The following is a 121,896-nucleotide window of genomic DNA, read 5'->3' as shown; positions in this document are numbered from 1 at the left end:
CTAATTTCTGGACGCTAGCCGCTGAAAGCTTTGACCATCGCTCCATTACAAGTATAATCCCTATAAATAAGATCAACGCTTTAAGCTTCGGCAACTTTTTTGAGGGCCTTTAACTATGTATAACTTTCTTTTTTGAATTTCGCATTTAATGGCGCTTTCCGTTCGGGTTTTCGCTGCTTTCTCTGCCCAACATGAAGTGCAATTTATGCAAGGCAACAAAATGCAAATAATTTCAGTGGAAATTTTTATTTCGCTCATAAAGAGCGTTAACCCATTGAGAGGCGGGTTAAACGGCTGTAAGCAGCAAGTGTCAGTTGGGCAATTCCCCCGATTACTGCCTGGCTATATATGTCTGGATGCGGCATTTTCCGGTGGATTTTTTGGGGGGCGTGTTCGGGGGCTGGCGAGAAGATGTTGCTCAATTTATGCATCAGCAGTAGCAGCAGCAGCAACAAAAAAGTGCATGCAAACACATATTTATATGGTGTGCCAGCCAGCCCTCCAGCTGAGCGAGCCTCTGCCTGTCCCTTTCCCCTGCCAGCTAGCCCTCTCTCTCTCTCTGTCTGGACCAGTGTTGCCATCTCTGTCTGCATGCATGGCATGCATAAATTCGTAACTTGACCGCTTTTAAGTTGCATAAATTCTCGAATCCAAAGTGTCAACAGCACAAAATGCTGTTGTTGATTGTTGTTCCTGCTGTTCCTGCTGCTGTTGCTCCTGTTCTCTCTCCTTTTCTGCTCTCCAGTTGGCCATTGCGTTGATGATAAGCTTTACGCGTTTCCCGCTCCATTGTTGCATGGGTGTTTGTGTGGCTCTGCCTCTGTGTGTGTGTGTGCAGCAGAAGAAAGATGGCCGCTTTGATCCGTGTTGATATCAGCGGCCATACCACTGCAGCACCACTGGAAATCGCCACAACCCCCCACCCCACTCACACACACTCGGAAAAAAGGGGCGAAAGGGCATTGTGTGGATTATGCGACAACTGCAGCGGGCAGCGTTCAAGTGTCAACAGTCCGCCACCCTAAAAGTGGGCGGAAGTGGGTGGGTATGGGAAAGGACTGGCTGAACGGACATTGGCCATCGTTTTTTTTAGCCCGACTGCGTTTAGTTGTTGACTCGTTGACGGCTGGTGCTTCACCTTTTTTGCACCATCACTCGTTTTGCCGGACAGTCTGTCACACAATTTTCACCCATTCCCCGGATTTTCCCCATTTTCTCCAGATCGTTAGCCTTGAATGATGCCACATGTGGCGACACCCAGAAACCTGAGCCCACACTGTACAATTGGTTTTGGCTCCGTTTGGCTGGAAAAGCACTTGCAGGTAATGCAAAATTTGTTGGCTACTACAGCCTCACTCTTTGCTAACAAATAAAATTCATACCAAGCGAATGGGCAGTAAAATCAAGATAATATAGGGCGAAACATTTCAGCAGCCTAATTTTTGTTGTGAATAATGAGATTTTCGAATATTTTTGCTATATCTTGTATCTTGTTATTTAAGTTGGTCTCAAACAATGGAGCAGCTTAACTACGAAAAGTTCGGGCTGCTTGCTCGAGCGCAACAGTCGCCAATATACACTCAAACAAGGAGTAGGCCCAGACATGAGCCGCTGCCTCGACTTTTATTTCGTTATCCTGCTCATCTGCCGGAGCGCATTTTAATTTGATACCTTCATTTGGATCCTGGCTCCTCGGCGCCGAGGAGCAACTCAAACAAAAGGAGCTGCCAGGTAGTCGCAGCTGGTGCAGGTAACTCCGAATTGCGAGCATCGGGCCGAAAAAGCTGGGAAAACTTTGCACTTAAGTTGCTTTAAAAGTTGTCACAGTGCTTAAGCTGTCCCCAAAACTGCACCCGCCCATTTAACCCATTCTGGGCATCCAAGCCCCCAAATAAAACACCACCAGCCAGCTGCAGTTGAGTGCAAATGAGTCCGGACAGTGAGCATCACAATGTTCTGTCGCTGACTTGCAGCTGCTTTTTATTGCAGTTTTTGCCCGTCAGTTCCTTTGTCTTTGCTCCTTGCGCTCGCTTTGCCAGCATTTATTTATTTTATTTCTGCCTCGCTCTGTTGCAGCAGCAACTTTTAGTTTACTTTCTGTTATTGCGTAATTGTTGATAACTTGCAAAAGTTTCAAATGCCCTGTCCTCGAAGTCCTGAAGCCCAGTCAAAAGAATTCTGAAATCAAAAGGACCGGGAGTTGAATCGATCAGCAGCTAGGGTATTTTATAGGCGACCCGCACGGTGTATCCGCCACTCAACAGTGGCTTTAGTTTCTTGCTTTAAACTTTTGTAATATTATCAATGTACACTTTTCCAACTGGCAGTCAAAGATTAACAAATGCCATTATTGGTCAACTGCTCAGAATGGGAAAATAACAACAATAGGAAACGAACGCGCTTGGATCCATCTTCTTGAAGTTTGTAGAATCAAATAGGACAGTTTAATAGTTATACTAATATACTAAAAAAATATGTACTTATGAACTGTTCCTTAAAATTAAGAATTTATACAACTTTGAATACTGTATGACATGGTTCATGCATGGTTCAAAATGCAAGTCTCTTATGAAAAAATGAATATAGCTTACAATACACATATCCTTTCTATAGGTAAACAAAATGTCTAAGAAGTACTGCAACTAAGGACATGCATTGATTTATTTGGCAAATACCCTTATATCTAGTTGATGTAGTACCAACTGGCATTGCTTGTTAAGGAAGTTTAAACTTTCTCCTGGACTGCCTCGACTTTCGAATCGGCCAACCTCTTGAGCTGAACGCACTCACTGAAAGTGCTCCTCTGGCGCAATTTCATCACAATTTGGGTCAATTACACGCACTTGTCCAATTGAATATGCATTGGTGTGTGTGTGTTGTGTGTGTGAGCCCCCGAGAGAGAGTGTTTTCGCTCAGCTTTCCTTTCGGCCTGGCACTTTCACCATGAGCTTGTTTGCTGGCTTGCCCTTCGACCTCGCTGGCATCGCTGCTCTCTCTTTTTTTTTTTGCAGCTGTTGTTTGTTTTTCGGTATTTTGTATTTTTGTTTTCACTGCTCGACGAGCGTCAGCTTGAAATTAGCATATAAGTACGGGCCACATTGGAGCGTTCAATCAACTTAATGAGCCGCTCCATTGAGCATTTGCCTGGCATTCGTGTGTGTGGATTATGACAGAGTGGCCTCGCTAAGAGTGCCATAAATCCTGTCAGCTACTGCCTGAGAGAGCACTCAATAAATCACACACACATACACATCCGCATGAGTTGGGCCGCAAAATTATGTGTGTTTGAATTTTTAACCCGCATTTTCGGCTAGTTTATTCAACAAATTGCAAAATAAACCCGTCGAATTTAACATTAAATGCAGTTGCAGGCGGCAGACAAAAGGAGCGTCGAAAAAATCAAGACAAAAACTGGCAAAAAGTATGAAACAAAGCAAAAATTGCGGCGAGGCGAGTGCGAATAATTACTATGGCCATATAACTGCATTGGCAGGCTAGTCCGCAAAAAACCCGGCACCGCAGACGTATGGCTGCCAAAAAAGTCGAAATGAAAAACAATAACGAATGTCCTTCCATGGGGCGGCTGCGGTAAATGCTGACAGTGTCCTGCGTCCTGCGAGTCCTACAGTTGCAGTGGTCGCCGTTTCTGGCTGCTGTGAAGCCCCAATGATCGATGTCGTATTGTCAGTTTCATAAAAATTCAAACAGCTCGGCCAGTTCGGCTCAACTGCATCAGCAGCAGCAGAAGCACCAGCAGCAGGAGCAGGAGCAGGACATCGAGGACATTCGGGACAGTCTGCCCCCCAACTGGGCGGAAAATGCTTTTGTCAAAAGGCTTAAACTGCCAGTCGCGAGGCGGGCAGCCCTTTGACCTCGCCCTGGGTCCCATCATCTCCATTTCCTTGCTTTATTGTTTGCCATTGATGCCCAGCTGCCGAACAGGACAACAACGTGCGGAAAAAGCAAAAGGAGCCAGTGCTGTAAAATGCAATAAATTAAACAATATCTGCGCCAAATTGCTGCCGCATTCGATAGGTGCGAGTGGCGGGGTTTGGAGGATTTCCACTGATGCGTTTGGCATTTAACAATTTTTATGCGGCCCGAGACTGCTTGCTTCTTTTTATTTTTTAATCCCCCCTATTTTTGTGGACTGGTTTCCTTTTTTGCGGTTTTAAGCCCGGCCACGCCCACACTTTGCGAACATCCCATGTTACCAGCGCCGCTATCTGGGCCAATAAGTTGTGGCCAGCCATTCCTCATACGCAGTGGGGTGCCAGTGGCGAGGAATGCAGCAGCAGTAGCAGCAGGACACGCGGACAGGACATGGCTAACAGGGATCAGAGCCGCAGGTCCTGGGGCAACCGCAAGGCGAAGCCATTTAATTGAATCAAAGACAAAGCTGCGACAATGCGGAAGTGCCAATCGAATTCTGCAAATATTCAGTACATTTTAAAGAACAATTTTACTATTAACCAAGTAATGTTCTGGTAATTAAATCTACTCATATTTTTAACCAGCTTGGTAACTACTTCCTTGTATTAAAAAACTACTTCAATGCAATTCCAATACGTGGAAAGATATGCACTAGTAGATATATTAAAAGTTTCGCTTTGTACTGATGTAACCTTAACCATTTTCAAATAGAATTTTTCAATGGTACTATTGGCTAAAAGCAATTTCACTCGCACCCCAGAATGCAAGCATTTAAAAAGGCATTAGTGCATATCACCTGGTCGTCAGCCTCTGGCTAAAATAAAAATCCAACAGCTCTCATAATTGTTTGAGTGGAACGCTGTGGCTTTATGCTAACCTAATTGCAATATTGCCGCGCAGCAACATGTGACAGGACAATCTGTAAAGGACGATTGGTTGGGGTGATGGGGGTAAACCCATGATTCAGGGGTCCTGGTTTATATACATGCGTATATAACCTTCCCTGGGCCTTTGGGCATTTACTGGAGCTGTCAGTTTGCATCGAGAGCAAAGGTTTCATAATGCTGTCAATGCAATTAATTGCTGAATATTGCTGCGCTTTACACGCGCACCTTCGCTGACCTCGATTCACGGAAATAAAGCTTAAATTATTTGGCTTTAATTGATGCAAATACCATTTGAGGGTTCACTGCGGGTTATTAAACTGTTATAAAAATAGTTCTTTGAATTTTCTGCATTTCATCATAGCTGAACGTTTTTCTTTGTTTTTTTTTTAAACTTCATTATCCGTTTTATGGTTGTTAAAATGCGTTTTTCATTACGCAACAATTTCAGTTGTTAAAAAATGTCACATTGCAGAATAAAATTATTTATTTGTATGCATAATGTTAAAAGCTTAAGCATCTGATGTGAGACATTTAATTAAAAATAAAAATGTGATTCATTATTAAACGACTTATTTTAACGTGATTTTAATTTAGTTTTTTTTTTCGCTTTTAATTCGAATTATGGCATATCTTATTTTAATTTCATTCCCGAAAAACAAATTTTATTAAATATTATTGGATTACCGCATTGGGGAGAGAGAAGCCAATTGGGAACATATGTCTGCATGTGCACTGGCTAATTTCCTCTGGGATTTTCCCGGGCGCTTTCCCTCTGCTTACCCCCTCAGTTGAGATGTTATAATCCTTTGGCTTAATCCTTTCGCCACGCTTTGACACGCTTACAATTCACTCGAAAGTCACAAGCTAATCCCAAGCCATCACAATGGAGATTCCCGCACAGCCTTTGACCTTTTTCATTTTCCTTCCATTTCTGCTCTATCTCTATGTGTCTCCGCGATTTTCCGCGCCCTTTTCGCCACTCTTTCTGACCCGCATGCTCTGCCAGCTCAAGTTTTCATTTCGTTCGCCCTTTCCCCTTTCGCCTTTCCCATTTCATTTTTTGCCATTTTAATACCCGCAAACAATTTAATTAAGCGGTTCGCTTTTTATATTCACGTTGGCTTTGTTTGACACGTTCGGTTGGTTCCCCTCGACCTATGTACACATAAAATATATATGTATATATGTACATGCAAAGTTCAACTCGTTGCTCACTGTTGCTTCGAATTTTCACTTCGTCAAAGACGTTGACAGTTCGTTTATGTCCTGCTGAATGCGTATCCTTTGGGGGCCACGTTCGTCGCTGATTTGATTCCATTTCACTTCGTTTTAAGTTTTATGCCCGCGCGTTCGTTGTCTTTTCCATAAAGACATTTAAAGTTCATTTATTTTGTTCAACTTTTTGACTGCCATAAAAGCGGGCGCACCATAAGCAACTACACTATACACACAACGCTCTTCGTGCTCGGCATGTATTTTTGGCTTACTTTGTGATTTGTATAAATACAGGAAGCGGAAATGACAGTCACGACACGGAAATGGCACGCCATTTAATTTCCATGCACTGCGGCCGTGACTCTCCATCTTCCTTTTCCCCCCCCGCCCATAACTTTTTCCCTGCCTGTGTGCTCTGCGTATCTTTTCATGTCGCAGACAAACAAAATTTTTGTTTTCGTGGCAGAAAACACGTTACCCACGCACACACACCAATACACTCGTGTTGGGCATTTTCATTTTCGTTATTTGTTCGACATTTTGGGGACAATCTTGCGTGATGTGCTACATGGCGTATGGGTAATTAGCTCATAAGCGATATGATTTTGGGTTCTGCCTGATAATAAAGATGCTATCAATGGCAGGGCAACTTTGATTTCGTTGCTTAATAATTCATTCATCTTATGGGATTAATGCACATAGATGGTTACAATCTAGTTTGGTATTTGCTTAAATAGAAATTTATAATTGCTTTTGCCCTGCTGCCGTTGTTTATTAAACGCATTTAAATATTAATCTATTCAAATTATTTATCAGTCTTTGTTGCCCGTTTTTGCGGCTGACCGCTTAACTTATTAGCACTCTAGGCAATATTAATTTCTCTTATTAGTTCTTAATTGGATGCATTATTATATATTTCATATATTGTACTTTGCAGAAATTGATGGGATTCCATTTCAAGGGGGCGCTGTGTGTTTGGTTTTTGTTGCATTTTTATTCGTTAATCAATTAATAAATGCATTTATTTGCCAAGCTTAATTGCTTGACTACTCTACATAACGCAAAACAAAGGATCATTTAATGTTTTTGTTATTATAATTACAATGCACGAAATATTTATTAAGCCAATGTTTACCCTGACGCATTGTTATGATAACAAGCTTTAATTGTATCTCCCATTTTGTCTGCTCTTTAAGCACAGCGAAAAATTAGTGCACTATTTAAGGACAAAGACAGTCGTGTTCGGGGTGAGGAGGTGTCATTTGAATTTTCTCGAGTGTAAGTCTTAGCTGATATCATGATATGCAAATTGCTAAGCAAAAGTCAAAGAAGGGAGACTGAACCAACATCAAAGACAAAAGCTTCAAATCGACAATGACCGAGCCCGGGACACTATAACCGCCTTCCTCTTCCATTTTTGGTGGCGTTTTTGCATTTTTCTTCCTTTTTTTTGGTGGCCTCATTTAATTTAGACAGCTTTTGTTACAACAGTCAACATTTTATTTGCACGTTTCGTTTTACGGTTTTTGTCACTTGCCGTCATTTGATATTTCTCCGTCTAAAAGTCCAACTCCAGGTCCAACCAATTCCATACCCCCGTTTTTCACCGCCTTGGCTTTTGTTTGCTTTAATTAAAAGTTAAGTAGGTGCGAGCAACAATGCCGGAACGATCTTAGGGATGCGGGATGGGGTTTTGGGGGGGCGTGGCAAGGCGACCCAAACGCTGTAAATGAAGTTGTCAACTTTTCCACCTCCAGCAAACAACATCCCACTTACCCCCATTCGCATTCTTCACCCTTTTCCCGCTGTCTCAATTTCAACTATTTTATACAACTCGGGGGAATTTTTGCAATTAATAAAGTTTTTTAGCCTCAATTTTGTATATAATTGTTGCTGGTTTGTTGTGTATTCTTCTGTTTGTGTAGTTGCAATTAGTTTTCCGTAGTTTTCAGCGCTGCTTTGATGCCTTTTAGGCACTCAAAATTCCGAAATGAATGGACAAAGCAATGATGCTGGCTGGCTTCAGTGGGCGACTTGGGTGGTTTTTTGGGTGGTTTTAAGGTGGTGAACAGGTGGACAGGTGCGCCGGGGTGATTGTTGTTGGCTGACTTAAGTGCCAACTTGAAGCAACATTTTTGTGTTATTTTTCTCAGCAGCCAAGTCGGCTGCCTTGACTCTGTGTAATTAACGTGAAAATTGAATTGAGAGTGCTCAAAAGAAGGGAAATTCAAAGCAGAAAACTTCTCCCTTGGGTAACAAAAGCCAACCAAAGAGTCTGGGCATGATTTCTAGATAATTATTTTATTGGATGTTTTAAAATACTCTTGAATTTATTCGGAAACTGTTAGAAAGGCGTCGACCTTTAAGCAAATAGATGCGTTCTATTAAGCCAAATAAAATTTAAACTGATAATCTGTCCAGCTGAACTTTGTTTTTACGAGTAATCTTTCCCATTTACGAGACGGAATTGCCCAAACCGATATAAACAACAGATGTTACACCTCCATGGCCACATTTTCCATGCGAGATTAACCGTCGACGATGTCAGCCGCAAACTGACTGCCGTTAAAAACTGCAAAAAGCACCATGCAAACCCGGCAAGAGCAGACCGCCAACAGAAGCAGTGGCACCTCCAAACCGCCAACAAAAACAGCAACAAATGCATGCCGCTCAGTGGCGCAGAGGTGGCGCAAAAGGGGGGGTGCCGAAATGGGGGTTCTACAGCATGTCCGCAGCCTGTCTGAGGTCTGAATTTCCAACGGTGTTTGGTGGCCAATTTTCTGCGGCCTTGCGGAATTGATGAGGGGCTGGGGTCGTGAGGAAGTGGCAGAGTTATTTAAACAAATGCCAGCATGTCTATAATTTTCAACACTTTACCCTATTTTTCTGGTTGTTTCTTTGCCACTCTTTGCGTGCCACGAATGGCTTTTGGCTGTTGTGTGTGCAAATAAAATGAAATCGTTGCAACTGCACCCCCAGTTGCCAAAAAAATAACACACACACACACAACTTACCAATGACCACAAATTGAGTGTTAATAAAGTCATGTTAATAACTTAACCGAAGAAGAGGGCGCTCGAAAAAAGAATTTTTCCCATTTTTCGCTTGCTGTTTTTCGCTCTTACTTGGAAAATTAGCAAGGAAAGTCCCGAAAATTCATTACGTCTGCCGTTCTGCGATGCATATGGCAGGCATTTCGGAAAAACAGATGCGGGCGGTGCGGAAAACAGGGGGAGTGGCCGTTGAAGTCGTCTGCAGCTCGATTTCTAACACCAAACTTCCGTTTTGGCTTGGCGCCAGGCCGCAACAAAAGTTCCCCATCTGACTGACGACTGCCTGGCAGGCTGGTAGGCAGCCAAAATAACAGGCAGTGCACTCTAAAAAATAAAGATGTAATATGCAACAATAAATAGAAATTTATAAAAAAATATATATATATACCTTACCACAAAATACAAGCTAGTGAGTGAGCTTAGTTTGAGAATGTTACTTACTGCTTCAGTGTGAATATTCCCTTTTTTTTAAGTGTACCTCCTCTTTTTACCCCCTTCAGCCCTTTTTCTTTTTTGACCCCCATCTCTGTGCAAATTCAATTCGTTGCAATGGCGGCTCGGAGTGAGCCTCAAAATTTCATTGCAATTCATTCGAGTCGGGTCGCAGCTCCTCTTCCGCTTTTTGCCTGTGACAAAATATAACAAAAATAGAAGAAGCCAGGGAAAAAAACAAAGGGAAGTTTTGCGATGGGGGGAAATGGGGGTTTGGGTGTTGGGTGTTGAAAAAGAGGCATAGAAAAGAGCCACAAAAAAATTGCAGCTTTCTTTTTCGTCCTTCGGCACTCAAACAATGCCAGGCCGGCAACAAAACAGCAAACAATTTGAGGCATTCAAATGTGCAACCAGCCAAAAGGGCAGAAGACGAAAATGTGTGAAAGTTGCTGCAGTTGCTGCTGGTGCTGCTGCGTTGCTGCCACTGCTGCTGCTGTGTTGCTGCTGCTGCAATTTGAGTGCGAAAAAGTTTGCATACCGAAACAGTAAAAGGCATTTATTCCAGCGTGAATCCGTTTGCCCAACCAGGCAGCTCCTGCATCCTTCTTCTCCGCTTTTCCTTGGCTTTCTGGGAATGCGAATGCCACTGGGCTACTGTAAGTGCAGTCAATTGCCTATGTGGGTCAGCATTGCATTTGCGCTTAATGAGCATAAATTATGCACAGCACAGAAAGCGGCTGCAGCGGCAGTGGCAACGCAGCAGTGGCAACTTTGCTGCAACTTTCGCTTGTCGCATCAACTCATAAAATTTATGGCGTCTGCATGTATTTTAAATTCTAATAAAATGTAGCCAAGTTGGGAATTGGGTGGGGGTTAAGTGGGCGGAGGTGGTGGTGCGGTCTGGCTGCCGAAAAATAAAAGCAAGCCAGCCGAAAGCCAGGAAAGGCAACTTTTTGCTTGCCTTTTAAAAGTTACTTTTACCGCACAGGCTCACACACACACATACACACGCACACCTTTTGGCAGTTGCAAGAACTGCCGAGTAAATGTGTTTGCAATATGAAGAAGTTATTCCACATCCACTTCCATTTCCCCCCGTACCCCGCCCTATCACTCTTGCTCCTCTATCTCTCAGTGTCGCTTTCTCTGGAAAAGTTTGCAGCAGCATTCCACCCACTCCCCACCCACCGGCAACAACATTTAGTCGTAAATTATAATCAAAAAGGTGCCAGAAGTGTGCGAGTGTGTGTGTGTGTATGTATGTGGGTGTGAAAAGCATGTAAAATAAATAAACAAACCGCTGCTTGCATTTTAAAGGCTAGAAAAGTGATTTAGCCAGGCCCAGAGTTTTCAGCTGCACTTGATTGGCCAAAAACTATTGCACACCTAAGGGAGCTGCCTGCAAATTCATTCAGGCCATATGTGTGTGTGTGTGTGTGTGCAAGGATGTTTGTGATTTTAGACAGTATCTGCTTGCCACTAAAAGCGATTGCTTGGCAATTTAATTTAATGCATTTTAAAGAATCAAGGATGCAGGATGAAATAATAAAGATTTTCCATATTGAATATTCAATATCATTGCTGCTCGATTGTTTAATAAACTCATATTAATTGCTGTAAAAAACGAAAGCGTTTTCAAATAACTAAAATAACCAAGCAAAATGAAAAATGTATACAGCTAATAGGATTCTTGGATCAAATAACATAGTAGTAGCTTTAAGTTTGTACTTAAAAAGTATCAGATAAATAAACTTGAAGACAACGGCTGATAATCTCAAGATTGAAGCTGGTTTAGGCCAACACTCCTATAGCTTTTGCCTTAATTTGGCAACATTTCCTTCCATTAAGGAGCGTGCCTTCATAGCGAAGCCCATTCCTCACAATTTCTTGAAATTTCATTTCAGTTCGTGTCGTCGCACCGCGTCTCGTCTGGATTCAATTCAATTTATTTGTTGTCTTTGAGCTGAAGCTTTTAGAGGTGCCACTTTTTACCTGTGGATGCAGACTTTTCGGGTAAGCGACAATTTGTGTTCCTGCAAATTTAATGTGGAATCGTGTGTGTGTGTGTGTGTGCAAGGGGGGTGGGGACAGGGCAAGAACCGCAGCGTGTCTGCCTTCCTGCTCCTTTCCTCGCAAGGATGCTGGTTTCACACACACTTATCCAGGCAGCTGGCTAAAAACTCAGGTAAAAGGACCAAAGTGCATGGGCAGGTGCGATGGGCGAGAATTGGTTGGGGGGATGTTAACTTTTGCCCACGACAAAGTGACATATTAGCGTAGTCAAGTTTACAAAGCACACTTACGCTGGAAAGATGCGAGTGGAGTTAACACTCCACTGGCTCCACTGGCTCCACTTTCGGGTTAATTTTGTTATTTGCCTAGAAAACTTTGCCACAAATTGTAGGCATGTGGAAGGAAGACTGCCGAAGCAATTTAGTTGTCGGCGCTGCAAATGTCGCAAACATTTTTCGCAAAGACGAAATCAAAAACCAATTAGAGGTCGCCACGCCCAGCTGTGAAAGTTTTTGGCTCTGTAATTTGGCCAAAAGCACGAATTTCCCTTTCTAACCAAGAAGGGCGATGGAATATCTGGAAGGTTTTTCTTCTCTCATAATTGCGAAAATATTTTCACATCGCTTAATTATAGACAATAAAAACACGCTGTAATTTCGAGACTTCAGCAACGAAAGTTTTGCATAAATTAAGCATTGCTTTTTGCCTGGCGAATTTCACACTGGTTGGCTGCCTTTAAAAGACCAACGCAACATAATTAAATATATATTAAAACTAAAATTTAAATGCAATTATATGAATGTCAATGCAATCATTTTGAATTACCAACTCAACCGCTGCGGTCTGCCAACTGGTCAGCAATATAAAATGTCTTTTCTATCTGGCCATGCATGATCCAGCCGGTTGCAATTTGCAAATGATGCGCAATTTATTAATTATCTATGAAGCCCTTTTTAATAAACCGAATTTCAAGCGTGCACAAACGGCAAATTCGATAAAATTCATAAATGTTATGTTTATTAGTTTGCACACTGGGCAAGAAAAAAAAGGAAGCAATTTGCATTTCATTTAGGATCGACTATCAACGATTGGCTGCCGTTCAAAACATTCAATCACCATGATGAAAATGCACAAAAAAAGCATTTTCCACTCTGCCAATTAGCCACTTGATTCGCTGTCCATCGGCCCACACGTAAAAAGCCACCTCTTTGTGGTCAAAACTTTGTCATTTTATCACTCGGGCCATCGGAAAATGAAGGGTTTTGGGATTGGGCATTCAATATTTTAATTAGTTGACAAAGTATTTCAAAAACTTAAATAAACAATAATGAATACTAATTGCCAATCTATTCGACAGATCTAATTATGTCATGGAATGCGCCGTTTGACTGCAAATTTAAAATGCTATTAATATATTTCGGTAATATTTTTGTATTTACTAAGCCAGCCCCATTTACAAGTCAACAACTCAGCCCAATTCTCCACCAAAGAGTTATCCTTTCAAACTTAAGCATTTCATTTCGCTTAGCTTTTCCGGCACGTGCCGCCTGACAAATCGCAGGCAAACTGCTTCCATAATCATTGCAGACACTTTGGGCTGTAAAAAATTCAACATAAATTAAGTGCCTGCTGCCCACATTAGTTGGTAGTTTGGCGGGGACCCAGAAAATCCCAAGCTCACGCACCTTTTCACCCATTTTACGACCAAAATTTGCAAGGCCAAAAAAAATGAGAGAGGAGAAAAACAGACTGGGTGCGCGCCTAATGCGCATTGAATAAAGTACTAAAAAAATAATTTGCAACCTCTGGGGGACTCATCGCGTAAAGAATGAGAGGTGAACGTCCAAAAGGGAAATCAGAGCTACGGGATAGGAATGAAACTTCCCCCTATTTCAAAAATTTTATGTTTATTGCGTATACGCACCGTGTTCGAGAAGGGCACGCGTGTGTGTGAGAGTGTTTGTGTGTGTGGGCGTGGGTTATTTTATATACACACTTCCGGTGGCTGGTTCACGGTTACCCGGGTTCGTGTTTAATGTTGTTTTGACGCCGCCATATTAACCGGAGGCGGGAATCCGGCTGGCTGGATCCGGTGTAAGGCAGGAAATGTGCGACGCCAGGTACTTTCTATGTAAATGGATACACGCATTTGTTACTGCCGCATCGGGCTGCCATAAACCCTTCTTTGTTTGCCCACTTCCGTAGCCCAAATATTTATGGTCCTGGGGCATATGTTTGGATCCAGCAATTTATTTAACCTTCAAATGCGTTGTGCTTCTTCCTTTGCCCCACATTTTGCCCATGGCTTTTGTGCCAAAGGTGTCGCTACTCGTTGGCCCAAAATTTGCCTACATTTGTTATGCATTATAGGCCAAGGATTAGTGGCTGCTTTTCAGCGTGCTTGGAAATTTGTTTGGCCAACAAATCAATGCGTATGTCGTATTGAGTTTCCGCCATCAATCGTAGTAACTCGCTTGCTTCAACAAAAGGTGTCCACTTGAAACTTTACCTTTCATGCAGTTTATTTGCATCGGCTTCAATTTTCCTTATTTTCTTCGTCACTTTTATTTACGATATAAATTGCACGAAATGGTCACGCGACTGACCGAACAATAAAAGCGCCGGCATTAATCTTCTCTGGCCCTCGCGTATGGTAAATGGTAAATGGGGCCGGGTAGGCATGTGGGCCAGGGGGGAAGGACCAAGAGGGGGTCAGGACAATGCACCCCTTCATTTTTGTTGCCAATTTCCGGATGCAATGCTGCGAATTTCCGTCTGGAAACTTCACAACGATGGCGACGAAATTGCTTAAATGTAAATAAATCAGTGGTAAGAAAATGTTTCTGTGGTCAGCAAGCGTCCACTGCTCGTTCTCGTCCTCATCCTCGCCCTCGTCCTGGTGCCCATCCGGATGCGGATCCTTGTCGGCTGCGTTGTAAGTGTTGGCTTATAAATCAGGCCACTGCAGTGACAGACAGACAACACAGTGCAACTCTGCATTAATGGCGGCTTAAGTTTGTCGCGGGGGAAAAAAGGGAACTCGCTTAATTGCGGGGCATTTTCGTTTAATTTCGCACAACTCGCTGTAAAGTTTTATTAGCTCGGTGGGGCATAAATCAAGCGAGTTGCAGACGAAAAGTCGTTTGTCATTTCGAACAATCAATTAAAAGCAAATGTCGCATAAATACATGAATTCTTTTGTGACGAAACGATTCATCATCCATCATCGCGGAGTCGCAAAATGGCTATAAAAAAAACTCTTTGTGTCAAAACTTTTAATTTAGGTAATAAAAATCAAAGGGAAATGGAAAAACAACCGAAACTATCGTAGTTCGACTAAAAATGAACATTTTACCCGGAAAGAAGTGAATAACTGATGGATTTAGCCAAAATATTCGCAAAATATCAATAAAATGAGTTTTATACGTATCGATAATAGTTTCTTGCTATTGAATTCGGTTGTGTTCCCGTTTTCGCTTACGAAAAAGTTCAACGACAGTGGTGTGAGTGTTTTGTTGTCTGCCTCTAAATTTATTTATTTATTTTATGACTGCGGCCGTATTTCATCTTTTTGTGCTGCAGAGGTAGCAAAATCGCATTCAAATTGATTTTTAATATTTATTTATGATTTAGGAAACAATTGAGCGCCATTTTTCTGCCAACGGAAGTATGATTTCCAGCCATTCGATTTGCCGGTTTTATTGCCATAGCCTGATTGATGGCCTTCAACGGATGAGAGCTTCTACTGGTCGAAATGGCCCACCTCAGCTCCGAAAATGAGCATAAGCAGGCGTTTAATTTATAATTTATGTGCCGCATTTTGATTAATTGTTTTCAATCTGGCGGCTTAACGGACGCGTTGGTACCGTTTGACCCCTTCCGTGGCTTTGCGGCCTGACATGTGGTCCACTTCAATTTCGGGCCAGCTCCGGCGTCTTGAGGTTCAAATATTTGATCTGTACATATGCGTTGCGTTGTTTTGCGTGTTTGTGTGCTTTTGCCCAGCTTATGGCATATATGGCATATCTTGCAATCTAAACAGGTATCCCGGAACAACCGCAAAATTTACAAGTCATCGACGGCGGCGGCGATGCGGTCGAAATTTGCATAATTTGCTTTTCATGTAGGCAGGCCTGCTTACCGGCTCATAAATGCCGGTGACTGTCATCTAACTCAGTTTCCTGGGCCGCCACTATTTCCTGGGTGTTTGCGTTGCTTAAGCGAAAACGGTGTTAAGTGCTTTCGCATACAAAATTTACATGGCCCGACAATTTTTGAGAGCTGTATCGGCCATGTTGCTGCTTCAACTAGTTGATGTTGCTGCTGCTACTTCTGTTGCTGTTGCTGTTGCTGTTGCCTTTGCGGCTGCTGCTGTACTCAATGCAGATTGTCAGGCGCTTTTGTTATTGTTCCACTGCGGTTGTGTCGCTCGGCTTGACTTCCGCTTGTCCCTTTGTTTGCTCACGCGGCCTGTCAATATTTACCGTTGGCTACAAGGCAGTGCCGAGCACACAGGACACGCCGCCCCTCGCTGCCACGCCCTCGTGTTTGAAAACATCAACTTGCTGCAGCATCCTGTTTGCTCCAGTTAGTGCCCAAAAAGGTGATATCGAGAGGGAACGGGGTCAGCGATCCCTACATGTATTCTGACCTGAATTTACGACCTTCTATTGCCATTGAAGTTTATTGAATTACCTAGGATTGGAGGATGTATCCTCATCACTTCCCATTGCCATCATCAGTACTCTTGCGATTTCTGTTTTCATACATTTTATTAAATTTAATTTATTAACTTTAGCCTAATACTCAATTAAATATTTTACATGCAGTTGCTTAGCCTTTTAATTTTATTATTTAATGCATTTCTTCTTAGACTAGAATTTTACTTTCCCAGGGATTTGGTTGCTTCGTCGCAAGCCTGTTCGGGATTTTCATTCTCGTAGTTTGTTACGTATAAAATGCAAACTGGATTTGCTAATTTAAGTCGTTTATTAATCGTTCATTATTTGGTTACCTTAGGGTTAGTGTTTCTTTAAATTCTTTATGATCTTTTTATTACAATTTGAACTATGCTAAGTCGGAGCTTAAAGCTAGATGAATTTGATTTAGATGTTGTTGTAAATGCCTTAGTTACGCCTAAGTTACAAGCTAAATGGTAATGGGAGCTAGGTTACTCAAACTAAGGTCAACAACAATTATGAATTCGTTTACTTAGCTAAAAGTTTATGTTTCTCTTTTGGCGCTTAAAGCTGTTGTTTAAAAATATATTAACAATTCAGTGTTTTTTTTTTATCCAGATGTAATGTTAGTTTCAATTAGAGCTATAAGTGTTAATTGTATTCCGTAATGTACACGTCATCTTAGGCCTAATGGATTTTTCTTGCTGAGCTTCACGTTTGCCTCGAACAATTTACATGCACAGTTTATTGTTATCTTTTTACAGGGTATGCCATCATCCATTTGGTATCCACGCATAATGTTCTTTGCTTTCGTAAAAGAGTGCTAGCTAAGGCAGCTCCCTCTGCTTTAAAATCAACTCAATTGTGGCTTTTTTGCTGGCTCATCACATACAACTTATAGTCAATTTGTTTACCAATTATTCCCCGATTTTTCTGTAGTTTCTCATAGTTCTCTCTTTTGATTTGCATTCCCTGTTTGGCTCTGACTTTAGATTAGTTGCTCCTCCCGACCTAGAGCTTAGCGTCAGAAGCGAGTTCCCGATCCGAGATTGCGATCCTGGGCGATCAGGATATCCTCCCCGTTCAGCTGGTGGTGCACCTCCTCCGGCACGGTCTTTAGCAGCTGTGGCTTGCCCTGAAATGGTATAGAGAAGAATGGGGTCGCGATGAGACACTTTGACAAAACAACAATGACAAAAAGCGTATTTAGCCAAGGAAATACCAGGAGACAGCTCGGGGCAAGAAGTCCTAAAGAGCGCTGCTTTAAAATTAATGAGCCGCACATTATTTGAGTACTCACAGCTATTACAAATTCAAGTTTCCCGCCACCCTGGCCAGCAAATTGTACCAGCAAAAACGCTGCGTATGCGTAATATTTGGTTTTGCCAAAAACCAAGACAAACACAAAAAGGCGAAACCAACAAGTCTCGCTGCCATTTTCTGTGTTTTGGCCAACTCCCCTGGGCCAACACGGCCCAAAGTGTTTTGGTTTGGGCCGCCTTTGGGAGCCGAATGCGGGAAAAACAAGGGCCACATCAGTGACAAACGAAAGGAGCAGCTCAAGAAAAGGCAACACAAAAAATGGCCGAGAAGGCAGCAGAGGAATAAAACATTGTGAATTCGGTCGCTGCTGCTGCTTTTGATGATGATGTTGTTCTGGTCCCGTTTTTTTGCCCATGTCCCGGTGCTCTTCTTCTTATTTGGGTCATAATAATTGCAATCATTAGAGTCAAAAGTTGCCACACCGCAGTGTCCTTTTGGCATGATATTGTTGTAAAAACGTAATTCTTTTTGTGGAACGAACATCAGCAGGGACAATGCAATGGCCAAAGCCTGTTGGCCTGGTCCACTAGCAGCGAAATCGAGGAGAAGGGCCAGGACGAACGCACTGCTGCGCTGCTGCGTTGGGAGTATACATAATGGGGTATTTATAAAGCAACGGACAGAGACAATGAATGGCGGACACTGGCGGCGGGAGCGGGACAGCGAGCGGCTAGCTTTTTTTTATTATCCTGCAGCACATTCAGGGGTCATTTACCGCCTTGAACCCATTGAAAATGCCGGCAAAATTCTATCTATCTCACTCTGTCTCCCTCAAGCTGAGTTTAAAGTTGTCTGTTGAGGGATCAAAGGTTATGGATTGCCAGAAAATTGCACTGTCACTGAGATGGGGAGACTGTGAGTCATCTGTTGATCGATGACGCACTGGGTGGGCTAATCGATTGAAAGGCGCGTAATGTAGGGGAAATTGTGATGGGAACCGAACAAAAACGGGGAGCTCTTAGGTCCCAAAATGAAGTTATTCAATCGTGTTCTACTTAGGCGTTAAATATCTGAACTCGAACAGTTTCCAGTCTTAATTTTCTACATTTGAATACCCTTTCGGCGGTTGCAATCACTTCAGCAGTTATCGGTCCGACCGCAAAAACCCATTTTCCGCCCCAGCGGCTACCATTTATAAAGGAAAAACGAAAACAAAATTGGGCACAAAAGATGGCCCCGAGGTGCGGGTGGTTCGGGGGCGAAGATAAATGTTTCCTGCTGCCGTTTCCCCCAACCGCTCCGTGCCAGAAGCACTGCCAAAAATCCTTGCCCGAAAATCCACTTTGCATATTGATGCTTTCAACGTTTTGGACATTAGGCGAGAGAGTTGCCTTGACGACCGGTTCGCTATCAACAAGGAGCAGCAGGAGCGTCCAGGAATTGGGGAAGTACATCAAACTGACACTTACCACATCGCTGCCATAAAGGCTCATGCCCATGCCGACGATGCTTCCGTTTCCGCCATTGGCCGCTGTCAGCTGCTGCTGTTGCTGTTGCTGCGGGGGCAGTGGAACAGGTCCAGGAACCGATGCCCCTGCCGAAGATGTTGCCACCAGGCCCATGCACGTCACCGGCTGCAGGAGCCCATCGCCAGTGGTCACCATGCTGTGGGTGAAGATGGGCGGCGGCGGCGTCGGCGAGAAGGTGGCCAATTGTGATGGATGCGACATGGTGACTCCGGTGATGGTGCTGTTCGTGCCAAACATCGGGCTCGTTGAGTACATGGGCATGGGATGATGTGCCAGATCGATCTGCGGCGGTTAGGTAGAGGAGTAGGTAATGAGGTTTTAGTCATGTGATGATTTATATGCTGCGAGTTAGTCACGAGTTTGGGGGTTGAAACAAAAGTAATTGATCGATGGGGAGAGTAAATGATAATGTTGCACCTAAACATAACTAATTTAGAGACCGCGCTACTTTAGGTCCACGTATTTGGGTCCAACTAATTAGCAGTAGCTATTCGTTGGTCCCAAATTAAAGAGTTCTCATACGCTGTTCTATCCTTATTTCCCAAACCTTTTCAAACGTCTAAGCATGAAATGCAAAGTAAAAAGTTACTGATATCAAACTTTAGTATGTTATAAATTTAAACAAATTGATTGCATAGTACTGAAAGATAATATTAATTATTTTCCGCAATTTAATGGCATGGTTTGGTATAGTAAATCTGAAAACTGTGCCAGTGGCCTGTATGTTAATATGTATACGCGGTTTCCCACGCATATTGCAGGCATCGCGGACTCTGCGGTTCCACCGCCCCCCACCTACCCCTCGCCATGTTACTGATAGTTAACATCGCGGCAGGCGTTTATTTAGCCAACATGGTTGCCGCGGCATACAAGAGGCTGGCTATGTGGTGAGCTACTACAATAATTGGCCCATCGGTGGGTCGTGTTTCTGCGAGCTGGCTTTGTGGGCGCGAGTATGCGACGCATGTTTATATGCTTATTTCCGTAATTAACGTGTACGCCTGGGCGGGGCATGCTGACGTTGTTCTCTTAATGGGCACAACGGGATTTTAATGAATTAATTTTTAGCTCCATTCAAATTGGAGTGTATGGGCTGGCATAGTCTTCAAAATATGCAATTAAGTGCGGCAACAAAAGAATATGTTATATTTAATAATGCGGCTTAAAGGTTTTCTGTTTTTTGCTTATGCGACAGAATGAAATCCAACTACAAATATATTGAAAAAACAAAAACACAACCATTAGCTGGATATCAAAGGACCTTCTCTTGGATTGCATAGGAAAGGCACTCGAGAGCCAAGAGCATGTCGTGTAAAACTTTTCGATAAATGACAATAAGCCCAAACATTGTCATTATGTGAAATGGATGCCAGAACTGTGCTCATGTGGTTGCATTAATCGTTGTTTTGGTTTGTATTCCCAACGAACGAGTTCTCTTACAACACAATGGCTGTTCTAGTGCATTTGCTATCTGTCCAGCCTGAATCTATATCTATTCACCTACACTTGGTCATAACTCAAGTCTTTTCAATAATTGAGTGGAATGAAAGCTGGCCGGATAAACAAAGAGAAGTAGTCTCGACTGAGCAAAAGTCCCGATGGGAGTGTTCCACATAATCGGAACACAACTTGTCTGCCAATGCCAGACAAATTCGAAAAATGTTCTTCCCCACTGTCAAATCTGTCAAGTTTATGTATTTACGTTTCACAAGCAAGTTCTTTGCAAATCTGTGCCCAGAATACCAGGTACTCAATTTTCTGGGTAAATTCCATCAAATATTTTATGCGTTTTCATCGAGGGTATGTCTTCGTCATTACTCTACATCTGTCCGCTTGGCACAAACTGAGATCTCGGAATTCCCTGTTTTTGGTCTTCACTCGTGTGTTTGTACTACGGTGCGTATGTGTAATATCAAAAATTGCTTCTCGATGGAAGATAAATATTTTCCATGCCAGCTCGGAGTATTTTTTTTGACGTCGATTCATTGATTTGGTCAGCTTTTTATCGGGGCTGGATGATAATTTATTTTTGTGGCTCCCCACAAATATAGAATGTAATTAAACTAGAACTCTGCACAAATCATACAGTTAATGAGTGGAATAAATTAAATTTATTTTGAACAACCAAAAAACTATCTATTTAAATAACGAAATTATAATAAACTCAATGCTAAACACGCGTCGCATAGCCTTGAACGTAGAGATTGGGCGCTCCGCCCACATTGTCGACCACGGCTCCAGCCACATAGCTTCTGCCGGATGCTGTGGCCGCCTGCAAGTCGGCCAGAATCTCGTCGTCCATCATCACATTTACCTGCGAGTAGATGTTCGGCTCCGCCCGCTTAAGTTCCGCCTGCCTGCCCGGACGTCCCAAGGTCGCGCTGCAGTAGGGGGCCATCCGCTGAACGCCCACCGGACCGCTGACGAGAGGAGCGCTTAGTTCGCTATAGCTGAGCTCAGTCTGAGGGAGAGAAAGTTAAAGGAAACAAATATATAAAATAATTATATCTTTCGATATCAAAGAATTATTAGTGGTAACAAGTTTTGACCTTTGTAAGCTAGAACATTCCCAAAGAATTCCAAATTGCCTAAAACTATTTACTCCAATGAAATTAATTGTGGCACTCAGTCAAATTATATTTGATACACCACCTTTATCATTGTCACAACCACAACCGCCGTTCTATACAAAACAAACCACAAAGCTGCTGGAAACTTTCAATAATTAAACAAACATACAAGGAGAAGTGATATAAAAATATGTGGCATTGTCAAATCCTTTCCCAGAGAATATAAAGCAGTGGATATTAAGTGACACGAACATATGGTGTTATTAATAACCTGAGCAGGTTAAAGCTAATACACATCAAACCGAATTCACGGTTCGCTTCTGACTGCTTTATGACTGCTGTTGGTCTGTTTGTTTAGGCCAGACACCGCCCACTTCCGGCGCCTGTTTGTAATGTGTCTGCCGTTGCTGGCCCTGCCCTTAGCAGTCATTTCCCAACCAGAACCAGAACCAGCAGCAGCAGCGAGGCACACACTTGGCCGTTTATTGCATTTCGAGGTTGCTGGCGAAGGAGCGGCGGGGTTGGAAACAGGATGCGCACATCCTTTGGCTCCTTAGCGGTTGCTGCTCCGCAGTCTCGAATGGCGCTGGGTCCGCCTGCAACTTATTTTTATTAAATTCGCAAATGGAAAATTTATATTGCTCCTACTCCTTCGGAAAGGGGCGTGGCTAGCACAGAGAAATTTCTACTTAAATGATTTTCAAATTATGTTGGTTTCTTCGCTTCTCGAACAACTGCAGATGATGCTGTTCTATTCCCATCAGAGCCATTGTTGTTTCGCTTATTTTTCACTGGCGACCTTCAGGAGTTTTTGAGAGGAAACTTTTCGTTTTTTGTAAGTTTGCTATATTTTTGTAGCTACTCAATGACAGAGTATGGTAGTTGGGAGCTAGTTTTAAATAGTTTTCTTTTCAGCCCCATTAAGTTTTTGTTCAAGTTATGTGTATCTTAATGTCTAATATTGATCCATTTGCCCCTAATATTATTGTGGATTAATTAGATGCTGTTAAATTGATTCTAGCCAAATTCCTGTCCATTCCTTAATAGTTAGATACTTTTTAATAGCCGTAATTCTGAATAAGAGCTTCCTTTAAGATACTTCCCTGTGATTATCAAGAGGCAAAGGCAACAAACTAAACTGCTGGCTATAAAAACCACTTAACCAGAAATATGTGGATGGCTGTTAGCAAGTGAAACAACCACCACCTGGTCAGCCGCCCATGGGTCATAAATTAATGCTCCGATGGCGGTATCTCCGGCATATTGTTAAAGGTTTTGTGCCCGCCAGTGGAAGTGGATTAGGGTGTCCACAACTTACCTTCTGTTGCGGCTGCTGCTGGAGCTGCTGCTGTTGATTGGCATAAGCGCCCATTTTGCTAACGGGAATGAGTGTATTATACTGGATGTACTGGCCATGGCCGGGAGGCGGTGCTGTCTTCTTGTCGACCACGGCGTACGTGGGCATCAGGTGATCATAGGTGCCGGAGGTTATCACGGCATTCTGCTCGGCCATCGCCGCCGTGGCGTAAGTGCGTCCATGTCCCTTTGTCGTCCACTCATCGTCCAGGTCGTGTCCGTCTGCAAAATAAAAGGGATTCAGCCCCGTGGGCATTGAGGATTAGCTCGGCGACCGTTATAATCGAAGCCACCTGTGGAAACTCACCCAACCCACCTTGCGGTATGATGTCCGGATTCTTGTCGATGCTGTCCAGACTGCTCGTCACATGGCACGTCTCCCGGCCGATGCGGTGCATATCCTGCACTGATTGCCCGCCATTGTGGCCCAGGGTGCCGATGACGAGGCTGCCATTGTTGTTGCTCGCCAGCAGCCCCAGACTGCCATTCCCGTTGGCCGTGGTGCCGCCCACTCCGCCGCCACCGCCGCCCATCCCACTGCCGTTGCCGGTGGTGCCGCCCACGCCGCCGACGCCGCTTCCCGGATGCGAGTAATTATTGCGATCGCGCCCCGAAGAGCCGCGCACACGCACCACAATCACAATGATGAGGGCCACCAGGAAAATGCTGCCCACGATGCCGGCCAGAATGCCGAGGAATGGCCGGATGTCCTCGATGACGGGGGCATAGGCCAACGAGAGGTCTGCGAGAGAATGAGGGAAAGTAAAAAAGGGGAAACCGGAAAAAGACCAGAGATTGGTGGATAAGCAAGTGCTTCTCCATTTACATATTGCCTTAAGTACACAGACAAAAAACGGAGGCCAGTCGGATCTCCTTGAAACAAGTTGTGCCTAATGTGATGTATATTATTTCATGAAAACACTAATGAAGTGCCTCGAAGCTAGACTGAATGTCTTTTACTGCATCATACACATTTGAAATTGATTTTAAGTGCCATGTATTTTTCTCTGTGCACCACCTTTTCTCCTTCTTTCTTCCAGCGACACTGCATTGTTTTATGAGCTGCTAACTACGTTCCGTTCTTGGTCCAGTCTTCGTCCTTTGGCTGCTATTGTTGTTGCTGTTGTCGGTGGCAGTTTGTGTCGCACGTGCCTTGAATTTAGTGCCGCCCTAATGAGCTGCATGTGTGTGGGTGCATGTGTACGTGTATTTGTGCATATCTGCGAGTTGTAATCCGACCCGCTTGCCACCGCCACCGCCAACCCCCTGGCTTGCTAATTTTGGTCTCAGTCCGTGTCGGCATGTCGAGAATTTTTAGTGACCCAACATAAAAAAGGGAACAGGAAAATAAAACCATTTGGCATCCGGATTTATTTGTGCAGCTTTTTTTTGCGGACTTGGTGGGGTGAAGTTGTTAAAGTGAATTAATGGTGCTATAAAACAAAAAATGTTTAAGTGGAAATTAATTACAGCAAATATAAAACTAACATATTATTTCAAACGGCTAAGGGGAAACAAACACAAATAAATATTTAATATTAAACACATGAATAGCAACTAAAGCTACATACTCGTACAACAACAAATCATAAATCAAATTAAAATTCTTATTTAAATAATAACATTGAATTAATATTAAAGCAAATAATAATAAGCAAACAAGGCAGTAGTACAAATTAAACAATAAAAAGCATAGTTAATAGAAAATTATAGAAAAGGATAGTCCACCGCTACCTTCTTGCTGGTCAGCGTCTGTGCCCTCGTCGTGGCTAATTCCCTTGCCCAGATTTAGGAACTCATCCTCATCGCAAACGCAGTCGCTGGTCGTGGTCGCTGTCGCTTTTGATTTGGGATAGGCAGGCCTAAGTCCTTGGAAGGACTTAGTGAATGTTATTTTAACTAAAATAAAGCGTGCAGTTTGAAATAAGGCATAAGGAAGAGAAACCATGTTAGCAAAACTGAAGGCAGAACTAAAAGACAAATGAAACAGCTGTAAGTGCACAGGCCCTTGCCAATTAATTTATAGGCAGTGGGCAAGGACTCGGACCAGGACATGCATGAAATTGCAAACGCACAGGAAGGAGAAGAGAATGGCAGGACAGCCCGCATCACTCGAGCCTCATATGTGTAGGTGGGATTTGGTTCTCGAAACTGGAAGATTCGCAGGGTGAGTCCCGTGTGATTAAACTCACCCGTCTGCTTCTCCGGATCCTTCAGCGTGTAGACCTGCAAAATGGTGGCGTTGCTACGGCCCTTGCTGTTGTTGGCGATGAGGAAGACATTGTAGCCCATGCCGGGCACCAGTCCGCTTACCTCAAAGTACGGTCGCCTGCAACGAAGTTGAATCGATATTTGAATGTCCAAATCAAGAACGAGGAAACCGCAAAAAAGGCCAGTGCCAGTGGCAGAGCAAAGAGCAGGACAAATGGGTTTCGCCGAAGGAGCAGCTGCAGCTGCAGGATGTTCACATCGCCATGGATCCATGGATCCAAACGTAACCATGGCCATGCGTTCTGTTCGATGCCACGGCTCGTTGGGCTTGTTGTAATGCAGAAGTCACACGGCGTGTGATTCTGATTGCTCCGTGTCCATTCCGCCTCTTTTTCTGGTATTTTGCCCCTTTCTGTTTTTTTCTTTTTGCGTACAGTTCCGGCACTCGAGCCGTACTTACTTTGATTTTGAAATTTTGGGATGTCGTGTCGTTCCGTTCATGTAAACCTCCATTATAAAGTCCTGCTGCAGGCCGCCATTGAAGCCCTCGATGCATTCGATTTGGAAGCCCGTCGATGTCTGGTTGAGCACCGTGCAGTTTAGCAACGGATCCGGTTCGCCTGCAAGCGAGGAGACGGAGAACGAGGTATTTATTATTCCGGCTTAGTGGCAGATCAAGCAACAAATTGCCGGGACCCCAAGCATTTGTCTACGGCTTTTGCATGCGCATACTCTTCAAAATCAATAAGCTAACTCGCAGCGCAAGTTTGCCTAATCCAGCAGCCAGAAAAAGCGAAGCGCCAAAGTGCCAAAGTCATCGACAAATCAGCACAGCGGGACTTGGCAAAACCCAAAACAAAACATAAACAAAAACCGCTGAAAGCAAAACTCTATCCCACGGCTAGAAATTTTGATGATGGCGGTGTAGATACCGTGTAGATGACAATTATACTAAATAATTTCCCTATTATTTTCTATTTCTATAAAAAAAATAAATATTTAAATCAAATATTAAAAATTAGATATTAAATAATAATAAAAAAAAGAAACAAGTTACCCTATTTTACTGCCGAAATAGATAGAGTCCAAGCTATCGGCACGCGAGGCACCAAGGCACATAGCCCGCCATACAGGTGAATCACCCGCCCACATCCCTTCCCCGATTGCTACTCACCTGCTGGGAATATTGTGTATACGCAGGGTTCACTTTGATCGCCAATTTCGTTGGTGGCCCAGCAGAGCAGCGTACCGTAGTCCTGGCAATGCAAAGAAGAAATCGCAAACACGGGCATCAGAACGAGTGTGGGTGGCGAAAGGATACGGAGGCAATTGGGCCAGGTGGGTGACAGGGATAGGGGGTCGGGTTGAGTGACAATGCATTTCGTTGGCTTAATTTATGCATGCACTGCGGCGATGGCAACGCCGTTGGCAACACACCTTTTCAACCTTAATTGAAAATTCAAAACCGCAACTCGTTTGGAAAATTATGTGCTGGCCCTCAAGGGCGTGCCACGGACTGATTTATATGGCCTCCAGAAGGGGCAGCAGGATTCGAAATGGGTATGGGTATGGGAATGGGCATGAGCATGGGATTGGGCATGGACGTGGACAGGGGAACAGGTCTGATGTGGTGAACTTACATTCTCCGTCATGGGCGTGTAATGGGCTATACTCCGGCCCCGATCCACGGCCACTTGCGAAGCCGGTATGTCAACTGTTTCGCCCTGGGTTGCATTGAATTTCCAAACGTAGGTGGCCTCCGCGGGATTGGCATCAATTTCGCAGGCCACCTTGACGGTCTCATGCCTGCCCGAGCTGTAGGAGAGCCGCTGGCGAGGTCGGCAAACAGGAGCAACTGCAAGGAGACAAAGCGCAGGGCATCGGTTTCAATTGCATGGCTATCTGCATAATTAAAGAAAAACATTGGCCCAACTTGAGCTTGATACTCGCTCGATGGGAGCATTTCAGTGGACGACGAGGACTCCTGGATTTTCCACAATTAAATATTTAAAGAAAATGCCAGCATTGTCGCCTCGTTTGTGGCTGCATTGTTGCTGCTTAATTGATTTATTTGTCTGATTTACGGGAAAAATTCAATTTGTCTCTGGCAGGATAAGTCGCAAACAGACACTGACGGACAGACAGACAGACGGATACTCGCCCTGCTGTAATTGCATTGTGTAACGTGTTAGTTACAAATTGCAATCGAAAGATCCACTTCGTTTTAATTAAGCTGTTATGTAAATTAACACACTGCAGCTAAGTCCAAGAACGAAGGACACCCATACTCACATCGTATGTCCAGCTGGACGGGATTGCTCTCGCCGTCGCCCTCCCGATTGCTGCCCACACAGGTGTAGATGCCACTTCTCGCCCGGCTGGCATTTTGGAGCACCAGACTCTGGTTGGAGACGGCGATGCCTTCGGCTGGATTGTTGGTTAGAATCTTGCCCTGAAATTGAAAGCAAAAAGTGAAAGGTAAATTGAAAATGGAATATATGGAATACCAAATTCCACCCCATCGTGTGTGGCGCAATAATTTATTGAATTGAATTCAATTTACCGATAACTGCTAAATTGAAATAAATTTAATTTCTCAAAGCTAATAACACTTTTATGTTGCGTTACATTGCGCATACGCCCAGCAGGCCGGAGGGCGGGACTGCTGATTGAAGGCCCGCTGGCTGCTGCATAAATTAGGCCCGGTCTGCATAAATTGTTAAGTGCTCTCACAGCCCAGTAATTCAATAATAAATTGTGTGCTCGCTTTCTGTGTGTGCGCGTAGAGTACATTCCAATTTTTTGCCCCTTGGCAGCCGCCCTAAAATATGCAACAATTATGCGTTCCATTTCGGCCGGAGTTTAGGGTATTCGATCAGCCGCCAAAGGCTAATATATGTACGGTATATAATGAAAATAATAATAATAATACCGCTGCTGATATATATGCATGTGGCTGTTAAGAGGCTTGCGCTTTCCTGGTCTCAAAAGTGCCCCCAAGTCGTATTAAATTAGCCGCGAGTTGGCAAAGGCAGTGGGCCGTTCAATTTACTTTCGAAATTTGTGGGGTAGGCGTGTAAAATGGCATCTGTCTGTCACTTACATTGTGCCGCCAGCTAACTTCGTATATCCAAGGATTCGATTTGATGTTGCACTCGAAGAAGACATCGATTCCCTCGCGCAGTGTGGAGTTCAGCGAATTGGTTCCCAGCTCCAGGCTCACCACCGGTATGTCTGCGAATGAAAAGAACGTGAAAATTGGATAGAAGTCATTGTGCTTGGCTATGAAGGAAAACAGATTTTGCTGCCATGACATCGGGAGTAGCTAATTACTTTAAATCGCATGGCCAGACGAGTAATAAACCTGGCAGGCAAATAAAATTCCGGAAGCACAGGGCCGAAAGATGTAATTACTGCGTAAGCCGCACAAATTAGCCAATTTAAGTTGCTCAAATGTTCAGCTTCCCCTACTTCCACTCAACTCGCTCTCCGATTTTTTCCGTGCCAGCTTGTTTGTTTATGATTATACTTTTTCCGTTGGCCAACTCGGCAATTAGGCCTTCAAAATGGTGTTCGGCTGGTGGGTTTGGTTGGGTAGGGGAGGCCATTGGGGGGTAACTGAGCAACATTTTAACTTGATTAATTCGAAATTGGTGCGCGAATGCGAATCAATTAAGCTTATTAAGCAATCTATCAAATTGAGCAAACAGTGCCCCCTTCGCGCCGAAGGATTCGTTTCGCGGAGTATGAACCAGATATTTCAATCGAATCGAGTTTGGTCGGGCGGGGCTGGCTGTGCAGCAAAAAAGTGGAAAAGTTAAAAGGTAAGCAACAAAACCGCACTCCCAAGGCAAACAGGAAGCGGAACTCGTCCTCGATTTTTGGAGTCAGGAAGCGGGGGCGGCGGTGGCTTTGCCATTTAAATTTTGTGCAAACAGGTCGAAAACTGTAAAAGCGTAAAGATGACTTTGCAGGCGGCGTTGCGGTGCTTGTGGCGGGTTAAAAAGTTTCGCAAGTTTTTGTGGAAAAGTTTCACCGGCGGCCGCTGGAAATTAATTTGCCAAAACTTGCGCAGCTGAGAAGAATCGAAGAAAAATATGGACCACTATATATACATATATATATATATATATATAATGCAGAAGGTATGGAGGGAGTTGAGTACAGCGACTTTAAAGCTGCTTGCCGACTTTATGCTTTCGGTTTCATTAAAAACTTTGGCACTTGGAATTAAATATTAAGCAAAACTCACGATATATGTCCAATTTCCAGCCGTCCTCCATTCCGGACTCGGGTATCATGCTCTGCTCCGCGCGGCACGAGAGGAACTTGCCGCGGTCATCGATGGTGGGCGTGAATGTCAGCACCGAGGTAGTCAGATTTCCGTCCGGTGTAGCCTAAATAACAAGAAGTGGGCGAGAGATCGGGACAATTAGTTAACGGCTGAGCAGTTGGCCAAGACAAAGGACTCGGAAAGGGTTGGCACGTCCTGCCATATGGATAGGGGGTGACTTTTAATTGAGGTCCTTGCTACGTGACTGCCGTTCGAGCAACTTCAATTACCACAAAGCATGTGTACGGCACTGTCTCGGTGGGGAATGGAAAGTGTACTCTGGGGCAGCCATTAACAAGGATGACAGGCATTTGAAATTTGCATGTTTATAAACATTTTGTCCAGGGTAGCAGTCGGGTGATTCCGACCAGCTCGAAACAATATACTTATTCTAACCTATACTTAGTCCGTTATAAGCAATTTTAATAGCCTAAATGAAGTCTAATATTGTTAAATGTTAAAAAGTTTAAATACAGACTGCTTTAAGGTTCTAGAAATAAATGCCTTAAACAACTTATCAATTTAATTTCGATTATAAACATACAAAGAAATTCAATCAGTAGAGTTTGACAAGTTCCACTGATATTTTAGCCGAGTTATTTTTAAGAACACAACTACAGGACCTCTTGCTAGTCGAACTTTGTCCGGCTGCCTTGCGTTTCCACTTACAATCTCGTGAGTATTCTTCATGGGGGTACTGCCCTTCCACCAGGTAATCGTCGGCGCTGGACGTGCTCCGATGACAACGCAGCTGAGCTGATAAGAATTCCCCGCCGACAGGGCTCGATTCTCCCCCTGCAGGTTCACAATCAAAGGACGCACTGTTGGAGGCGATAGAATTTAATTAGTTAGGCCCGGACCGAAATCGAATGGGGACTCAAGGACTCCCGGGGGCCAGGCAGTACTCACGGTTCATGTCGAGGACGACGCTGCTGATAATTGGCGTTGTCAAATTATTGTTCTCCGCCCGGCACGTTAGCTGCATGTGAAGATTCCTGCGCTCCAGTCGCGCCAAGGACAGGGTATTGCCCACCCGTCGCTCGGACAGGGGTTGGCCCACACTGGCGTTCTTGTAGACGGTGTTTCCGTGCAGCCAGGTAACCCTCGGCTGCGGGCGGCCTGTGGAAGGTGGAGGAATTGGGGAGTTTTTACAAGATGCCCGGCCAAGGAAAAGAATTATCGGGCTTGTGGGTAACGTGTGCGTGGGTGGATGTGGGTGTGTGCAACTGATATGTTTGCCATGCGGCTTAGACTTGGAGTTGTCTCTGCGTTTAGCTGGCAGCATTTTAGCCGGTCTTCTGTTTGTTTATGTGCTCACAAGTGCAAGGAGTGGATGAGTGTCTTTCACTGGGTATATGTGCTGTGTGGTCTATATGAATCGGTGTTTGTGGGTGTGTGGGCTGCACATGTGTGTGTGTGTGTGTACAAGTGCCTTTCGCTGTTTCATTTGTTGTCTTGTTTGGCTTTTAGCAATTCTCAAGTGCTCTCAATGCAATTTGTGTGGGCATTGTGTGAGCTCCCGAGCTCCTCGATTGTCTGCACTTGGTTTCCAGCTCCAGCCCTTGTTTGAGTTCGAGTTCGTGTCCGTGCAGTCGACAGGCGGGTGGAAATTAAATAAAATGTGAAAATCTTTCGCCTGCATTTTCACGCTCATCACTTTTAATTGTCAGACACAAGCGTTGCAGCGTCAACACTTTTGCACACACAAACACACACACATCGTACATATATGATATGAAAACTGGGAAGGACTTACCGCCGATGGCCACGCACGTGATGTTTATCCCAGAGCCCTCGTTGTAAGGACCCAGCGTGTGATCTTCGATGGTCACACCCTTGCTGTCCAATATAATCACCGACTCGGGCGGAACTGAAACGAAGAAAGTAGAAAGGACTCTTCAGTATTGCGGCTTGCATACGGTCAAGTGCCCTTACACAACATCGCCACCGTGCGATATGCATATCGACTGTGAAAGCCTCCTTGGGCTGTCAACTCACCTATTTGGCCAGCAAGCTCCTTAAAGGCTTGACTGTCACAGCTTTAAAAGGACTACTTATGCTGTTGCCACTTAGCAAAGTGGAAAATAAAAGGAAAGAACTTCGAACAGGTGCAGTCAAAGTTGAGCGAGGAATTTCCTCTGTTTTCCCTGCGGAGCTTTAATTTTTTGTTTCCCATTTTCTTGGGATTTACCCATTCAGCCTTTTTTGCGCATTCATTGTTTTGACTGCTCTGCACTGCTCTTGCCAGCCAAGCGGTATCCTTATTATTTTTGGTTATGTGGGTGAGCCAACTTGGCCAACTATTTTGAGCCGGGCAGCAACCCCATTATCATCGCTTTGCTGGCAAATTTGCTTGGCCTGATCAAGTCCTGGGAATTTCCTACCCCTTTCGAGCATTAGCAGCAGCGGCAAGTTGTCCAAACTGTCCACCCCGGACTGGGGCAACTTTTAATCTAATATCTTCTTTAAAGTTTTATCCTCGGTTCCTTTTTCCCTTTTTGCAATTTCCCAACCAACGTACAAAGTTCTAAATCCTGCCATGGTTTTACGCTTCACATGTCACAGACAAACACACGCACACACACAAACAGACTGAGCATGTTCAACATGCTCAAGAAGTTTGTAAAACACGGCCACGCCCCTACCGCCCATACCGCCCCTTTTAGCCCTTTGCGCTTCATCTAACAGCAGCGACGTCGGCAGCAACTATTTACCAACAATATTCGGCCAGGCCAACTCTGCCGGCCATATATTTCAGCTAAACGCCTTTGGAAACGCATATAAATTTTAATGGTAAATTGCAAGCTGTGGCCGCCTCAATGCACAGGTATCCCTGCATCCCCATTCCCCTTGGAGTTGGCCAAAAAAAACAAGCCCCAAATTGAAACTGCAGGTTCGGGATAAACTATACTGCAAAAACTATAGTTAACTTACCCTTTTATTACTACAATCAAAATTATGTTAAGTATATGCGAGAAAACAAATGTAAATGTATGTTTGTTTGACTGGAAAGTAATATTTGATATTTTTACGAAACTGTGCTGATCGAGTCAAGGTGCCTATACTGCCATCGCATACCCTTGCCCAATTCCGATCTGAAATCCATTTAAAAGGCAAGGAATTCAATTCTGAAATTGCACCCTGCACTCGCTGGCCTTCCGTTTTTCCTTGAGCAGCTTTAACCAGCCACGTTTAAACTTCTCGCCAAGTTGGCACTTTAAAATCTGTTTGCCAAGTGCAGAGTGCCACAAGGGGTGGCAGTAGCTAAAAAGAAGGGAAAACTTGGCAACCCGAACATATAGTTGGCGTCTTATTCTGTAACTAATGTGTTTGTCCAAGAGCTGAGTGCCGTGGCTGGCCAGGCCAGAGAATGGAAACCGAGGCAGTACCAGGACCCAGACCCGGACCCGGACCAAGGATATGTCGTTGCACAAATTAGCTGCTCAATTATGCTACCCCGCACAGTGTGGGCAAACAGACGGGAAGACAGGAAGACAGGGAGACGGGCGAGTGGCTCAATACTTACTTATGACAGTTAAATTCACTTTGGAGTTGCGAGTCGGACTCTTCTGGAAGTCGACGCGGCAGCGATACTCGCCCGTGTCGTCCTCCGTGGTTGACTTGATGGTCAGCGTGCCGGCACGTCCTTCCACGTGGAAGGAGAGCCGCTCCCGGTAGGTCTCATCCGACCAGTGCGTTCCCTGGGCGAAGTTCGAGTCGCGTGTGTCCACACTGAAATGGGAAAACAGACAAATATCAAGACGTGCACTGGAAAAAATACCTCCAAAGTCCAAGTATATATTCAGAACATAAACGTGAAAAGAAGTCTCTCAGTAAAGGCTGTAGTATTTGCAGGATAATTGGGGTTTTAATTATTTTATCAACACTTTTGTCATAAGAACCGCTTTAAAGTGCATTGTCCTTTATAATTCTTTCAGTGTCGGAGTGGGAAAATTAAAAGAATTGCTGTGTATCAGCCCGAGCGAATGGAAAACAAAAGTCGCCCTTACTCCCATTACTTTCTCATGGCTTGATGAAAGTTGTTTTTTCTTTTTTTTTTATCGCCAACAGCGTAATTGGGTTCTGCAATGAATTAATAATACACACCCGCCCACTTCGCTGTAATTTATTGTTTTCGCTTGAAATTCCCGATTATTGATTATTTCGCTCAGCCGATACTCGGGGTAACGAGCTCATTTTGGTGGTCAATCAATGGTCTTAAAGTGTCTGTGTACTGCCTCCACAGCCGGGAGCATTCGCCCGAGTTGTGTTTTAAAAGTTTCGAAAGTGGGTGGCGCCTGATTTAGGTCAACATTTAGCCAAGTGGCGAAGTTAATTGGGTTTAAAGCTTCCCTCTCGGCATTTTTAGTCCGGGAGCTGGGAACACATAGTTAATTATGCACGTTTCAGCGTAATATTCTATTTTATCGTCCCTCTAACCGAACGAAGGCGTTTTTAATTGAGATCCCAAGTAATCCTCGCCCGAGGGAGCCAAGTTTTCAGCCTAGTGATATGCCACAATTTATGAATTAAACATTTATGCCCCGGCCCAAAGGCTTTCGAGTTTCAAACTCAGTTGGCGATTAGGTTCCAGCTCAGCCAATGGCACCTAAATTAGATCTAAAACCATCGTTTGTTTGCGCAAAAAAAGTACAAATCTTTCCTTTCACAATTGCGCCATAAATTTGTTTTGCGCATGAGTCAATCTTAACTGCAAATCCATATGTCTTCCTCTCAAACTGCTAGCCTGTGTTTTATGGCATTTAAATTTTGATTTGCTCGCAACATATGGCACACTTGAACGAACTGAAAGTGGACCGGATAATGAGGTTCTGGTGGAAAACATGACGCCCAGGCATCACATGTCAGCTGGCCAGTGAAAAACAACGAACGGGATTCCGGAATTGAGCTGTCGGTGAGCTGGACGAAAATTTAATTTTCACCATTGGGCGTGGTCCTTGCACTGGCTACTCGCTTTCTTTTTATGATTAATTTACTTGCTGAGTGCTTTTTAATTACAAACAAGAGTTGAGCTCGCTCGGCTAGCCGGTGCCCCTTCTCCTGCGGTCGTTATGCAACGCTAATTACTACTTTCGCTCGAGTCATTTGCAAGTCCTTGAAGTGCCCGAAGTTCAATTAGTTTTGGCCGCATGTCAATGGCCTGGCCAACTGGCTGCTTGGCTGCCTGGCAATCAGCTAATCACCAGGGTTCTGGCGCACTGGCTGTCTCACATGCGGCGAACTCGGATAAATCCAATTAAAGTTTCACTCCTTTGATGTAGTCGTGTATAGCTGCGAGATACAAGATACTAGATACTCCAAACTAGAATGCTGAGGACCAACCACTGCGACATTATGTCAGACATGAATAATTGAAAAAGTTTTCCTGCCGAATGTAACCTTGGAGCACAGCGAGCTGGGATTGTCGAGAAAGTTTCCCTCGATTTTTGGATGCCTGGCAGTGGCTTAGAGCGTTCGCCATCCGCCAGCCGCCCTCTGTGTATAATTCCCTAGTTATGCTAATTTCAGGCCTGCAGCCTGATGGACGAACTCCCTAAAACAGACACACAGGCAAAAAAAAAAAGATGTCTAATTAGCCGCCATTAAATCAGAATGAAAATTGCCCGCAAATACGGCAACTGACATGTGCAGGTCTCCGTTTTCCGACCGCCACGCCCCCGCCTCCGCTTTTCCGATCCAATTTCCCGCCTCATCTGTCTGTCGGCCGTGTTTGTTTGTCCCGTTGTTGTTGCCGGCCGCTCTGTTGGCTGAGTGGCGAGCGGGTTGAGTGCGTCAAAAGTTGTCTGCGGTAATCAATTTTGTTTATTTATGGACCCGTGCGTGCCAACGTGTCTGTCTGAGTGTGTGTGGTTGAAATGTTTGCGGTCAGGTGGGGCTGCGGCCTGTGGTTCTGCATTTGACACGGCGGCTTAAAGATTTAAGAGCGCCTCTAAAAAAAAAACAGAACCGTGTCACTCAAACTTGTCGGCCTCCTTTGAATTCCGGGTCCACCTACCAGCTGCATTCGGGTGCGGAATTGATTGAAAAGCGCTCGGCACTCACCTGTAAATGGGAGTCTTCAGGCCAACTTTGTACCAGATGACCAGCGCCACTCGATCCTCGTAAATGGGCGGGGTGACGTTGCAGGGCAGCCGGCCGACCGTTCCCATTATGGACTCAGATAGCACGGGAGGTCCTGCAAAAAATTTGAGCGATTAGGTGGTGTCACAGGCAACAGGATACTGGAAAAAATTGAGAGGCACTACGAGTAGCTCACAAGAATTTCCGACTTAATTTCAAGAAATGATACTCATTTATAAAAAATCATTATGGGTTTTATATTATTAAAAGCGTATTTAATGGTTGCTGTTTGTAAACCTATATGAACCTATATAAACAAAATGTTGTAGCACAATTAAAGGTGATTTTCAAACTAATTTTTTGATTGGTAGGACGACCATAGTTTTTGCTGTGTATCAGACGGAAACGGAAAGAATCAGCCCGAGCTGCAGGGAAGTGGCTGCAAAAATGTAAAAAAAAAAACTGGCTAACAAATGATGTATAATTAGCCGAGGGCATTAGCACTTTGTTATTGGGCCAGACCCCCCAAAAAGCCAAGTTGCGGGCCGCACGCTGCGATCTTTCGCGTGGCCCAACTAATAATGCTATAAATAAAGGCGAAGAGACTGGGCCAAAACGGTGCAATGAGGGGGTATTGCGAGATAAAAGTGACGTAATGGGCGCGACGTCTTCATCGCTGTCCTGCGCCTTTTTCTTCCTTCGTCTTCTCACATTAAAGTGAAATTAGCGAGCAAATCCTTTTTTTATGCTAATTTCGCCCGGCTTTCAAGACGGGATTGTTCTTCCTCATTTTGCCGCCTTCCATTATTTTGCTGCCTTTTTTTTTGTGTGTGTGTGTGCGTTACTTTTGCAGCCATTTTTTGAGTTATGTCCTTTGGCTTGGCTTATTTTCCGAGTCCTTGCTCTTAACAATTTCCCTTTTGCTCGGCATTTATTTGTGTTATTTCTGGCCTGCACTTAAGATTCGTTTGCCTTTTCATTATTCCCAGTTGCTTTGTTCGCTCATATTTCGCCGCCTTTGTTTAAAGCGCGGGACGAGAAAGCGAGAGATTACTGTTTGAAGTTGACATTAATTTCGGGACTCTCCGCCAGCTCAAGCTTATTTCAGATCCGGCCTGCGAAACAACCGGATTCCGTTGTACCAACGTATTTCGGTCTGATTTTAATTTAAATTTTATAAGATTGGGCCAGAGCCTGTCTAATTTCACTGTTCTATGAAATTTCTAAGGCATTTTCTTTCGCCAAACTTTGTTAGCCCTTTTTGTCTGCCCACGAGTTTTTCGACCAATGCCGCTCGGTCCCTCGTCACGGAATTCCGCCGTTGTTTGTATCTCATTTAAATTCACTTGTTAACTCATTTGCATTTCGTAGGCTCAGCAATTTCGCGTGGTCCAAGCAAAGTTATAACAGTTTAAAAAAAAATTATACCCCCATGCATTGACCGCAAGAGATGATTTAATTGTGAACCCAAATCAAAATTCAGTCAACTGCAGGCGGCGCACATTGCTCATACGCAGCGTGGTCGCAGCGGAATTAGTTGCTAATCAGCTGGCTAAAAGCCAAGCTGAGCGAGTCATGACGGTTGGGGCAGCGATAATGCAATGCATAATTTATAATGATTATAAATGGTTTTTGCTGCCTGACTTTCGATCCAGCTGGGGGTGTGAGTGGGTATGAGGTCGTACCCATGCAGAGTCGTTTAAAATGTGATGCCGTCTAAGCCGGAAATCGCCGGGCTCCCCAGTTCTTTCCGCAGGGATACGACATGGTCCGGGTCTGGCTGCCGCCATGTTTCGATTTTTCGCTCATTTCATATGCAAATATGTTCGATTTGCCATTACGGAGGGAGCTGTGAGCCAACCAGCGCCGAAGAACGAGGGCAACCGCAATAATAACAATGCCAATGATGGCAACGATGATGACGTGGTCCAAACACACAGACGCGCACCCAGGACGTTGCGGTGGCAGCTCTCAGAATTTGCATTACCCCCGTGCTGAGTTAAACGGAATGCGAACATTGGCAAACATTTAATTATAGCAATTAGCTAATTAGAGATTTCGCTAAAACCAAACGCAGCTTCCACTTCGCCCCCTTCGCAGCCGCGCAGCAAAAATCAATCGTAAAATTGGCCAAAATACTGTGCGTGGCTCTCTGCGTCGCAATTTGCCATTTTGGCCACGTTTGTCCACTTGTTTTCGATTTGTTTTCGGACCCAGGGCTTGAATAATGCAAAGTGTTCGAATGAATTGCAACCTAGTTGCAGGGAAGTTGCTCTACTTTCATTTCGTTTAGTAAAACTTTTCTCTCGCATCGCCCGGAACTATAAAAATGCCATCAACATTAATGGCCACAACACGGCGACCATTAAAATGGTTTTGGCTAAACAATTTTTAGTAGCCCTGCAATATTGAGCGGGCAAAAAAATAAAGTTGCCTCATTTACTGATTCACGTACACACGAGCAATCGCATTAAACGCATGTACCTATAGTGTGGCAAATTAATTGCACATAAAATTATAACTCAACGCACTTGAAACTGACAAGCGACACGGTGACTTTGCCACCCATTTCCACCATTTTCCCGCCCGTTTTGATGCCTTTGCCCAGATGCCAGACGGAAAGTCGTAAAAACCCAGCGGTGACTGCGTATGTGGGTGCTCGCTCGGCAGCTTCCATTAATTAAAAGCAATGTGTTGACTTCTTATTCCTTTCCGGTTTCCTTTTCTCCGGAACTGGCTGGCTTCTTGGTCTCTGGCAATTGGCATTTTGTTTTGCCTCTTAGCGCATTTATTACCAATTATTTTTATGGCCCCAAGAGCAAACAGGCGTAAGGTGTGCAAATAAATGAACTTTAACATCGGTCGATGGGATTGTCATTTGCCTTCAATACTCCAAGTTAAAGTTGGCTTTTTTCTCCCAATTAAAAAATAACAACGATCTCAGCAGAGAAGTGTTTCATTTAAACAAAGTATTGAATGATTTAATTGAATCGAATTTTTTTCTGCAAATAATGTTATTGTATGCAATTTTAAAAAGAGTTTTTTTGTTGTAATTTCCACAAATTCTTAAATTACAAACACACAGTGAAACGAAGAAAAAGTTCGCTTTTTGCCGACAGTTGACATTTAAAACGCCCGCCGCAGACTGAATTTCACAAAAAAAAAAAGGAATTCCTGTTCGCCAAAGAATAGGAAAAAAACCATTTAATAGGCCATAATAAATAAAGCATTTTAATTAATTTTCCTATTAAATACCATTAAATTCAATTAATTTAATAAGTAGTGGCAAAGTAGTTTGACCGCAACAGAAATAACAACATTAAAGAGAAAATGCGAATATTCCAATGTCAAACTAGAGGAATTTCAACTTAAATATGACGGCAGCCAGCTAGCAAAAGAATCTGGCAAAAATTATTATGCAAATTTGCTTTCATATTAGTGGCATTTGCTCCGCTCGGCTCCACTGACGACGGAAGAGAAGACGGCTAAAAAAAAAAAAACTGGAACTGGGGAAAAAAGTGGAATCTGCGAATCGAGACATGGCGGGGGAAAACTCAGTTGACAACGGCAACATTTGCTGATTTGGCAAAAATATGCACAGAACGTGGCAGTTGGAGGGGCTGAGGAGTGGTTTGGGGGGGCTTGGGGCAGCGATGTGACATTGCCGGAAACTCCTGCCAAGAAATTGGCAGCCAAATTTAAATAAAAAACTCTTGTCAATATTTGAAAAGGAGGGGGGAGAAGTGAGCAGAACGAGTGCGACTCAATATGAGTAACAAAAATGTTGTTTCAAATAAGTGCAAACATTTGCATAATTTGCTAAAATCATGGGGCTATCAAATAAAATAAGCGTGACAGCTTTAACCCCGTTTTATTGGATTTGGGGTTTGGTTGGCTTCGTTTGTATATATTTCTTTGACTTTACCAAAGGGTTTTCGGTTAGCCGTAAACTTGGCTAACTGCAAATCATTCTGCAGCCCATTTGTTAATTGCACCATTGGGAGTAGTACTTAAAAATTACATAAAAATCAAATAAAATCTTCAGATACAATTGAAGCACATCGAGTGGGACGGAGTGAGAGAGTGCTCAGGATGGAAGCAAATTTCAGTCACAATTAAATTAAATTCCCAACTGGCAGGAGGTCCGGCAACTATTCATGTGTAAATTTCAACAAATGGCGCTGAGGGTGACAATTACGAGTCGGTCAAGTCTGTGTTTCTCGTCCGCTCCTTGGACTTGTTCTTCTCGTCCTTTTAACCATGTTCCCTGCTCCGTTTTATGGCCATTTGCTTTATGTAATGCCAAGTGTTTGGCCCAGAGAAAGTGGCATAAAGGCACCAGGAGCGACGGGGGAGGCGCAGTTTTAATGTGCAATAAACTGTAACGATAATGATTATGCGTTCTAGGTGGGGCAAAATCGGGGCAGAAAAAGCCATCAGGGCGGGGAGCATAGGCCTCGGCTGTTGCAGCAGTCAATTCTCGGCATAAGTTGACTTTAATGTGCGCCAAAGTGGCAATTATTGAAAGTGCTCGGCCAGTCCGAGAAATGTAACAAGCAATCGTTTCGGTTCTCCTTGATTTCGGCAAATGAATTTTATATTAAATTTAATTTTTATCCCATTAACACAAGTGGAAAGCCAAGGCATTACGGAAAGAACTGTCGCCTCAATAGGCAAGTAAAACGGTTCAAAGATCGTTAGGTTTTTAATACTGTGATGTAAGAAATTGTTTACACAATTGTATCTACATCCCACCTGTTTGCAGCTTAAAAAGGAATTTATCAAGTTATCAATCCATTTAATGGATTATCTTGCTTTGGAGTATTTTATTTAATATTTGATATTTGTTTTATATTACATTGAATTAAAATATAGACATAAATTAAGAAAGCTGACTGCTATCCATAAAACGAATGCTTTTATTGGCATAGAATCGATTTAAGTCAAAAGAGTGCCCTTCATTTTACATTCGATATATAAAGTATATTGAAGGAACTTGGCCGCACAACAGGCTCTTACATAACCCATCAATGACCAGGCCCTATCTACATACATATGCCTGGCCCAATCCGACCCTGGTCACATAAAAATGCAGTAAATGGCTCGGTAACAGACTGACTGACTACGGAAAACTTTCACTTCCTGTCCCGCTGCCCCTTAAAAGATTCTTAACGGCCGAATTTTAGTGGCCATTGTGTGTGTGTGTGTGTGTGTGCTGGTCTACCCTTTTCGCATTCACATTATCCCAGCCACAGAGCATAAGTATCTGCGAGATACAAGCACGTGGCACCGGGCTTAGTGATATCTCTTGCATTTTATGACCGAGGAAATACTCCGTGTCAGGTGGTGGAGCCTATACACATATCTTTAATGCACAAATCAAGTCACTTGAGCACTTTTTCTATAAACATTTTCATTTTATAGATACTTAAAAGGGCCGCCTGCATTTCGAGAGGCTTTTATGCGGGTCCACGGAGTTCAGGTTCACCTACCCGGACACCATTCTATCCCAATCCGGCGGAGCCATTATGCCGGCTCTTTGTGAGAGTCTGTGATTTCGGCTAACGTTCGAAAATTGTTGCATAAGAAAGGGGTGCCAACACGTTGCGTGTATTAGAGTGATTGTGTGCGAGTGTGTGTGAGCTTTTCGTTTCTGTTCCTACGTTTGTGTGTATGTGTGTGTGGATGAGGCCATGACCGTTTACGTGTCGCTGGTTTCACTTTTATCTGAAAGTGGGATCGGGTAATGCGTTGCTGACTCGGCAAATGCTTAGCCAAGGTTTAGTTTTAGTTTTCCTTCTTTGCTCTTTCCGAAAAAAAGGTGAATCTGATAAAAAAAAGTAATTCAACGTACCGACGTGAGCATGTGGAAATAATTACATAATGAAAACGTTGCAGAGAACAAATGGAAATTGCCTTCAAGGATATGCAGTATCTTTATGAAAAAGCCAAGCAAATTACAGCATTAAATTAATTTGGTTGTGTGAAGAGGCACAAAGAAATTTGTGGAAACCCCAAAATGAATTCTTTCCCGAAATTGCTGCGCCCGGAATTTGCAAATGAAATCTTGGCTATGTTGGTATAATTCATTTTTTAACTCGTTTTTATTTTTTAATTTTATATATTTCCTTTTTTCTGGGAATACAAGGCTGTTTTATTTGTGCCGTTTTTATCTTAATTTAAAATCAAATCAAATTAATGACGTTATTGATTATTTGGCAAAAATATAGGGTATAGCTGATGTGTTGCTCACTAAATTATGTTTAATCTTTCATATTTCCTTTTTTATATTTAATATAATTTTTGCTCATTTCGTTTTCATATAATTTGTTGAGTACATCATCTTTTTTGCCGTTTCTCCCCCATTTCTGTGAACAAATATATATGGCCATCTTCTTTGTATTTTTTACTCTCCATTGATGTTTCCCCAGCGCTCCTCCTCACCCATTGTGCAAACGAGCCGCGGGTGTTGTTTCTTGTATATTTTCAGATAGCATTAGAAATTAATGAAATCAATTTTTGGAAAAACAAGAAGGAAAAATCAAAATGAGGAAAATGCCACATGCGTGTAGGGTCTCAAATGGGAATCCCCTTGAGGCGTTTATTTTATACTCGACTATTGATTGGATATCCATCGACTGCAGTTGATCGTAGGTGGATTCAATGCATACAAAGCTGAACGGCTGCGGATTGATGGAGCTTCGGGACAGATTTTCCGTGTATTTTCCGGGATTTGAGTTTCTCCTTTCTGTCAAAATGTCTGCAGAAAAGGGTCGCCGACCGCATAAAATATATAAAATGTCCGGCCATTGAAAGGGGCAACGCACATATATTTTTTGTAAAAAACAATTTTCTTTGATTTATGCGCTCGTAAAAAACAAATAAAATTTACATGCCCATTTGAAGGCAGTCGTTGCGCATGAATCTTCCCCTCTATATAATATAATATTTTCCTAGCTAATATATTAAAAAATATGAAACCGTAGAGAGCAGTAGCCTCTGGCCTCAAAGTGCGCAGCACAGTGTGCTGTACGTTTTTTTTCCAGCATCTTTTGTTTCTTCTTTTTGGCGCCCAACGAGGGACAAAAAAATTCATATCCATGCCTCTGAGTAAAATAAACACAAATACAGCAGACCGTAATGTGTGCGTAATGTATGGCAAATATGTGCTCGCTGCACACACACACACACGCACACGGCAGCCACATAAATATTTCATTAAGTATGTGTTGTGCCCCATTTATGATGTGTTTGTTACATTGCACAGCCATAAATATGGCAAGAAAAACATTTTGATGATGCGTCTGTTGGTGAGCAGCAAATATTTGGCCATTGAACCGATTCGTTTCGCGTTTCGCGCAAGGGGGGTGAAGTTTTTTAATTTCAATATTTTAATTCGCATAAGGAGCGCGCATCCCACACGTTTGCACATTGTCGGTTGTGTTTGCGACATGTGCCGCAGCTTAATGCTGATTAGCAGCAGCCACAGCCAAATTGGCATGCACATTGGCATTAGCGGCTCGTTGCATCACCGGCAACCACTAACCATTTATGCACACCAGTCGGCAAATTAGCCATCCTCTCTGCACAACGATGACGAATGTGTGTTCGTGGATGCCGGATCCAAACGTGAGCGGATGGCCAATTACATTGGTTAGGCTGCGATACCCATAAATGAAGCGTTAACCACGTTTAAGCTGCGCGCGTGTCTTGGCCAAATCGCTCGCAGCAGCTAATAGGTAGCTAAGTGACTGGGCTGGCCCACTTCTCTCTTAATTAACTATGGAATAGGTGGGGCCGACACTTCATAACTGCCCCTTGAAGCATTCGGTTTCTGCCATGCAATGCCGACCCCTCGCCCGCTAATCCTGGCCAGGCATCGAAGCCCACTTCCTCCGCGTCATGGTCGACTGTGCGCACAACAAATGAAACGCTCTGTCATGTGTCAGTGCAAATGCAGACAAACACTGAAAAAGTAGAAAAGCAACAGCAGTTGGGTGGAGTGGGGTTGTGTTGGGGGGGTGAAACCTCCAAACAATCAGTGGCTACATGGATGCCGACATCCCATTCCACATCCCATGATTCCACTGCCCCAGCGCTCAGAGTCATTGTCATTAATTTGGCCCGGCTCGGGCTCAAAGCAATAGCTTAGGAGTTGTTCTGTGCAGGAGCGAGCCTGTGCCTGTTCCTGTTCCTGCTCCTATTTCCGTTGCTCCTCCTGCTGGAGCTCAGCATCCTAGTCCTTGTCTGCAGCAGTGGCATCATGAGAGTGCAAAAACAACTTGCCAGTTAAATGGGAGCTCCCAGTTCTGGGATTCCTCGTACAATGGCTGCAGAAGCGGTACAACTTGGTCAAACACTTGGCATTTCGATGGGTTGTCAGTGCACAAGATTGGCTTGAAAAAGTAAGGTACACAATTTGCCAAAGTGGTCAGTCAGCTAACATTTCGAAATACACAAGGAACACTTAGCACGGAATCCATTTGGAAGTAGTAAATTGCGCTATAGCCCCAAATTGCCTTCAACTATGTGTAGAATTTTCATTAAAAATTTTCACAAAACATTCCACTGTGCCGTTCCACCTCCTATTTCCAAGAGCATTGCAGAAGGTCTGGGCGCAGTGTCTAAATTAAATAATTCCCACAACTGTTACACTGTGTCATGTCTGTTGGTGGAGGGTATAATCCCCAGCATCCCCATCTCGATCCCACTCCCCTTCATCATTTTGTTTTTTGTTGGTCCAACAAGAATAACAACAGCAACCACGACAGCAGACCTGATAAATGAGTCCCTAATATGAGCGCTGTTAATAAAAGTGGCAAATTAAACGTCAACCTCTACAATTTTGTGCCATTTGTCGGGGGGTTCAGTTCAGTTCACAAATAGTGAGAATACCCAGGAAAAGTGGGGAAATGCCAGACCTTCAGCTGATTATTGCTGTTGGTTTTGCCTTTTTTAATGTCTATTTGTTTGCTTTTCAAATGCCTTACGGCTGAACGACAATGGCTGGGCGACAAAGAGGGGGCAGAACTGCCCTATTCTGGGTCTCATTAGTCGTTGGACACGCCCACTCTATAGAGTTTTGGGGGGCGAAGAAGAAGGGTCTGCGGCTTGTTGGTTTATAGTTTGTCGCATGATTTTGCTCTTAAATTGCTTACAAAATGTTTGACAGGGCAGCAACACGACTTTTGAGTGAGGATTTTTAATGAGTTCCCATGCGTGTGCATATGTGGGATCTGGGTTTTAATAAAGAGCTCGAAGGGGCACCGAACCGGAGGTCCTTGTATATTTAATTATCCCTTCACTTAAGTAGTGCTGGACTGGGTTGGCATAACATATAGTTCCAGGTACCAGCATATATAGAAAGCCAAATGCAATAAAGCGGAAATTAATGCTTCCATTATTTCGATAAACAATTATTTTACCACGCACACAAACTGACTGCCACTGGGAAAACACAATAAAAGGCCAAATTCATTGATTATCGATAATTTAGGCCTTGTCAAGAGGGGGAAAGTTCCGTTTTAGCCACAGCTGGCCGCCTGCGTGTGCGTTAGCCAGAATAAACAAATGGAAATGGGCCGGAAAAACAGAGGAAAAATCTATTAACGCCCGGATTATTAACGTCACACTATAAGTAATTTATCCGTTAATTATGCGTGGCTGAATGGGAGGTGGCAGGACTCTGTGCGGCGGGGGAGAATAGCGTTAATTATAATGGTCCTGCGGCAGTGGAAAGCATCCTGGAAGAGCTTGAAAATAGATGCCGCCTGGCAGCAATGAACTGCTTGCATTGCGCCTTAAGATATGCAGTGAAATGTGGGCAAACACATGAGACCGCATCGCCCGACTTTTCCACTTCCCTTAGTACTTTCTCCGCCCCTTTCACACTATCCTTTAGGGATACAAGACTTAAAACTAGGCGGGTAAAAGTAACAGGCTGACATATTACGACTAATGTCGCCTCAGCAGTATTCCGGACTCAAGTCGCTGGAGAAAACTGAGCAAGCAACTTGAGAGACGGCAATGATGACTTGGCCATGGATAGTGTGTGCTTGTGTGTGTGTGGAACACTATGCATAACTAAGGCTGCAAATGATAAACTTGCAGGGGGAAAAATAAAAGTGGGGACTGCCTAAGTGGAAAGTATGTCAAGCTCAGTGACACAATAAGCACACACACACACACACAGAGTGAGAAAAATAAGGCAGAAGGATGAGGAAACTGCCACGTGCAAATTATAAGCCTGCATGTGTCGTCTATATCATCATCATCATCTGCTTCTTGTTCTTGTTCTTGCGTTTCGTGCGCCTGCGATTATCTAATGTAGTATGTGCCTATGCAATATTAAGAACAATTAAATAAAATAGCATATTAACATATGACAGCACTTTGTTGCTATGTTTATGTTTATGTTTATGCACGCAGTTAGGCCCAGGGCGGATGTAACATGATCGCCCACTCGAAGGCCACAAAGTATAAGTGCATTGCCCACTTGAAGGCCAAAAAGTATAAGTGCTTGGTCAGCATTCACACGCCGACCAAATGCATATTACATACGTACATACTTAGCTCGCTCTCCCGATAAGCCTAGATATATAAGATATACATAAGAACGCCGCTCCGCTGCTGGCGTACCCGGCAGCGCAGCTACGCGGATTAGCCTAAGTCCAAATATATTCAAAACTGTAAAATCAGAGACTCTGTAGACGTTGAGCTGGCAGAACCATTTCTGCCTACTCTAAAATCAAAAGAAGAAATTGAATAAATATATGTCAGCCCGACGGCTGCCTTCAACTTAAAACGGACTTGTGTTCTTAATTGGAGTTCATCATTACATGGCGACCGTGACAGTCGTCCAACGCTGGACGAATTGACCAAAGCTGGTGAAAACAAAGGAACAAAGGAACACTGGACTGGAAGAAGACTGGACTAATTAAATGGAACTGCAAAAACCAAGGAAAAATCTGAGTGAGTAGAGTTCTATTGAGTATGGGCAAACACCGTGGCGGTTTGAAAACTAAGCTGAATAAACGTATAGCCCACGTAAGGTGGCTAATATACGGTCAGCAAACGCCACCGGTTTGGTCGAAAGCTCTAAAGCTACATGCAGAGCTAGACCACTTGTTGCAATATCAGCAAGAATTAAAGACCCATAAGCTCGAGAAAACTCACTCAGATAATATTAAAAATATACCCACAATTAATGAAGTTCCAAAATACCAGGCATGTCCAGCACCAGCACCAGCATTAACAAAACCAAAGAAGTCCTGCCCCCCTGGCTGCGAAGGAATCTGGAGTCCCCACTGCCTGGGGACTTGTGAGCGACCATCGACGTCTTCAGCGGCGAAGAAATAGACAGCAGCGAGGGAGTGTCAGCGTGCCACCCCCGGCGACGCCCAGCTGACACCCAACAAATAGACAGCAGCGAGGGAGTGTCAGCGTGCCACCCCCGGCGACGCCCAGCTGACACCTGATGAGCATCATCAACAGCAGAATATAATAATAAATATATATAAATATAAAGTAAATATAAAATATATATAGATAAGAAAAATTGTAAGAAATATTGTAAAACGGAGCATATACTATTATGCCCTGTTAACCCAATATGGCCCGTGAAGCCATAGCTAGAATCAGGCAGGCAACAATGTAAAATACAATTTTTTTTTTACTCTTGCGAACATTGGAAGATTTTATAAATAGATAATTCCAAACATAAATGTCTATAGAGACAAATGAAATAAGTAAAACTGAAAATAAAAGTATATACAAAGGAAATTTTCTATTCTATTCTCCAAAATATAAAATTAGTATACCCAAAATGGGTCTAATAGACACTAAAACTGTGGACTCTACAGCCAATGTAATAAATAAAGTAGAAGTCCAAAATGCAGACTTGTTCTGGATAACCATAATACTAATTGTAATTGCATTAATTATGGTATCCAATGCATTAATAAAAATATACAAACTGCATAACAAGTGTCTTAAGAAACGATACCGTAGCACTGCTAACGGTATAGATAATATTTAAGGAAGATCTTTAATAAAGTCAATTATGAATGAAAATATGAGAAAAATTATATGAAGAAAAATAATAAATAAAAAAATATAAAACGTAATATTGAATTTATCTACATTAAAAAAAAAAAAAAAATATATACAAATGAATAAATTTGAAGTTATGAGTATACCACAGCATGGACTGGGAAAAGCTTGTTGATCAGATAAAAGATCCAAATGAAAATTTCAGAAAATCCTATAAGTGCTTAACGCAAAACAGATCAACACAAGCTGTAACAATCAATAGGAATGCCCAAGTCTTGGTAAATAGTTATAATGAAATCAGAGAGTTGATCCAACAAAATAGAAAGAATTTGGAACGCAAACAGTGTGCTAAGGCTTTGAACCTACTGGTGACATTAAGAGAAAAATTAATATTTATAAAAAATAAATTCAGTCTCCAGATAGAAATTCCAACCATAGTAAACACCCCACTAAGAATAAATTTGAATGAAGACAGCACTAACTCTGACGAGGAAGATAGGACTATAGTCAAGGAAGACATTAAAGAGGAAGATCTTCACGATCTAACTATACCAGCAAAATTAATGCTGAAGAACGACGATAAAACAAATAACGCAGCCGACTCCGAAAATAACTTAACCATGGCAGAAGAAGCAGCTGCCATTAGGTCTTACATTAGGGAAGTCGCCTGCACAGTGCCAGAATTTGATGGGCAAAAGATCCATTTACAAAGATTCATTAAGGCAATCAAATTGGTAGACCTAGCTAAGGGACCATTTGAAGACATTGCAGTTGAGGTCATTAAGTCAAAAATAGTTGGCACAATTTTGAACTCAGTTGACAATGAAACGACAATTCCAGCAATTATAAACAAATTGCAGAAAGTAGTTGTCGGTGAGACATCCAGTAATGTCAAAGCAAAGCTAGCAACAGTTCAGCAGAGAGGTAAAACTGCAACGCAATTTACCGCTGAAGTTGATAGCCTGAGAAAACTTTTAGAAGCTTCCTATATCGATGAGGGTATACCTCTAGAACATGCCACTGGTCTAAGCACCAAAGAGGCAATTGAAACCATGATACATCGTGCTGAGCACGAAAGTATCAAAACAGTACTGGAAGCAGGGACTTGCACCACTATGGATGCAGCGATAAGCGCATACATAAGAACGAGTACAAGAGTTACCGGTGACATCAATAAAGTGATGTACTTTAGAGGTAACAGACCCAATAGAGGATACGGAAATGCCAATAGAGGTAGTAACCGCGGTAGAGGCTTTAATAACAATAGTATTAGAGGCAACTACCATAACGGTTACCAAAATAACGGTTACCAAAATAACGGTTACCAGAATAACGGTTATCAAAACCGCTATAATGGAAATAATAACCGTTATAATGGCTATAACAGAGGCCGTTATAATGGAAACAGAGGCCGTAACAACAGTCAGAACAACTACAACAGAAACAATGCCAATGTACGAGTAATCCAAGAACAGGGAAACTCGCAACAGCCTTTAGGTACTCAGTAGAAGAAGATCGTAGAGTATACACCATCAATTATAATCTCAACATATTTTCTACATTCATTCATGCCAAAACAGGCGTAAAACTAGTTTTTCTACTTGATACAGGTGCAGATATCTCTATTCTCAAAGAGAACTCTGACAAATTTTCTAATATTCAAATAACCAATAAAATAAACATTCAAGGCATAGGCCAACAGAAAATTCAGTCTCGAGGACAGACTTTTATTGAGATACAGACAGGTAAATACGTTATCCCACACGATTTTCATTTAGTAGATAAAAACTTTCCAATACCGTGTGATGGAATAATCGGAATAGATTTCATAAAAAAATATAATTGCCAAATCGATTTAAACCAAGAAGAAGATTGGTTTATAATTAGACCAAACAATTTGAAATTTCCAATATATATTCCCATAGCATACAGCTCTGGTATTAACACAACGTTATTACCAGCAAGATCCCAAGTTGTCCGAAGATTAATAGTATCATCAAAAGATGATAACATTTTAATTCCAAACCAGGAAATTCAAACTGGTATTTATGTTGCAAATACAATCGCAACATCAAGTAATACATTTGTCCGAATTTTAAATACAACCGATTCCGACCAATTAGTCAATATGGACACTCTAAAATATGAGCCACTTTCGAACTACAATGTAGTTCAGGCAAATAGTGAACACAGAAATAAAACTGTCTTATCTCAATTAAAGAAAAATTTCCCCGAATTGTTTAAATCACAATTAGAAAATATATGCAGCGAATATATAGATATATTTGCATTAGAATCAGAACCTATAACAGTTAATAATTTTTATAAACAACAGTTGAGATTAAAAGATGATGAGCCAGTATACACGAAAAATTATAGAAGTCCTCATAGTCAAGTGGAAGAAATACAAGCCCAAGTTCAGAAATTAATAAAAGATAAAATAGTTGAACCATCAGTTTCACAGTACAATAGCCCTTTGCTATTAGTACCCAAAAAGTCAAGCCCGAATTCTGATAAAAAGAAATGGAGATTAGTAATAGACTATCGCCAAATTAATAAGAAACTTTTAGCTGACAAATTTCCACTACCGAGAATAGATGATATTTTGGACCAACTTGGTCGAGCAAAATATTTCTCCTGCCTTGATTTAATGTCAGGTTTTCATCAAATCGAACTGGATGAAGGCTCGAGAGATATAACATCTTTCTCAACCAGCAATGGCTCATATCGTTTCACGCGATTGCCATTTGGCTTAAAAATAGCGCCTAATTCATTCCAAAGAATGATGACTATAGCATTCTCCGGAATAGAACCGTCTCAAGCATTCCTTTATATGGATGACTTAATAGTCATAGGTTGTTCCGAAAAACATATGCTTAAAAACCTCACTGAAGTTTTTGGTAAATGCAGGGAATACAACCTAAAGTTACATCCTGAAAAATGTTCATTTTTCATGCATGAAGTCACATTTTTGGGACACAAATGCACAGACAAAGGAATTTTGCCGGATGACAAAAAATATGATGTCATTCAGAACTACCCAGTTCCACATGATGCGGACAGCGCTAGACGTTTTGTAGCATTTTGCAATTACTACAGACGTTTTATCAAAAATTTCGCCGACTATTCGCGGCACATAACAAGATTATGTAAAAAGAATGTTCCATTCGAGTGGACAGATGAATGTCAAAAAGCATTCATACATTTAAAATCTCAGCTAATTAACCCAACACTCTTGCAGTACCCAGACTTCAGCAAAGAATTTTGCATAACAACAGATGCAAGCAAGCAAGCGTGTGGCGCAGTTTTAACTCAAAACCATAATGGCCACCAACTCCCAGTTGCTTATGCATCCAGAGCTTTTACGAAAGGTGAAAGCAATAAGAGTACAACAGAACAAGAGTTAGCAGCAATTCATTGGGCAATAATACATTTCAGACCATACATTTACGGAAAACATTTCACTGTGAAAACAGACCATAGACCATTGACATATTTATTCTCGATGGTGAACCCCAGCTCTAAATTAACTAGAATAAGGCTTGAACTAGAGGAATATAATTTTACAGTAGAGTATCTAAAGGGCAAGGACAATCATGTAGCAGATGCGTTATCAAGAATAACCATCAAAGAGCTAAAAGATATAACTGGAAATATATTAAAAGTCACTACAAGATTTCAAAGTAGACAAAAATCCTGCGCAGGAAAAGAACAATTGGATTTGCAAAAGCAAACCAAAGAAATAGCTTCAGAGCCCAACGTATACGAAGTCATAACAAATGACGAGGTACGAAAAGTAGTGACATTGCAATTGAATGACTCGATATGTTTATTTAAACATGGAAAGAAAATTATTGCAAGATATGATGTTGGTGATCTTTATACTAATGGAATTCTTGATTTAGATCAATTTCTCCAAAGGCTTGAATTGCAGGCCGGTATATATGATATCAGCCAAATCAAAATGGCACCGTGGGAAAAAATCTTTGAACACGTTTCAATAGATAAATTTAAAAATATGGGCAATAAAATATTAAAGAATTTAAAAGTAGCGCTACTTAACCCGGTGACCCAAATAAATAATGAAAAAGAAAAAGAAGCTATATTGTCTACATTACATGATGATCCAATACAAGGAGGGCATACAGGCATTACAAAAACCTTGGCCAAGGTCAAAAGACATTATTACTGGAAAAATATGAGTAAATACATAAAAGAGTACGTAAGAAAATGTCAAAAATGCCAAAAAGCAAAAACAACAAAGCACACAAAGACTCCAATGACGATAACTGAAACACCAGAACATGCTTTCGATAGAGTTGTTGTGGACACAATTGGTCCACTACCCAAGTCAGAAAATGGTAACGAGTACGCAGTCACTCTCATATGTGATTTAACCAAGTACTTAGTTGCCATACCAATAGCAAATAAAAGCGCAAAAACAGTCGCAAAAGCTATATTTGAATCTTTTATTCTAAAGTACGGTCCAATGAAGACGTTCATAACGGACATGGGAACAGAGTATAAGAATTCAATAATTACTGACCTGTGTAAATATTTGAAAATAAAAAATATAACATCAACAGCTCATCACCACCAGACAGTTGGAGTAGTAGAAAGAAGTCATAGAACTTTAAACGAGTATATACGATCCTACATATCGACGGACAAAACCGATTGGGACGTATGGCTTCAATATTTCGTATACTGCTTCAACACGACCCCATCTATGGTACATAATTATTGTCCATATGAATTAGTTTTCGGTAGAACAAGTAATTTACCAAAACATTTTAATAAACTACATAGCATAGAACCAATATATAACATAGATGATTACGCTAAGGAGAGTAAATATAGGTTAGAGGTAGCATATGCTCGAGCAAGAAAACTTCTTGAAGCACACAAAGAAAAAAATAAAGAAAATTATGACTTAAAAGTAAAAGACATAGAATTAGAAGTAGGAGATAAAGTTTTACTAAGAAATGAGGTAGGTCATAAATTAGACTTTAAATATACGGGGCCCTATAAGATAGAAAGCATAGGAGATAATAACAATATTACGCTACTTACTAATAAAAACAAAAAACAAATAGTTCATAAAGATAGATTAAAGAAATTTCATTCATGATTGAATTTAAACTTATATTTTCCTTAATCATTTATACAAATTTTCCATACACTACGTATATTTTTATCTTTGCATAACAAAATCAACTATCGTTGTTCAAACAAAAACAAAAACACAAAAAAAAATAAAAATAAAAATAAAATAATTTGCATTTAATAATCAAAATAACTTCACTAGGTTACGTTATTTTTCAAAAGGAGGGAAATGTAGTATGTGCCTATGCAATATTAAGAACAATTAAATAAAATAGCATATTAACATATGACAGCACTTTGTTGCTATGTTTATGTTTATGTTTATGCACGCAGTTAGGCCCAGGGCGGATGTAACATGATCGCCCACTCGAAGGCCACAAAGTATAAGTGCATTGCCCACTTGAAGGCCAAAAAGTATAAGTGCTTGGTCAGCATTCACACGCCGACCAAATGCATATTACATACGTACATACTTAGCTCGCTCTCCCGATAAGCCTAGATATATAAGATATACATAAGAACGCCGCTCCGCTGCTGGCGTACCCGGCAGCGCAGCTACGCGGATTAGCCTAAGTCCAAATATATTCAAAACTGTAAAATCAGAGACTCTGTAGACGTTGAGCTGGCAGAACCATTTCTGCCTACTCTAAAATCAAAAGAAGAAATTGAATAAATATATGTCAGCCCGACGGCTGCCTTCAACTTAAAACGGACTTGTGTTCTTAATTGGAGTTCATCATTACACTAAGCTTACTCTTCACCTCCATTGCCTGGCCCATGACTATGTTGCCGTTTTCTTCGGCATTGCGCATACGACGCGTACGCCAGCGCCCACTAAATGCGTTTATTAATGCTTCTCCTTGGCCTAATTCGCAACACTTGTGCGTCGTAGTAGCAGTAGTCGTCGTCGTCGGCGTCGTCATTTACATGCATACATCATTTTGCATACATGATGTATTGTTGCCTCTCCATTCCACTGAGCTCACCTAGCTTATGCTCCTCCGCCCGTCATTCCGCTGCCCCCTTTGCCATTGTATATGATACCGCCCCGAATGTCAGCGCGGAAAAACAATGGCAACAGCGGCAGCGGCACCGGGGCATAACAATGATAATAAAGGCGACAGGCTCGGGCTGGCAAGAAGTTGCGACAGATGTCCTTGCTGCCAGGTAGTCAGCCGGCATCTTTTCCCGAGGCCCAGGCCCTGGCTGTAGCTCAGCCCATAATAAAGACAAATGCTCCGCGAAACTTGCACGGGACACATAATTAAGACGGGAAAAGAGCTCTGGGAGAATCGGGTTTTTGTTTCAGCGCTGAAATTGCTTTGAACTGCACCTGCACCCGCCCCCGTCCCCACCATCCAGCATACAAGGATGTTGCATAAGAGCGGAATACAAAGAAAAGGATATTCAAAGAAGCTTTAATTTAACGCACTCAAAGGATCGTAAGGATAAGGTACCCGGCTGTGATAAGTTCACGTGCTTTACTGTTTGTTATAGTATTAGTTATGACCGACACTGTACAGACTTCAAGATAGCAAAACAAGCTACATAAATATTAATGTGCACTTGCGATTTCCCCAATGTAATCCAAAATACATTTATCCGCCGTAATGCCACAAACACTCATCATCGACTTTTAAGTGACCCCGATGGCTTGTTGCTCTGCTCGAATTTTAATAGGATCCCAAAATGATAAATCTCAGCCGGCAAATCATGACCTGCTACACACACTACCCACTCAAGCTCCATGATCTCTGGCCTGGTCCCAGTCGCTGGGGCTGGTGCTTGGATATCCCTTCCTTGTTAATAGCCGTCAGTCACAGGAGCGAAACATTAATCAAATTTTCAACCGAAAAATTCTCCAAGTTGAGCTCGGCAGACAATCGAAAAACTTTGCACGGTCCGAGGAGCCATCTCGTTCCAACCCGCTTGCTGCTCAGATAAGCCCATTTAGCAACGTTGTCATTTCTCTTGTTTCGTAACGTTGATTTCATTTTATTGTTGCCCGTCTGCCACTCCAACTTCGCCCACTGGACCACCACCCACTTGCCATCTTCCCATCTTCCAGCTAGCGCACGCCTGTCATAAATCTTGTTTTGAATGTCCTGCCAGCGTTGATAGCGTCATGGGGAAAGGGGGACTGAGAGGGGTTTGAGCCTTAGTCAAGTCAGTCGACTCATCGATTCGCTTGCATACACACACACACACATATTTAGGTATATAGCATATATAGCCATGGCAACACATTAAATTAGTACACTTGATCGAGCAAAAAATATTTATGGCGAAGCGAGACCAGCGGCCCAGTTGATGATTCGATGGGCGCCCGCTTCAAGGACACGTCGAGTCCTGAAAATGGGTGGTGGCCCAAATGGAGGCGGACGGGTGCCGAGTCAACTGTTTCCATAGAACGGCGCATTGTGACTGTTATAAATCTCGAACGCAAATTGACTGTGCAACGTTGCGACGCCTTTTCGAGTGGGCCTGGCCAATGTCCTGGCCATTTTTGGGGTCTACAAAACACATCCAGGACCTACAGATATTTTTGTGCCAGCCCGACTGTCTGGTTCCGTTTCGCAGATAGGCTTTTGATTGGCATTTTATGTCTGTGCGTCGCTGGTTTTGACTTATGTTTCATTAATTTGTATCATTTTTATTGGGGCTAACAAGGGGCCCCGATATGGATAATTGACCAGATGGGTTCTTAGATTGTAAAAAGGTTATAAAAGTCATGGTCCTCCGCGTGCTTACATTTCAATGCTCTTGAACCTTTTTATCTACTATGTATATTAAAGAATCATAACGATGAATGTTTAACTTCGGCATTGAAATAAAAACCCTCATAAAATCTGGCCTTTATTTAAGGTGCAGAATCCTGCATTAATAAGCACAATTCACTCTCACAATTCAGTAAGTAAACTTTCCCTTTCACTGCCACTCCTTAAATGAGTAATCCAACTGGGTAATGTTATATTCATATGTTTGCCGTGTGTGCATGCGTAAAATAAATCAAAAGATGAATGACCTTTTCTGACACAGTCGATATTCGATTGTCCACAACAGGGTCTCATGAATCTCGTGAATCTATAATACTTGCAGCTGGCACCGTTTGAGTTCTCCATCACTGGCAGACGTTTAGTGTTTGCAATGTGAAAATGCTGGGAAAAACATCTCGAATGCTTACACAAAATTTGCAAGGTCTTAATGTATCCACTCGAGTTTGTTTTTGGCATCTCTTGAATTTTCGCCCTACGCCAGACAGAGTCGAAGCGAATCGAGAGCGCTCTTCATAAATCCATTTTATGAATTCGATGAATTTCGCATGCAGCCAACATCGGTAGATGGGTGGTGGGTTGGCTGGTTGGCGGGGTGGCCCAGGTGAGTCCTGAGCATTCGAATTCGTGCATATTTAAGCAGCGTCAGGCAAATGAATAAAAGTCTCACTGAATTCCATGGGCTTTGGATGATATGGCATGGGCCGAGCACTACCTGTCATATGCAAACGAAATTAAAATGCACTACAACGTCAGAGGCGGCAGAGAAAAAGTGCGCACGAATGCATAAATAAGTGAAGTGGTTCAGCATACTCCATTGAATGGCACTCGAAACTATGCAACACATCCGCATCTGCATCTGCATCTGGATCTGCATCCGCATCCGCATTCGCATCCGGCGTAGACAAACGAAAGTATTTATGCTAGAGAGTGAGAGTTTTTCAGGAAGAACAAGGAAGAGTCGTCGCATCTGCAGATACTTCAGTATGTCAATGAGTACAAATGAAAAGCTAGCCGGGGGAGCGGGAAAAAAACATTTAAATTGCAAACATAAATACCTGGCAAGCCCCCTGCTGCAACGCATATAGAATGCAGAATGCTTTTATTATTTGTGTGCCAGGGAGTCGCAGCAAACTCGTACGAATAAAGTGCATTTAAAATGCCTTGTCCCTAAATGGGTCAAACAACTTTTAAAGCGAGGCACGTAAATCGAAAGTGGGTGGGTCAGCGCCAAAGTTAAGTGCATATGCACCCACTCAAGTAGCGACAATGCGTATACGCCACGTTGTACGGCGGAAAGGGCAGGAAGTCGATGGAAGGCCTAATGCAATCGTGTTAGACAAACACAGCGAGTGGTGGAGTGGTGCAAAAAGCCTGATGGAACTAACATTCACCCACAGGCAGTAATTTGTTCGAGGGAAAAGGGAAAGCCGAGGCCTCCTCGCCACCACCCACCATCGTTCCCTTTTTGGGGAAATCGTGTTGATTTGGCGCACTCCGAATTAGCATTGTACCGGACTCAACCGGACGGCGGTTTCTTTTTCCGCTGACTCGGCACAAAAAGCATTGGGCAGGACCCATGTTTTTTGTGTCCTGTTAGTGTCGTGGTGCGGTTTTAAATGTGTTTTTATTGATTTTGCTGAACACACGCCTTTGGCAGGCATTCTGCGTATTCTTTTGGGTCCGGGCTGCTGCCAAATTGAAAACTGCACGCCCACAAAATAAATTTAGCAAAGGCATGGCTATGGCATCGGAAAGGAAAACCTGGCAATGTCCAGGATTTTCGCTACCGGCTCCTTTCCATATTCCAACCCCTCACCATCATCCCACTTATCCCTGCCGCCGCCCCAGGGTTATTTGTTGAGTTTTGTAAAATTTATGCTTGGCAGCAAGTCAAAATGGGTAGGAGCTGTGGTCGAGGTAAAGTTTGTGGGCTTTTCCCCTTTATCCATATTTTTTTTACCCGGCGTCCCATATGGCAGGCAGAGCAATTCCCATATAAATTTAATGCGCCAACAGGCAAAAGAAATGTGTCCTCCTCGTCGTGCTCCTGACTATGACTTAATGCACAGGCTACATAAAAATTGCATTAAGCGCACCGAGAATTATGCAACACAGACGAGGCAGGAGCAATCTATTTCTGTGCCCAACGGCTGGGACCAAAGTAAGTCGCTGGAACCTTGGTAAGTAGCTGGCGGATGGAGGGCAGGACACAGGCGGTTATGGTTATGGTTATCCAACGGAATAAGCTAATTTTACACATGATAGGCCTAGACCTCGGCGATTTGTTCAGCTGGAAACCGGGTTACGCTTGCATTTTGAGACCCAAAAGCCCTTCAGCTGCACAAATGACTTGCTACAAAAGGATTGGGCCCCATCAAGTCATAATACTTTGCTAATGCTGGCCTAACAACTTTGAGTGGGCCCAAGCCTCCTGGGCCCGGTTTGACATTTATACGGAATGATTTCTTAAAGCGCTTCCCGTTGAGTGGACCTTTGGGTCAAGTTAATGGACTAGAAATCGCCAGCACAACGGGAGCAACAGTCCTGCTCTCTTGTTGAACAAAAAAAAAAAGGATAAAACATTGTAGCAGTGAATAATGCGCATAATAAAGTGTCCAAAACATTTGTTTTCTTTTTGCCCGTCCAGCCAGTCCTCGCTTTTTCGGATTTCTCCACTCTGAGTTGGCCTTTTTATTTGGCACAACTTTCGAAACCAAATGATGAAGGCCAGGAGAGGGGTGCGGGGGCGTGTGCGGCTGGCCTAAGTTTCAAATTGCTTTAAATTTGTTGTAATGGCGCTTTAAGTAGTTTTCCCTTTTGGCCCGTTGATTTATGGCGTGAAGTGGGGCAAAGTCACCAATTTTTTGATGCAGCATATTTCAGTAATGGCGGCAGTAAATGTGGCTATAAATCGAGAAAAAAACCAGGAGAAAAATCTAATGGCCAGCTAAAGGAATTTAAAAAAAAATGCAAATCCAATACGAGTTCGGTGGCAATTAGCTGAGCTCACCGCTTGTATTCCACCACGACCCCTAAATCCCTTTAGCAAATATTGATAAACTGAACAGTAGAATCCAGGCCAAAACCCAGCTCAGAGATGGAAAAGTGGAACGGAAAAAAAGCAGCTTACACAAATACTACGCATGTACATATGCGCATATACATATGTATGTGGCAGACACAGGAGGCAGTCAACTGTCTAGTCAACTTCCGGCCATAGAAATTAAATGCGCACCACGCACATGTGACCCATGTTGGTATTGCTCGCCCTGCTGCTCATGTGTTTGCTCAAACATAAACACTGTGGCGTTGGTGTAAGTGATGGATGCCGTGTGCTATTGCTGTATGCGTGTGTTTTGTGTGTGTTGAGTGTGTGTGCGCCACAAATAAATACTGCATAAAGTCAAATAGGATAGGCCCGTGCACACAGAAACAGCCGCAGACTCGGCAGCATCAACATCAACATAAAGCATAAACAGACGCATTAGCAGCATTTCATTTAAATATACGCAGCCGACGGAGAAGGGAGAAAGCGGCAAGAGGGCTCCAACAGCCGGCTAACTAACCTTGTGAAAGGCCGAGCCAGACGAACAAACTGAACGATATACACAGCTCTGATTCACGAGCTGGGTCCCAAAACTTTAAATTGTAGGTCGGTTATGTATAAGTTATATGAACTTTAAGCAGAAAACTGACTTTGCGTTCACAGAACTTACATCTCAATATATGTGATATATCAATATAATATTCCCATTTTCCTAAAGTTTACATTTTATTTATAGACATTGAAGCTATTTTGAGAGATATTGCTCCTTATACACTATTCAGTTGAAAACTACTTTCAACGAAAGGAATTTCTGTGCCACCACTCAACAAAAAGTCTCTTATATCATTTCGTATCTTTTATGTGTGTCCAAGTCTGCTGTCGACCAATCTAATATTGGGAATTAGATACACGTTTCAAGGACAGCAACCTCTGGTCGAAATTCCATTCAGCCGACCACAGTCTGGAGGCTTTTCGTTGCTGTATGCCTCTGACTTTTGGCCAGGCGCCTCCAGCTCCAACTCGGCTAATTATGCCAGCAATAAAAACTCGTCTCAAAATGTTGTGAGCATGTGTGCGTGGCCCCTTTTGCAGGAAGATGAATGTCGACACACACACAGATAGCTTAGCCATTTGTGAGGCCCTCTTTCACTCACACACACACAGAGTTTACTCCGACCACCGGAAACAGGCAGCTGTGCGAAATTCTTCAACTAAAATTGCAAAAGTTTTCTCCCACAAAACTGTTTTGTGAGTGCCAATGCTTGTGTGTGTGTGAAAAATGGCCAAATAGCAACTAATATGGCGCACATTAATTACGACAAAATGGCGCTAATGTCGTCAGTGCTCAGTCACCCACACAGACATACGCGTATAGGCACGCACTTCCGGTCCGCGACGTTCATTAGTATGCGTATCGCAACACGCGTTTTTCAACAGCACCACATTTTGGCTTTCAGAGAGGAGCAAATAGGACTTTTAGTTTGGCTAGAAGTCATTTCAGCACTATGTGGCCTATGATTGAGCAATTCGGTTTGCCTGCACAGGAAAACAAATTTTATTCCATTGCCTTTTCAAATTCGCGTATTTACCCGTATACACTCGAACAAAATTGTATCATTGTTCGATTTATCCATCTGCAGACATTCTATAGTTGTAGTCCTACACCAACTAACATGGCTTGCTATTGCAGCTGTTGTTGTGGTCATGTGGGTGTGTGTGCTTGTTCGTTTAGGTGTGAAAAGGCGTTTCTGCGAACGAACAGCTATTGATTGGCGGACCTATATCAATTGCGAGCGCCCCACACCCGGTGGGCTCTAAAAACATGGCCCGTATACAGCAGCTTTATGGCCAGAAAATTTCCCTTGCCCGGAGTTTTCACTTGTTTTCGTTTTGCTTTATTAGCCAAACAATGCACGTAGGCGGTGGGCGGCATAAATAATGCTGATGGCTGGCCAAAATATGACCCTATATTTCATGTATAAACGAGTATACTTTGCATTGTCTGCGTGCCAGCCTGTTTTAAAAGAGCCAAACGACGCGCCGACACGCCTTTGTAAATATGGTTATCGGAAAAGGTGGCTGCCGTGACATAATATTTTCATCTTATTTTTCGCCAAAAATAAATCCACAAAGCAGACAAATAAACCCGCAAGCACACAAACACACAGCCCGACAATCAGACATAAAGTAGCCCCACATTTGTTGGGTATTTCTTTATCCCCGAAAAGGCATTTGCATCTGGAAGTCAGGACAACGGCAGCAACAGATGGAAAACGGAAAAACTCCGTGGTTATTGAAGGGAACGGGGTGGAACGATTCCATTTTTCTGCGGCTGGCTGGTTGACTAGGCAACTGCTTTGATGTGTACCGCCCGAAAGATTTTCGCTATCGGATCGGATCGGATTTATTTCGCCAGCATTTGAACTAAATCAGCTTTGACGACCATTACGATGATTTTGTCTGGGAAAAGCGGATCGATCATTAGGTAAAAGCGCATTAATTAGGCCTGGCTAACTCCGTAAGTATTTTTCCAGAGAACCGAAACGCTTTTAAATCCTTAGCATTGATTTAACCAGACATCCGGCCGAGACGGAAAGAACCAGTTAGTGAAGGGCAAACAACAGATTCGCTGGGCCAAACAAACGTCGAAGGTACAAAATGGGCCAACTGAGACCTTCTTTTGAGCTCGAAACGGCCGTGTGGGAAAAGTGCTGGGTAAAAGCGGCTCAGACAAAGGCGACTGGCGAAAACAATTGTTTAAGGGAAAGTGCGTGCGCTACAAAGAAGAGCCGGAAGGGAAAACCCGCCATTGAGCCCCAGTGCTGAGCTCCTCTGAGCCCCTTTTCCTCCGCCCGTCACGTGCTGCCTCTCATAAACATCCATGTGGGTGTGCACACATACGCGTATACCCCACGGAAGGACCTTACATGACACGTCCTGCGCCTGACTGTTGCTTCACTCGCGCCTTTTGCTTTTAATGTCAGCCACAACAGCTCGAGGAGCTCCGGAGTGCCTTTACCGTTTTCCCGTTGTTATGCGCGAGCTCACACAGAATCGTCCCACTTCCCCACTTTCTCACACTGCGTCTTAAGTATTTTGTACAATTTTAAAATGCTACTTTCACGCCAAATTTAATCTGAATGACATTTGGGGGCGAAACTAGTGCCAAACAATGAACGAGTGCCAGATTGCGTTTTAAGATGTGACCTAAGCCTGTGGTTAAGCAAACGGAAAACGGAAAGTTCAACAATTTCTTTAATATAAGCTTTCCGGGTATTTAAAGTACAGTTTTTAAGACGACATCTCAACGTCGTCGCATTTCTTCAAACTTTCTTTTGATGGCCCAAAGAACACTTGACGCATTCTTAGACACTTCAGCAGGCCAAAAGATTAATGGGATTGGCATTGAAAAACATCAGACAGTCGAGCATACTTATGTGGGAGCCGAAATAGAATAGTCACAAAGAGAAGATGAAACCCAAATTGATAAATATCAAATTAAAAATGCCACAAAAAGCAGAGATTATAAAACCGAAAGCGGCAGACAGCAGGACCGTAAATAAAGTCACATAAACGGCCATAAACGACTACTGCTTTTGTTATTATTATTGGCCGACAGAAAAAAAATAAAATAAAATTCTAGAAACAATAGCAATAAATGCAAAGGGGCGAGAGCATATGAAAACCGATTTGGCCACAGACAATTTTGCAATTTAAAATGAATAATTCGTGGCGGTGTGTCTGTGTGCCAAAACCCACACAGTGGTATTTCCACATGTGTGTGTGTGTGTGTAGATTGCATTCGCCTGATTAGCTCCTTACAAACTCCGGCCATGCCCTTCTGTTTAAGCACTGATAATGGACGCGGGTCGGGCAGCAAAGATTTATGGGCTTTGTGCGTCTAATTTCGATTTAACGAAATTTATTTTTGATCGCCCGACAATAAGTCAGGCAAATTAAATGGATAACGTCGGGGTTGCGTGGGCGCTTTGACATGGGTTTGTGTTGGTTAAAGGTTAAAGCCTAAAATAGGAAAATATATTCTCGATAAGTCTCATCTGTTTCCGCCTTCATTTGAATTAAAAACGGCGGGCGTTCAATCATTTTTTTCACTTTTTTCAAACATATTTGGCGGCTCATGCTTCAAAGGTACATATGGTTATGAAAACACTAACTAAATTTAGCTACCCATAAAACTCAACTTGAGCTGATCCTGCTGCTGAGTGCTGCAAATATGTATGATATGGTTTTTTGCAGGTCCTGTGCCGTTGAAGACCGGACACCGAATGCAATTTGAGTCAACTCTTGTCGGGATTCGCTTGCCTGAACAACAATGTGGGTCCTGGCCCACCAGGATGTGGATGGCACAACATTTTGCATGAGGCTCTGACCGCAGGACGACGACAATTTGTTGTTGCTGCCGCCTGACTGCCCGGCTGCCTGGCTGTTGGCCTAGCCCGGCCTGGTCCGTTGTCGTGAAAAGCCAAAAATGGGTTATATATTCTAGGCAGAGACACAAAAGCTGCGTTGACAAGGGCCACCTACGAAACAGCAGTTGAACTTTTGACCCCCGCCACGACAATGGGTAAGGATCAGGATGAAGGCGGGTGGACATGGGCAACGAGATGGAACCTAAACCAAACCATTGCCCGGTCCGGCAGCAAGAATTTACGAAAAATAACTGAAAAATTTACATAATTTCCAGACGAGTTTTCTCTGTGTGTGTGCTGTGTGTGTGTGCCAGTGTTTGAGTGTGATGTGCATGTGTGCACTGGCTGTGTAAAATGCTCATAAATAAATGAACATGGCAATGGGCAAGCAGCCTAGTTGCAGTCCATCTACCATCCAGCATCCACCAGCCAGCCCTGCTTTTTTGGCCAAGTCAGTGGCCTCAGCCGTTGTCGTTCGTACCGGACTGGTCGGTCGTTTATGGCGCGTTGAAACAGCACGAAATAACATGAAATAAATAATAACTTTTTCTGCACGACTTTGCCATCGCGGCAAACGGGCCTTCGGATTTGTTTTTGCCGCCGCTCTCTCTCTCTCTCTCTTGCTGTGAGTTAATTAAAATTTAAAAGCAGCCGCACTCGTGCGGGAATTGCAATTGCAATCGCCATCGCCATGTCCTGGCTACAATGTACCCATGTACGAGCTGTGCCCCTGCAACTGCCACTTCTATGGCTGCAACTGCTGCCGTAGTTACGGCAATCGTAACTGTTACTGTTATGGGCTAGTGGCGATGTCGAGGTTTCACAACACGCTTTTTGCGAACGCGATTAAAATGAGCAGGCGGGGGAAAAAAAATGCGGGATACAACATTTTAACAAATTCCTAATAAGGGAAATGCTTTAAAAAGTATTCCCTCAACGGGAGTTTGGTTGCTGCAAAAGTTAAAATTATTTGTACATACAATGGGCTGTTTTAATTTCATCTGTTTAAGGGAGTAAACATTTTATGTACATAAAAAAATCTTTGCTATACCTAAACATTTTATCAACAATATGGTGTTTTACTCAATTTAATACAATATTTTCACAGAGCTGGGAGCCTTAATAAATGGCAAAACTGTTGTACCCAATAAAGCGAGTATTTTACATTAATGCCGTGCAGCTGTCAATGTTTGCCAGGCCAAAAGGACCAACTTGGCAACGGCAATGGGAAGACAAAGCGCTAAACTGACAGGTTAATAATCTCGACTCGATAATCGACAGCCCGCCAGGACCCATGCCATGCCATGCCACAGATGACAGCCTGAAAGGGCCAGCAGAATGTGGGCGCAGATAATACAAGGTCCTTACATCAAACCTCACACCCCCACCACCCACCAACCAACCACCCGCGTTCGACCAACACGCGTGTACACACATTAAGCGACACATACGCTCACGTGGAATCCAAGGACTCGAGTCCTCCTCACTGCTTGTTTGTGTGCGTGTCAACAAAGAGCTTATTAACGTGCCGCAGACAGCAATTGGGAATTCCTGGGAAATGCTCCTCATCGCCTTATCTGTGCTCTCTGCCGATATTCGCTCTGCTGATTGGCAAATATTTCAATTATTTTTTCATTTCGTTCAATGAAATGTGGCCCGCACATCGCGTTGAAATTTCTACGCGATTTAGCGAAACAACGACGATGGCAAACAAAAACGCATTTATAAATCTCATCCAGCAAATACAAAGTAAAATGCTTCGTTATTTATGGACCTTTCTCTTATTTTTTTTTTTGTTCACGATTTCTGCTGGTCGCCCATCTTTTTGTCCCTATATTTATTATTTTTTTGTATACGGGAAATTGTCAGGCGAATGGAATGACACATATTTGGTGGGCTGGGCAGTGGGAAAAAATTGTAAAATAAAATCATAAATTTATTAAAATGCAGCAGACAGCAGCCGCTCCCAGTTCGCTGCTCTTCATGTGTATGCAATGAAATTTACATGCAAAATTTAAAAACTCAACCATACTACGATGGATTCATATGCATATGCATTCGGAGGGGGGAATATTTGACATATAACCGCGTCGGTTTTACAGCGTCATTTCTGGTTTTGTTGAAATATTAAAATGGATGACGCACAAAAAAATGCATATGGCTGGGCTGTACTGGAATACCCGGATCCAACCTTACCCAACAGGCCACTCGAATGAAACCGGAACAAAAAGCCAACGGCTACATTTGTAAAAATACACACTTTTAGTGCCGGCAAATATTTGCTTAATCGATTTATCATTTGTTGCACAATTTCATAATGAAGCCGCATTAATAATGCCACAGCAGCCTTAATACCTCGCTTAAAAATTCATATGGCGGATGCCATGCCGTTTGTCACATATGTATGTATATATATTTCGATACTCTATACATGCATAAATGCAATGAAATTTTTAAAGATTTTTCATTCGGTGCACAGGTCATTAAAATTGGGGTCATAACAAATATGACACTTGCTTGTATATTTCGATAGATTTATTTTAATAATTAATGGCAAAGTTAAATAGGGTCTACAGCTCAGCATTGTATTTTGATAATTTTCAATCAAAGTTTCGATCAATTAAACCAATTTGGAAATTGCGTAAAAGTAACTATACCAATATAGCTTTCAAGCTTTGCTATTTCTTATCTATTTATTGGATAAAATGTAGCTGAAGCACGTTGCATCCACGTCTCGCACTCAACTTATCAAAGTGCACGCAAAACTTTCTCCCTGCCACCCGGGGAATGCGGAGTGGGGAATGGGGCATGGCACCTAAGTTGCTGCCACCTGTCTAAACTCCTTTTCAGCGGCACCTTGTTGCTGGCCCGTTACGCCTCTTTTGTTTGGCTTTGATTTAACATTTTGTCCGTTTACTTTGCAGTTTAACTGGTTTCAGACGCACGACAGGAGCGGTCTGTTGTTGGCCTGGTATCCTTGGGGCCAACTCCCGCCAGGACCTCAATCCCATTTCCCGCTGCCTGCATTTTTCTACACTTTCACGTTGGCAATTTCATTTCGTCCGGGTCTCAGTGGGAGTTCAAGCTGAAATGTGCTTTTGGTGTTCTCCACTCTTTACTCAACGCTTCGGAGTTCTCTATCCTTCCTATACATATACATATATATAGGTATATATACATCTTATATTTTTTCTGTGCTCACTCTAGAATGTCCTGTGCACCGAGCTACTTGGCCGTGTCCCTTGGCCCACAGAGTTCCACGCGTAACTTGACTTTACTTCGGCTGCGGCTCAAAGTGAACAGAAACTGTAGCTGTGCGCCACGCCCACTTTTGGGCCACATCCGCCCACTTCTACACCAACCCAGCGAAGAGGGTTGACAACTTTTTTTTTTGCTGTCGCCGCGCTGTTTTAGTTTCAGTTTTTTAAGTATAGTTGGTTTTTGTTGCTGCTACGCTATGTTTTCATTTTCCACCGCACTCCTGCCGGATTTTTTGCCCTCATCGTCATGTTGCACAAAGTTAAATGTTTCTGCGCAGCCGGGCGGCACAAATGCGAAATGGCAACAAACAATTTGAAGCAATAAAATAAAGAGAGCATATGAAGTGGGTGGACTCGCGGCAGCTTCAGGGCATAATATCTGAGAAATAAAAGCGAAATTGAATTGTAAAATTTTTATTGTGCTGTCGAGGAGCCGCCGCGTAGCTAGTAGCAGCCATTAGCTCAAGTCTTTGCCCAGTTTTCCAGTTTTCCAGCTTTCAGTTTTAATTCGCACTGCTCTCCTGACCCGCCAAACACAATGGCCATTGAAAACTCGGCACTCGAAGCAACTTAATCATATTTCCAGCAGTTAGCCAGCGGCCAAAAACCTCAAATGTTCGGGTTACGTTGCCAAAACTATGAAATACCCTGTAGCGGCGAAGCGGTGTTAACATTTTGCACATTCGATCCCGGGAAAATCCAATCTACTCACTCGAAAAGCAAATCTTTGCCTGCTGCTCTGGCCAACAATTACATGTTTAATTAACTTTTGTTATGACTGGCGCACTCCTTCCTCCTCACTACTTCTCGCCTGCTGCTGGCTCGTCTAATTAGAAAAGTGCAACAACTGTCGGTCAGATTGCTGAATCTAATAATCCACTGGCCAGGGGAGCTGGGATGCAGGATAGATGCATTATCCCAGGATGGCAGGATGCGAGATTGCACTGCAAGAACATGGCATACGTATGTGTATGTATATGTGGCTAGCCTGCTTCTGATGCCCCATCAAAAGGATATGCAGCCGCTCGACTCCATTCAGCTCGGTCAAATTTTAATTTAGGTTTTGTATGCAAATGACCCCAAATGTTGTATAACAATTGCGATAGCATACGAGATTTTTGGCTACATTCTTGGCCGACAAATTGTTATGAATGTGCGAGTGCCCAGGGCTTTAGTCCTTTAGGCATGTCATGTGCAACTGCAAGTTACAGTTGCCATTTGCGGAACTTTGTCATGGCTTCACGTGGCTTTGGTGCCTTAAGCCCTTTAGGATCGCCCCCAGCATGAGGCCTATTCCTCTGCCTATTTCCTGTCACCCCCACCCTCAGCTCCTTGTCCGTGTCCTTTGTCTATAGCTGTGTGGGCCAGGCAAACGCACAGGACACGAGCTTTATGATTAGTGCAGCCCAGGAATGGGATTTTCAAGCACTAATTGTCTGGAATTTCTTTAGATCCCTGCTGTAAGTGCACTGGGATTACGAAGAAAATCAATGAAGAGTAATGTGGCTGTTATACAACGTTCCTGAAAGTATTTTTAAGCTTTAAATGCAAGTAAAATTCTTTTCGATACAGGAAACATTGAGTTCATTTATTCTGAGGAAACAATAAGTTGTTAGTCGCTGCTTGTACTCAATCTTTATCCACTGAATTAAAATAATATTTGCGCATTCTTAAAAGTTATTAAAATACTTTGGTCAGTTTGTACAACTGTTGCTGTCTGCCGGCATAAAAAGCGCCTGTTTATAAGGCCTGTTTATAAAGTCAGCGATAAGTTAAGTATGCAAATCCTCAGCAGCGACAACAACTGCCAAAGATTAATGAAAAACTTTGGCATTTTTCGGAGAATTCTTTCATGAGCAAGTCCTGATTTGGGTTTTTGGGGGCGGAGGCTTAAAGCAAAAGTGCCAGGCTCTTTAGCATACGAAACGAGACAGGACATGCACGAAGGAGCTGACAGCTCTGCCCGTGGGCAAAACCACTTGAAGGTAAAGGAGAGCTTGCGACTGAGTCAACTGTTTATTTATTATTTATTTATTATGCGGCCAACACTAAACTGTAACTAAAAACAAGATTCCAGGCCGACTGCCAACACAGGATGTCTACACATGTCGAGCAAAGGGATCGAAATGGAGGGACTGGTCCGGGCCAAACATCTCCAGTTGACGTTGACGCCACTTTGATATATTATGCACGCTTGAGGCCAGCAACAAATAATCAAGTATCAAATTCCACACGGAATGCTAACGAAAGCCCCCCAAACACACGCCCCCAAACATCAGCAGACCGCACAGGCAAAGCGATTTTTTCCTGCCACCAGGGAGAGGGCTACAATTTGGGGTTCCATCTGCGATGGCTGCCGTCTTAAGCTGTCAGCCAAATGAGGGCAGGCCGCAAATTTCGGAGGACGAAACACACACAAAGACAAAGCTGGCAGGTATTGCGAGCCTAAGTAACAGCTTCTGCTGTTCTTATTGCACTGGAAAAAAAAAATATATATAGTTGGAGATCCTCAACCTCAGGTACAGACATATTACCTCTTCTATCATTAAAATATTAATCAATCTAACAACTTATAACTTTTGCATACTTAAGATTATACTTGGAACAGAAAAATCTACAGTAAACTTGTAAATTTCCTATCCCTAATTCTTTTCCGTGTTCCTGTTTCCTTTTTCTATAGTGCGTGTGGCAAATGAACAATCAGGCTGGCAGGCACATGGCAACATCTTTCGGCGGCTGGAAGAGCTTGTTTGCTTGAGCCCTTGGCTTTCCCACAGACCTGGTCCGGAATCGGTCTAAGCCGATTAGCATGGCATAATAGTTGCCAGTTGCCGACAATAAACTCGCCAACTGGACTGGGCCAACGGAGTTGTCTGATTTTTTATGTTGATTTTCAGGGAGAGTGTGGACATAACTTGGCAGCAAAAGCAGCTGCAGGAAGGAATTGGTGTGGACCAAGAGCACATGGGAAACTCATATGGCTGGGAAACTGTTCAGTACATAGAATGCTTTCTGCATCCAGTGGCATTTGCGTGGAAATCTCTTAAGTCAGACATGGAGATTCGTGGGGCAAACTGTTTTGTCATTTCTACTGGTATCGTCTGTCGCTAGGCATTTGCATTATTTCTACTCTGCTCTATTCGGTTCTGTATTCGGTTTGATTTATTAATGTGGTTGGGTTTTATTTCCTTGGCCCGCTAAGCTTTATTTGTTCATTAGTGAGTCAGTCGGTCTGGCGCTGCTGCCGGTTGGATTCTATTGAAAATAGATGTAGCTTTGGAGGCTCACAGTCTGATCCCCCGTTTTGTGGGCTTAAACCCTAAGCCAAACAAGGAGTGCAAACTCTTTAATGGCTTGCTGGTCGGGCTCCGAAATAAATTTATCTCGGTCTTTTCACACCGCCTTGATATCTGCGAACTGTCAGGCATAATGAGTGCAAATAAATTTCAAGTAGGCTTAAAATTTTCCACTTTTTCACCCCGGCAATTGCTCGACGGCTCCCGCTCCTTGCTCCTTGCTATTCAATGTAACCGCAGAAATTCATATACAAAAATAACACGAGCGATAAGAGGGCATAAAAAGTGGCATGAATAACGGCCAAGGGAAATGCGGTCGAAGTCAGGGGGAAGTAGCTGAAAGTAAGCAAAATGAATTCTATTTAACATTTTGGGTGAAATTTGCGCAATTTTTTTTTGGTGTTTGCTTTGCTGCTGCCCCACCAATATGGAAGTATCAACAAGAGAGGGCCGAAGGGGCAGCGCCACTGCCTTTTTGTGACGCACTCGAGGGGCAGATGATAAATGTCCTTGCCAAGCCATGAAATGAATGAAGTATGGCCACGCATTTATGTGTGACCAAAGGCAAACAGGCAGAGTTTTCCGGGCAAACAAAAGGCGGGCAGCTAGGCGGCAAAGGAAAACCTGACAACACAGAGACCGAAAATCACCACAAATGGCTGGGGGAGGGGATGAAGAGATCTTTCGACAGTCGCTTTTCCTTTGAAGCCGCCGAAGAAACACTTCCACGGACTAGTGGTAGAGTAGGCCACTCGCCCAGCGGCCACGACTTCTTGGCCAGGACTTCACAGCCAATCGCCAAAAACGGGAAGGGAAAAAAGCTGGCATCGAGAAGTGAAAGAAAACTCTTGACAAACTGAGCTGAACCGAACTGAACTGGCGCTGCTTGTCATTCATCGCGCTGTCAGCTCGCTTCCTGCTGCACTGGAATTTTCAGTCTCTCGGGCGAAGTTTCGAGGGAAAGTTTTTTCGGTCAACTACACGCACACGTTGTGAAGGACGCTGGACGCAGGACGAAGGACTCTGACCAGCTGAAAGTTGTTTTGGTATTTTTTCTACTTTCGGTGTTTTCTGGTTCTCTGCTTTTCCCTCGGCTTACGCCGCTCGACCCCATTGCTATCCATTCCGAAATCTTGACTTTTCCCATGGCCGGCTCGCCTTACAAAAGCTGATTTTTTTAGCTGCTTTGATGCCTTTAACTCTGGTGGTTCGTGTTTGTATTCATGTTGTGGGCGTGGCAGCAGCTGTTGCCACCGCCCCTCGCGTTTATACCCAGTCAATCTGATGGCAAATTGTTTGGGCTGTCCCAGCTTAAAGACCAATAATATTTGTATAACTTTAAGGGTGCATAAATGAGGGGGTTTGAAAATAAATTAAGTGTTCAACAACTTACCAGCTAAAAGTAAAAGTAGGGCTGCAAGAAAACAAAGCAATAAATAAACATATAAAATAAAAGTGATATGATAATAAATAAAAATTAAATAAGTAAACATCTTACATAAAAAACTATATATAAACCATATGGGATTTAACAAACATAAAACATAAGTGTTAAATAATTTGATACATACTTTCTAGGCTTAAAATAACTGCATTCAAAAAAGAAGTTAGGAAAGCAATTTCGTAGCTTGTCGGTAGTTGCTCAATAGAGACGAACTCGGCTTGTACTTGAATGAAAATCTTGTAAATCTGGCGTTAAATCCTTTCGAAAAGTTAGCAAGCTCCGGCTCAGATATAGACATCTGAATCGAAGTTGGCAGTGCTTGGGCCGAAACTTAACTCATCAGATACGCTTCTAAATAAGCATTTATAGAGCTGCGCTGCGGCAACAACTGGCAAACTTTTGCCCAAAAACCGAAAACAACATCGGCAAATCGGAGCGGCAAGCCAAACATAATTCCCAAGTTTTTGGCCAAAATGTTGAGTAGGTTGTTTTCATAGAAATGCGATAAATACTTTTCCCAGCCAGCTTAGAGCGGCAAGCGGCCGGAACTACGTATGTTTGTAGTCCAGAGGAAGTGGTGGCGTGTGGCAAAGTTAACTTGGAAAACATTAAAATGCCAAAGTGGAAAGTTTCAGCTAGCTGGCTGACTGACTGGCTGGCTGGCTAGCTGGCTGGCTGGCGCAACAACGAAATTCAATTGAAAACATATAAAATCTGAATTTATGAAGACCCGAACCAGCAATTTGCGTCTGTTGGAAACTTTGGCATCAAAAGGCCGAGCAGGCAAGTGGAACAATATGCACCCAGACCCCGGGCGTTAAACCGCTGCAGTGGCAGTTTGTTTGACTTGGACTTTGACTTTGTCTTGGCCAGGGAATTGGTTGGCCAATATATGGCAGGGCCCACATGGCGTATGCATGATTTGGGGCACGGCTCCCACTTATATTGTGGGTTAATTGAGATGGAAACAGAACCGAGCCATAGATAACTATTTCCAGGACCTGGTCACTCTTTCTTGCCGCTGACAGGCCTGTGAACTTGGCCCAATGCTAATGTACAATCTATGCCCGAAACTTTTCGATGGCCGAAAAGTTTTCCAAGTTTGTTTCGCATTTTTGTGGCTTTCACCGACACTCGTTTAGCACCCGAAGTGGAGCCACTGCCACGGTCTTATTTATTAGCCACATTTTATTATTTGCCAGCACAAGTGATGGCCAAGAGCGGGAATTTTCTGTACCCCGTGAAAACGGCTGCTAAGCACTCCGTTTAGAAGGATTTTTGCGGCCACGCTTTGAAATCAATTTCAAATCCATAACAATTTGGCATAATTTGCTCGCATAAAACCGAAAATTTCATTTACTCAATAATGCAGCGACAAAAGACTCGCTTTGTCAGCCCACAAAGGCAAACGCAAACGCAATTTTCTTTACACACAATAAACTTTATGTTGATTGAATAAAAGTTGCGTCAGGCCCACGCACACATGAGCACGCACTCACACACCGATGAACACACGCACGCACTCACACAGACGCGCCTAATGGAAAGCAAACTTTTCATTTTAAATTAACTTTCGAATTCAAAGGGAAAAGACACATTATCAGTTCGATATCGACGTCGCAAATTGTTCATATAATTTTGGCTTAATTAAAATAGTTTTATTACTGCAGTTTCAATGCGAAATTACATTTACTATCAAATCATTCACTTGCAATAAAGCTATAATTGTTTTTGGGAAAATACCTATTGAAATTTATTTTAAGAAAATTGTATATTTAAAACCATTTGATTAATACGCGAAATTAATGCATTCATTATAAGATTTTATTTCGGTAATTATTGTGCTACAGTTCAACGCTTATTTATGTTCTAACAATAACGAAACGTATTTATGGGCAGCACACTTTTAATCTATAAAAGAAGATTTTTTAAAATATTTATTGGTGCCGTTCTACAGATTTACTACTACATTTCATATCGGATTTATGATTATTTTTAAATATTTATTTTCGACAAATGTCTATTTCGATTTGAATTGTTTGTTTATGGAAGGAAGCAACAATCAGATTAACAAATTTAAATCTCTTATTATATGTATTTTTTTGAGGCCTTGTAACTGATTATTTATAAATGCATGTAACTTCCTTTATATAGTATATATGGTATGGTATATTTTATATTCTGGCACTCACCGTTCTCCTCCTCGATGTTCCTGGTCATGGTGGTCGAGGAGCTGACGCGGACGCGAGATGCCGCCGCCGCTGGGCCATTTAGCGCGGACAGGACGAGCAGGCAGAGCGGCAGGGAGAGCGAGCGGCTGGAGGTCCTGCTCATGGTGGCGACCCAGCCCTCGATCCTGCGGAGAGTGTGAGTGGTGAGGGGAGGACGAGGACGAGGGGGTTTCTGGGGGCCGTGAATGCGGGGTGTCCTGGTGCTCCTGCACCCGGGTTGCCTACTTTCCGGCTCAGATGCCTTTCACACTTTGCAGCGCGAGCATTTTTCGTATGTAGTTCTTTCGCGCGATTTATTTTTGCTTGATTTCGATTTAAATTAATTCGCAAACGCTGTAAAGAGTGAGACAGACAGAGAGAGAGAGATAGTCGGCAGTTGAAGAGAGAGACACAGCGATAGGTGAATTGGCAGAGTCAGCTGAATTTGTTGACATGTCAATAAATAAGGCAAAACAAAGGCAAACCAAATAAAAAACAACACAAAAATAAAATGAAATACAATTCCATTCCATTACGTTTTTGGGTAATTACAGTTTTTCGATGCCGTTGCTCTGGCAGAAATTTATTTAATTGCCTTTATTTTCGGTTTGGCAAATTTGTAAGCAAATTCATTGCACTTTCACGCAGCAAACACACTTGCACTCTCCGAAAAACACAAACATGCAAATGTAATTTATGTGATTTTTACAAATTTTATTGGCTTAATTTGTTTGTAGTAATATTTATGGCAATTACAAATGGACGTTATTTATATCGTTGCCATTGTTAACTCACGCTGCGAACTCAAATCGAATTACACAATCGAATGCAGCGCAGTTGTAACTTTGGACCAATTAAGCAATTAAATGTATCCGAGCTCGGAGATGTCTTGGCGCGACAGCTACAAATCACAACGCATTTAGCCATTTTGTCAACCGCACGACAGCACGTACACCTCAATATTTTAAAACATATTTCTGTCTTCCGCTGCGAGGCTCTTTTAATTAAAGATTATTTATAACTCGCAGCCGAGAGCGCGTGAAACAGTGAGAAATCATTTCGAATGCCGCCTGCGTACATATTTGTTATAATTTATGTGCCCCATATACAATGACTAACAACACACGACCGACGACCAACTGGCAAAGGACGCTCCTTGCGACTCCTTGAGGAATGGCAATGGATAGGATGGTAGTATACCGAAGAAACATGTGCCAAAGTACCCGCGCGCGCGTGTAGATCCTTAAGAGGGGCAAAAACCGGCAGGGGATGCCAACAAAAAGCCAGGGAAACGTGCCAGCATCAAAGTTCAATATGACGATGATGGCTGTGCCCGGCAGTAGAAGAAGTCGCTTCCCGCTGAAGAGCTAACGAGTGCAAATTTCTCTTCGGAATCCTTGTTTTCCCATTTCTTCGCGCTTGCCGGCGTTTCGGTCTGGCTGTGCTTTTACTTTTACGTTGCGAAAACCCAATAAACGATAAACAGGAAAGCGGAAATCGGAAACTGTACGCGCTCATGTTTCTAGACTACACACAGACTGGCTCAGATATCACAGTAACCGCACACACTAGCAGAAAAACCTCTCTCTCACCCCTTAAAAAAATAACAATAATGTTGCATCAGCCCTAAACAAAAATATTAATCGAACAGCATTCTATTTAAATCAATATAAATACTATTGAAAAGTCAAATATATATATCTCGAACCAAATAATACTTGTTATATACTCAAAGTCTATTTCCGATTTTGTTTTCTCTGTAAAATCGCTATAGATTTAGCCGCAAAATCGAGGCTTCGATGCGACGTGCTTTTATGATATATTGACTTGCTCTTGCTGGATTTTTATCGCCAGTATTACGGGGGGCCAAATGCTTTTAGCCGGGTGCACTAATTTTATTTCAGCTCTCAGTTAACGGCCTACGCCCTAAAGTTCATATTTATTTGGCTGCCGACCTGAATATAAAGTAAATAAAACTATTTTGAGTGCTGTAACCTCACAACCGCAACTGACAAGCGGCGGAGTGCCCACTTAATCATGTTTTTTTAAAGCGGCTTTAATAAATCTGTCTAAATTTATTTACAATGCCGGCCCGGCCTGCAAATGGATTTCCATTCCGATAAAGTGAAAATATTTGTAAATCGTTAGTCAACATAGCACGAACCGAAGAGGAGTAAAATTATTTCCATAACGGAAACCCAAAATGGAGGGCTTAAATGAAAATCGAATCTAAAAATATCCAAACATACGAGATGAAGTTTTGATTTGCGATCAATTTAATTTAATTGAATCGAGAATTGAAAGCTTTTATTAATACCAACTGGAACAAATGCCGGAGCGAGGTTTATTAAATGTACATTGCGCATCGAGAGTAGCTTTAATGTTTTGGCACACATTCGACCCCGAAATTAAATATGAGCCACTCAAAATCCATTTAGCCAGGTCCTTGCCAAACTTTTGCCAAATCAGTTTAGTGAATGGGTTATGCAAGGATAAAAACTTGTGTGTGCAGCCAATAAAAAGCGTTCCCAATAAAATGTGAGTCACATTAGCTAATGCAAACTGAGCGCCGAAGGTGAAGGGTTTTTCCCCGGGAGTACACGCTGCGTATACGTAACCTCGATGGCCGTGTGCCTGTGAGCCAGTAGTGTTCGTTAGTTTGGGCGTGAGTGTGTGAGGGCAAGGGAGCATTGTGCCAGTTTCGCCATTGAGGCATCCACCTACGATCGACATGCACTTCAATTTACAAACTTGCCAAGCCAGCATGTTTGTGTGCGTCTGTGTGGGTATGCATGTGAGTGTGTGTGTGAGTGGCGGTGAGTTTTCCGGCTGCAGCTGCAGCAAAGTGTGTCGACGTTTTTCCATTTCCGGCATGCAAGTTTGCGCTCGCCCTCGCCCCCTTTATTTTGTAATGTAATGAAGTGTGTTTGCATTAAAATGCAATTTGAAGTGCAGAGTTACAATATTATTATGGCATCTATAAGTGCACGAGTGAGTGTGTGTGTGTGCGGGCGCCAGGAGAGCCCTTGAGCAGGATACTCTCATATACTACCTGGCCCTGCCACTTTTTTCGCGGTTTATGTGCGCTAAGTGAGCCTATAAAAAGCCATGCCTGGCTGCCTCGTTTCGCAAGGGTTCAAGTGCAATTTTATGAATACTAAAAATTCTAATGGCTACACACATCTATATGTGTGTGTGTGTTTGTGTGTGTGAGTGAGGACTGGGCAGCAATCAGAGCGTTCAACACTTGGCGCCATCATCAACATCATCCGTTTTCCCCCCGAACAGCTGCTTCCCATCCTCGGGCTGCTAATTGTGCTGCATACTTGGTTGAGCCCGTGAGCCTGTGAGCATGTGTGCGTGCCAGCATTAACCAGGCATCAGGACACTCCTTCTCGCAGGGGGAAAGGAATGTCCTTGTCAAGGCACTCCCACACTCAGAGCCACACCCACAGACCCGCACACCCAGACGCCCGCACAACCACACAGCAATCTTGGAAAGCGTTTTGATATGCAAATAAACACTCGGTCTCCAGCTGTCCGCAGCATTAATTGCATATTAAAATTCACTTCTGCTCGCATTTCCATTCCGAATTGATGCACTTTGTTTTCGGTGTCCCCAATTATTTTGTTTATGTTGCATCGTGTGTCGTTTATAGATGGCTTTTGTCGCCAAATCGCATGGCCATTGTTCTACTCAGTTTGCGACCCAGTCTGTCGCATTGGTGTCAGAATTCGAAATTAATGTTCGGCACAGCAACTAAATGAGTTTGATTAGGAACCAGAACAGCGGGTATCGGGTTCCAAATGGAAACAATGGTCTTTTGTGCAATTCTAGCATATGTAGGTTTTTGGGAATTTCTGCAATTTTATTATGTTCCATTTGGCCAATTAGAAATGTGCCTATTTATTTTAAACCCAAATAATTTCGAAGCCTAGTCAAATTAAATTTTTATTTGTTTTGACTGTAAATTGAGGCATGATGACTGCAGAATTCTATGATTTCGAACATCAAAAATAATTGAATGGTTTTAATTTAAATAATTGGTTTATCCATCATACTTGTACAAATGTGGTCTAATTGAATTTTATTGCTTTGATCTGATTATGGTAGTGAGTTTGCTAGCAAATCTCAAGTAGAAATTCACACCTCCGTCGAAACAAATGACGAGCTTTTGCTTCGTAGCTCTTATCTTAATCAGCCGCAGTGTCCATCAATGTTTTTCCCTGCAGCTTATCGTGCAAATTCAATTTCGCCACCATCACAGATCTCAACAGTTTGCTTTGAAGTGGCATTCATCTGTGTAATTTCATTACACGCACACTTCAGCAATTTAGCAATTTAAACAAACGCATGTGTACTTGGGTGTTGTGGGCAGGGGTGCGGGTGTGGCATATTTATCTATTAGTTTATGGATAGCATTTCACTGGGCCTTAATGGCCGTCAAAGGCCAGCAATTTTGCACTTATGTGCGAGTGCCATGAAATATGATGGCATTTGCAGGGCCACTACATCACGAGAAATGTCGGCACATGCATCGGGAAAAGCCAGGAGAAAAAAAAAAGATGAAACTAACCATATAAATAACTAAAATGCTCAACAATAACAATTTTCGTGCAATTTGTACGGGCAGCTCGTTTGGAGCAACAAAAAACTATTTTAGCAGGCGAATGAAAGAAATCCGAAAAAAGGCGATATAACGAGCAGTTGAGCGGAGAAACCGTTTTATCTGCCGGCTTCTCCACAAAACACACACACACAAATACACACACAATCACACACACTATATAGACCTAGATATAGCCGCACACCCACTAAACTAGCAAAATAATCCAAAACGAGAACGACGCGCGCTTCGTGCGCTTTTCAATGGCTCGGCGTTCCGTGGAAATGATTTTCATTGAAAGCAAAGTGGGGGGCACTGCAGTCAGATCAGAGTCAGATCTCTTAAATGGGAAAACGTTGATTCGCGAATTCAACGTCGTGACAACAAATTGCTTGTCGACAACACAAGTAAGAAAGTATAGAAACAACATGGGCCAACTGCTTACATTGCGAACAAGTTGCGTTGTTTGTAGCTCGATGGCCGCGACTTTAAACACACTTTCCACACTTTTCAGTTTGCCCTTATCCAGCTTCTAGGATAAGCACATTGTACTTATGGGCTTCACTATCTACTTTGAACACATATCCCCAATGCTGGAATGCTGATGGGAATCAGCAGAATCGTTGATTTTTGGATGCACGTTTTGGATGAATTTGCTCCAATGGCCGGAATGCAATTCCTTTCGCACTCTGCTCGCGACACGCCGTTCAAGTCCCGTTAGTTCCGACCGTACCCGCGGGATCGCAAACTCTCACTGAACGGATTTTTATGGTACACACGCTGGAGCCGAGCAGCTGAAGCTCGAGCGGCATACATCCACTCGGCACGGATGCTGGCCGAGTGGGTCGGCGAAAGCCGAGCGCCAAAAAACGCTCCCGGCCGCCCAATAGGCGGTACCGAGAGAAGCGCCACCGAGAGCAGAATCGAGAGACTTCCAGCGGCCGAAGATGTGGCACGAAGTGGTGGATGCTGCACGCTAACAGGGCTCTGTTAGCGGGGCTCTCGATTTATAGCACACTTTCGGGGGATTTCCCGTTACTTTTCGGGACATAGGCCCGCATAAAACTGATAAATAATGAAACATGTTCAGTTTGTTGACTTACGGCATATTCATATCCATCTAGAGAGCAATTTAATAGTATACTAGATCACTGCAGTTGGATTATGGCAGCGGTTAATCTTGTTTACATTTCAAATTAGCCTGCGGCATTCCTCTGGCTTTCTCTCTCGGTCAATTTGGTTTCTCTCGTGTTTCTCTCTGGCGCAGCTTGATCTAAAAATCAGCTGATGGCTGTGCTAAATTTTACTTCGGTTTCTAAGTATGCGGATTAGGAATGTATGTTCAAGTTAAAGTTAATATATGTAAAAAAGCAATAGTGAATGAGTATAATTTTTAATCTAAAAAAAGTTTTTCTTTAATTTATGTCATAAAGCTGTGTACAATTTGTAAGAGAAGTGTTTTTTGACGATCCAAAAATATTGCTGGGGTTCCCTTTAGTCTTCTAACTATCAATCATTCTGTTTCAGCTTTCAGTTATCAATCAAATACCCACCTGTTGATATGAGCTCCATTCATCAATCAAAATGCTTTATTTGATCTTCTGGAGTCGAAATGGAATAAAATGAACTCAACTTTAACTTTACAAGATTAGTTCATAATAAATAGAGTATACTTACTAAATAAGTAACTAACTATTTGTTTAGCGGTCGCACAGAACACTGTTATCAGCAGAACTCGCTCTTTTCGACAGCATCGCTCTCTTCTTTAAGAGAAATCCAAAGTGAGGTCAAAAGTGTGCCAAATTTTCAGACGCCTTGTTGAGCTTTTTATGGCTCTGTAAGGCAATGTTAACTGGCCAGTGTAAATAGGCCAAATCTGCCAGATGTAGGTGAGTGTCCTTTGGGGAAGTCCCCTCTCGAAACTAAGAAATTATACTGCTTTCACTGCTTTTCGCACATATCGCCCCAAAAAGATTCTTAATTTACTTCCCTTCACCGTTAAAGTCAATTTCCACTTCCACAAATGTTGGTCAACTGTTTTTTATCAGCTCATAAACATGGCGTACAAGTTCATTTCGGTGTTAAAAGCGTGTTCTCACACACACACATGTGTGTGTGTGTGTGCGTGTGAGTGTCCATTTTACAGCTGCAGGCCAACACACTCAAGCACACTCACACACACACGGTGGCTGACATTTTTAATAGCAAACACAACACGCAGCGACTTTCGCACATGAAATAATGCCAGCTGAAGTAGTAAGTAGTCCTGCCGGAACCGAACACAAACAGATGACGCACTATGGAATAAGTTCCGTAGGCAATGGTCAAAATCTTGGATATGATGACAAATACTTAAGAATCTATATTCATCATATATAATTTATACATTTAATTTCATTATATCTTGATTAATAAAATGCAATTTTATTTTGATTAATTTAATCTTTTTGATCAATTTAATTTTTGATCTATTTAATGCACTTGTATTTAGTGAAATTATTTATTATTCTACCCACTGTGCCACGCTTGTTGCCTTTGGAGTTGTAATGAAAGTGTTTTTTATGAAGTGCTCGCATCCTCGTACGCAACATGCGTGTCCTGATCCTGCTGCTGCTGCTTTTGCTTTGCCTGTGCTTTAGCTACTTCTTGCCCCGGCCAGTGAAATATGACAAAAAGCATGCTACAGCTTCGCTATTTCCGCCGTTCTTGTTGTTGGTTTTTGCCAGCGCTTTAATAGCGAGAAGAAGTCAGTGGCAAAACGTCGACCAGCCAAAGGAGTCGTCCTGTTGGTCCTGTTGTTGGTAACTGTGTGTGTGTAGCGTTCTATAGTGTGGAGCGTGTGTGTCCGCAATAGCAATAAAAATATATTTTACAAACTGCTGTTGCTGCTGCTTCTGTTGGGAAACTGCTTAGGATTTTTCCTTTTTATCCCGTTGTATTGTTAGAGTTTTCCTAGCCCGCCTCGTTTTTGCCGCTGTTTGATATATGTAAAGCGGGTAACAAGAATACTGCCAACACCCCCTAACCCACTCACACACCCATGCAAAACAAGTTCGCTACAACAAATTATTGGAAACCCAAGAAGTTTTCTGCGCTGCCACTTTTATTTTCCCCTAACTCGCATGAAAAAAATATTTTAAAAAGTAAGAGAACATGGAGCAGCGGGGGAAAATCTCGCATAAAAAATAGGAAAATTGTTCCAAAGTTAGCAAGCCAACAACAAGCATATAAAATGTGTTTTTCGCAGAGTTTTCCCGCCGTGCTGATTACATATGTATGTGTGCGCCACTAAAACGCGTTTTGCTTAACGCGCTCGAATCGTTTTTGGTTTTGCTTTTCCCTTCCAGCGCCCCGAAAATCCATCCCTTCACTGTTTTGACTTTATTTGGTTATGGCATTCAGTTTGTGTCAGCCATAACGATTTTCTTTTCAATTTAGCTTTAGTGCGTATTTTGTTCTAATTTTATTGCTCGTATTAAAATATTTTCTTCTCGCCCGCCTGCAGTTTTTTCGAGTGCCTGTTAAACACAATTTTAAGCCAACACTTCCACATACACTTGTTCTGTATTTGGGTATAAACCGAAAAATTCTTATTCGGAAGCACTGTACACACATATTTATATTGCGTATACCCTGCCTCCAAACGATTGCGAAATCATGGTTGCTTGATAATATATTTTTTATGATATTTATGGCTGTGACATTTTGCTTAGCTGGCAGGCGATTTATATTTTTTGGCCAACTCTTTTCCATTTTCCGACTGCTTTCCCCTCATGGCATTGTTTTAGTTTTTCCTTCTTTTTTTGCAATTTTATGTGCCATTGTTGCTGGCGTTTGTGGCTGTTTATTGTTTGTGATATGAGGCAGATCCATGGTCATTCAATGGATTGTCATATTGTGGCAACGTTCTTTTTTTATGCCCGCACACGTTTCGACGGCTTTTTATGGCGCAAAATCCACTAATACACGGGTATTATGCAGATGGTACTGGGCACAACTCTGAATAGATTCCAAATATTTGCAATATATAAAATAAGCTGAATACATTTTCCAATTGAAGCCAAAACAAACGGTCAACTTTTGTTCATATTTATTCGGATTCTTGAATATTTTTAGCTCGTTAACTTTGCGTGCACACTAAGAAAAAAATATATATAAAACATAAATATTTGAAACCCAGTTTGAGATGTATTATAAAACGAAGGGTTATTAAAAACAGATAGACAAAAGTTGTTTTCATTGTTCACCTGTAATCAATATTTGATTTCTTTATTTACTAATTTTAATTTTGCAATAATGTGTATCGAGGCATATATACATTTTGGTTTGCTTGTTGTCTGCATGCAGGAATTATTTGGGGAATTTTTCGCATAGCTGGTGCAAAAATATTTGTCTGCCACTTTGGGACTTGAAGACCGAACTGAATTGGGCGGGCTGGCAATTAAAATTACCAACGGCAGCTCCGACTGGCACATGACTATGTTGTCTCTGCTCAAGTTTGGCTCGAACAACTTGCTCTCGGACACTCCAGAAGTAAAATGAAATTGTTTAAATTTAATTCAATTTGCTTGCTGGGCAGCAGCAAATTGCAGGCGCACAGAGAGATGCAAACAATCTGCAATCTGGGAATTCGGAATAAAAATATGCAGAAGCAGTTCAAGTGCAATGCCATTTGAAGTCCTTGTCAGTAAACAAAGTCGAGTCTGCGAGAACACCTCTTTCCAGCTGTTGCAAGTGGGTGGCTCTTGGCCTTATATTTTGGCCCCGCTGCATATTGCCAGTTAGTTAATTATTGAGCCACCATCACGTACACACACAGCCATGCACGAGTGTGTGGCATCTGTTTGCCAGTGTCTGGGTTTAACTTAATTAGAGCGCTGCGCTGCATTTGTGGTCTTCATTTAACGCAGCGCCATGTCCTCGACCCATCCGCCATCCGCCATTCGCCATCCGCCGGGCAAATCCCAACCAGCACACCTCAACGGAGCCCAGCTCTCGGTTCCGTCCACCTGCCTTGGGATCCCACTCCCGGCCAGCTTCTGTCCCGCCATCCACTTCCACTTTTCACTGCCCCACTGTCTGTCCCCGCGGGCGCAAATTTAAAACTACATACAACTATTTCCGCCAACGCCGGAGGCTGCCTCTCCGATGTAGCCAAACATTTCACTCTGTTTATTTGCTCTGATACCCTGGAAAAGCTGTTTGAATGAGCATGGACTGTGGGAAATCCAAAATAATACAAATAAAAGCAAAAATTAAAAGCCATTCAAATTCATATTTCAAGACAAAATAATAAACAAATGAATAAAATTTTATTTATAATTAAAATGATATTTAAGCTAATATACTTTCCTTGAAATAACAGTGTGATATTTACAGGGCATCTCTGTGTTCCATCACATACCAATCCAATTTTTTTTTCCTATAGTGCTTGCTGTTGGTTCGCTGAGCGCTTGCATGTTGCACGTAATTTGCATTGTTGTTGCCTTTAATTGCTTAGTGTTAATTGCTGTAATTGCGGTAAACTAAACTACGAGCCAAGGAACAAACGCACGCACACACAAAAGAATAGCAGCAAACACGTAAATGCCCCGGCTGGTTAATTAAGCTGGTGGCAGGGGGTGTGGACCTTGATTCGGATCCGAGGTCACTCACTGGGTCGGATGACCCACCCACGGCACCCCGTTCCGTTTTTCGAGGTGTCCGAGCTGAGTCCTTGGAGCGACTTTTGCAGCTTTGTCAACCGATCGCTCTGCAATTTGGCTCGCTGCGATGACACTCAATACGCTTGAGGCTTGGGTTCGCATTCGCTTTTGCCGCCGAAGGGGAAAAGTGGATGGCGGATGGAGCTCGTTAAAGCTAGTTAAAGTCGGCTTTAAAATGGCAATGCCAGTGCCACGCCCACTTGTGCTCGACATCCCATTTTTCCCCCACATCAATGACGAAGGATGCGGGCTCAAATGTCACGGGGTTCGGCCATAAATTCCACGTCTTGGTGGTCGAGAAAACCGAACTGAGGGCCAATTATAGCCAGGTATTTATATGCGAATTCCAAACCGTTGGTTTCACATGTCATGTTTGGCTTAAAGCTCACCTGTATTAATTAATTGGGCAAGTAGTATTAATTAGAGGCACTCTGTCCCTCTATTGACTTGTGTTTCAGTTGGCTTAGTGATGTCCCGAAAACGTTTCGATTCCCCTCCTCTATCTCACCATCTCTCTGACCCCGGGGTGTATTCAAATGGAAAAGGGCTGGCCAAAAGGTCGAGAGTCAAGGCATCCAAGCTGGGTTCACCGGTCAAATGTGGTTGTGCTCCTGCATCCTTGTGCTCCCTGTCAATGGGTTGCTCGAAAATCAGGAATTTCCGATAGCACATGCGACATGCAGCATGTTTTCGGGCCCGAAACACAAATTGAGTTTTTCGGGGGTTCGTTGGCCAGGCTTTTGCTGTTGCTGCCGGCAAAAGTCAATACAAAAGCTAATTGATTGGAAAATTATGTGACTTTGAATATGGCCGGAGTAGCAATACACAGAAATATACGACTCGACGACCATTTATGTCCAGCCGCAGTGGCAATCGACTGGGGAGTAGGCATAAAAATTATTACAGCTCTGCGGCGCACATTTATATCAAGAAATATATAGTAGGTATTTTGCAAACACAGCTGGCCGGCTTAATGATTATGCATTAAGTTGCCATTAAAAAATCTACTTGATTGCCGGCGACGCAGGCGAGCGGCGACACTCAGTAATGAATTGATAAATTGAATTAGAAGGCCCTGCCGACACGGAGTATCGGCTAACTAACACTAATGAAATTACAAGTTGTGACGTGGCCAGACATAATTTGTGATTGATGATTGACGGAGCTGCTTCTGGGTTAAGGATCCCAGCGAAATGGCCGCAACACTATACTTAAAGCGGAATGCTCGTCATTAATCAGCATTTCTCAATTAGAGAGCGCGGCGAGCTGAGTTTTCAGTGTTGACAAGCCCTAAAAACATATCGAGGGTGGGAGAAAAAGTTTGCACAATAATAAAAATCGCAGACAAAAGGCGCTAAACGATTGGCGTCAGAGAGCATGGGCACTGGTTGGTTGGTCGAGGATGGGGGAGACGTATAACCTAGCCAAGTTGGGGTTTTCCCACCACACCTCGTTCGATTTATAACATTTTCCATTTCAATTGCGGCACTGTTGACTGCATTCGATTCGATTGATTTCATTTGCCTGCTCGCCGTTTGGCGGTTATAAAAATTCATTGCAACCGTTTTTATACGAATGACGAGGTTTTCCATTCCTCCCTTTTTTCAGATTTGTTGTCAAATCAACAGGGAGTGTGTGTGTGGGGGTTTGGGCCAATAAAACGTGTTCAGTGCTCGCAACTTCCGTTTCATTTCATTTTACCCATAATATGCGGCGCTGACGTCGCTGCCTTGCTGCATTTTTCATCATCGTCACTCAAACACTTTTTGGCAACAATGCAAGCCCTTTTTCACCCATTTTCCGCAACTTTTCCGCCCTTTTTCCACGGTTACCCCTTTGATACCCACTTTGCATGCATTTACGCTTATTTGAGCATAATAATTTTTGTTTATTGCCCACAAAAAGTGGCAGTGAATGGAAACGAAACTACCATGACAATTCCACTGGCGACAGTTGGCTCTCACTCACTGAAAAAGAAGTGGCCGAAAAAAATGGTTAAATATTTAAGTGTTCTGGATTGTTGATGATGCGCTTTTTAATTGTTGCGAAATCAATTTTGCATATTGCCCGTTTATGCATTCATCTCTGCGAGATTTATTAGGCTGCAAATATCAGCATATAACGATTTAAATGGTTTAATTTCACGTGCATATGATTGCATGGTAACGATGTTTTTGCTCTGATTAAATATTATTTCAGCCAAATTTAAATGCTGACCATAATCGAGCGTGAAACGCGTCGACTTGCTATGTGATTTTTTTAAAAGCAATTGAGGTAATTTTTAGTAGTTTTTAAAAGAGTAATGTGCGAATAAATATATACTGCCAAATAAAGTTTAAAAACTCCCCAATATAAGTTATGTTTTGTATTCCAAAATCTTACCTTCCATTCCGTTTGTATGAATACAAAAATCTCTGATTAGCCAACGTTGAATGTAATTTACTTAAGTGTTTCCTACGCATGAACATAAATTTATTCGGCCATATTCCTTCTCCAGCTTGAAGAAAAATATTAAAAATATGCAAATTGTTGCCTTCTTGCCTTTGTTTATACTCCTGCTTAACCCTTTTCATTGCGGCCCAACCCAAAAAACAAACTAAATAATCTGAGACAGACCACTCTGCACACTCCATTTGCCAAATAAAATAAATATTTCGTTGCCGCTTTATTGGGGGGAACAACTAGTTTCTCGTTGGCCCTTTTAAGACAATTTTTCATGTTCTATTTTTGCGTTGGCCGCTTACGACTTTTTGTCTGGTCAAGAGAGACAGCCAGCGGAAAATGAATGTGTAAAATATTTTAATGTGGCACTAGGCTTTTAGATGCCTTGATATCTGGGGAAAGGAAATTGAGATAGGCAAATTGTCATAAGTAAGTGCGGTGGCTCCACAAGAATTTCAAACAGTGACAGCATCGGCCCAACGAAAATTAATAAATGGCCACGGTCATTTGATATTTTCCCAAACGAAATGCCGCCCGCAGGTTGTGCAAATAAAATATAGACATTTCCGTCTTTCTATTTGCTCAACCAATAATCATCACATTTCCGCAAACACTCGAAAAGACCTATCCGCAAGTCACATGAAAATTTCATGACCTCCTCCTGACCAGCTCAAATATTCATAAACGACGAAAAATGACAGATTAACACAAATATTGATACAGCCACGGTCGAGGTCCAATTCCAAGTCATCTCTGCTGACCCACAAAGTGAGTGGGTGGCTTCGGTTGGGTTGGGTTATACGTGGGGGACACGGGTATACGGATGATACCAAAACATCCCTCTGAGTACTCCAAAAATCCCGATGGCTTCGGGCTGGGTTTGAGATTTTTGCTATGCTCATCGCGTTCATTTGGGTTCCCCGCATTGTTTTGAATAATTCGCATTCGAACATGAAATATTAATGAGCGGCTTTGGTTTCTGGCTTTTTTCATGTCTTTTTTTCGTTACGTACAACATTGCGTATGGGCAATAACATTGAGTATGCAGCAAATGATGCAGGAAAGAAAGGGCAAAAGTTATTGGCCAGACGGCATAATCACTCGACTTGAACAGAAGGTGATGTGGTGATGGCTTAAACACATATTCGAAAGTATAAACTTTATGTTTGCTTGAATATATATCTATTTTTTGGCAAAAGCTAGCCGTTTCTCAAAGTAAAATGGAAGAAAGTGCGACTGTGTGTGCTACATAAATTTAACTTTTAATGCGTTGCGTACGCGAATGTGTAAAAGATTATCTTTATTGGCCATTAATTCATATTTAAGCTGGCGCGGCAAAAGAAAAGGCGCCATTCCATGCCATTGCTCCCCTTTTATTTTTTTTTTGGAAAACGTTTGTAAAACACTGGATTTGCGAAAGGATAAAATTATGCTTTGTAAAACAATTAAGTGGCATTATTTATGGCCTGCTGGAGAGCCCACCCCAAAGGCCGGCCTCTTTCAGCTGGAGTGTACGTAATTGCCTTTAGGCCTTTCCCCAAATTTCTGGCCATGTATTTATGAACTTCACCTAATGGTCCCGGGGTACAACAAATTTTCTAAATAGTCGGGGGATTTTCTAAGTTACTGCCAAGGGTAGGAAGTGATTATTTGTTCGGTTTTGTCGGTTAATTAGGGGCCTTAACTTGAACCGGAAGTAAATTTACGGCTGGATGTGAAAATCAAGAAAGTTGATTTATCTAGCGGATCGTTGGAAAATCTCGCAGCGCACACAGGCACCATAAAATATTTACAAATCGGACGCAATTTACCGTCGCAACGCTGCTTCCTTCAATCACCACAACAAATTTGAATGCTTCTGGAAATCTCAATTGAATATCCCGTAGTGCCAAGAGCAGACAGCACTCACTCACTCTCTACCCATAACAATATCAATATTCTATTTTTACCTGAGCCACTTCACTGACAACAAAACCCCTTTAGCAAATTTACAAATTTCCGCAATAAACCAAATAACGAAAATGAATACAAAACATTTGCAGGAAGTTGAAGAGCGGAGGCGGAGCTGGCGACGGAGGCAAGGACCTTCGAATCCTTTGCCAAAAAATGAAATGGAAAACTGCTGACATATGCAGGAGGAGCACGCAAAGGACGACAACGGGTATTGGCAAGTCCACAAAGTTCGTGGCTCGATGACAGAGTTCCGAGTAGCGAATTTCCCAAGTTTGAAGTGAGCAAACGCGACTTCCATTTTCCTTTTCTCGTTGGTTTTTCCCATTTTCCGAGGGTGGGGCTGCCGGCAATTTGATTCTCAAGTGAGCAGCAGCGCAGTTGGGGCGCCCAACTTTCCTACCTGGACTCCAAAACGCAAAATGAACGCCCCCAACATGGTCCTCTAATAGATAAAAAGCCAGCTCTAGCCCCCCGTCTTTGTTGCGGTAATGAAATTTATTAGATCATTATACATACTGCCGCCGTGCCATCCTACTTCTACTCGACGTTTCGAGAATTTGTTGACGTTGATTATCATTTTCAAGTTCTGACTTTTCATTTTCAATTTGAGCGAACAACAAAAAATTGCCGTTTCCCTTGGCTTTTCCGAGCTTTGTCTTTACGGCAGTTATCTGGGCGTTGCCTCTGCGCATTCTGCGGTATTCTTTATTGTGTGGGTTTGTGCGTCTCTGGCATAATTTAACTTAATTTTTGGCACAAATTCGTAATTTGCATTAAATTTATTGAGTCTGAAGGTGGAGGAGTTACTTCTCTCGACAGCGACTCAAGTTCAAGTTCCTGTCCTTCCTATTAATAGACTTCCATCCCCCGGAAGCTTAAAGGGCCACTTCATCTATGCGTCGAACATAATCAAACCGCATTCAGAATGCCTCACCCGGGTGGGTTTCAAAAAATCCACGTCGAAAATGATGGCGGAAAATCTCAGTTGGAAAATATGGCTGCATATGGGGCAACTTTAAAATGAAATTGACAACACTGTCAAGTAGCTGTCTGTTTGGCCTTTCAACCCCTCACAGCTTTGCTTACTTTCTTCGCTTTCTCTTGTCACGCATGCAAAAGAAAAAAAAAGGGAAAGACAAACCCCGAACCCCTTAAAGAAAAACAATACGGAAAATCCACACAACAGCGGAGTTTGGGGAGTGTTGAAAATTCCCGCGGGAATTTTCATGCCTCCTTGTCTGCCAGAAATTCGCTTAATAACTTTGCCACGAAAAGAGGAGGCACAAGCAAAAGGTGGTGGGTGGTCGCAAGTGGGTGGCCAAACCCCACAGGTACACGGCACACGCAACCAGACAGTAATTTGTTTTAACAGCGCCTTTTAAAGATATTTACAGCACGGCCCGAGTCCTTGGCAGCCTGCTGTGGCCAACGCCGTCGCTTCATAAATTACCAGACACGCGGCGCTAATATGGCGCAACATCCATGGCGAGTACTTGCCACCTGGACACCAGAACACCGGGACGCAGGTCGCTGGACGCAGGACTCTGGACCACCGGACACCTGGACGGGGCTAATGCCAAATTCTGTTTCGACTGTTCACGCTGTTGCGCATAGCAAGGATATTGGTCGGATCGGTTGGGGCCATGGTGGTCAGCTGGGAGTGGGGAAAGTGCCACAAGTTGCTTTTCATTTAAGCAGCCTGGGGGCCAGTAAGTGCGTCCAGCACTTTCTATTGACAGGGGACGTGGCCGTTTGGAAGGAGTGCTGTGGCATTCGGCACTGAAAAAAATATTCAAGAACTACCTATAAGCATGCACTAAGCATATATTTGTGTAAAAATGTGAAATAAAGTATCTTAGTATAGTAAACAGCAGTTAACTTTTGCAATAATTTTAGGAACTTACTTTGCACTGTTTTCTGTTTAGTGCAGCCTGAAATATTTATGGCCCTGCGGGTATATGAAGTCATGTGCATGTTCAAAAGGGCAAAGTATCAGTTGGGCAGGCGATTTATGAAATGAAGCCAACCGGAGATGGAGGAGTTCCCGGCCGAGGGAGCACTATAATGCCATAATTCAACCAGCAATTGCTTTAATGCGCCGGGCAAATCATCAAAGCCAAACCGATGTCAAATGCTCGTATCGTGAATCAACTACAAATGGTCCTCTGTCCGTTGCCGAAAAACTTCAGTTAAACTCGCATCAAAACCGGCGAAATAAAAGCGAGAAAAATGCCAACCGCCAAACGCCATAATAAAGCTCAAAATAAAATCAATTACGCTCGATTAACTGAAATAGTTACATAAATTACAAATAAACCGAGGCAGGACCTCAGTCTAGGACAATTGAAGCGCAAAGCCCGCCCAAAAAATGGCAGCAAGACGGGAAAAAATAAAATTGGGAAGAGAAGATACCACAGAAGCGGGGCCGCGTCGAGATAACTATTAACATTATATAAGGGAAAAAATTTCCGATTATTTTCCGCAACATAAAACAAAAGACAACAAACAAAGAAACAGAAGTGGATGGGAGCCGTCAGTGGAGTAAGCCTTAAAACAACACTAGGCTAGGGCGCAATGCTTGGTAAAATAATAAATAATACCATTTGATGCTGAAAGCCAGGGACGCATTTAAAACGAACAAATTTGCGCGCTTGTTTCGCAGCGAAGGAGGACAAGGACCTCCAGGACTCCACCTCATTCGATGTTGTTTGCAACTTTACGCGCAATTAATCTAAAACAAATTCGTTTATAATTTGGCAACAAGCGCGAAAAAATCCTTCGCCTATAATTTTAAAGCTTTAAAATAATCAAACCATTTTGGGGTGCTGGAGAGCACTTCTATCTGCCATCTGGGGTACACAATTGGGATTGTCTACACGCCAGGCGCGTAAATTCAATTGGCGAAGACAAATAAATGCTGCCAGCAGCCGGAGATGTCGATAAGCAGTACGTACGTATAGCCAAAGATCCAGCAACAATGGATATAGCAACAATCGCTCTACCCACAGACACAACAACAGCAACAACAACATCAACGAGGATTCCAAGGGTCCTGGATCCCGACGACTCAGATCCCGAGTTCAGGTCAACAAAGCAAATGGCTTTAAATTGAACGTAAAGCAATTGAAACCGAATGTCTGCCGAGCGAGTGCAGCCGCCCAAGGAAATGTTCGGTTCCATTGTCATTGTTGCCGCTTTTTGGTGTTTCTGTTGCTTTTGCGCTGTAGCTCTGTCACAATGCTCGTAAATTATTATTTAATGACAGACCAAATTGAAAATAAATTTAAACCTAATAAGCGTTGAAATAAACGCGGTGTGGTGCGGTCGAAATAAATTGGGCACAGCATTCTGTGGAGCACAGGTTGGGTTGGGTTGAGTTGGGTTGGATTCTGTTGGGTTTGGAGTAGGCAAGCAGGAGAGCATAAGTTAAATGGCTTTTATATTGATACTGGATGGTAGTTAAACGGTTGCCACGGCAAAACGGGCCAACGAGCTTAGATCGGTTGGTTGGCCACACGGCTCGATAAACAAGTGAAATGTCTAGATTATGGCCATTAGCATCACAATTGCCTGACCTCTAAAGCTACGTTAACTCGATTTGACTAACAATTTCCGGTTCGACAGCAACCAAAACGTAACTACAATGAACGGTGCGCACTGCAACTATACGTTTAGATACCCTGTTGACAAATCAAAATTCCTGTTTAACTATACATTAAAGCTAAAATGTGTAAATAATATGTTTTGAGTTACTTCTGAACATTATTAGTGTTTTTCCTTGTGCTATAGCTCGCAAAATGACTTAAACTGAAACTTGAAATAACCTTAAATATCCGCAGGAGGGTATAAAAATTCCACAGCAGCAGCGCAAAATTCGTTGCCTACTTTTTGGGGCCCGCTTAATATGCTTGACCATTGGCATCCTTGCTGGCTTTAACCCATACAGCCGTGTGTGCTTGTGTGCGTGAGTGCGAGCGTCCCCTGCTGCGACATCGCTGCTGTCACAGAAAGATAACGGTATTATGCTCAATGACAACAGGCGACACAGGGGCGGTGGGAAAAAAGGGTGCAGTGGGCAGGATGTGGGGCTCCACCGGGGCTTACAACCACCCCCCCAAAACGCCCTTGGGGTATGTTAAGCGCCGGCCATTGAAGCGCTCGATTGGCCAATTGCGTTAAACAAATAGAGCAACAATAATGCCAATTCCCCCAACTGCTGCACCTGCCACTACCCCTACCCCTTCCCGAACTCACTCCCCTGATCCCGATTACGATTACGATTCAGATCCCACCTGCCTATATTTCCGGCACCACCTGCAAGTTGGAATACAATCCGCAGACAATTGTAAATTCTTTGTATGCGGTGGCTAATTTTTTATCTGCTTGTTTTGCGATCCGCTCCAATATGTTTTCACTACGTGAGCTTTGTTTGCATGCGGGTTTCATTGCCATGCATTTTTTATAAGTAATTAATTCCGCACAAAAACCTGAAAAGGCCCGAGAGAAATGCCGGGCATATAATTGCCGATGGACCAGGCTGGCTGTATTGCGATTTCTATATGTTACGACTCATTTGAAATTCAATTTTCGAAAGAAATTCGCATAGCTCTGGACACGCCCCCTGCAAACGGGCCAAACGGGTGCCATAACTCACATTTTACCATTCCCCAATCTGTATGCTTTGAATATGAAATTCCCCTATATGTGCACATATATTGATTTTCGCATTGAAATCGGACGGAAGGAAGGAAGGATGGGGGGAGGGGCAAGTGGAGGGATATAAGGGCAAGCAGGCGGAACTTCGTTGTTTTATTTGGCATACACTTCTGTTAAAGTTAATTTACAAAGCAAACAGCCGGCTTAAAAATACAGTGCCACATCCGAGGCCCTGGCTCTCATTTAAGGACCGCTTGGCGGCACAAAAAATAGTTATCACGCAACATAATTGTCGGATGCGAAAAAATGCCCGCGGCAGGTGGAAAAAAAATATAAAGGCAGCTGAGCAAATATCACAGGGTTTTAAACTTTATCACTTAGCTTGAATGCTATGAACCCTTAAGGGCCGCGAAAAGTTTAAGAGAAGCTAATCCAGTTGCAAGACTGATTGGCAATTGAATTGAACACATGCAGCCATTACCTAGGCAATAAAGGCCCTGGCGAAAACCCTTGCCGCTCCTTGGACTCCCCAAGGATATACGAAAAGCCTACAAAATGCGTACAAATTAGCCAGCACTAGCCCATTGTCCCTCGCAATCACCGAACTGGCAGACACAATCATTTATGGCGGGCTTAGGCCCAGAAGTCGGCCAATCAGCCCTCCAAGTCCCCTCCACTCTGCTCCGCTGGATCCAATCGCCAAAGCGTGTCTTAACATAATTTTTCTTATGCTTTAGAGCCGCCTTTTCCCAGGACACAATGGGCCAGTGTACAAAAAATTACATTTACGTGCTTCCAATGTGTAATTAAGGATTATTTTGTGCTCAAGTGCCTGCCGCGACCAACTCTTCTCTCAGCCGCTGTCCCTGTCCATGTCCATGTCGCTGTCTATGTCCTTTTCCCCTGACTTGTCTGGGCCAAGTAAATCAGTTCAAAAGGCCAAGCTGCGTGACTTTTTGGGCAGCCAGAACAGTTTGCTTTTGTTGCCTGCATGAAAATTGACTAATGACCCTGGCGGCTTCTCGGCTGATGGGCCGAGTTTGTTTCTGCAGCTGGTTTGAAGGACTCTTTAATTAGATGGGTGGCATAATTTTGGGCAGGAGCAGGAAAGGATTTCAGATCATTAATTCCGTTTGGAAATGCTACTTAGGCAGTACATTTACAAAACCCAATACTAATAATCTGCTGAGTCATTAAAACAGTCTATAAGTGTATTTAAAGTAGTTTCTTATTTTATAAAGACATTTAATTTGACTATAAACTGTCAATAAGTTTAAGGGTTAAAAAGTCTCTACAAATCATCTTAATGCTTTTTAAGTGACACACAGAGTCCATCGGTGTTCAATGCGTTAAGTCGGTGAAATTCTAAAGGGAAAACTGAGCCAACTTGGGCAAGGGACTGTTGCTGTTATGGGCCACACTCTCGCCTGCTTTCTTATGCACACGTCGTGTCACTTTGTTGTGATGGAGTGCGGTGTGGAGTCAGGACTCCGAAAACAGGATCCTGCAGCCCGAAGCCAGCAGCTCTGGCTCTCCCTGTGAGCCCCCAGCTTGTGTGTTATGACACGTTCGGCCGGCTATCCGTAGCGGAGCTAAGCTGCGCTGTGGTGCCAAGCCCGGGAAATCCCATAGCTCGATACCTGACGGATAGATGGTCATGGGAAGTGCGAGCTGGCTAAGGACGAAGGACGTAGGACGCTGGATGGTGTGTATGAGCAATTTGCATTATGCACAGTTTAGCATGCAAAATGCCACTGGGAGAGAACGGGCACTCCGGCTCTGTGGTATCCAATGTGTGCCATTTGTCAAGGAGGAAAACTTCGAGGCAGCGCAGCAGTTATTAAGCAAATTCATTTCAGTCTAATCAAGTTGGTCAAACAACTTTAAATTGATTTCGCTGGCAAATGCGGGGAGACTGCAGAAAGCGTGCAACAAAAAAAAATAGGGACAATTTTAACGGACAATTAAAATTTACGCCGCAACGACAATGATAATGAGATTTTTAATAACCTCGTAAAGCGTTCGTCCCTCGTTGCCGCTCCCTATCCCGCCGCCATCGCCGCCGCCGGATCCGGTTAAGAGCCCGGTTGACAATGGACCCGGACCCGGACCCGGACTCCGTGCAACTCCTAGCACGGCAAAAGTTAAGAAAGCCGGAACGACATGCGCGGGCTTGCTGCTTGGCTGGCCAAAAGAAGTAGCCAAATAACCGCAGGCAACAATGTGCGGAAAGGGATGGCTTCTCCATCGCCTTTTTTTCGCCACCGTACGGCTTAATGTTTTTCTTGCGTCGTTGGCTTTTTGTTCTTGGACGTGCTGCAAGAAACGGAAGCGCAAAGGCAACAGCAGAAACAATTAAAAGTTTCCGTTGGCACTTGCACTTCCTGGCCACTTTTGCCCGCTGACGGCACAATCATCTATGCATGGCCAAGATGTCCTGGCGAGGGGATGTGTGTGAGTGTGAGTGGATTATCCTGAACATAAACGCCTGCTGCCTGCCGCCTGCCAAGCCGGCCTGCGATACAAAATGAACTTAATAAAGCAGTTGATTGGCTCATGAAATAATTAACTGAGTGCGGTGAAGATGCCAGTCAAGCGAGCAGAGCATTTCCCATTCGATTTTGAATTCCGGCGATCAAGCCTTTCTTTTGCCACTTCTGTTTGATTCTCGGCAATATTCCATTTGAGCGTGAAATGAGATTTTTAGCAATCTTATGCTAATATTTGAGCTGATACCACAGAAGATATTAGGACTCAAGTCAACTGGGCGCAAAGATATTTGCTTAAGCTGCTAGTTGACCAAAAAGTAAATTGAATTCCATCCTGCAATGGCAACTAACTAAAATGTTATGCAAATGCAAATTTATTTAATGTGGAATAGCCTAAGGAGGTTGTTTACAGATAGAAATTTGAAGGAATCAGAACTAAATTCCTAGTAAAAACAACATAAAGATCCAAGTAATGCAATTCATTATAAGCTGACTAATGATATTCTACTGTATTAAACAATTATTCCTTTTACCTTCATTTGATACGAAGTCACAAATTAGAAACCATTGATGAGAAATTTTTAAATACGATCAAGGAATCCCACAAAAGTCTTTTATCGAGGCTAGTAAGAGCTCGCAGGGACTTAGTTTATTGTTTAAGTTCAAGTGGTCAGCTTTGAACGAGTGACCAACAAGACAAGTTTCTACCCTCAAATATTGCAAAAAACTTTGCTCGCCAAATTTGCTTGGAATAATGCGCATACGCTCCGTGTCAGCAGCGGCAAAACAAGCAAGTAACGGACATGGGATGGAATGCGCTCATTTATCTGGCCAGAGCGCAGAATGCAACCCATGGTCCATAACTCATTGCTTTCGGCCACGACCCATTCCCGCGAAGCTGCGCGCCCGTATGTGATTCCACCCAAAATGTTGGAGTCAGCGCCGCAAGTGTTAAATGTGACCACTTAAGAGAATGACAATAGTTTTTAACTTGGCTAGAAGTTTTGGCGTCACCGCAAAGTGGTTTTAGCGCAAATCTCGCCGAGCGACCAGCAAAGAAACTTTTCGCATCTAGTATCCGACCGTATGTACAAGTGTACGAGAATATTATGTATGTTCTTATTTTTGTGTGCGCGGTGATTGGTGCCAAGTCTGGACTGCTCCAATTGCATATGTGTCGGGGCCGGAGCAGCAGATGCTGCTGGAAGCGACCCAAAAACTTGACGAAATATGCTGCTAATACCCGGGCAGCGATGGCCAAAAATTGCCGGCATTAAATATGCATGTGACCCCAGCCAGTTTAGTGGAATCCTGAACCCAAAATGCGTGCCGCAAAATGCTGCGAGTCACAGTTTCAAACTCATGGTCATCCGCTGGCTTCGGTGACGGCATCAGCGACCCACCACCACCAGGCAAACAAACACAAGGGACGCAGGATGCTGGATGCAGGACACGGACACAGATACAAATGCGAACACGGATTGGGAGCAAGGACGGACAGGCGGAAGCGGTATTTGGTCGGAACCTTCCGTTCCGCTGAATGCAGCCGACATTTTGCGGTCACTTTTCATCTGTCTCGCCTGTACTTCAAACGCCAGAAATTAAATTCAAATTTTTACTCGCCCCACACACACACATTGACATTCGCATGATATTTCCATTTCAATTTCGCTTGGTTCGCTGACAGTCACATGGGTTGGCTGGCATTGCCCCCCGATTGAGCTCGAAGTTATTGTTTCGTCGACATTCCCTAATGAGACGAGAGTTCGAAGAATCGTATTCCCTTTCCAATTAATACGGAATTTTATACCTTTTCAAAGAAGTTCTGGCGTTATTACGCTTCCCTATGACTTCCCAATACCAGTTTCAGTTTGGGTTAATATTGCATTCCTCGAGACTGTGTGCGCTTAGCAGCAGCATGTGCCAACCTCCGACCTGGGCGCACAGTGCGTATACTCGATATTTTGTATGCTTGCTCGGTGGCAGCCACTATACCACGTTGCCGGCTGGCTGTTAAGTAATTAATTATCTCTGCAATGGATTACTGTCCCGGACAGCAGAAATTACATATGCACAACAACAAAGCAGATCAGCAAAACCGAAAAAAAAGGAATGAAAGCGAAAAGTTACGCTTGAAATGCTTCATCTCGTAACAAGCAAAAATCCCATACAGTATGCGGATAAGGGACTCGAAAATATCGAAGGCTTATTTACAGACCTGACCTCAAAAGCATACTATCCGGGTGAAATTAAATAATTCTTTGCGCAACGTCATTATCATTTATATTATTACTTTTATCAACAACGCTGCAAGTGTAAGCTTTGGGAGCAGCAACATTAAAGCCGACAACAAATAAAGCCAGGCCAGGAAGAAAAGAAAAAACCAGCAGGTAAAAATGAAAAGAGCAAGTGGAATTATCTGGAGATATTTTACATGCAGATGTTGCATGCCACTGGCTTTAAAATTTTCTGCTTTTTTGGGAAACTTTAAGTTCTCATCTGCGAAGCGCTTTATAGCTTTGGAATTCGTCATAAATATATCATATCTAATAACACAATCAGAAGTCGCCACCGCAGTGCACGTCACTCGACTGTCAGCATAAACCAAACATGACAGCCAATCCCCGATGCCAATCCCCACAAAAATGCTAACTGATCTCAACTGATTGCGTGTCAACGTGGCCCGCCCAGCTCCTTTGCACCATGTCCAGGCTCTGTGTGAAACAAAAACAGTCCCCACACGTCAATATTTATCAGAGATAACCCTCAACCTTGCCAGCAACGTCGAGGAGACCAACTTTCAATGCCTATTATAATATATTAGGGGGGAAAAATCAAAACAACACGAGAACGAAATGGAAATGGAAGGAGAAGGCAACTGATATTCCTTTTTTTTTATATCAAAAATCTGTCTCCATCTCGGGTTTTTGTTTTTATTTTTTGTACTCCTACATTTAATATAAACACATTTAATTTATACAACATGACAGCGACAAGATTCTGGGGCTTAGATTGACGAGGCATAAGCAGATACGCAGATACCAAGATACCCGGATTCGAAGCCGAGTGTGAGCGCCTTAGTTGCCTTTCAACTCGAGCTCTACGCCCCCGAAGAAAAAGCGAGGGTTTTCAGGGATCTAGGGTTTTCGGAGGCTCCAAGGGTACCAGGGGGAGTGGCTTCAAGTTTGGCGCATACCTTAAAGAACTTGCAAATTGTCAGCATATCTGTATGTGTTTTCTAAGGGTGGGCGCCATTGAGTGCCTTTCTTTGTGTGTTTTTAAGTTTGTTTGACATGACTTGGGGTGCACACGCAAGCGCGTGTGTGGGGGAGTATAAAATTGGAAATACTTTGGGATTATATGCTGATTTAACGCATGGAAACCGAGCAAATCTTCTGGGGAAATGTCTGTTTTATCCAGCAAGTGTGTGTGCGTGTGTGGCCGCTTGTGAAATTGAGCAACTGATAGGGCAAAAGTTGAGTGCCATTCCAATTTCCCCAGCTACGCCAAGCCATTTCTTCTATTTGAATATTAAAACAGTTTCGGCTGGCAAAAGTTGTACATTAAACAAATTAATGCCATAAAAATCGGGTGGCAAAAAGTTCGCTGAGACAGTTTCTATTGTTGTTTTCGCCAAAAAATATTTTATGTGCTTGGCTTTGGGATTGTTCATTGAAAATAAACAAAATTTATTAACAATAAAACTAAACTAACTGATCATAAAGTTCATTCGGGCGCCTAAAAGCAGGCCGTAAACCAATGACAAAAGTAAAAGTTTTTCCCCCAGCCACATCGCGCATTCGCCACGTTGCCACCGACGACTATCATTTCCCGAGACCTGCCCCAAAAAAAAACAAATACACAGTGCACAATTGCGGCATATGGAAATCGTTGCCATTTTAAAACCCAAATGAAATTAAATCTCTTGTTTTCCGCTCCGTTCCAATCCGCACAGCACACACACGCGAATATTTTGTTAAATAAATCCTCCATGCCACCCAAACAAACACACACCAGCACACACACACACACAAATGGTCGCCATGCAAAACGTTTAAAAAAACATTTTGTATATTGCGGCATTTTGGGCCACTCATTCGGTTTCGGTTTGGTTTCGGTTTCAGGACACTCGGCGTTGTTACTATCACGGTTATTTGCAATTGAATGGGTTTGCAGTACGTTTTGGATCATTATTAGTTCAAAGCCGCGGTATGAATTTCGGTCAACAGCCACGAGCAGAGATTTAACGTTTGGCATTGAAATCGATGGCCAGGTTCGTTGCAACTCCGCTGGGAAGCCAAGAAAATCAATCAAACTTTCCAATCAATATCCATTATTGCCTCAGGTTAGACATCAAGGCGCGATTTATTGCGCTGTGCCCTGCAAATATCCTGCTACCAGCTTTGCTGTCGCCTGAACTTTGTGCAGATTGTCGTCATTGTCAACACGCATTCAATTGCAAGACGGTGTCGAGCCCCCGATTTTCCCCGACTCTCCCCGCTTCCACATTTCCCGCACACACACACACACACACACACTGAGTTTTCCGGGCTCTGTGCGCCCGTGTTGCATGGCAACTTCATGAAATCCTTTCACACTATTTCATACGTTCGTGCGAGTACCCAACAAGTTTTTATTGCTTCGGCGTGCTTAAAAGTGCCAAGCCAGAAAGCGAGGAACTCTAAATTGTTTTTCCATTGCTACCAGCTTCCAGCTACCCAATAACAAATTGTATCGAATGGTCGGAGTGGTCGGAGGACGCTGAAAAATCCCTTGGATTTCCCCCAGCCAGGACACGCAACTGGAAGCTGGCAACTGTAAACTCAGCTGCGTAACGGATGCGGAAACGGAAATCCGATATTATTGCGTTTGTATTGTATTAGAAGTGCGTCGTTGTCATTGTCTGTTTCCCGTTGGCTGCTGCAGGTGTCTTCCCCTCGACCCCGCCTATCGTGTTGCTGCTACTGCTGGCCTGTTGTTGATGAAAATTGAAATGTCATATTGGCCCGGCTTTGCATCTGATTCAAGCTTAGCCGGAGACCACAGTTTTGTGGCCACGCTGCAAATTTGAAAAACGGAAAAATGTGTCTCTTTCACATGTGCGCCACTTCAAAACCAAATTAGAGATGGGCAAAAGGCCTGGAACCTGACTTACTCACTTGATATCCGACACAAAAACATAGCTAGTATCAAAAATATTATTATAATAAATAAGCCACTTGTTATTGTATTTTCTGACAATGCTAGGCAATCGAACACGCCGATACAATATCCCCTCTGATTACCCAGTACTGAAACTTCACCTACATTTTACATAAGATTTGTGCAGAGAACGTGATCATATTACCATCTGCAGATTCGCCGAAACTTCGCCTACATTTACTGCGTAGACATTATATATTTTCCTTTTTTTTTTTTTTGTCTTAAACAAAGGTCAGCACAAACACACACACGCAACGGAAAGATACCTTACAAACAATGAAACAAAATGGCGCGCACAGAATGTTATTTATTGTTGCTCAGGTTGTCAGGACGCTAATAAAGTGCCATACTTTGGGGGGAAGGGGAAGTCAGAGATGTGGAGCAGTCGTAGCTGTAAACATTACGAATGCCCCTTGGCGACCAACTTTGTTTGACCAACTTGCCGTCCCCCACCGCCGAAGGCGTCTATTTGGCACAGGTGCTGTCAGAGCTTCCTCTCCTGCACCCCAAAAATAAAAGAAGCTCAAGTTGCACATTTTTATTTTCTAACGAAATTTATTAAGTAGATTTGGAGGCAGGAGGAGGACAGAACTGAGGAGCCGGAGTGGACGACATTTGCCGGAATATTAAAAAAGATAATTGCTAGGGCTGTAAAGAAATTAGTGCCAACATAATGGGCATATTTCAAATTTCATTTATCAGTTGGCAAATAGAATAAGAACAAAGAGGATGGACGCAAGCTGGGGTAATTATATTTTCCACTTAAAGCATTTTTGAGACTGAACACTGCCAGTTTTGTGTGTATATATTGTATATTGTATACAAAGTGCCTGTTCGGTTGGTTGTATGCCAGGCGGTTAACCCACATTTGACTGGCCATTAATTTCGCAAAGCAAGCGAAATGAACAATGCACATGGAGCCATGGAGCTCCGAAGTGTATGCCTTCCATTTCGGGGTCGCCTTATCATGCATAAGTAATCGTTTCAATTGCCGAATCGCAATCTAGCCAAACTAATTTCATCAAAAATAAGCATAACTACCTAATTCATGGCTGCACACAGTCAAGTCAGGACCCAAACAAGATCTGAGGGACATGCTGTCTACGGTAATCTACAACTTAAATGAGTTTCTGCCGAGCAAAGGGGGCTGGGCTGGGGATTATAAACAAATATTATTTAAAACAAACTGCCAACTCGACTAACCTGTCTGCACTTTGTACTGCCACTTGTCACTCCTTCAACCCAAAGTTGCTTTCAGGTTCGAGTTAAGTGCAATTTGAGACACACTCCATTCCACACACATGAAGCCGGCTCATTTAACGGCTGCTCTGCTGTGTAATTACCCATTAAGACGAACCAGAAGACGGCAGAATGGGGCTCAGGCTGCCTACTTTCCGCAGTGAGTGTGCAGATTTCAGTGGTGCTGAAATCGTTTTAATGCAAAACGCTGAAATATAGTTAAACGGGCTAAATAAAATGCCGACTTCATTGCCATTAAATAACTGCGGGAAGGAAGTACCAAGGCAACTGCATATAACTGCATAATTGCGTTTAAGTAAAGTTTTTCAGAAGTTATGTAGGTTGTGGTGGGCGTAGTAAAGCATTCAGATCGCAGATTGCCTTGCCAACTGGCTGTCCCGCGAGTACTCGCACTTCTAATTAAGATCCTGGGCCAAACAACCGCAGCCTAATCACGCTGCACCTGCCATCTTTGCACCTTTCCACTTGTTTGCCAGCTGACAGCGAGTGGTTGAGTCAACGTCAAGGAGCAACTGTCATTTCATTCCGGTCAGGACAGCGCAGAAGTCCTTTGGTTGCACGCATTTTGACAGCCAGCAGGCTAGCAGCCGTCCCCGCAACATTTAATCAAGTTTGCAGCTCAGCTGTGTTTATGTCAAGTGTCTATTTGCCTATAACAAACAGACAACTCGCTCTCGCACTTTGCAATTTACAAGGCGGCATTAATTAAACAAATAAAGTGCAGATGTCCTTAAAGGACCAGGACCCAGACCGCAAGTATGGCTCGGTTAGCTGTTGAGGCTGCAGTGGTTTGATGGAAAAATACGAGATCACCCCTCTTGGGTGGCGAGGCACACATCAAGTGTGTCCTGGCTGTGCTTAATGCCGAGCATTTGCCACAGGATACCGCATAACTGTCATTGTGAACTCCCCTGCCTTTTTATGTGGCACGCTTACCTGCGAGTTTATTTAATTCCTTGGCCTGCCTTTTGACTGCTGAATACCGCTCCCTCTGCCCATGGGGCCATAATTGAATTTTTTACGCACGCTCATTTGTGTTTGCGTAGATATTAACAAAGCAGTCAGCTCGACGACCCACCCGCTCCAGACTAAGTTTATAAAAATAAAGCATAAAAAAGTCCGTAAGCAGGGAGGTGGAAGGCCTGTCAACTCGCACACGTCCTGCAACTGTCTATCAATTATAACGTGACTGCTACGCAACCCCGCCTCCTGCCCTTCACCACCTTTTCGCCCCTGACAAGGACATGAACTTTATTTGAATTCCTTGGGCGTCGTTCGCTGCGGTTCCCATTCCTTGGCCCCCCTTTGGGCGCCAGTTAAGTCACTCACACGAAAAGTTTCTGTCTGAGTTTTCCCAGTACCAGTCCCGTTTGCCGTTTGTTTGCTTGTTTGTTTAGCAGGAAATTAAAATTTGCTCAAAAAGTGGCAAACATAATGATACTTTTTTTAATGTCTATTAGAATGAAATGTAATTGGAATACGTTTGCTTTGTGAGGCGCTGGTGTCTTACACAGTAATTATATTAAGGTAATTTAATGTGTGCCCTCATTTTTTCTTCATTCTTAAAAAGCTTAGTATATTTACTAGGCCTTTGGAAGCTTAAAGTTGTCTGGAAAACTTGAAACTAAGGCAGCACTTGTTTTGCTTCAAAAATATCTCTCTTCCGGCGCTCATTGGGAATGTTGCATTTGTTGCAGGCAGGCTGCACTAATTGCAGTTGCTGTTGTCGGTAGCGTGTCGGTTGTTTCCCCAGACCCTTAGTCAGCTCAGTTCTAATAACGGCTGCAGTTGTTGCAATTTCCGACCAAAATCCCTATGCCCCCATTGGAGCCTTGTAATTTGCCTGCATGGCAGGGAGAGTCCTTCATTTCCTGCATACTTGCACAAATACACGCACATGGGGATGCCTATGGTGGGGCTGAAACAATTAAATATTAATTTGAGAGCCATCTCGGACAGCCTTGACCACCCACAAGCACTCACACCGCCACTCAGCCACTCAAAATGCTTAAGGAATTTGTTTCAATTTTTGTATAATTTATTAGCTAAATACTTTTAGTTTTCGGGGGATTTGGCAGGAAAGTTTTTGGACTCGGCTACAATCACCGCTTACTGCAGAAGGCAAAGCCGTAAGCAGAGCATGCAAGCCGCTTAAGTCCTTAAGTTTATCAAGATCGGTCCGATGCCAAGGCAATGGCAACCAACTCGTCGTCCTGGTCAATCTCAATCTGACTTCGTTCCCAGCGATTTGCCCATCGTTCCAGCCGGCTGGCTGCTGGCATGACAATCATATTTACGTGACCTGCATGTATAATTAATTCCCGGGCTCGATTCCTCCTGCATGGCGAAGGAAAGTGACTTAGGCGAAAAGTTTTGCCAAAAATTATACACAAAGCAACACCAACAGCAGGAAAAGCAACACAGGACTCGGAGATTCCAAAGACAAAGTCATAGTCGGAGTGGGACTTCCGCTTTCATCTGCGTGCTTGACTTTTTGTTTCGTAAGCAGTTTCTGTTTGCCTTGGCTACTTAACTTTTGCTGCCGAGATTTGGACAACCATCCCCAGCATCCACAGCATCCTCGGAAAATTAAGCCTTGATAAGTTCCTTTGCTCGGCGGCCCACATAGACACTCACACAGCAGCCAAGATGCTGATCCGATAATTAAGTCGGTCATTTCGTCCGGCGAACCTTGCGGCTGCTTTCATATTAACATGTAAATATGTCATTTATTATGCCTGTCCACTTTGCCATCCGAGGTGCAGTCGCCTTGGCTGGTGTGCTATAATTAGTTTCGAGTGGAGCCTTTTCATTAATGCGGCTAATAAATGAAGACCTCTGATTGTGAAACGCTATTAATAAGCAGGAGATTGGCTGGAAGTGGGCCCTTGCAGGCCACTCTTTTATTCATGCCCTCCATCGGTTATTAATTTTTCGCTGTATAGGGTAAAAACTATCAATATGAAGAGTCATCCGCGCCACTGATAAACGTAGTTTCCAACCACGTATATTTTTATTGCATAAACTACGGGCAAACAACAAGCTCGAAACACCACGTTCCACATAGTAATAGTTGTTTTAACCCATTTCCGCCACCGACGCTCATTATGACTTTGCGTTTAATGGGCAATAAGGGCCGTGTTTTTCCCCAGCTCGCTCTCTCTGCCTACTATACACACACACACATACACAGTCGATTTCCCGGGGTATTCAAGTGCGCAGCTTAAGCATAATAGCCCTGGTTCCTGGTTCCTGGCTCCTGAATCCTGCGTCCTGAGTCCCCTGACACCAAGCTCCGGCTGATGGCCATCGCATCCTCACATTAAAATAAATATTTGCGCTAATCTGTCATTTGTCGCTCGTCTCACCCGCGGGCAGCTGTCGCTGCTCGGTCAAATATCCCCAGGTCCCTTCGCGAGTTTCCCGCGATTATAATTAAAGTTTCATATAGATAAGCGAAAATTTTAGCTGGATGGCGATGCAGAAGCACTTGAATATGCATACAGAGGTCTAGTTAGTAGCTTAGTCTAAAGCTTATGCTAGCAATCAGAAGTCACTTTAAACCTTACCCAAAATCTATTTATTTGTATCCAGGTAAACCTTTGATCCTAGAAAATCGAAATATTGCGACTTATTTTAATAAAGTGTTCTGCAGAGATAATTTAAGAACCTCCTTGCCACTGCCTGTGTGCCGTGTTTTTCTATAATTTCCGAATTGTAATTCAGGTGCAAGCCAGGCATAACTTTTAATTGGCTTTGCCAACTCCTCCAGGACAAGAGTGGGTTGCAGTGGATGGGCGGGCGACGGCTGGTAATTAGTCACAGCCCCACGGAGCCCCTCCATTTGCTTGATTTATGTAAAACGGTCCCACCATCTATTGCTCATCTCAGCGGCCGACCCAGCAGCCACTACCACTGCCACTCCACCAGTCCACTTGTCATAAATATAATTTTATTGCCGCCCGGAAAAGGCAGCAGTGACAAAAGTGCGCAAAGTGTTTATGTTGGCTTGTTTGTGTGGGTGTGCGTGCGTTCGGTTATTAATAATATATTTTTCCATGGCTCAGCACTAAAGCCGAATGCTAGATGCTAGATTGGAATAGTTTTTCGGGAGCAGGACGGCATCGAGGGGCGAGTGAAAAAGCTGTGCGAAGTTTTTATTGCCCTGACACCCGCTCATTCTAGGTGGCACCCTTTGACCCTGCACCCTTACCCTGTTCCTCATAATCGCATGTTTGACGCTATAAAATCAATTCTTTATCTCTCACACACCGAGAGTTCCCGGCGTCAGCATCAGCCATATACATACATGTATTATATATATACGTACATATGTAGCTCCGGTTCAGCCAGCGCCTGGTGCGTGTCATAAAAACGATTTGGCCCCAGAGCGACCCCACCCTGAGCATAAAAATGATATTACGACAAGTGTTGTTATTAAGGCCAACTGTAGTAGTCAGCATCTAGAGCAGCTAGAAAAGTCCTTCTGCTGCTGCTGCTGCTTCTGCTGCTGCTGATGAAAGTGGCAAGGAAAAGGGGAAAGTCTCCCGCTCCGCCAGCGCTTGCGATAACCGTTACAATGGCAAGATATATAAAATTTAGCTCAAATGGCTTTGGAAGCTCCGGCTAAACTTGCCATTTATATGGGACACTGTATGTATGCGGAGCAGAAAACAAAAACAAATTGAAAAGCTCACATAAGCAGGGGAATGGCGAATGGCTCAGGCGGACAACAGGGCGTATGATTATTGCGAGTGTGAAACAAGCGGAGACAACAATAATTGTCTAAACATGTATGTATGTATGTGTACACTGCGATCACAGCTGTCTAATGAAAGGGTTGTATTAGATGAAAAACTACCCATTCTTCAAGAACCCAATCAATTAATCATTTCAATAGAACTGATCTTTCAGCAATTTTAATTGCATTTGTCACAAAACATGAGTTTTGCCTTCTGAAACCGCAAATTTAACTTCCTGATGATAAATTGAAAAGGTGAGACACTGTTTTCTCTGGTCACAAATTAACTTTCTTGACTCCGCGCCTCGCTCCGTAAAATGTAATTTTAGTGTGGCTAGCAACAACTGTCGTAGAAAGCGCCTGCACTCAAGCATGAAATGCAACTTTAAATTCGGGAAAATAACCGCCGACAGCAGAAATGTGTCCATTTGTACATTTAATCAAAAAGTTCGGCGAGCAAGCCAAGAGCAAAACCGACGGCGTGTAGCGGCAGTAATAAAAAACATTGTCGCCCAGCATGCAAATTTGTTTATTATGTTTTGATAAAGCACACAGGAAAAACGAAAAAACAAAAAACACAAAAACAGAACCGTATTTGACCAGCATGAATATTTAATGCAGCCGCAAAAGAAAGCACACAAAAATTGGGCAGAGCCAAATCCCTTTCAGCGCACTCGGACAGACTCCAACTAATAACACTGTCAACGTGGTGCTCGCATTGCTCGCTTGATAGCCCGTCCTGGCCCGTCCCGGCCACGCCCCCTTGCCCCTTTGGCCAACCCACCGAGGAAAACCCATGCAAATCTGTGTTGACAATGTTTAGCAGGAAAAACAGACACAGAAATACGCATGGAAATCGCACGTGGCCAGATAGATATACCAAGTGCGAAACAGGAGTGAGAAATTAAAACAGGATCTTTGGCATTTAGAGTTCTCTATCCGATTTTAAACTCAATTATCCTGATTGTCGAAATTATGTTATGATTTAAAACAAGCAACTTTAAGACTAAAGTTAAATGCAACTAAAAGAATTACTTTCATCTGAAACGATTGGAGAGCCCTTTCCATAATTCAGTGCGCTTCAAGTCCTTCTCAATGCAATCTTTCTGTTGCTGCTGTTCATTTGGTTTTTCCCAATTTTCATATAATACAATTTGCTTCTTTGACACATCCTTTTCAGGCACTTGATATGGTTCCTTTTCCAAATGGAGCTCCTAACTCACTGAGTGCTGCAGCTGCAAGAGAAAAGAAACAGAGACGTTGCAACTGCAGCAGGTAGGAAAAAGTGTTAGCTCCGGTATATAAATGTGGTTTTTAAGCTGCGAAAATTGTTTTTGATTGCATTCGTGCAGTAAATTGCATAAAATATTGAAGAACTGTGGTGCAAAAGTCGATCTACGTGCTCCATTTCATTTGGGCCCACCCAACATACCCACATGCAGTTCGATGTGGCTTCGGGAAACTCCGGGGCTGAACTCTTTAAATTATGGCCCTAGTTTCGCCTGTGATTTATGCGACTTTTGAAGCACGAATGCACGCCAGGGGTCTTGGCTGTATGGAATTAATGAGAGCCAAGCCACATGCTGACTGCTGCAACACAGCTAAGGCCAAACATGGAATTTGTATCTCAGTATCTCAGTATCTTCTCAGTCATTCTCAGTCGTCATTTCCGGTGCTCGCTGTGACCTGATGTGTGCCAAGCAAATATATTTCCCTCACACCCGCTCGCATTTTTCTCAACTTCGCAGCTCCGTTTTGGGGTGTAGCGCAGTGGCACTTTTAATTAAGTTATCTGAAAGTTTGACAGCCACGTAAGATATCGATTTGATTTTAATAAGCTGGCGACAGACAGCAAATGCAATTAACTCGTTTAGTCCGCGACCTGGCTAACAAAAGTAATCGAGTGGCCCCAGTTAATTGCAGTAATTTAGTGCAGACAGCAGCTAATTAAGATAAATTAACTGCACTGACTATGGGTTTCATTTTCATCCTAACCACGTGGCGAATACTTATCCAGAAACCACTGCAACGACACCGATAACCAAACGCCATTCTCCTGCCACTTTCGTATAATTTTCCAGCTGATAGCAATTGGACACAATCGGTGGCCTACGGTTCGGCTTTCGCCCCCTTATCGCCACATGTTTGGCTTTGTGCCCCTGCAGCGCCCTTGCTGTTGCAACAAAGAAGTGGCCAAATGTAATTGGCCGAAAATGCGAATGGACAACTGAGATTGGCGAATTAAGATCCCATCTGCACGGCATCATCGAAATGAGTTTTACAAATCAGGGGGATGTGACACCGCCTGATGACCCAAGATTTAACAAGGCTAATAGTTAAGGTACCAAACAGTAATAAGATAGTGCTGTTTCTTATAAATATATTTTACTTATATAAATGATATTAATAACAATTATAATAATTTCAAATTTGTTTTATTTATAGCTACAGGATTTAAGCAAAATGGGTTGGCATATTGGCCATGTTTTCAATCCCAAAATATACATTTTACAAACTTCTTATATATTCGAAACTTAAAGCTGCGCCTGAAATTTGTAAATGAAATGTTGCACAACTCAATATTTCAGCGACCGCGTCGTTCTGGCGACCAATCCTGCCGCTGCAATCGGTTGCCATTACACTCACGCCCCCATTTGGAAAATCGGAAACACAGCGATAATGCTGTCCCGCTGAATTTGGCTCCGTGCTCCCCTAAACATTATTCGCACATTTGATGTCCACCTCTGGCGACAATCCGTTGTGGTCCACGCTTGTAGCTCATTGTTGTCCGTCCGTCCGGCGAAAAGCCGAAAAAGCTGGCTCAAATAATGGCATTTTCATTGAATTTTACGCGCAAAGTCAGAAAGTTGTTTGCCGAAACTTTTGCAGTAATTGCACAGCCCCTCCTACCGCCCACCCTTTCCCTATCTCTCTGGGCGACCTGTGACCTGTGACCCATGCCATGCGACTAATGAAGTTGGGGCCACAAAAACGAGGCGTGGCGGGGCTCACAATGCGGCAAATGACATTTGAAAAGTGCTGGGAATGCGTATGGCTAATGACCAGTTTTCAAGTGAAGTTCAAAGTCTGACTGGAGGCCGAGTGAATTATGAAAATTGCCCATGCACCTCCCACCGACCGACCTCCGACCTCTGAGCCCTTTTTTCGGTCCTGAGTGTAGCAAATTAGGCGCACTGAATCGACATTACAAGCACGTTGTGTACAGCGTACACCTTGCCGTGTGTGAGCTCGGTTTCTTTTTACTTTCCTTTTTTTTGTTGGGCGGGAGGAGAACTTTACCAAATCACTTACAATATTTGGACCCGCAGTACGTGCAGGGCTTAGGAATCGCAGTGACTTCTGGGGCCGGGCCGACCACCCACACACCGCGCTGAGTTTTCCCAGTTTTCTCCCGGTTTTCCGCCCTTCTCCCACTGCCCGGTGTCATACGCATCGAAGTATCTACTACCCCTACAGCTGTTGGTTTTTCGAGGAGTTCTGCGCTCCGGCAAAGTTAATTTTCTTAGCGTCAAGCGTGAAATCGATATGGCCGCGAGCTGTTTCATAAGTTGAATTGAAACTCTGAAAATTGTTCAGGTTGCAGTTTTCCGTTTCCCTTTGCCAACCCGCCTTTTGCGTTTCCTTCTTTTTTTTTTTGGGTTTCCTTGCTGCGTGAGTTGATAAATAAAATACTCAGAATTCCTGACTTGGCCGTAGGGATTGATTCTTTTGGTTCGGTTTTTTTCCGGGTTTCTTTTTTTTATTTTTAGTGGCTCTGGCAAACTTTGGGGGCGGCTAATAAAAATTTTCCGACTTGAGAGCAAACAAGTTTCGCCCGCTCTGCCATTTTTTTTTTATAACAGCTATTTGATTTTATTTATTTTGTTTTCATATTTTCTGCGAATAAGTTGGCCGCTTTGTGGCACACCAGCAAATTAAGTTAATAATAAAACAGTTGCTGGGGTTACGTTTTTTAGTATTTCGTCCGGGAAAAAGTTGGCAAAAGTTTGTTGTTTAATTTGCCAAGCTTCGGCGGCAGCAGGACCTTAAAGTTATTCACCGCGTATTTTGAATTTAAAATTAATATTATAAACTTTGATTTATTGTCGCCCTGACGCCACCGAGTCGCCAGTCGAATATGCCAAAAACTTATTCGAGTTTGTGGGGTGCGGTGGCGGGGTGCAAAGATACGGAGTACAGCAAAACAAAGTGTTGTATTAACATAATGTTTTACTTTATAATATTTCTTTTTTATTTCCACTGCCGCTGCTGCGACAGTCGATAACAAAAGTTTGGCAAAGCAAACTTGGATAAAGCAAAAAAGCTGTGCGTCGCAAGTAGGCAGTCGACCATTTAGTTACCCTCTCTCTTCAAAGAAGCCCTTCAAAAAGTGGGTTTTAAAGTCTATGCTCCAAGGGCTTATTGTTTCCAAAAGGCTTTGTAAGCTCACCAGAGAAGTATGCTCAAATACTTTATCCAATTCTTGACTTACAACAAGCACGTTGCAGAAAGGTACAGCCCCAAAAATTTCCTGCAACGCAGTGTGGCATAAAAAGCAAAGTTGAATTGAATTCACTAACTGAAGTTTTTGAATATATTCCGTTCGCTATGTCTAGAGTTGATATCTGAGACGGTAGCTATGACAGTGCCAAAAGCCACCTCCTCTGGTTCTCCGCATAATTCCAGCAGCATTGTCACCTTAGCAATGCGCTTAGAAGTTGCCAAAGTCGCAACCGTTTAGGCAACATTTTTATGGCTCATTAGAGCAGACGTGGCAAATAGGTTTTCGGGCCTGCGAGCCTCTTGTCAGGGCCCTTTGATCTCTCGACGACGATGATGATGATGATGACAAAAACCAAAAGCCGGCAAAGCAACTTCCTACATGCCGCGCATATCAAGTGAATCCAGTAGCTGGAGAGATTCCGATTCCCCCGCAAGTAGTATAGCTACAAATTCGTTTATAATTTCGACCAGATACATGCGATGCGATGCGTTGCGGTGCTTTCCTGTTAACAGATTTTCGATAATGCCAGGAACTTGCTACCGAAATCCCCACGATTGTAGTGCAGCATCCACCGCCAAAACTCGAAGCCACATGAGTGCCATTAGAATTTGCATTGATTTTGTTCGAGATTTGGGCAAAACGGAAAAGAAAACTCAAAAAGAGAAAATCTGCTTGCAGAGCACTTGAATTTCTGTTGTTTTTCCTCGAGTGTTGGGTAAATATGCATGCACAAATATTTTAAATGCAATTGCACGAGTAGAAATCAAATGTTTCCCATCCAGCCTGGCAGAATAAAAGATTCGAGCAGCTTTAACCACAAAGCCTTTTTCATTTTAATATGTCAGCTTTGGCCGGTTGATGAAGGTGTGGCCATTCTGACACATCCAGTTGGCTAAACTTAATTAACAAATGGGTCAAGACCTCGGGCTCAGATTGATGGGTTATGTCAAATCTGTGACATTGCTGAGCCTCCCTTTGGTTTCCTCTGATTTAATTAGACGCTTAACCTGTTTGCATTTAATTTGCCTGCCACCTATTTTTTTGTTGACTATTATTTTCTTTCGGCATTATTTTATGTGGCACTTTAAGCCGTTTACACGCATGCATAAATCTTCTCTGGGCTCGGGCTCTAATTATCTGTAGGCCAGCATCAGTTGGACCCACATTTCAGTCAGTTCTGGGGATTAGTCCCCTCAGTGTTTTAAAAGCACAACCAGTGCCGTTCGGGGAGCATATGTCCCCGGCGCAGAGGTGATAAATTACCATCGGCCAAGGTGTCATATTAAAACCAAGCAACACACACACTTCCACACCCACCCACACACACACGCATACACTACCCCACACAAACGAAACCTCAAACATGTGGCACTGGCCTTTTAAATAAACCTCAAGTCCCAGTTCAGCCCCTCCTACGTCCCTCCTCTGTGCATAACTAACGAGCTGAAGGCAAATGGAGCTGCTCCAACGGCAACCGCAAATCCAAAACCAAATCAAAAAGGGTCTTTGCCTGCTTATCACACGGCCATAAAGTCAGCCTTGTCCTCCGTCCGCCGAGCCCACCAGCCACAATGTGGGGGATCCCCACCTGGTGGCTGCTCATTTAAACTATTTAATATTGGCACCTGCCAGGAAAGGGACCGAGAGCCAATCCAACCTACCATGGGCTCTTGAATAATTAAACCTTTTTCGGAAAACGGAAAGGTAAGTATAACTATGCGAGAGTATTAAGTCAGGCACGTCAAATCAACGCCTGAATTAATCGTAGCTTCTAAACATTTTGAATTATATAAAGGTGTTTCACTTACTTACTTACTGAGTGAGTAACTTGTTTTTCCATCGAATAAAAAATAATAAAAGCGCCATTTAAAGTAGCCAGTGCCAAAAGGTATGCTAGTTTCAATACATTTTCCCTTTCACGATACCCTGACCTCTCACCTTTTTCGCCATTTCGCAGACATTTGTTTGTATTACTATTTTTGCGGGGAGCCATCGTAAATTTCAATCCGAGCCACTTAGCACACAGCGCCAGAAGATTATGCGACACAACCTTGCCACCGAAATGAAGTCAAATGGCGAGGACACACCAACACGTATGTATGTTTGTATATGTATAGGTTAGCCAGTCGGTTGAGTAAAGTGCGGTGAAAGCGAGGAGAAAGCGCATGGAATTTGTTTTTCTTTTCCTTTTGGCTAATTAAAATGTTGATAAAAGCCAGCAGGAAATAAGTAAGACAGCAAAACATTTTTACAACGCATCGTTTGACTTCTTTTGTGGAGTCAATTTCAGCAACGGATGGCATAATAAATAAATAAATAACACAACATTTACATACACATGTACATTGACATGTGCATGTGTGAGTAGGGGGCGGGACCCTACGGTTTGTTTACGCCTTTTAACCCTTTCGAATCAACACAGACCGCAAAGCTCGTGGCCTGTGTAAACACATTAATCATACAACTGCCACAGACAGAGATCGAAAGTGTTCGCCCAGCCACCCACAAGGACACCAAAAAAGCACCCCTAGCCACCCATAGCCACCCCAACTCACCCACAGCCACCCCCTCAGTGCCAGTTAGCAGTATCTTTCGTTACCTCGCTGGTTTTTGGCAATCATAAGCAGCACACGGCGGAGGAAATTAAAAGCGAAAACAAGAGCAACCGAAATGCCGAAAAAGTAATACAGGAAAGGAGCCAAAGCCACGGAACCATGGGATTTCGGGGGAAACGGGGCCAAAGAGCACAGCAGATCGGAGGATACGACACGTGTGGCTCGGACTTTCGAGAGGACAGAGCCAAATAATATGCAAATACTTGGCCCCAACTCCCCGACAACAGCAAATGCAAATTTGCCCCCAACCCACAGACATCAACGTCGGTTTTGTGGTCTCATTTGTATTTTGCGGCAGTTGAACAACAGTTATTATTACATTGCTACACTAATTGAGTTGATTAAAGGACATTGAGCGCAAGGACTTTCATCTTGTAAAAAAAAAAAGTGGTAAGTATAGTCCACCCAACTCGCTAAGTTATACATTTTACACATAGGAAATTAGAGCAATTGAATTTTTAATTTATGGAATTGGTTTTTAAAATGAAGTCCTGGTTAAAGGAGTTCGTCCTTCGGAAAGGAGCCAGCACAAGCAATTTCAATTATATTTTTAATTAAGGAGGGTTAATTAGCTTAATCCAGATTTAATATTTAATAGCTATATCATTGTTTCGCTTAAATTTATATTTTTTTTTATTTTGGCTCGTACAGTTCCTGCAATATATTCCCATTCAGACTTCACACAAGTAACCGAACATATCACAGCCATTGTTGGGGACTTTTTAGGTAATTAAATTATATACACACACAAAGAGAGTAAAGGCAATCATGTTGCAGGGAAAGTATTTCGGTGGGGGCGCCATAATAAGCCACTTACCCGCTGAGCAGGGAGAAAATAAACTTTTCCACCACTTTAAGAGGAATTTCTCCGTCAGTTGTTTCGCATCTTGTCTCTCGGTTCCTGTATCTTAGCCCGAAGCCAGCAATAAGTTGACAATTTGCAAGTTATGAAAGTAAATAAGTGAAATAGTTTCCAGGGCGGGCGCAAAGTTTCTCCCACAACTGAAGCCCGCATCCACACTCGCATCCCCAGCCCGAAACTACAACAAATAAACACGACTTGCAACAAATTGAAATGATGTATTAGGCCGCCAGGGATTAACGCCCAACTAATAAATCTCCCCGGGACGAAGTCTTGGGGCTTTGGTCCACAGGGAACTCCCGTCAAATGGAACCACTCTGTGGCATTTCCACAGCGAGTTCATTTGAACGAGTTCCGACTGTGGCCATTCATATATTAATAAGACACAAAGTTAGTCCGGTTCCTCCATATGTTTCCAACTTATTTCACGGTTTCCTTGCAATTTGTCGTCTGGGGTCAATAGACCCAATCCCAGAAATTCGCCTGACATTTGTGCGTCGTAATATTTCCATGGATACACACAAGTAGATTTGATGCCAAAGTGCGTAGATAATGCGAGTAATTTAAGCTGAAACCATAAATATGTGACTGTTCGTGGCAAGGAAGTGGCATCCAATCTACCAAGGGGGTATACAAAAAATATGTTCAAAAAAAAATCCGATGCAAGGGAATTTAATATTCTCCGACATTTCTGGTGATTTGAAACCACTTGAAAAGTCATTTTTCAGTTTGATTAAGACGACAGACATAGCCTATGGCGCTTTTTTTTTTTAAAGTGATTTTAGATTACTGGATTTCGTTGTTACCTCGAAATGCTGCACAGTTTAAATCTTTGAGCATAGGAAGCATCTTCTAAGCTCCGGCTTACCGTTGCCTTTGGGCGAATAGTTATGGCAGAACTGAAACAACCAACCCGGCCAAGACAATCTCTGATAACTGTGCTGAGACAAAGCCAAAGTGTCAGAAATTTTATGTGACTGTTTGTGCTGCGAGTGGGTTCGAGCGCCATAAAAAGCTGGAAAAAACAATATGCTCGGCAACACGACTAACTTAAAAAACTAGCCAAGCAAAAGTCACAGTCTTATCAGCAACAAAGTGCCAGAAAAAAAAACACAAGGGGCGACACACCCATGAGGCGTCGAAGGAAGATGTTAGGAACTGTGGAAAATTCAAGGCGATATGCCGATGTACTGCTTTAAAGTGTACTCCTTCCACGGATTGTCTCATTTCCCAGCGTCGTCGAACTGGCGACACTTTTCCAGTTCAACTGTCGAGGTGTTGGGCGTCCGAGCCAAAGCAACTGTCATAAATTCAAACACAAATTCGGGTCCTGACGCGGCAACTGGACGGACACTGATAAAGAATACACATCCTGACGAACCTATAATATATATACTTATATATATATCTACATATATATACGCACATATATCTAGGAGGCAACAAAAAATGGCTTTTTAAGAAATTACATTAAATGTGTGCGCTTGAGTGGGCAGGAATTTATATTTCGTTGCAGAAGGTCCTTGGCATCTCCAACAGTCTCGTCCATAAGGACTAAGTACAAAGGACTAAGGACTCAGAAGTGCCGGACAATCGATGGCGGGCAAAACAAATTGCTCGCTGGACTATGCAATTCCAGTCGCAACGAGATCGAGACTTTAAGGCATACGAGCACTCCATGACAAATTACTTGGCCAAATTCATAAATATATAAAACTAATTAGCTAAGAGATAAAAAACAAATGGCTTTGGATCTGTGTGCGTGTCTGGAGAATGATATCATTATGTGGAATGCAAATTAGAGTGTGCCCATTAAAAGAATGTCTTCCTTATTACTAAGAAATATAGCTATTATTTTAGATATTTTTTGGTTCCCAATTTTAATAGTATAGTCTCCATTTCCTAAATATGGCATATCTAAGTGTATTTTTGATTTTAAATGATTTTCAGTGGCAATCGTCGATTCGTCGAAAATTCTTGATTCACATAATCCCCGAAAAAATGCCGCATTTCAGGGAAATCAAAGCAAGCGTAGCATATTTATTGGTGCTCGAATTGTCGCAACTAATTAGTGGCCGGTTCCTTTGAGCCGAACTTCAAAGCAAATAATACAGCCAGAAAAAATAATTGTCATCATTCTGGCCGGGCAAAAGTTAATTGCAGGCGGCATCACTCAGTGAGTCAGTCAGTCGGTCAGAAAGTCAGTCGTTGGCGGTACGACGATTGCTGTTGCCATTGATCCCGCTCCGTTGTCGGGCAAAAGTTGCCAAGTGGTCGCTATTGAGTGGCCAGCGTAGAGTCAAGGATATACATACATATATATGTCCTCCTTTTTTTATATCGGATCCCGCTGCACGTTCATTTGCTGGTCGCATTGTGAGCGCTGAAGTGTTTGCTGCGGCCCAACAAAAGCTGTCAGCGCAGAAACGAGAGCCAAAAAAGAAAATGGGGAAAAGAGGAAAATTCTAGCGATGGAAGGCGGCCAGGAGCGCCAAGATGATGGGGAAAACATGGCGAAAGTGCCGTCTATGCGGCGTTACAATAACAGTAGAGTCAACAATAATAACAACAGCCACAAAGCAACAATGAGCGCAGTATAATGGCAAAAGCTTTTCATATGACTCCATCTTCGCATCGCTTTCCCGAAAAACTGACGGTGGCATTTTGTCAGTAAATTTCTGAAGCGTTTGATGAGGCACAAAACACACGCTTACACACCACAGCAAAAAAAAAAGAAAGAAGTAAAAAAATTGGAAATTTATCTTTGATCTTTTTGTTCGGGTATCGCTTGATGGGGAATAAACAACGAGTTTGTGCCTTGTTAGATCCCCAAATTATATCGAATAAGTGGAAGTCGATATGGAGGAGGTGTGAATAAAGAATGAGAGCCTGGCATCAGGAAGGAAATCAATTAAAATCGCGAAAAACAACTTTAAGGCGCAAATATGAGAATCAACTTTGAAGGTTAGCTCGCAATAATTGAATATTAAGCTGACGAAAAATCCATGGCATCCTGCGCAGACGAGGGGGCCATCAAAAATGTTTCGCCCCCCACAAAAAGTTGTCACAAAAGCGACTGAAATGTCACAATTTTGTGGGGGGCGAAATGAGGTTTAGGGCATTAGAGATGGAGATGGAGATGGCCCCGCCCTTTGATGTAGCAAATTTTTCGGACACTAAGCGCCTAATTACTTTATTGGCGGCCTTTTCTCGTGGATGCCACTTGAACCTTTTAGCCCTTTTCACTCGACATGGTTTCAATTATGAGCCGGGGCTTTGTTCCACGAGTGGCGAGTGCCACTCTGCGTCCGCCTATTGGCAACTTAACTTAATTATAAATTAAAATCCCTTCATTCCCTGTGAGCAAAATTGAGTTTGGCTAGCCATTTGCCGTGCGCCATGTGGCAGGACTATTGGGCCAAGGCCCCCAAATGGCCATGATGCCACATTGTCCGCCCACCTAATAAACATATCGCATTAAGTTGGCCGAATAATTTTCTTCAATCACAATTGTGACTCGGGAAAAACAATGGACGCCATAAATCCAAATTAAGGTCATGTCTGCTGGTCATCGCACACGTGTGTCAATTGGAACACACACATATTACTGTCTAATACTATACTAATACTAATACTATTCGGAACACTATATTCATGTTAGCGTATCAACTAGATCTTGCCAAAAATGGTTATATTTTAGGTTGATTGTGTGCCTCTGATTGTGTAAATATTTGTTACATATGATGTCCTTTATCATAATAATTTATAAAATATATTCCGATGGAAACTGAAAATTGTTACCAAAGCATTTCTTTTGACCATATTAATCCTAAATCATTTTTCCCTATAATTTCTATCTTGCATTTTTAAACCGTTCTCAGCTTCGCAACTTTACAGCTTAAGAGAGAATTTTTCAGCCAGCAAAGAGCAGCACAGCTTCCAGTTAACAGTAACAGAAAGCTTTCGTCTGGTAAATTACACGAAAGTGTTAACATTACATTCAAAAACTTTGATTACTTCGAGTTACTTTGCTTGTATTTTCGACTTGTACACCCCCAAAAATGTTGATGCAGGTCCTTTGGGACTAGAATACTTAATAATAATGCAGAATGCCAGCAACTTCATAACTTGAAGCTCTAGCAAACACTACAAAAGTCAGCAATTATGCAGCACACAAGTTCAATTTTAATAATCATCACTGGAGAGTGTTTGAAATACACAAAAAACACACACTTGGCAAGTGCAAATAAGTTCCCATTTAATTGCAATTTAATGTAAAAGCAACAGCACCAGTCCGAATCGTCCATCAGTCCGGCTCGGATTCAGATTCGGAATAGAAAGGAGGAAGGCCATGGAAAGTCCAGGGCTCGTATTTGTAGTCAATATTTGATATTTGCACAGATGTTCAGCTGCCAAATTGAATATGGATTTTGCATAAAATCTACTAACACACTCAAGCCAACCGGCGTGGAGAAGCAGCATAATGATGAGCAAAAAGCCAAAGTAGATAAATACTAAAGTGGACTGACCGGAAACCAAATTGAAAGCAACAACCGACCCACACCGACCCATTGACCTCAGCACAATTGCAGACACGGTTCGAAAAACAATATGTGTTAGAAATCAGGAGTGGACAAACCGAAGGCCGACTATATATATGCTTTCTGGTCGCATGTGGGAAAGAACATGAATCAATATATGCACGAAACATTATTTTCCAATCAATTAATTTTCGGGTCACTAGATTTGCCTGTAACACATGCGCTGCACTGCACCCACTCACCCTCTTGACCGATGAACTGTCGGGTAAATCATATGGAATGATTTCATACACACAGCACCGCTCTCAGCACAACCTCATCGCATCGGCTATTGAGCATAAATGTTTAATCAAATGAAGCATGCACAAATTGGGGTCCGCTCCGGAGCCTGAAGCCCACGGCCTCTGCTGCCGGCCCCGAATGCTCCTCCACCCGGTGACCAGTGCGTCCATGGCCGTGGCACTGATTTAATAAACATAAAATGTGTCAGTATTGTAAAATTATTTGGTCGCCGTCGGGCACAAATAAGCAGCGGCCAACAGAAACAATGGCACTCGACCTTAATGTATTTGCTTTTTTATGTTTTATGACAAGATTCCTTTTTATTCCCTTTTTTAACATTGCCTCCGTGCAATTTTCCGATACATTGACCCCTCGGCAGGTTCGTCAGCGCATCGCCTCCATTATCGCCAGCTGCACGACAGGGCGTATACGCAATATTCGCATATGCAAATTAAGTGACGATCGGCTGACGCCAGTCTTTTATCATGTTACCGAAATTGCATTATTAAAGTGGAAAAAACACAACCACCCGATTTGTAAGAAAAACAACAAATAATTTAATAAAGTCAAAAGTTAATTAAAAGCTATAACAATAAGTTTTTTAAGCCTTAAAAGATTTAGTAGTTAGTTTTTAGTGTCACGTCCATTTTCGTTATTAAATCTGAGTTTCATATTACTGCGAAACAATCATTAAAATTTATTTTGCAAACCTAATCAGCTTTCGAGTGGAATGCCTAAGCGTCTTGGCCATAAGTACAAAAACACACGCACTCAAACAGACTCCGAAGCCCACACACTCGAACATATTCAAGGCAATAGAACCGCAATTCACAAAGGCAAACACATACGAATGTAAAAAATACAACAAGCCAGTTACACGATAATAAAACATATTTTAGAGCGGGCAACAAGGAAAATTGCAAGCGGAGGGAGCAGCAAGAAAATGCTTACGACAGTTGCCTTGCCAACCCCAAAAGTGGGCGTGGTGGGTGGAAAAGCAAGCACTCAGCCATATACGCATACACAAACAGCCAGAGAGAGAGAGAGTACTACTTATGCCAGTCAGCTAAAGTGCAGGAAAAACTATTGCCCACACGCACACATATGCGTCCATCTTGCAACTGCCTCGCTCCCCGAGTTGGTATTACATTTATTTGTTTTTGTCGGAAATACTTGGTGCGTATGATAATAAATACTTAATCCTCAACAAAAGAATATTAAAAACAACAATAAATGGAAATGCTAAAAAGCATAAAGAAATGCATAAAAACAAACGCTGAAGAGAGGCGGAAAAAAGCTAGGATGTGTGTGTCTGCGTGTGTGTGTGTGTGTGCAGGATAACAAAAGGCTCTTTTGAAATGTAAAATGAACTTGGTTGCTTGCTTTTCATGCTCCTCAAACATGCATGCATATAAAATTAAACATAAAAACAAACGCTTAGCCCTGGGCGATGGCTTTAAAAAAGTATACGGAGACACTCAGCAAGGTTGGTCCAATTAAATTAAGCTGCAGAACTCGACGCTAATGCCCCAAAAATATGCTAAAACTCAACTTTCGTGGGAAAGATGAAAGACCATTGGAACAATGGCAAATAGAAAGCGAGATTTCGCTTCGCAATTACTACAACAATAATCATACGCCCCGTTGCACATCGACGCTGGCAAATCTATTACAGATAGCGGAGGGCTTTCCATGACAATTTCTCTCTTAGTTTTATAATTACCATTTTATGTGGTTTGTATTTACACATAGACTCACAGCGCAGTGTTTTGTGAGTTTTTACCCAGCGTTTCGGCAAATATTAACATTTTGCCGCAGCGATAAGCGAAAACTTTTCGGTGCGTCCTTCCTCCCGAAAAGCGATCCTGATGCGTGAGTAGAGCTTGTGTGTGTTGGAGTCTATGGGCGCATTATTATAGAAATGTTTGGAAAAAACTTTGCATTGCCATCGGGGCTGCAAAAGTGGGAGGCGATGGCGATGATGATGATGCCGAGGTGGAGGCAATCTAAAGCCGAAACACGCTGCCGCTGCCGAAAAGTTGGATGTGTAAAACTTTAATTACAACTACGAGTATTTGGCGAGTTTTCCCCCATTCCCGCATTGCCAATCTCCCCAGCGATAAATGAAAACTTTGCCTATTTACATGTGTAGACATTAGATAATAACATATTTGAAATGCCTGGCTGGCTGACAGAGAGCAATTACTTGTAAATATTACTGGCTAAATGGGAGTAGATCAAAGGCGGCAGTTGCTCACATGTTTGCGTTTGCCTATTTCGCTTGTGTGTGGCACATCTCGTTGACTCTTGACACAAGTGGCAAGAGATGGCAGAAGATGTTGCAGCATTTAATTAATTTTGTGGAAATCATTAACAGAAATGGGTAAATATGGGAATTATACGCATAATACATATGTATATATGTGGGCTTTGGCCCATTAGGCGCTGTCTATTAATTCGTGGAAATTAACTCGCATTCCTGTCGCTACCATAAATCACTTATTGTTAGTATCCCGAATCCTGGCGCGCTGTTTCCTCGCCGTACCATCTTTCCTAATTAATTCAGCAAAAACTTACAGTCCAACTTTTTGGCATCTTATAAATTTTAAAATGCTTAACTGCTGCTCTATCTCTGTCCCTGTCGCTCTATCTGGCTCCTTCGCCACCTCACTCTTAATGGCTTGTTGCTAATCGAATTTCATGGCATTTCTCGGGTTTTCCTTGGCCTGTGTCAGAGTCCTTTTCCCGGCAGTCCTTTTCCATGACAGTTTAGCCGGGAGTAGTTTACATATTTTCACCATCTCCATCACCATCTCCATCAGCATCCGCATCCGCATCCTCCGCTCCGGTTGGAAATCCATT

The 121,896-nt window shown here is 42.9% G+C and overlaps 1 protein-coding gene across 7 annotated transcripts; it reads right to left on the bottom strand.

Moving 5' to 3' along the window:
- Positions 1–16,534: 16,534 nt before the first annotated feature.
- LOC6735380 (nephrin) lies at positions 16,535–78,566 on the bottom strand. 7 transcript variants are annotated; one of them, XM_016168554.2, is made up of 21 exons: positions 78,228–78,566; positions 73,158–73,529; positions 70,915–70,935; positions 35,538–35,670; positions 33,001–33,206; positions 31,231–31,344; positions 30,384–30,593; positions 30,144–30,295; positions 29,394–29,538; positions 28,245–28,375; positions 27,434–27,593; positions 26,782–26,996; positions 26,316–26,397; positions 25,602–25,761; positions 25,123–25,259; positions 24,665–24,829; positions 23,238–23,672; positions 22,893–23,152; positions 21,319–21,465; positions 18,945–19,286; positions 16,535–17,347 (listed from the first exon to the last, which is right to left on the bottom strand). In XM_016168554.2, the coding sequence occupies exons 2-21, from the start codon at positions 73,297–73,299 to the stop codon at positions 17,237–17,239; spliced, it is 3,468 nt and encodes a 1,155-aa protein (XP_016028710.1). In that variant the 5' UTR covers positions 73,300–73,529; positions 78,228–78,566; the 3' UTR covers positions 16,535–17,236. The 7 variants fall into 7 exon arrangements, with proteins under 7 accessions (XP_016028710.1, XP_016028708.1, XP_016028707.1 ...); XM_016168552.2 differs by having other exon boundaries at positions 21,181–21,465; positions 23,247–23,672; XM_016168551.2 differs by having other exon boundaries at positions 23,247–23,672.
- Between the last annotated feature and the right edge of the window lie 43,330 nt (positions 78,567–121,896).

This window comes from Drosophila simulans, chromosome 2R (assembly GCF_016746395.2).
Source record: "Drosophila simulans strain w501 chromosome 2R, Prin_Dsim_3.1, whole genome shotgun sequence".
NCBI classification, from domain to species: domain Eukaryota; kingdom Metazoa; phylum Arthropoda; class Insecta; order Diptera; family Drosophilidae; genus Drosophila; species Drosophila simulans.
The sequence above is the reverse complement of the archived record's forward strand: the minus strand, read 5'-3'. Positions and strand labels throughout refer to the sequence as shown.

What these genes read in the sequence shown, in the direction of transcription:
- LOC6735380 (XM_016168552.2), bottom strand. Translation starts at nt 73,299, where the DNA reads ATGAGCAGGACCTCCAGCCGCTCGCTCTCCCTGCCGCTCTGCCTGCTC. An exon ending in TGAAGAATACTCACGAGATT is followed by an intron (nt 29,539 to 30,143) that starts GTAAGTGGAAAC and finishes CTTGTTATTTAG; the next exon opens with GCTACACCGGACGGAAATCT. An exon ending in GCCTTTATGGCAGCGATGTG is followed by an intron (nt 17,348 to 18,944) that starts GTAAGTGTCAGT and finishes ATACCATTTCAG; the next exon opens with GGCAAGCCACAGCTGCTAAA.